Raw genomic sequence first — 144,179 nt, 5'->3', positions numbered from 1 at the left:
TTTTCCTTCACTCTTATTTCCTGGATGAGCTTTTCGTCCTTAAAAACGGGGCAATCTCGAGAGGAAGCAGCGTGGTCACCCATACAGTTGATGCAGCGAGGGGAAGGAGGGGGACAAGCACCCTCATGGGCATCCTTGCCACACGTAACTCATTTGGCCAGATTGTAACAAGACTGGCTGGTGTGATTGAACCGCTGACATCGACAGCAACGCGTAGCGTTTGGGACGTAAGGGTGAACGGAAATTCTCATAGCCTGCCTTGATCTTTGATGGGAGTTGAACTCTGTCAAATGTCAAGAAGACAGTGTGGGTTGGAATGATGTTCGTGTCAACCCTTTTCACAACCCTATGAACAGCCGTTACGCCCTGGTCAGACAGGTAGTGCTGAATTTCTTCGTCAGACAATCCATCGAGGGAGCGTGTATAAACGACTGCATGCGAGGAATTTAAGGCACGGTGCGGTTCCACCCGGACAGGGAAGGTGTGGAGCAGAGAAGTACGCAGCAATTTTTGAGCCTGGAGGGCACTGTGTGTTTCTAGCAACAGGGTGCCATTCTGTAATCTGGAACAAGACTTTACAGGACCTGCAATTGCGTCGACACCTTTCTGAATAAGGAAAGGGTTGACCGTGGAGAAGTCGTGACCTTCGTCAGACCGAGAAACAACAAGGAACTGTGGCAACGATGGAAGAACCGTCTGTGGCCGAGACTCAGTGAACTTACGTTTGTGAGCAGACATAGTGGAAGGTGAGGAAACCATTGCGGAAGAATCCCTCATGATTACCGGCGTCTCCGATGGCGCGCTCCTCCCTTGTGGGGGCCCTCACTGAGGGCACACCCGCCTTAGGTGATTGTTCACACCTCAGGTCACACCTCCCGACAAACGGACGGACGGAGGGACCAATCGGCACTTTCGGAAGGTATCAGCTCGGGTAATCACCCGTCCCTGGGCCTGGCCGTTACCAGGGGGTACGTACGTGTCCTACCTGTCTACCCGGGGCGGGGAATTACGCGTTACCTCGTCACCGGCTACGCATGGAAGTGCGTGGGTCGGCCTTCAGACACGCACAGGGAGGAAAAAAGAGAAAGGGAAAGGAAAGAAGAGGGGGTCTCAAACGCCGCAGCGGAGAAAAGGGCAAGGAGAAGAGGGAAGGAAAAGAGAAGGACAGAGGAAGGACGAGGACTTGCAAGTGTAGAGAGCAAGGAATTTGGAACAGTTTCGAGCGTCCGTCTCCGGACGTAGGCACAAACCATACTCCCAGAGGGGGAGAAAGGGAAGGCAAGAGCCAGAGGAGAGGGGGGGGGGCGAAGATGGGGGACGGGGAAGGATGCGGAAAGGGAAGGGAAGGTATGCAGCCCGGAAAGGAAGGAGGGCCACATTAGCTCGGGGTCCCGTGCTCGCTACGCACGTGTCCACAAAAGAGTTAAGGACCCCCTGGAGGGACGAACAGGAATTGTTAAGGGATATCAATACAATATCGAGGTGAAGCTTCACAAAACCTACTGTCGAGCCTCATACTCCATTCCTTAGTCCAAGAAGGAAATAGTAGCTATCTCTTAGCAGATCCCCAATCACGGAGAGTATGGGGACTGTGTCCGCGTAAGGATGTGAAAATATTCCTACAGTAATTGACTAATAGTCTTATGTGTTATGTGTAAGAAACGTACACCATTCTTTTGAAAATGAATGAACGTTAATGATGTGTGATCTGTGGAGATAATGTACTAGTGTAGAAGTATTTAGCTATAAGAACATGATTGACTTTCTCTTTTGTTTATGAATATTTGTGTTATGTCTTCTTTTAATTAGTGTTAGCTTAAACATGCTCTAAATGTCTGCACAGATAACCTGATTAATGCAATTATTTGTAGTGTTAAATTGTGACAGAGATCAGTCAGGAGGAACATTTTAGTAGTGATTAGTTTGTGTACTGCATAATATTCTATGTGTGTGTCAAACTTGAAATATTTCTTGGTACAATCTTTTCTATTATATATGTATATATGTATGTATGTGTAGCTGTCAGATTGAAAGATTCGAACCCAGAATAATATCAATAATATGAGACCCTGAGAACTTTATTCTCAAACCAGTGTTATCAAAGAGAATAATGCACCCAGTAGTGACCTGAGGGCACCATGGGAGGCAAACTTATTGCAAATTTAAGTAACGCAAAGTTACGCACAAAGAAGCTTCAATTGAAGCATATGCAGATTCAATCAGTAAAAAAGAGCTAGCCTGATACAGTCCAAGTCAATTTTAGCCTACAGAGACTACACTGTAGTTACGTAGGACCTTGCAAGTAAAGTGAGACATAATTTCAAAGGAGTTATTGAACAATATGCCTAAATCCTGCTGGAATGCACAAATAAAATCTACTCGAACATAAATATAGATGATTTTTGGGCAAACTAATACGAAGTTTTAATATTTGTTACCATGTACGCAAGTATCACACACCTTGGTAAAAAGCGAACAAAGAAGTAACGAATGTGCTGTTATAAAAATCGCACAACGGACATTGTAACTAAAAAAAAAAACTTAAACAAAAGTGCAGTATTGTGTGGCAGAGACAGACAGTGACTGTTCAAAACAATTTCGTGACGTATTGCTGCAGGTTTAACAAACAGTAAGAAACTGTATCATCGCCGTGTGTGCAAGTCGACAAGGAACTAGCACGACACGAACAGTGACCCGATAACGGACGGTGGACCAAGTTAGTGTCAAACTATAACTCTTTGTGTGTCAAGGGACGCTAGGAAAGCGCATTGACTACAGAAATACATTCTGTCCTAAGGTGAAAACTTGCGTGTGACTAATGACAAGTCATGACATGGTGAAAAAATATTGTATGCCCATAAAACGTGTTACTATGACAACGAAACATTGTGCAAACCAGACTAGTGAAGGCTTACTGAATAATAACTGCCAATAACTGTGTGCGTTTTTTCCCACAGCAGGAAAAATGCCCATAAGGATGGTACACTGTTTGTGAACTTGTTGCATGTTTGCTGGAGCACTACAAGAAGATGTCACACGGGCGAGCTGATATACAACGCGCATCCGGCTACTTCAGCCATGCAGCGGCCGCAGCAGCCCGTAGCAGACCATACAGCCACACGTCTCTCCGCGCCGTAGCTGTCAACACCGGGGGGCGGTGACCTACACGGAGCCAACGCGCCGCGCCGAGCGCCGTTCAACAATCACTCCGCACCGCTCACCAACCACAGCATTATTGACATATTCCAAAATATTTACACAAACTGCATAACATATCAATGACTCCATTTTTGATAAACATTGAACATTTATTATGTAAATCCGTAAACTGATAAGAGAAAATGAACAGTAACAAGTGTAGGAGATGGATTTGTAACACGTAGGTAGTGGGAACATTATAAAAAGTGACGTTGTGCTAAGTGATTTCAAAAAACTAAGTGATGTATCCTAGGACAAGTGACCTTGCAGTACATCGCAAAAATTGATAATAACGTGTTGTTAATCACACACAAAAACTTTCGTTGAACTGTATGTGACTGATAGCAGTTTGTCATCAATGGTTACATAATATATCAATTCAAAAGAATGACTGTTAAAGAGACAAGATTAATCATGAACCAACTGGGATGGCTGGGCTACGGCACAGTTTTGCCCAGGTTTCCTGTCTGCCTTCGCCCAAATGGGGGAGCCATGAATATATATAACCCTGGGACTAATTAAAAGAATCATTCCATGAAAAAATACAGAATTGTAAAGAACGTTACTGGCACCATTGCGTCAAAGTATAGAAACTCTTTGCCAAATGCTGCCAGGGGGCAATGGACCGTTCCCTGGCAAACTCACACTATTAATAAACTAAAATTTAATTGTACCATATACGCCGCTCTGAGCAATTTGTATATACTGTAATTATTTAGCAAAAAATATTAATGAATTTTGTGTAAAAGACATTTGTTATTATTGTAACATTTTTTGTAGTAGTATTCTCTCTGTATTTAGGATGGTAATATTTCTATATTCATAATGTAATTGCGAAATGTGTCAATATCTGCGATAACAGAGATGTGAAATTCAGCCAGAGGAAAATAATGTTGTGAGATTACAAAGAAATGTTAATAGTCAGCAGTAGTATAAAAGCACAATGTACTATGTATTCTTCGGTCATCCTCCTGTAGAGCTGAAAGCGATAGGAAGCTGTGACGAAGCGTTTTATGAATGGGTAGACTTCTTTTGTCTGTATCGAGATTTAGCCGCCATTAGAGCAGAAATTGAATTACTGTTGTGGTATAAATACATCATAATTTATCAAAAGTGTGTATTATTAATATAAATTAGCTTGCCCATGTCATCTATAATATTTCTTTAAATAATTTTCAGCATTTTTAGCGGTGTTGCTGGGCTGTGCCGCGACCGATCGATTTGCAGCGGCGGCACATTTAAAATATTGTTCTGCTAAGAAAAATTAACCAAACCCGTAAATCGGGAACAGATAAAAATTAGCAGTGAATTAAGAAAATGTTCTTCTTTTACAGTGATCCTGAGACTTACGGATTTTAAATTATCCGCCTATGAATGCACAAATGTGAACTAGTTAATGTTAAAATTTAACAGTTTTGGTTCTTTCAAATAACTTAAATGTATAGGGATGTGTGTTTTATCAGTGATAATTAAACGTCGGCTTGGCAATATTTAACCGTTTTCTGCTAATAGAGACAGTCTTGTGTTCCATAGCTAACGCCGGGAAAGAATTCAGTAAATATTAAAAAAAACCCACTACCATTTAGAAAATGTGTGCCAAGGCCGAATTATGTGAAGGATTTAATTCTCAACTAAATATTCTTAATCAGTTAATATGAGTTCACGTAATTTTAAATGTACTTAGTTCCGTGTAAATGAATTTTTTATTACCACACGTAAATGAGAGGTTCTACAACGAAGTTCGTTCGTACGTACAGAAAGAAAGAAAGGCAAAGCAATTAAAAGCAAAAAATTTAAAAAAGGTAACTGATTATTTACTTTTATTCTTTAATGAAATTCCATTTAAATTTGAAAAGGCAAATTTCATTAAACACAGTAAGTCAGTTGATTATACTCAAACTGATTGCGGCAATAAATTGATTTTTATGTTCACAAATATAAGTTTTGCAATCGGTTAGCAGTTGAAAATAAATACAAAAAGCTGCTCATTGAAAATGAAGGAATGACTTCTTTCACAATTTAAAGTTCATGGAAAACAACAAATGTAAACCTCTGTGTGAGACTATCTTCGGGAAAGTTTACAGCTCACGGTTCAGTGATTGGCGTTGCTGCCTCTGGATCACAGTTTCCCGGGCGGGTCAGGGATTTTCTCCGCTCGGGGACTGGGTGTTTCTGTTGCCGTTATCATTTCATCATCATTCTGGAAGTGCCGAGTCTGGAATTGAAAAGATCTGGAACTTGTACTGGCGCTGATGACCACTATTTTAAGCGCCCCACAAACCAACGTCATCATCGTCGTCTTCTGGAAAGTTCTCTGCAGACGAGACAGACTACCTTCTTAGACGTCAGTGGTAGGCATCTCACGAGTGGTTCCAGGAGTTCCAACCGGAGCTGCAGGTTATGATGCGCAGTCGTCGCTGGTGGCAAGGGCTGCGTCGAGTCCAGTTGGTGGCGTGGTGCTGGCGACCTCGTTACTCTGCTGGCGGTTATGGAACTGCGAGAACAGCTGTACCCATGTGGCGGGTAGCTACCAGATAGCTACTGGTCTAGCAATGTGGGCTCGAATTGGCGGAGGAAAGGCGTGGCGGGTGCAGCAAAAGGTCCGTAGATGGGGCAGTCTCTACTGTTCTTACACGCCACCTCTGAAGTAGCCTGCTTCTTGCAAGTCGGGCGGAATTCGGCTGGTGCACCTACGGAACTGGAGCGATGACCCGCATAGCGGTGGCATTTTGCGGGTTGGCGGTGTTGCAGGAGACCGTAGAAACACGCCACATATGTTTGAATTTCACTGGTTACTCTCCACGAGTGTCATTCACATAGTAGTTCCCACAGGTACTGGAAATCTACCATATTATTCGGTTGCCAAAATCTGTTTTTTACAACACTCACCCAATGAATGCCACAATATTCTCTGGAATGTAGTCCAGTAAGCTACTATTAACGTAGCAGTTCTTAGTCCTCAGACAGTAATCCTTTGGCAGCAGTCTGCATTTCATCAGTGTCATCCAAGTCGAGTCTAGTCATAACTGCAGCTGATGTACCTCTCATACCGCGTCGAAGATAAAGATCTGACAGAACTCCACTTCCAATATCCGTGTGTTACAGATGGATAAGCTCTGTGACAAAAGCAGATACGGAGCCATTCGAGTCACAAAACGCAACCCAGCTTCAAGGTTTCAGGAGAGGAAACAAACACCATGAACTACCATTTCTGGCACATGCCACACGTAGCCTCTCAGCTATGAACCGGTTTCAAATACTAAACCTACCATTCCCCAGTTTTCACATAATGTGACAGTACTCAAAACGAGTGCTAATAGCATACGAACATAGGGAACAAATACGACACAGAACTGTAAGTCCACAGTATTGGTGAGAAGTTGAGAAAATGGTCTCGAAACACATGTGCTACAAAACGCCACTGTTTCCTGCGCATGTACCCCGCACACAACGGGTTGTCCTACTCTGAATCAGGTGGTCGAGCAGCTGCTGGGGTACAGCCGCCCATTCTAGCACCAGTGCCTGTCGGAGCTCCTGAGTTTCAAGACGTGCAGCGATACCTCGACCGAGAGCATCCCAGACATGCTCGATGGGGTTTAGTTTTTTTTTTTTTTTTTTTTTTGTGGTTTTCGGGCGCACAACTTCAATGGTCATTAGCGCCCTGACTACTCTAAGAATGCACCGCGAGGCACAAGTTGACAACAACAACTAAAAGGGAAAACACAATAAAAGACAGACTGACAGGCATAGGATTAAAAAACATCATCAAATGTCCTTAGCGAGGTGTGTCAAATTGATAAAACAAAGAACACGAGCAGCTGCTCGTGGGTCATCCGCTAAAATGGCATCGAAAGTATTAGGCAGGTTAAGATCGAGGCGCAGTGTGTTAAGATCAGGACAGGACATTAAAATGTGTCTAACCGTCAGCAAGTGCCCACATGGGCAGAACGGCGCCGGCGCAGCCGTCAGCAGATGGCGATGGCTGAACCGGCAGTGTCCAATTCTTAACCTTGCTAAAACGACCTCCTCCCGCCGAGAAGGGCGTGAGGAGGACGTCCAAGCCACGGGAAGAGGTTTTAAGGCCCGAAGCTTGTTGTCGGTAAGTGCAGCCCAATCGGCATGCCACAGCGACACAACGCGCCGACAAATGACCCTGCTAAAATCGGACGAAGGGACACAACAAGAAGCTGTCCGAGGCTGGAGGACCGCAGCCTTGGCCGCGGCATCTGCAGCTTCGTTCCCAGGGATACCGACATGGCCAGGAACCCACATAAAGCTAACCGGCGTACCGACGTCCACCAGCTGCTGAAGAGAGCGTTGGATCCGGTGTACGAAAGGGTGAACCGGGTACGGATCACTGAGGCTCTGGATGGCGCTCAGGGAATCTGAGCAGATGACATAAGCAGAATGTCGGAGGCGGCAGATGTAAAGAACAGCCTGGTAGAGGGCAAAGAGCTCAGCTGTGAAGACCGAACAATGGCCATGGAGCCGGTATTGGAAACTTTGTGCCCCGACAATAAAGGAACACCCGACCCCGTCATTGGTCTTAGAGCCATCTGTATAAATGAAAGTCATGTTGTTGAACTTCGAACGAAGTTCCAAAAAACGGGAGTGGTAGACCGAACCGGGGGTGACCTCTTTTGGGAGCGAGCTGAGGTCGAGGTGAACGCGGACCTGAGCCTGGAGCCAAGGTGGCGTGCGGCTCTCGCCCACTCGAAAGGTTGCAGGGAGTGAAAAATGAAGGTGTTGAAGGAGGCGACGAAAGCGAACTCCAGGGGGTAGCAAGGCAGAGACATACAACCCGTATTGAAGGTCAAGAGAGTCGTCAAAAAAGGAACGATAAGACGGATGGTCGGGCATTGACAGTAGCCGACAGGCATACCGACAAAGCAGTATATCGCGCCGGTAGGTGAGTGGCAATTCGCCAGCGTCAGCATGAAGACTCTCTACGGGACTGGTATAAAATGCTCCGATCGCAAGTCGTAAACCCCGATGTTGTATGGAGTTGAGGCGGCGTAAGATGGATGGCCGTGCAGAGGAGTATACGAAGCTCCCATAATCCAGCTTGGAGCGGACGATCGACCGATATAGACGAAGTAGGACGGTTCGATCCGCTCCCCACGACATACCACTGAGAACACGGAGGACATTTAAAGAACGGGTACAACGGGCGGCCAAATATGACACATGTGGAGACCAGCTAAGTTTCCTGTCAAAGGTAAGGCCTAAAAATTTGATTGTCTCCACGAGTGGGAGAGCAACGGGACCGAGTCGTAAGGACGGTGGGAGAAACTCTTTGTAGCGCCAGAAGTTAATACAGACCGTCTTCTCGGCAGAAAAACGGAAGCCATTGGCGACACTCCAGGAGTAAAGACGGTCAAGAGAACGCTGAAGACAGCGCTCCAGGACACGTGCACACTGCGCGCTGCAATAGATGGTAAAATCGTCCACGAAAAGGGAGCCTGAGACATCAGCTGGGAGGCAATCCATTATTGGATTGATCGCGATGGCGAAGAGAGCGACGCTCAAAACTGAGCCCTGTGGCACCCCATTCTCCTGGCGAAAGGTGTCGGACAGGACAGAACCCACACGTACCCTGAACTGTCGATCCATTAAAAAGGAATGAATAAAAAGAGGGAGGCGACCGCGAAAGCCCCATGTATGCATGGTGCGGAGAATGCCCGCCCTCCAACAGGTGTCGTAAGCCTTCTCCAAATCAAAGAACACAGCCGCGGTCGGGCGCTTCCGCAAGAAGTTATTCATAATGAAGGTCGACAAGGTAACCAGATGGTCAACAGCAGAGCGGCGCCTTCGAAATCCACATTGTACATTGGTAAGTAGGCGTCGAGACTCGAGCAGCCAAACCAATCGAGAGTTAACCATTCGCTCCATCACTTTACAGACACAGCTGGTAAGCGAGATAGGTCGATAACTGGAAGGCAAGTGCTTGTCCTTCCCTGGCTTAGGAATCGGGACAACAATAGACTCGCGCCAGCATGCGGGAACATGTCCCTCAATCCAGATGCGATTGTATGTACGAAGAAGAAAACCTTTACCCGCAGGAGAAAGGTTCTTCAGCATCTGAATATGAATAGAATCAGGCCCTGGAGCGGAGGACCGTGATCGGCCAAGTGCGGTTTCGAGTTCCCGCATGGTGAATGGGGCATTATAACTTTCACAATTCGAGGAGCGGAAGTCAGGTGGCCTAGCCTCCTCTGCCTGTTTGCGGGGGAGGAAGGCAGGGTGGTAATGAGCGGAGCTCGAAACCCCGGCGAAAAAGCGGCCGAAGGCATTGGAGACAGCCTCAGGGGCCACAAGGACTTCAATCGCGACCTTCAAGCCAGAAACTGGGGAGTGGACCTTAGTGCCAGATAGCCGGCGCAGGCTACCCCAGACAACAGAAGAAGGGGTAGAACTGTTGAAGGTGCTTGTGAAAGCAGCCCAGCTGGCTTTCTTGCTTTCTTTAATAATACGACGACACTGAGCACGTAATCGTTTATAATTAATACAATTCGCCACTGTAGGGTGGCGCTTAAAGGTGCTTAAAGCACGTCGACGAGCACGTAAAGCATCTCTACATGCTGCGGTCCACCAGGGGACCGGTACGCGACGTGGAGAAGAAGTAGGGTGAGGGATGGAATATTCAGCAGCAGCGAGAATGACTTCCGTGAGGTGTGCGACCTGACGATCGCAGCTTGTGAAGGTTTGATCCTGAAAGGTAGCCCTGGAAGAGAAGAGCTCCCAGTCTGCCTTGGAGATGGTCCAACGAGAGGAGCACGGAGAGGGAGTATGCTGCAGGAGATGGATAACACACGGGAAATGGTCGCTCGAATATGTATCAGAAAGTGCATACCACTCAAACCGGCGTGCAAGTTGGGGAGTACATATAGAGAGGTCTAAATGGGAATATGTGTGAGATGTGTCCGAAAGAAAAGTAGGGGCGCCAGTATTGAGGCAGACAAGATCGAGCTGGTTGAAAAGGTCTGCTAACAAGGAGCCCCTCGGGCAGGATGCTGGAGAGCCCCAAAGGGGATGGTGGGCATTGAAGTCTCCAGTTAACAAAAATGGTGCAGGTAGCTGAGCAATAAGTTGCATCACGTCTGCCCTGGTAACGGCAGATGACGATGGAGTGTAAACGGTACAAAAGGAAAACGTAAAAGTGGGGAGAGTAATGCGGATGGCAACTGCCTGCAGGCCGGTGTGCAACGTGATGGGATCGTAGTAAATATCATCCCGGACCAGCAACATAACCCCTCCATGAGCTGGGATACCTACCACAGGGGGTAGGTCAAAACGCACAGAGGTGTAGTGTGCCAAGGCAATTTGATCGCATGGGCGTAGCTTCGTTTCCTGGAGGGCTACGACAAGCGGACGGTGCAAGCGGAGCAGCAACTTCAAGTCCTCTCGGTTGGAGCGAATGCTGCGAATATTCCAGTGAATAAGTGCCATCGTAAGAAAAGAAAGATGAGAGAAGTGGTCACCTCGAAGGCCGCTTAGGGCCTGGCTTCGAGCGAGCACTACCGCCGCTATCAGTAGGCGGACAGTCATCGTCCATTGGGTCTATAGGGTCATCGGCCATCTCGGGAGGATGGCCGGGAGGGGGAGTTTCCTCCGCCAGTGAACGGCCAGATGGACGGCGACCAGCGGTGCGGCCAGGCGAAACGGATGACGGCCTGGGGCGGCAGCCGCTGGGTGGCGCAAGAGAAGAAATGCGCCGTGGCGGGGAAGGAGAACTGTGCTTCCTATGCGCCTTTTTGGAAGGACGTGTAGTGGAAGTACCGGTCGAAGGCTGTGAGGTCGAGGTACGGAGGAAGTCTGCACGGGATGGTTCCTTCTTGAAGGCCCGTGCATCTGACTTCGGTGTCTTCGTTTTAGCAGAAGCTGAAGAAGGTGCTCGTGTCTGTGGGGTGATGGGAGGAAGAGGAGACGTCGACCGCGCGATCTTAGCACTGGCCGAACGGACGACCGTGGTGCTGAAGGTCAGATCGCAAGTCTGGGTTGCTACCTCCCGGGTAGTCCGAGGAGAGGCGAGGACAGTACTGTATTTCCCCGCTGGGAGCAGCGTGGGCTTCCTACTAGCCAATAGCTTTCGAGCAGCCGAGGTGGACACTTTCTCTTTGACCCGAATTTCCTGGATACAGCGTTCTTCCTTATAGACAGGACAGTCGCGGGAGGATGCTGCATGGTCACCCTGACAGTTCACACAACGAGGAGACGGAGGTGGACAGTCACCCTCATGGGCATCCCTGCCACAGGTGACACATTTAGCCGCATTGGAACAAGACTGTCGAGTGTGATTGAAACGCTGACACTGGTAGCAGCGCGTAGGTGTCGGGATATAGGGGCGAACAGAAATAACCTCGTAGCCCGCCTTGATGCGCGATGGCAGCTTAACACTATCGAAGGTCAAGAAAATTGTCCGGGTCGGTACAAGGTCATTGTTGACCTTTTTCATGACCCTATGGACAGCCGTCACGCCCTGCTCAGCGAGGAATGATTGAAGCTCCTCGTCAGTCAATCCGTCGAGGGAGTCAGTATAGACCACACCACGAGACGAATTCAAAGTTCGGTGGGCCTCCACCCGGACAGGGAACGTGTACAGGAGGGTGGCCCGAAGCAGTTTTTGTGCCTGAAAGGCATTCTCAGTTTCCAGTAATAAGGTGCCGTTACGCAACCTGGTACAGGATTTGACAGATCCGGCTATGGCATCTACGCCCTTCTGAATAACGAAAGGGTTGACAGAGGAAAAATCCTTTCCGTCCTCAGTTCGAGAAACAACGAGGAACTGTGGGGCAGGCGGTAGTACTTTTGTCACTGTTGGCTGGTCACGTTTCCGTTTTTGGGTCGAAGTCGAAAGAGATGGAGTAGAATCCATTGCGGAGGAATCCCCCATGATTGCCAGCGTCTCCGATGGCGCGCTCCTTCCTTGTGGGGACCCTCTCAGAGGGCACTCCCGCCTTAGGTGAATGTTTACACCTCAGGTCACACCTCCCGAGAAACAGACGGAGGGACCAATCGGCATGGTCAGAAGGTATCAGCTCAGGCAATCACCCCTCCCCGGGCCTGGCCTTTACCAGCGGGTACGCGCGTGCCTTACATGTCTACCCAGGGCGGGGACTTACGCGTTACCCCGTCACCGGCTACGCGTGCGAACGCGTGGGTCGGCCTTCAGACACGCACAGGGAGGAAGGAAGAAGAGGAAAAAGAAGAGAGAGAGGGAGAAAGAGGACAGACTGTCTCAAACGCCGAGGCGGAGACCAGAGAAGGCAAGGAGAAGAAGGCAATGAGAAAGCAAGGGGAAGAAGGCAATAAGAAGGCAAGGAGAAGAAGGCAATGAGAAGGCAAGGAGAAAAAGGCAATGAGAAGGCAAGGAGAAGGCAAGGGAAAGAGTAAGGAAGACAGTGAGGTGGAGAAGAGCAAAGAAAGGAACCAACAAAAGGAAGGAAGAAACGAGAAGTGAAAAAACCAAAAGGACCACGATGATAGGTCGTGGAACCGTCCGTCTCCGGACGCAGGCGCGAACTACCCCCGTGAGGGGGATGGACTCCTTTTAGTCGCCTCTTACGACAGGCAGGAATACCGCGGGCCTATTCTAATCCCCGGACCCGCAGGGGGGGATGGGGTTTAGGTCTGGATAACAGGCAGGCCACTCCATTCGCCTGATATATTCTGTTTCAACGTACTCCTCCACGATGGCAGCTCTGTGCGGCCGTGCGTTATCATTCATCAGGAGGAAGGTGGCACCAACTGCACCCCTGAAAAAGCAGAGATACTGGTGCAAAGCGATGTCCCAATACACCTGACCTGTTACAGTTCTTGCCTGGCCAGCAGGTCTTAATGAATCGGAGAACTTTTGAAAGGACTGTCTTCAGCCGTACGTTTGACGATGAGTTTTGCACCCAGTGGAAGCTGTGCCAGTGGGCCCCTCTAGTTGGCAGCAGATGGCCGACGTCCGCGTCAAATGCTGGATCGTCCTCTGCCGGGAACCGAGGCATGAAGTCCGCGTTCGCGTGTTGTGCTGCTGAGCGGTACTGTATGTCGTAGTTATACTCTGCCAGGAATAGCGCCCACCGCTGAATTCGGCGAGCCGTCCTGGGGGGTATGTCGGCCGACGTTCGGAACAGTGGTACTAGAGGCTTGTGGTCCGTCTGCAACACAAAATGTCGTCCATTTAGGTATTCGTGGAACTTTTTCACTCCGAATACTACAGCCAAACTTCTTTCTCTGTTTGGCTGTAATTGCGTTGCACTGTTCTGAGAGACTTTGATCAGTGGTCTGGAAAGACCCATAGCGTTTGTCTCACATGGGAAAGGACTCCTCCGACCCCATAATCGGAGGCGTCTGCTGCTCGTACCAGCTGGTCTGTCGGATCGTATGGACAAAGTCATAGTTTTCAATAGTGCCTTCTTCAAAGCCTGGAAAGCATTGTCACACTTGGATGACCAGTGCCATTTTACCCGTTTGCGGAGAAGGTGGTGTAGTGGTTTCGCTATTGCAGCGGTGTGGAGAATATACCGCCTGTAATAATTAATTTTCCCCAAAACTGATTTAAGCTGTGTGGTATCCGTGGGTGGCGCCAGTTTCTGGAGATCCTCTGTGTACGCCGGATTGGGTTGTATGCCTGAAGCACTAAATATGTGGCCTAAGTATTCCACTTGTGGAACCCCAAAAACGATCTTCTCCGCGTTATATTTGAGATTTGCCTCTTGAAATACCGCAAATACTTCCGAAAGGGTCCGTATGAGCTCCGTTATGATCCGGCCTGTGACAATGATGTCGTCCAAATAATTTGCCGTGCCCGGGATGTGGTGGATCAGTTGTTCGATGAACCGCTGGAAAATCGCCGGAGCACTAGAGATTCCGAATGGGAGGCGATTACTTCGAAACAACCCAAAGGGCGTGTTGATTACTAGTTTTTCTTGTGTCTCTTTGCCGATCGGCAGCTGCAGGTATGTGTCTTAATTATATTTTCGCCAAGATTTTTCCTCCAACGGGTCGAGTGACAATTTCTTCGCGCGTTGGAATAGGGTAGGATTCGGTGACTGCGGTGACTTCAAACGCACCATCTACGCACAAACAGATTCCGATCGCCCCATTCGGTTTCTCTATTGTGACGATTGGCGATGCCCATCTCCTGCTTGCTATGGGAGATATGCTTCCTTCATCCTGTAGTCTCTGTAGTCCCAGTTTTAGTTTTTCACGGAGTGCGTATGGTCTGGGCGGCTTTTGCAGAATTTCGGGACCGCCTGGGGTATAAGTGCAATGCTTGCTTGAAAATTTCGTACCCGGGCTGTTGGGAGTCGAAAAACAGAAGGAAACTTTTCCTGAAAGTGCGCCGTCAGTTCTTCGTGTGGGACGACATTAATTGCCGGCTCCGCGTCGTGAATTTGCATTCAGAGGGCGTGAAAGATGTCCAGACCAAGAATGTTCGTGGCAGTTGAGCTGGAAACCACCAGAATGTGGCCTGTGACTGTCTGACGGCCGTAGCTGATCTGCGTTGTGAAAGCGCCATTGACCAGAATGGTATCGTTAGTGAAGCTCTTGAGCGTAGTCGTAAATGGGCTGACAGCAGGCGAGCCTAATTTTTCGTACTTCGGTTCATTGATGATTGTTACTGCCGGCCCTGTGTCGGTTTGCAGCTTGATGTCCTAACCGTGGACTTTGACCGTTACGAACATCTTGTGAGGCGAGGGTGGCATCAGTACGTCGACTGTCGCGACGTCCTGTGGTTCCGAACCCATGCCAGAAGCAGTATCATGCGTGAGGTCCACATCCACCTTATCGGGTGAACGACAGACTTCTGCCTTGTGACCCGTACGTCCGATGCTGTACATCGAACTCTACGGAACCTGCAGTATTGTCTATTGTGCTTGATAAAGCAATACTTGCAGAACGGGAGAGGCTGTCTGCGCCGTTCTAATTGTGGTCTGCGCCTAACATTAGTCGTTGTGACCCTGTTACTTCGTTGCGGAGGAACCGATGTGCTGAAAAAAACTAATGCCGGTTCCTGTGTGGCCCCAACCGAGCGCTGCGATTGCTTAAAGGCGTGGATGATAGGCACCCAAGCTTAGAAACGTGCCTACCAAAGTTTAAGTAAATCATGCCTTAAATACTCATCTGGTGCGTGAACCAGAATCATGTCCTGTACGAGAGAGGCTGAGCAGGACTTTTGACAGATTGAATTGGTGCATGCAAACTTGCAGTCCCGTGATAATCCTTGCAAACGGGCTATCCATTCTCTGTAAGTTTCGAGCTGACGCTTATGGCAGTTAAACTTGTGACGAGCTGCTGCTACATGGATTTGCGCGTCGAAGTACTCTGATAAACTGTTTTTTATACGCCCGTATCTCAAATTGGGTGGATCCTCATCCGGGTGGAGTTGCGATATAAGTTGATAGACAGCAGGGCCTATGTGTAAGCCAATAGAAAAGCGCGTTTCACCTGATACTCCATATGCTGCAAAGTGTTGCTCCAACCGGGCTATATAGCATCTCCAAGGTTCTACCTGACGGTCGAAAGCTGGAAAAGGAGGCAGTATTGGGAAAGCCGATGAGGAAGTTGTTGTCCGTCCGCTGCCGTGTACCAACCCCGGCATTTCGTGTACCAGCCTCTCATTGGTGGCTCAGAGATTCTGCATCAGGGTCAGCACGGCCTGGGTCATGTCGACTGGCTCCGTATTCGTCATACTGAAAATGCACAAAGTGTTTACCTCGTCGCCAAAAATCTGTTATATCCACAGATTAACACCCATGTGCGAACAAAAAAGTTTTATTAGGTGGAGCAAGGCCACCGCCTAATTTTACAAAAGATAAACGTTCTTCGAAAACGAAAAACGTCTTCTCCAACCATAATTTTATAACAAGCCAAAGAATGAGCCACCTTATTGAATTGAAATATTAGCAACTGAACTGAATTTGCGCCCTTCTACTTCCGCGGCATCCGACGGAAAGCGTCGAGAGAAAACCCGACAAAGGTACGTAGGGTCCGGGGTCGATGGCCGGCGTAGCGAAGACGTGGCATCTGGACGTTCCGGCTGCGCGAAGTATCTTCCGGGCGGCAGTCCGCGGCTGGTCGAAAGACGCCTATTTCCCTTTCTTCCGGCTATTTAACACGGCGGCTCCAGTCTTTCTCCGCTGATGCCGGAGTGACGATTGGCGGCCATTGGCGATCCCTGACTGACGGATGGTGGTATCATAGTGTGACCATCCGCGCCGGAAAAAGGCTCGTGCGCGTACGTAGTTCACGGCTGATTGAATGTTTGGCGGGAACGCCCCTAGCGCCGGCTGGCGGAACGCGCTGGCACTAAGTTGCAGGCGCCGCGGTAGCCGACCATTGCGTTTGTGTGGCTGTGCGCGCCACGGCAATCTGTACCTGCAGTTCATGCCGGTCACCTTGGTTTGTTGTCTGAGTTTCTTCTTTAAATTTTCCTGTACTTTATTTTGTAATATTGGTTGTAATGCACTTTATCTGATTACTTTCTTGGTTGTACTATTGTTTTTAAAGGGGAGAAATCTTATTTTAATTATAGTGAGCTAATGGCATCAATCAAATTCCCCACATCTGATTGCTTTAACGTCCATGATTACCATGAAACGCCTTTTAGATGTGGCTATGTGATCCAGTTGATATTCTCCTAGTTTTGGGTTTGAAGATATCTAAGTTTTGGCTTTTCTTGGTAGTTTGCGAAAATGTGCAGGCGTCAGTTTTAAGTGCAACATTTTACGCACATTATCAGTCTTTCACCATTTCTGTTTAAGAATATCCAGCACACTTATGAACAAACATCTTTTCCCTCGCAGCTTGGACGCTGAAGTAGCCGAGAAGTATAACGTTGGTTTTAGGTATGTTGGTGATTTCAGAATCTAAAAGAACCCAAAACTGATTTACTGCCTGCAAATTTCTTCTATTGTCACCATTTATGGGTGCATGGAAATTTGTAAGACTATAACTTTTATTCTTGCGCTTTGCAGTTAGCATACATATTTTTCTAATATAGACGTAAATTCTGTTACACTACATAATTTTTTGCTTACATAAAATGCTGTTTCAGTTTCAAAACGCCGTAGAAAGAGAACCAATGCTCGGATTGACGCTAGATTTGAACAACATGTTATTGACACAGGGGGAAACATCATGGAGACGAATATTCCCACTACATGGCGCTGTCAGGGTCTTAACATAACTGGAATCGGCTATCGTCAACAGATGAATTGCAACTGTGGGAGGGCCGTGTGCTGTGTGTCTATTGTTGTGCAGATTCCGACGCTTACAGCGCCATCTGTTGGTCAAATTTTCGTTAAATGTTTATCTCATCACATTTCCCCACTACATCAATAGTATGTTACTCAAATTTGATGTTATTCTGAGCAGTGATTCTCTCCTCCAGTTTCCTGATTGTCAATTTATGATCATATAACGCTGTATAATCTGTATATGGAAAACGGGAGAAGCGACGTGTCTCCACAAGAAACTTGGAATTTAGAACCAGCAGATAATAATTTGAAAGCTTATGACACTATTTTAAACGAGTTACTCTACAAAGGAGATACTGATATAAATCCTCCTGATTTCGTAACACATTATCCTCCTTATGTGATCAACATGACACTTGGACAAAATACTTACAAGTCAAAAGACACCAATGTTTTGGCGGGTACGTTTAATGATAAGGTATCAAAAGACACACTTCTCTATATACTCATGTATAGAAATAAACTTAGATGGGAGTCTCAAAACAGAATACCTACTGAAAATATTTAAACAGAGGAACTGCATATCTATGATACCCAATTTATTCATTATTATTTTTCTGAATATCCATTTTCATGTAGATTACACTCGAATTCTGAATTTTTAAAACTGGTTAATATTTGGCTGAAAAATCAAAGAAAGTCGATCAGTTCAGCAGGCTGGCTGGAGTGAAATATAGCGCAGCTCCTGCCTCCTGAGTGACCTGTGTCCCACTCAAATTCTCATCGCCATCCGGAGCGGCGGGGAGGCCGCGCCGCGCCGTGCTGTCCAGCCACAGCTTCCAGGACAGCCTTAGCAGCTGGAGCTGGTCCAGGAAACCGCTAGCAGGTGTGTCACTTTTGTTCTTCAATCAGCTTTGTTCTCAAATACTAACTGTATATACAACTTGTAAACGTTATTTCCTTGCCCTGTTTTTTTTTTTTTTTTTTTTTTTTTTTTTGTGGTTTTCGGGCGCACAACTTCAATGGTCATTAGCGCCCTGACTACTCTAAGAATGCACCGCGAGGCACAAGTTGACAACAACAACTAAAAGGGAAAACACAATAAAAGACAGACTGACAGGCATAGGATTAAAAAACATCATCAAATGTCCTTAGCGAGGTGTGTCAAATTGATAAAACAAAGAACACGAGCAGCTGCTCGTGGGTCATCCGCTAAAATGGCATCGAAAGTATTAGGCAGGTTAAGATCGAGGCGCAGTGTGTTAAGATCAGGACAGGACATTAAAATGTGTCTAACCGTCAGCAAGTGCCCACATGGGCAGAACGGCGCCGGCGCAGCCGTCAGCAGATGGCGATGGCTGAACCGGCAGTGTCCAATTCTTAACCTTGCTAAAACGACCTCCTCCCGCCGAGAAGGGCGTGAGGAGGACGTCCAAGCCACGGGAAGAGGTTTTAAGGCCCGAAGCTTGTTGTCGGTAAGTGCAGCCCAATCGGCATGCCACAGCGACACAACGCGCCGACAAATGACCCTGCTAAAATCGGACGAAGGGACACAACAAGAAGCTGTCCGAGGCTGGAGGACCGCAGCCTTGGCCGCGGCATCTGCAGCTTCGTTCCCAGGGATACCGACATGGCCAGGAACCCACATAAAGCTAACCGGCGTACCGACGTCCACCAGCTGCTGAAGAGAGCGTTGGATCCGGTGTACGAAAGGGTGAACCGGGTACGGATCACTGAGGCTCTGGATGGCGCTCAGGGAATCTGAGCAGATGACATAAGCAGAATGTCTGTGGCGGCAGATGTAAAGAACAGCCTGGTAGAGGGCAAAGAGCTCAGCTGTGAAGACCGAACAATGGCCATGGAGCCGGTATTGGAAACTTTGTGCCCCGACAATAAAGGAACACCCGACCCCGTCATTGGTCTTAGAGCCATCTGTATAAATGAAAGTCATGTTGTTGAACTTCGAACGAAGTTCCAAAAAACGGGAGTGGTAGACCGAACCGGGGGTGACCTCTTTTGGGAGCGAGCTGAGGTCGAGGTGAACGCGGACCTGAGCCTGGAGCCAAGGTGGCGTGTGGCTCTCGCCCACTCGAAAGGTTGCAGGGAGTGAAAAATGAAGGTTCCTTGCCCTGTGAGGACAGTTCAATAGCTGTAGGTTTTGTTTGCCTATCCAATACTATTGTTATTTGCTTGAGCACATCTAGAAGAAAATGAGGACATCTCTTATCAGCAACTGTACCATCTGCAGATATTGTTGCCAAGAGGCTGCCAGAAGAAGAGGAAGAAGAAGAAGAAGAAGAAGAAGAAGAAGAAGCTGGGTGAGTTGCAGTCCAAAAGCGATATTGACTAAAAAAAAAACAGTGGGCTGAAATGAAATAAAGAGAAAACCACGAGAAAAAAAAACCTGATACGTTTCCTATCAAAAGCTTTTGCTGAAAATTTGTTGACTGAATATAAAAGAATATTCAATGATTTTGAACATCAAATTATTATTTTTTACTTCTAGTTCGCTCAGGATGGCCAACATATACAAATAACTTATTTTTGCATTTCTCTATGGATTTTAGTTAGTGTGCTCAAAATTGGCATTGATTTTTATATTTAGTAGAAAGTGGGTATGGAGCACATTAGGTGTGATTTTAATGCACAACCACTTCTTACAAATTAATTTAATTTGCATAATGTAATACAATTAATTTAATTCATTATATTATATTACATTTATAAATTTTAGTATAATCTACCCCCCCATGAACCATGGACCTTGCAGTTGGTGGGGAGGCTTGCGTGCCTCAGCGATAGAGATAGCCGTACCGTAGGTGCAACCACAACGGAGGGGTATCTGTTGAGAGGCCAGACAAACGTGTGGTTCCTGAAGAGGGGCAGCAGCCTTTTCAGTAGTTGCAAGGGCAACGGTCTGGATGATTGATTGATCTGGCCTTGTAACAATAACCAAAACGGCCTTGCTGTGCTGGTACTGCGAACGGCTGAAAGCAAGGCGAAACTACAGCCGTAATTTTTCCCGAGGGCATGCAGCTTTACTGTATGATTACATGATGATGGCGTCCTCTTGGGTAAAATATTCCGGAGGTAAAATAGTCCCCCGTTCGGATCTCACGGCGGGGACTACTCAAGAGGATGTCGTTATCAGGAGAAAGAAAACTGGCGTTCTACGGATCGGAGCGTGGAATGTCAGATCCCTTAATCAGGCAGGTAGGTTAGAAAATTTAAAAAGGGAAATGGATAGGCTGAAGTTAGATATAGTGGGAATTAATGAAGTTCGGTGGCAGGAGGAACAAGACTTCTGGTCAGGTGACTACAGGGTTATAAACACAAAATCAAATAGGGGTAATGCAGGAGTAGGTTTAATAATGAATAGGAAAATAGGAATGCGGGTAAGCTACTACAAACAGTATAGTGAACGCATTATTGTGGCCAAGGTAGATACGAAGCCCACGCCTACTACAGTAGTACAAGTTTATATGCCAACTAGCTCTGCAGATGACGAAGAAATTGAAGAAATGTATGATGAAATAGAAGAAATTATTCAGATTGTGAAGGGAGACGAAAATATAATAGTCATGGGTGACTGTAATTCGAGTGTAGGAAAAGGGAGGGAAGGAAACATAGTAGGTGAATATGGATTGGGGGACAGAAATGAAAGAGAAAGCCGCCTGGTCGAATTTTGCACAGAGCACAACATAATCATAACTAACACTTGGTTTAAGAATCATGAAAGAAGATTGTATACATGGAAGAACCCTGGAGATACTAAAAGGTATCAGATAGATTATATAATGGTAAGACAGAGATTTAGGAACCAGGTTTTAAATTGTAAGACATTTCCAGGGGCAGATGTGGACTGACCACAATCTATTGGTTATGACCTGTAGATTAAAACTGAAGAAACTGCAAAAAGGTGGGAATTTAAGGAGATGGGACCTGGATAAACTAGAAGAACCAGAGGTTGTACAGAGATTCAGGGAGAGCATAAGGGAGCAATTGACAGGAATGGGGGAAATGAATACAGTAGAAGAAGAATGGGTAGCTTTGAGGGATGAAGTAGTGAAGGCAGCAGAGGACCAAGTAGGTAAAAAGACGAGGGCTAGTAGAAATCCTTGGGTAACAGAAGAAATATTGAATTTAATTGATGAAAGGAGAAAATATAAAAATGCAGTAAGTGAAACAGGCAAAAAGGAATACAAACGTCTCAAAAATGAGATCGACAGGAAGTGCAAAATGGCTAAGCAGGGATGACTAGAGGACAAATGTAAGGATGTAGAGGCCTATCTCACTAGGGGTAAGATAGATACCGCCTACAGGAAAATTAAAAAGACCTTTGGAAATAAGAGAACGACTTGTATGAATATCAAGAGCTCAGATGGAAACTCAGTTCTAAGCAAAGAAGGGAAAACAGAAAGGTGGAGCCGGCCGAAGTGGCCGCGCGGTTCTGGCGCTGCAGTCTGGAACCGCGAGAACCCTACGGTCGCAGGTTCGAATCCTGCCTCGGGCATGGATGTGTGTGATGTCCTTAGGTTAGTTAGGTTTAACTAGTTCTAAGTTCTAGGGGACTAATGACCTCAGCAGTTGAGTCCCATAGTGCTCAGAGCCATTTGAACCATTTGAACAGAAAGGTGGAAGGAGTATATGGAGGGTCAATACAAGGGCGATGTACTTGAGGACAATATTTTGGAAATGTAAGAGGATGTAGATGAAGATGAAATGGGAGATATGATACTGCGTGAAGAGTTTGACAGAGCACTGAAAGACCTGAGTCGAAACAAGGCCCCCGGAGTAGACAATATTCCATTGGAGCTACTGACGGCCGTGGGAGAGCCAGTCTTGACAAAACTCTACCATCTGGTGAGCAAGATGTATGAAACAGGCGAAATACCCTCAGACTTCAAGAAGAATATAATAATTCCAATCCCAAAGAAAGCAGGTGTTGACAGATGTGAAAATTACCGAACTATCAGCTTAATAAGTCACAGCGGCAAAATACTAACACGAATTCTTTACAGACGAATGAAAAAACTGATCTTCCCCGAGGTTGGCTTCTACTAGTTTGGATTCCGTAGAAACACTGGAACACGTGAGGAAATACTGACCTTACGACTTATCTTAGAAGAAAGATTAAGGAAAGGCAAACCTACGTTTCTAGCATTTGTAGACTTAGAGAAAGCTTTTGACAATGTTGACTGGAATACTCTCTTTCAAATTCTAAAGGTGGCAGGGGTAAAATACAGGGAGCGAAAGGCTATTTACAATTTGTACAGAAACCAGATGGCAGTTATAAGAGTCGAGGGACATGAAAGGGAAGCAGTGGTTGGGAAGGGAGTGAGACAGGGTTGTAGTCCCTCCCCGATGTTATTCAATCTGTATATTGAGCAAGCAGTAAAGGAAACAAAAGAAAAATTCGGAGTAGGTATTAAAATTCATGGAGAAGAAATAGAATTACAATGTCATCGGCGAACCTCAAAGTTTTTGTCAGAGACAGCAAAGGACTTGGAAGAGCAGTTGAATGGAATGGACAGTGTCTAGAAAGGAGGATGTAAGATGAACATCAACAAAAGCAAAACAAGGATAATGGAATGTAGTCTAAGTCGGGTGATGCTGAGGGAATTAGATTAGGAAATGAGGCACTTAAAGTAGTAAAGGAGTTTTGCTATTTGGGGAGCAAACTAACTGATGATGGTCGAAGTAGAGAGGATATAAAATGTAGGCTGGCAATGGCAAGGAAAGCGTTTCTGAAGAAGAGCAATTTGTTAACATCCAGTATTGATTTAAGTGTCAGGAAGTCATTTCTGAAAGTATTCGTATGGAGTGTAGCCATGTATGGAAGTGAAACATGGACGATAAATAGTTTGGACAAGAAGAGAATAGAAGCTTTCGAAATGTGGTGCTACAGAAGAATGCTGAAGATTAGATGGGTAGATCACCTAACTAATGAGGAAGTATTGAATAGGATTGGGGAGAAGAGAAGTTTGTGGCACAACATGTCCTACCAACCGATCCCTTCTTCTGGTCATGTTATGAGGCATCAAGGGATCACAAATTTAGTATTGGAGGGCAGCGTGGAGGGTAAAAATCGTAGAGGGAGACCAAGAGATGAATACACTAAGCAGATTCAGAAGGATGTAGGTTGCAGTAGGTACTGGGTGATGAAAAAGCTTGCACAGGATAGAGTAGCATGGAGAGCTGCATCAAACCAGTCTCAGGACTGAAGACCACCACAACAACAACAACAACAACAACAACAATATAATCTAATATAATGAATTGGTTTAATTAACATAGTACAGTATAATTAATTTAATTAATTCATAAAAGAACTCTGGCTGGTGCACCGAATGCACCCACTTGCTACACCTGTTCTTTTATGAATTATGGAATCCCTATGGAAAATCCTTACAACAGCTTGGCCAGTGGCAGCTTTGACAGAATGTAATTTAAGGAACTTAGATCATAAGTCTACTGTAACTATAATTTAACATATACCATCTATTCCTCTCGGTAACAGCCAAAACGTGTTAGTTGAAGAAATGTCAGCTAACGTCCTAGGTATAAATGGAAAATGAGTACCAGCCTAGTGCCTAATGCATACTTGGTTTGTTGGCATAGCTTACATGTACTTAATTTCTTTCTGAACATTCGATTAATGCTTTTACAATAATGATATCTCCTTACGTGAGCTATACATTTCTTACTACCAAAATGACTAAGTTCAGTAAATATACCAAATGAGTTCACATCTTTAATCCAAAGAGATACACACTCTGCATCGTTCTAAACCGTATCTGCATGTATTAAACAAGATACCTCTGTGTAGAACCCACTGGTCTTTCCATCTATTTACATTATCACCGTTAGGCAGTTTCTTTCTTTACCATTTAACCACCTATCGTCCAGTTGTATACGCACCAGATTCCTCTGCAGATGAACTAATTCTCGTTCTCTTTCTTAATTCGTCTGCAGCTACGCTCCACAGAAGCCATTAATGATAGGAATAGAACAGCAGAGAGCAAAGTTTTTGTGTAAGGCCCTACACCCACGTCATGGGAGGAGAGACAATGACACTAACTCTGTTTTATTTTTGTCGTCATGAGGGAGTTTCCAGGAAGGACAGAGACGGCAATGACGAACTGAAATTTTCACTCATTGTGAAAGTCTCTGCTGCGGATAAGGAAAGATAAAAGGGACAATAACATGAGGCGCAGGTAGATAAATGAGGTTTCTGAAGCTGCTAGAATACACACATGGCATTAAAATCTACCGTAGACCAAAAAAAATGGTTCGAATGACTCTGAGCACTATGGGACTTAACATCTGAGGTCATCAGTCCCCTAGAACGTAGAACTACTTAAACCTAACTAACCTAAGGACATCACACACATCCATGCCCGAGGCAGGATTCGAACCTGCGCCCGTAGTGGTCGCGCGGTTCCAGATTGAAGCGCCTAGAACCGCTCGGCCACCATCGGCCGGCAATCAACCGCAGTCATTGATGCTGAACCGACTAGCTGGAAATAACACAAAGCTTAAATTCAGTCGATCAAGAAAGCTAGGACCGTTCTTTAAACTCCAAAGAGCGGATCAACGGTTGTTAGCATTCCACATAGACTATAAATCAACGGCACTTAGTTCCAATACGATAAGCGTAGATGCATCACGGGCCGAGACTGATCTGGCTGCAAATCGCGCTCTGGAGTAGCATGTGGCGACTAAGCGCGTAAGACCCATCGTGGTTTAATAACAACATTCAGAAAATGCTCAGGATTAGAAAAAGAAGGCGGAAATATCGACAGGCAACATTAGCAATTCGTGCATGTAGAAAAAGGTCGAGCCACGAAGCATACAACAAATGAAACGAGCACGTAACCACAAAGCGAGTCGACGCTTTCTTTCCAGACTGATTTTTTAAACGAAAATTATACAATTCTCCTGAATGAATGAAATTTTAGACATACCATCGTTTGAGCGTCGCACAGACTCCCGTGTGGGGGATAGTGAAACATACGTCCTGAAAGAGTTGAAAACAAGCCGCCCGGACCGGGTAGAAACAATTTATTTTTATAGCAAGGACTGTTCGGCATTTGACATTTGCTTAGCTTGAATTTATTGCGAAACCCTCCCTTATCTGGGATCAAAACTCGAATGGCTCATGTGTATAATGTGAGTAAATGAAATGAGCCGCAAAATTACTGGTCAATACACTTAATATCAGTTTCCTGTAGAATTCTTGAGGATATTCGCAGTTTGAATATAATAAATTTCTTTGAGTCCGAAAAGCTACTTCTCGCGAACCAGTACCGATTTAGGAAGCAACGATCGTGCAGAACACGGCTTACTGGTTTCTCACACGATTTCCTGCAAAGCATGGGTGAAGGCAAACACACACAATCCATATTCCTAGATTTTCGGAAGCCATTTAGTACTGTGTCCACTGCAGAATGATATAGTCCGAGCATACGGATTATAATCTCACATACGTGAGAGGCTGAAGGACATCTTTAGTAATAGAACACAGTGAGTTGTCCTCAACGGCAGGTTTTCATCAGAGGGAGTGTGTCGTCAGGAGTGTGTCCTGGAAGTCTGACAGGAGCGTTATCGTTCTTTATGTATGTAAATGATCTGGTGGACAGAGTGGGCAGAAATCTGCGGCTGTTTGCTTGTGATGCTGTGGTGTACATGAAGGTGCCATCGTTAGGCGACTATAGGAGGATACAAAGTGAATTGGACACAACGAAGCAGCATGTTCTAAAAGTTGAAAAATGTTTTTCCTTCTCATCCGCATTAACTAACAATCTTGTAACGTTCGAATACAGCATGAGTGGTGTGCACGTCGATAAACTATGTAGGGGTGACGTCTCCAATCTATTCGAAATGAAACGAGCACGTAAGGGCCGTGGTAGCGAAGGCGAATGGATGACTCCGATTTACTGGGAGAATTTTAGGAAAATGTAACTCATTTTTCAAGGAATACGTCAGTACTGTTCAACTGCGTGCGATCCCCAACAGGTTCTCTTAATGGAAGAAAAAAAGCAGCTCTGACGTGAGGCGCTTAGACTTGTTTTCGATAGCTGTGATGATCATGCGGGTGTTACGGAGTTGCTTTGGGAACTCAAAGAAAGTAGTCTTCCCTCAAAGGATTCCCATTTGTCACGAAGCACCACTGAGAAGTTTTAAAGAACGGCAATTTGAAGCTGACTGCAGAACGATTCTACTGCCGCCACATACATTACGATTACGGTCACAATGGCAACATAAGAGAAACTAGTGGCCCCACGGATGCATATAGACAGTCGTTTCTTCCTCGTTCCATTTAAGAGTGGAAAAAGGAAGGAAATTACGACTAGTAGTACAAGGTACCCTCCACCGTGCGCCATACAGTGACTTGTGGCTGTAGCTGGAGATGTAGACGTACTGTTACTTCTATTTTTATACTTTACTACTGAACATGCAATGAACACCTTGCAGAGCGTTGACTGAAATGTCGTGAGACGTTGACATTGAGCTGCCAGATACTGAAAATTTACAGTTCATGAGACGAAAAATACAAATATATACATTTCAATACAATTGTGCACCCACACACGTCAGCTTCACCCAGAGGGAAGTATTTTATAAGCAACAATTTATGTACAACACCATACGTTTTATTGTGAAAAGTAGTCCTAGTCTCTTCAAAATTATAAGTTATTACTACAACATTGCATTATTTACATATTTTCAAAAAACACTGCTGCTCATGAAACTGTCAGTGAAAGGCGTTTTAAACACATCTGAAATGCATAATCCTCAAATTAAATATACGGAATTCAGTTCAGAGATTTCACATAAAAAGTGTAGACTCATTACTTTTCGGCAAATCCTCGAAATTCAGAAATGAAAAGTGCAAATGTGACAGGCAACTTCCAAGTTTCGGTACATTGTTCTAGGGAACCACACAGTTTTCTCCTCAGCATTACATTGCTCCACTCACATTACCGAAACTGGTTCCGCATAAACAAGGAAAAAAACTGGGGAGGCAATGAATTTATCTTGCTTGTTAACTTTTGAGATTTCACCAGCACCTTTGTTACCGTGTGAATTATCTTAGTGGTCTCTTAAACTCATCGCACCTCTTGCATTTCTTTGCCAGCTTCTCAGTAAAGCCCAGCGCATAGTCTAGTATGTTAAGAGTTCATTAATTTTCAAACAACAGGCATTGGAACAATCTCCTGAAACGTAAGTGCTACGATAGTGATTTTTCATCACAGGTACAGGCAGCATTGAGGTAGAGTCATTACCTTTACCTCTCAAGCAAGATTTCCGTGAAGCTCTGGCTTACAGAATCTGTTCTCTATGTTAACGAAGTAGCAGGTATTAGAAACATGGTATAAAAGTCACCCTACACTAATTACTGATATACTTTCTCATAAAGAAAATGTCATTTTCAACTATCTAGTACTGTCAAATTGCAATAGTGAAGTAAACCATCCGCTTCAAATTCACACCCTTCCAAGAAGGATTCTTGTACCATTTCTTACCACTATTGGCAAGTGTACGTGTAATAAAACTTTCATAATTAGAGTAGGTTAATTTTATTTTTAAGAATATCTTTCCGATACTCCTTGCTCTCATTATGAAGCGCTATAGAGTATCATCAGTAAAACATTTTTTTCCTAGGATTTTAGTTACACTGAAATCAAATCAGTTATAGCACTCATCTGATTAAACATCCATGATTTAACTCATTAGAAACTGTAACGCTCTGTGGTGCATGGGTACTTCGCTCGCCTTCCCATCTAACCATCAATTTTCCGGTTCAATAACTGTATAGTCCCTGGAGATACTGACAGGCTTCAGATAGTTTATATAATGGTGCGACACAGTTTTGGGAACCAGGTTTTAAATTGTAGGACTTTTCCAGGGGCAGATGTGGACTCTGACCACAATCTATTGGTTATGAACTGTAGATTAAAACTGAAGAAACTACGAAAAGGTGGGAATTTAAGGAGATGGGACCTGGATAAACTGACTAAACCAGAGGTAGTACAGGGTTTCAGGGGGAGCATAAGGGAACAATTGACAGGAATGGGGGAAGGAAATACAGTAGAAGAAGAATGGGCAGCTTTGAGGGATGAAATAGTGAAGGCAGCACAGGATCAAATAGGTAAATAGACGAGGGCTAGCAGAAACCCTTGGGTAACAGAAGAAATATTGAATTTAATTGATTAAAGAAGAAAATACAAAAATGCAGTAAATGAAGCAGGCAAAAAGGAATACAAACGTCTCAAAAATGAGATCGACAGGAAGTGCAAAATGGCTAAGGAGGCTTGGCTACAGGACAAATGTAAGGATATAAAGGCTTATCTCACTAGGGGTTAGATAGATACTGTATAAAGGAAAATTAAAGAGTCCTTTGGAGAAAAGAGAACCCCTTGTATCAGTATCAAGAGCTCAGATGGAAACCCAGTTCTAAGCAAAGAAGGGAAAGCAGAAAGGTGGAAGGAGTATATAAAGGGACTATACAAGGGCGATGTACTTGAGGTCAATGTTATAGAAAGGGAAGAGAATGTAGATGAAGATGAAATGGGAGACACGATACTGCGTGAAGAGTTTGACAGAGCACTGAAAGACCTGAGTCGAAACAAGGCCCCAGGAGTAGACAACATTCCATTAGACCTGCTGACGGCCTTGGGAGAGCCAGTCCTAACAAAACTCTACCATCTGGTGTGCAAAATGTATGATCCAGGCTAAATACCCTCAGCCTTCAAGAAGAATACAATAATTCCAATTCCAAAGAAAGCACGCGTTGACAGATGTGAAAATTACCGAACTATCAGTTTACTATCACACGGCTGCAAAATACTAACGCGAATTCTTTACAGACGAATGGAAAAACTGGTAGAAGCCGACCTCCGGGAAGATCAGTTTGTATTGCCTCACGTGTTCCCATATTTCCACGGAATCCAGACCCTACGACTTATCATAGAAGCTAGACTAAGAAAAGGCAAACCTACGTTTCTAGCATTTGTCGACTTGGAGAAAGTTTTCGACAGTGTTGACTGGAATACTCTCTCTGAAATTCTGAAGGTGGCAGGGGTAAAATACAGAGAGCGAATGGCTATTTGCAATTCGTACAGAAACCAGATGGCAGTTATAAGAGTCGACGGGCCCGAAAGGGAAGCAGTGGTTGGGAAGGGAGTGAGACATGGTTGTAGCCTCTCCCCGATGTTATTCAATCTGTATATTGAGCAAGCAGTAAAGGAAACAAAAGAAAAGTTCGGAAAAGGAATTAAAATCCATGGAGAAGAACTAAAAACTTTGCTGTCTCTGACAATTACAATGTCATCGGCGAACCTCAAAGGACTTGGAAGAGCAGTTGAACGGAATGGACAGTGTCTTGAAGGGAGGATATAAGATGAACATCAACAAAAGCAAAACGAGGATAATGGAATGTAGTCAAATTAAGTCGGGTGACGCTGAGGGAATTAGATTAGGAAATGAGACACTTAAAGTAGTAAAGAGTTTTGCTATTTGGCGAGCAAAAATACTGAAGATGGTCGAAGTAGAGGGGACATAAAATGTAGACTGGCAATGGCAAGGAAAGCGTTTCTGAAGAAGAGAAATCTGTTAACATTGAGTATAGATTTGTGTGTCAGGAAGTCGTTTCTGAAAGTATTCGTATGGAGTGTAGCCACGTATGGAAGTGAAACATGGACGAGAACCAGTTTGGACAAGAAGAGAATAGAAGCTTTCGAAATGTGGTGCTACAGACGAATGCTGAAGATTAGATTGGTAGATCACGTAACTAATGAGGAGGTATTGAATAGAATTGGGGAGAAGAGGAGTTTGTGGCACAACTTGACAAGAAGAAGGGACCGGTTGGTAGGACGTGTTCTGAGGCATCAAGGGATCACAAATTTAGCATTGGAGGGCAGCGTGGAGGGTAAAAATCGTAGAGGGAGACGAAGAGATGAATACACTACGCATATTCAGAAGGATGTAGGTTGCATTAAAAACTGGGAGATGATGAAGCTTGCACAGGATAGAGTAGCATGGAGAGCTGCATCAAACCAGTCTCAGGACTGAAGACGACGACGACAACAACAACGGAGGGTACAGTAACAGAATTATCGATCTGTGTTTCTTGTTTTCTCAACCCCATAGTCTAGCTAGTTGTACATTACAAAATTCCCTTGTCAGTATAATTCACCGTTCCTGCACAATCACAGTTCTCACGCTAACGTGTACTTATCATTTAATATCTTACTTCCGACTCACGCAATCATTCAGATTAATAAACTAATTAGTTATTATGCTTATTACGACTGTCAATAATTATTATTAAAGTTTTGTTTCCAAAATATGTTTAAACTACTTGCTAATTTCGTAGTCCATAAGAAGCTGACTCCTTTCGGCGACATTCGTAACCACTTGCATCTAGCTACTGCATCAGAGTGTATCTGTCATACGGTAACCATGACTCATGGTCTGAAGCTTTCTTCTTGCTACCGTCACGTACTTAACAAGGGTGCGGTACAAAGCACTAAGTCTCATGGCCATTCTTGTTTACTTTTTATTTTAATTTTTTAGATATAACTGCTCTTATAGAGCATGGTGATTCAGTTAATTGCGTAACTGGCGAAAATAACAACAGAATACAGGTGGCGATACGTTCAATGTAAATAATGCCGTTCCTAGAGAATTCACATACGAAGTTTACGCTGAAGCAGTCAGGGTTAGTAAAAAATTGGCATCAGAATGAAAAAGTTACTGAGTGAATCCATTTTATCTTCATTATGCCAGTATTGCATAATCACGATACATCATCATCATCATCATCATCATCCTCATCCTCATCATCATCATCCAAGACTGATTATGCCTTTCAGCGTTCAGTCCGGAGCATAGTCCCCCTTATAAAATACCTCCATGATCCCCTATTCGGTGCTAACATTGATGCCTCTTCTGATGATAAGCCTATTACTTCAAAATCATTCTTAACCCAATCCAGCTATCTTCTACTTGGTCTACCCCGACTCCTCCTACCCTTTACTGCTGAACCCGTGAGTCTCTTGGGTAACCTTGCTTCTCCCATGCGTGTAACATGACCCCACCATCTAAGCCTGTTCGCCCTGACTGCTACATCTAATGAGTTCATTCCCAGTTTTTCTTTGATTTCCTCATTGTGGACACCCTCCTGCCATGTTCCCATCTACTAGTACCTGCAATCATCCTAGCTACTTTCATATCCGTAACCTCAACCTTATTAATAAGGTAACCTGAATCCACCCAGCTTTCGCTCCTATAGAATAAAGTTGGTCGAAAGATTGAACGGTGCACAGATAAATTAGTCTTGGTACTGACTTCCTTCTTGCAGAATAGAGTAGATCGTAGCTGAGCGCTCACTGCATTAGCTTTGCTACACCTCGCTTCCAGTTCTTTCAGTATGTTGCCATCCTGTGAGAATATGCATCCTAAGTACTTGAAACTGTCCACCTGTTCTAACTTTGTTCCTCCTATTTGGCACTCAATCCGTTTATATCTCTTTCCCACTGTCATTACTTTCGTTTTTGAGATGTTAATCTTCATACCATAGTCCTTACGTTTCTGATCTAGCTCTGAAATATTAGTTATGATGGCAGATTCGATTGAAAGTTTGCAAACTAAGTCATCCACATACGCGAGACTGCTTATTTTGTGTTCGCATATCTTTATCTCACCCAGCCAGTCTATTGTTTTCAACTTATGATCCATAAATAATACGAACAACAGTGGAGACAGTTTGCAGCCTTGTTTTACCCCTGAAACTACTCTGAACCCTGAACTCAATTTACCGTCAACTAATTGCTTGCAAAAGTTTGCCTACTATTCCAAAAAGGTCTTCACATAGATAGTCAGGCAGCAGTTAATCTCGTAGAACAGACAGTAACTTCCTTCTAGGAGCCCGGTCATATGCCTTTTCTAGATCTATAAAGCATAGATACAATTCCCTGTTCCACTCATAACACTTCTCCATTATTTGCCGTAAGCTAAAGATCTGGTCCTGACAACCTCTAAGAGGCCTAAACCCACACTGATTTTCATCCAATTTGTCCTCAACTAATACTCGCCCTTTCCTTTCAACAATACCTCAGAAGATTTTACCCACAAAGCTGTAACAACTACAGAGGTATCTCTTTAATCAATCTTTTCTGTTTCCATGTTTTAAGATTGATGTGATTACTGCTTTCGTCCAGTCTGATGGAACCTGTCCCGACTCCCAGGCCATTTCAGTTATCCTGTGTAGCCATTTACGACCTGACATTCCACTGTATTTGATGAGTTCCGACTTAATTTCATCCACCCCAGCCGCTTTGTTGTCCTGCAATCTATTGACCATTTTCTCCACTTCGTCAAATGTGATCCTATTTCCATCATCATTCCTAACTCATCGTACATCGAAATCTGAAACATTACTCATCATATTTTCACCTACATTGAGCAACTCTTCAAAATATTCCCTCCATCCGCCCAAGGCATCAACAGGATTCACCAGCAGTTTTCCTGATCTGTCCTTAATACTTGTCATTTCCTTCTTACCTCCCTTTCAAAGACTGCTTATTACACTCTAGAATGGTTTTCCAGCAGCTTGACCCAAAGTCTCCAACCTGTTTCCAAAGTCTTCCCAAGATTCTTCTTGGATGCTGCAATTATCTGTTTGGCTTTGTTTCTTTCTTCAATATAACTTTCTCTGTCTACCTGAGTTCTAGTATGTAGCCATTTTTGATACGCCTTCCTTTTCCTTTTACAGGCTGCCTTGACTGTGTCATTCCACCAAGCTGTTTGCTTCATCCTACCTTTACACACTACTGTTCCAAGACATTCTTTAGCCACTTCTAGTACTGTATCCCTGTACCTTGTCCATTCCTTTTCCAATGACTGTAATTGCCTACATTCACCTAACTGGTACCTTTCTGAGATCACTTATATACTTGTGCCCGATTTCCTTATCATGAAGTTTCTCCACTTTTATCCTCCTACATATGGACCTGACCTGCTGTACTTTCGGCCTCACAATACCAATTCCACTGCAGATTAAATAGTGATCAGTGTCATCAAAGAATCCCTTGAATACACGTGTCCCCCTCACAGCCTTCCTGAATTACTGATCTGTTATTGTATAGTCAATGACAGATCTGGTTCCCCTGCCTTCCCAAGTATACCGGTGAATGTTCTTATGATTAAAAAATGAGTTTGTGATTACTAAGCCCATACTGGCACAGAAATCCAAGAGTTGTTTCACGTTCCTGTTGGCCTCCATATCCTCTCCAAATTTACTCATAACCTTTTCATACCCTTCTGTTCGATTTCCAATCGTGGCATTAAATTCACCCATGAGCAGAACACTGTCCTTTTCCTTTACTGCCGGCCGCGGCGGTCTAGGCGCTGAGTCAGAAACCGCGCGACTGCTACGGTCGCAGGTTCGAATCCTGCCTCGGGCATGGATGTTTGTGATGTCCTTAGGTTTGTTAGGTTTAAGTAGTTCCAAGTTCTAGGGGACTGATGACCACAGATGTTAAGTCCCATAGTGCTCAGTTGTTAGAGTAAAGGACAGATGGATGGCTCTATGTCACTGTCAGGACCACTTACTTGGCCACTCATACGTTGCCCGTGGTTCATGAACTAGGACATGACAACAGGAACCCACACCATAAACCACAATCACGATACATCCACGATACAACCACGATACATGTAATCATAAATTACTCAAAGACATTAATTGGTAGAATGTAAGCGACATCTTGGTAGTTTATCAAAGCTATTAATCACGTGGACGAATACACAGGATGCACATTCAGTAACAAAAAGTGTCTGGCCAATAATACTATCACCGTTATAGTTAAATTCCAATTTAAGTGAATCATATCGACAAGAAGTGGCTCTGTACAATTACCAACACTTTTCTGTATTCTAATCTGCTACGAAACTTCTGGGAAGATTGCTACATAAATTTTCGAACATAATTTTTCATAACTCGGCACAACAGTGCTATTTAGAATCTTCTACTTGCCTGGGGTGACATGAAACAACAATCATTAAAGATTACGGTTTCTTTATATAGCATCCACTTGTTGTCCTGCAGGACGACAGCAGACATTTTTATGAAAATTTTGCACTTGATGTTTTGCCTATCAACTGCAGTAAAGCATTTTGCCTTTATGTAGTCAAAAGACAATACCGTCACTTGTACCGACTCTCTTATGCGTTTGTTAAAAGCATTCAGCTTAATATTTGCGAAATGCAATTTCTAATGGGAATAGCTGTAATTAAGGCTATCTTCACTTCTAGTCTTCGTTTGTGGAATGATTATAACAAATTTTGAAGTACGGTACGTTTTCACATGAAAGGAAAATTGGAGTTATTGTTGCTTTTAATCAGAAATTGCTATATATTTGAAATGTATGTATGACTGATTGCTTTCTGATCACAAAGTTATGAGCAAAAATATTAAGTTTGATGACTTTACCTCACACCATTCCTAAGCCGTGACGTCAGCTCCTATATGATGATGTAGGCGTATAGCATTCTCAAAGGAAGCACATCAGGTAAGTGAGATGAAACACGTGGTTACCACACAAAAATGAAGTTTCCGAATCAACAGCTTCTGATATCCAGTGCCTACTCGATTACATGTAAAGATCGAATAGAAAGACATTTACATTGCAGAAGCCACGGCACACGCAACAATGAAAGACAGTTGATGATCGCTAAGTTCGTATCCGCGGAAACGCATCCCTTGAGTCGCTTTAAGATGACGGAGCGTGTCGGAAGTGTTCATGTCGCTGTGCCCGAGGTAAAGAGGAGGCCGTAGTATGTGCCGTGGCTCGAGTACGGAAAGGTAAGTGATGTGTTGCACACGGTTTCAGTAAGAGACGTAGGAGTGGAAAGCGCACAGTTTAGAAGCTACAGAATTCGGATGCTGTCCACCGCTCCGCTTTCATAAAACGCCTTTAATATTGGCTCAGGGACTTTCGAACTTACATACAGCGATATTACTTATAATGAGAGACAAGCAAAGATGCTTTGCTGGATTCTTTGCTGGTAATGAGGGTCGATATTGTGTGGTTTTGTGTGCTACGCAGTTCGTAAATACACTACTGGCTATTAAAATTGCTACACCATGAAGATGACGTGCTATACAGACGCTAAATTTAACCCACAGGAAGAAGATGCTGTGATATGCAAATTATTAGCTTTTCACAGCATTCATACAACGTTGCCGCCGGAGACGACACCTACAACGTGCTGACAGGAGGAAAGTTTCCAACCGATTTCTCATACACAAACAGCAGCTGACAGGCGTTGCTGTTTACAGCACCATGATGGCCGCATCCGTGTTTGGCGACATCGCGGTGAACGCACATTGGAAGCGTGTATTCGTCAACGCCATACTGGCGTATCAGCCGGCGTGATGGTATGGGGTGCCATTGGATACACCTCTCGGTCACCTCTTGTTCGCATTGACGGCACTTTGGACAGTGGACGTTACATTTCAGATGTGTTACGACCCGTGGCTCTACCCTTCATTCGATCCCTGCGAAACCCTACATTTCAGCAGGATGATGCACGGCCGGATGTTGCAGGTCCTGTACGGGCCTTTCTAGATACAGAAAATGTTCGACTGCTGCCCTGGCCAGCACATACATCAGATCTCTCACCAATTGAAAACGTGTGGTCAATGGTGGCCGAGCTACTGGCTCGTCACAATACGCCAGTCACTACTCTTGGTGAATTGTGGTATCATGTTGAAGCTGCATGGGCAGCTGTACCTGTACACGCCATCCAAGCTCTGTTTCACTCAATGCCCAGGCGCATCAAGGCCGTTGTTACGGCCAGAGGTGGTTGTTCTGGGTACTGATTTCTCAGGATCTATGCACCCAAATTGCGTGAAAATGTGATCACATGTCAGTTCTAGTATAATATATTTGTCCAATGAATACCCGTTTATCATCTGCATTTCTTCTTCGTGTAGCAACTTTAATGGCCAGCAGTGTAGATGAAATGAAAAGAGGTGACTGAATACGCCTTGGTTACATTTACAGGCAATTTTAGAACACAGAACGATAGGTTATGTCGCGGTCGAATGGATGGATCTGACAAAATCGAAAGAAATGCGAAAACTGATTAGCGCATAGGTATAAACTAACTTAATATACACCGAAATGCGGTGAAAATGAGAACGTACTTTATCTTCTGGTCCGCAGGGAGGAGTTTGTACATGGGGTCAAGTATGCGGCAGCAAGAGGAATGTAGGGAAACGATGACATCGAAGCGAGCGGATTAAGGAAGGTAGTTAATTTTTTCACGTTGAGTTCGTATTATAGAGTATGTCTACTGAGGTAGCAGTGATACACGCGAGTTCAATACTGTATTTGATGCTTTTCAGGAGGACAGAGAATCATTCACGTCTAAACTTACATCTGTGTTGAAGGATAACAGAGTGTACGGGATGATCGATTGAGATAGAGGTGCAACTAGGTACGATTCAAACGTTGACTCATTTATTCTAGAGTAGGACTAGTTGCTGAAGGTCGATTTTTTCCAGTATTCTATTTGGATGCTTTAGTCACGTGATATAGCCTGCGTTCTAGTCGTATGCAGGTACGTGTTCCGTATGTGGTTTAAAGCACTGTCTACTTGCGGTCGTTGACGGTGAACCCGTCTGTCATTAGAGGACTTCCATCTCATGTGTGATCAAAGTTGACACATTCCTCTAAACGCAATTTGATTTACGCGTTCCCCACCCTGTCGCATGCTTGGTGTAAAATCGAGACTTCAGCGTCATTACTAAGATGTGGGTATTTGTGAGAGGCTGTATTCATTGTGTACACACTTACTCGAGGGATGGGTGTTTACAGAGTTGGTGACGGGATGACTTAATTTTCACATGTTGGACGCTGCTGTTAAGCGTATCTGTTTGCCTGTAGGATGTACCGGCTACTAATAATTCTACTATTACTCCATCAGGTCTACATCAAAATTATAATTTCTGACTCGTCATTCTATGTGATCATTGGGCACTAGACGTGTCCGCAGGGCCATATGGGGGCTCGTATTAGAGAGGAAAAGTTTTACGATTGGGGGGGAGAGATCCTTCTCCCCGCTTCCCTTACGCTGAGCATTATGTCTGACAGGACGGAAAAGTAAGCGATCTAAGGTTATCGCCCGTTTTTAAGTGCTAAACGTTCTCGTCTTAGGAGTGTGTGTGTGTTTATGTTCTCTCCCCCTCTCCCACCGGAACCTTCGATGCACCAATCATGGACTCTAGAACAATATTTTACACATGATAGATTGGACGACTTACGTAAAAGTGCGTCGAACTACGTTGTGTATAAATAGCACTCCGTTCTTGTTCTTAACTGTATGCTATTAAATTAAGGCACTTTGAGATCTGTTACTATAGATCGATGTGGTGTACTAAGCTCCAAGACTTTGTTACATTTCGAGAAATGTGGTGCACTTGGAGGGTTTAGGACTAGGAAAGCTCTATTCAGTCAAGAGAGGTGGAGTGTAGCTGTATTCGTCTGCTCGGCTGAGGAATAATTGGGTAGCGATGTTGCGGGGTAGGTCAATGCCGAGGTGAGAATGGTCTTTTAACGTAAGAGGGCGAGATAGCTCTGTGACCGCCATACGCAGAGAAATTGATCGAGTACTATGTGCGAGGTCTTAGTATACCAGACAACGCTATAGATATTTCTTTGATCGTTTTTTGTGTGTTCGAGAATTAAGTGTGAATGGACGTGCTGAGCAGTCATCTATGAATGTTCGCAATGATACTTGCAAAGCAGAGGATGTATGGTTTAGCTATGATACTGAAATTAGGAAAACTAGCTATAACATGATAGGCCAGTGTTGGACTTATCGCAAAAAATTTTACAGTATCAGCTGTGATGGATAATATTACAGAAGATCGGTGGTGTCTTATCCACCGCATCAGTGCATTGGGTACGACATAATGATTGTCCCCCAACTCAAACAAGCATTTTCAGTCAAATTTTGGTTGATGGACCGCAACTTCCGGGGTTGCTAGCACCGAAAACGGGTCATTTTTGCACACAAGTTCGGGATCACCATCACTAGAAATGGAACACAGAGTTATAAACTATTCGGTCACTGCGACATACGAGTTTAAATGTAGAAGTGGTCAATCATTTTCGAGGGAAGTCGCCACAACGCCACCAGGCTCTTTTAGTTTCCTTGTGTTGTGGCTGTCCTTTATTTGAAATCCTATTCATACAGTCGACAGAATAACATTGAATGATTTACAAGCTGCAAGGTATAGTTTCCTGTGAGAGGCCGTGCTTCAGTCCGTGTTAATGTCTGTTTAGAATCAGACACTGACTTCGAAGTCGCGGCAGAAGGACGAAATGCTCGGCAGTGTGCAAAAGCGTGTTAGAAAACATTGTTTGAACAAGGGTCAGAGGTAGCTTCTCATTCGCTTAGAGTATGGGTGGTCAAACTTTAAAGTGGTCTGTGCAGCGTCTGTATATTTAATATGATCTTGTTCATATAGGCAGCTGCAGTTTGACTTGGTGAGCTGTTTGAGGTGTCAGGAATTCTTGGATGGTCGCACTCTGAGTTATTCGGGGAGAGTATTGTGAATTCCGTTTGTCCCCGCTGGAGGTGGATCGCATTGGTGCCTTCGTGACTTTTTCACTGTTTGATGGTAGGGGATAAAGATGATAGGGCGTTTAGGATCTGTTGTATCTAGTTTGTGACGTACAACATTGCGCTCATTTCTGGCGAATGGTCAAAAGAAGGTCCTGTTGCAGTAACTGAGGTCGTCCTGTTTCTATACAGGCTGCAGAAGGTAATAGACATGTCTTTCTCCGACTAAAATTGCAGAGATCTAATGGGTGAAGATAAATGCATACTCATCTACGCTTAGAAAGGGAGAATGATTTTTTAATATTATTAAGTAAGTTTTGGCCGGAGTGAATATGGTTTTATATATGCGAGTGTTTAAGATTTGCGAGTGGAAATTGTCAGCGAAGGGTGAATGACGTCAGGTTCGCTGGCTGGGGGAGACACTTTTCACATGTCCTGTTGGCGATGCGAGTGGGGGGGGGGAGGAGGGAGGGAGGGAGGGATAGAGATCTGCGCTATTCAGGAATCCATTTGTGCACTGTATGTCGTTAGACAATAGCTGGAGAGCAGTTATAGAAAGAGAGAGCCCACTTCAGCATTCTGGTTGTTGTTGTTTTTTGGGGAAGGAGACCAGACAGCGTGGTCATCGGTCTCATCGGATTAGGGAAGGATGGGGAAGGACGTCGGCCGTGCCCTTTCAGAGGAACCATCCCGGCATCTGCCTGGAGTGATTTAGGGAAATCACGGAAAACCCAAATCAGGATGGCCGGACGCGGGATTGAACCGTCGTCCTCCCGAATGCGAGTCCAGTGTCGAACCACTGCGCCACCTCGCTCGGTCAGCATTCTGGTCCCAGGGCTGAGTGGACGGCTGTTTAGATTGACAGTTATGTTGCTTTGACATGCCGCCGCCACCGGCGCTCGGACGCTCGCTTTGTAAGGCGCTATGTGATTAGTTTGAGCATTTAGTACTTGTCTTGGTCGTTATTGGATTAAGAACTGTAATATTGAAGTTCATGTCCTCAGCGGGACCACTGTGTAATTGAGTGAGAGAGTGTGTTTTTGAAGATATGTTTCGCGATTGGTGATGTTAAGTTGATAGCTATTTTTTACAGTGGTAGCTAAATTTCGCCGTCTGCTGCTGAAAGAAGGAAAGAAAGGGGTGACCTTGCCCCCCAGACTTGATGGATGAGTTATTCAACAACTATCACTTGCTCTTGCCTAATGATGTTCGGATATAGGAGTCTCTAAACGGCGCGCGAGATTTTTTTATGTGGAAATTTATGCAACCTATAGATAGTGATATTCGACCGCTAGTAACAACAGTTAAGAGCGGAAAAATAGGTCGAAATCGAGTGCTGGCAGAATGTTGGGGCAATGGTAATAATACTTAATTCAAGGTGGAGGTGGTAAATGTGGATCAGGCTTTGAATATTGGTGTGAGTGTCGTATGTGCTTGATGCTCCGTATAAAAGTTTGACTCATTAATTGCGTTTGGTATTTCTGGGGGGGTGTAAACTTTAATTTACTGTTGAAAGTGCGAGAAAGACGAGTTGATTGGTGTTTAGATAGAGGCTACGTTTGTACGTAATTCGAAAAGAGGGGATGAGAATGGTAAATTGAGTGATGAACATGGTCAAGATAGTGTTGAGGACGTCTGCGTATGTTGATGGTGGGACGGGTGTGAGGTGAGGTGCTGTGGGAGGTGTAAATTAGATCTCATTAAAAAAATGTTGTAAAGTAAGAATAATATTGAGAAGGTTTTAGATGGCTGGTCACGCGACGAGGCGAGAGAAGGGATGTGTAGTTACGTTTAGTTAAAGGGTCGTGTAATGTCGTGTGAGGAGCAATGCGCAGTGTGCTACAGTGTCATAGGAGGTAAAGACATGCGCTGCTATGATGTGTCTAGCGTATGGAGACTGCGCTCTCGAATTATGCTACGTTGATATTAAGTTGTCTTTCACCCGAGTTCGGTGTTCGCGGCTCGGGATTGAGACGGATCGTGGTCCTGGACAGACGTATGTGTGTTCTTTGACTGCTGACGAGCGCGTTTACCGCGCCAAGTCACGCATGCGGAAGCCGAACAGGGGCTGTGTGAGGTCTGAAATCAGACGGATGGGTGACTTCACGATCCTGTGGGCAGGGTGCGGAGAGAGGGGGGGGGGGGGGTAGCTGAGCACGTTTGCTGAGTTATTTTGCGAGCGGATCCTGAGCGTATCTACACATCTGTGTGAAGAATTATTTAGCAGCAGTTTGCTATTGTATGTACTGAAATTATGATTGGGTGCGTGTCTGTGGGCTGTGCAACATGGCCCAGGGCACATCTGGGTGGGTCTTTAGTGATAGCGTGATAGATATACTGTATGGTTAAATAAGTTGTTCGAAAAAATTGAGTGTTCTCAATGATTACACACACCTGCAGCGCAAATCAGAGTGATTGGTTTTCCATCACGATCTCGGTTGCTTGCGAGTAGTAAATGTTTTCCCGGCCGCGTTAATCATGTGTGTCAACGAGCTATGGGCTGTTCTGACAATAGACCTGAAGGCAGGTCAAGACCTGAGACGCCGGCGGTAAACATGAGAAGAACAACGCAGCTTTCACATGTCAGAGGAGAGTGCCCTTTCGGGTCGGCTGTCACGAGCGAGCGCGGAAGCTGAACTTAGATTACGCTCCAAGCCAGGCCGCGCGCGCGTGCGGTCGGCGGGAGGAGGGATTCCAGAGCCTCCATCCAAGACGTATAGGTGATATGAATTTTCTCGGGTGTTAGGCGCGAATGCGACTGTGACGAAGTCATGTTTGGAGGCAGCCGAACGGAGACTTCTGGTCTGTTTGGTCCAACCAACCAACCCATCAGTCCCTTGTTTCAAATGTGGTCCATTCCGATAGTGTGATATCTCAAAAAAGTCAGAACGATGAAAGGGAAAAGGCTAAAAATGTAAAAGGGCAGTCATGTTGGCAATGGTAAAATCAAAATTAGGCAAGTCTGCAAGAGAGCGAACCCAACGCTACGCTGAAGCAGCAGAGGCAAGACCACCTGCGACTTAAAAGGTGCAACCGCTAGAATGTAGAAGTGTGTATGGGAAAAGGAGACTGTTTTTATCATTTTTTAGGATTGGCTATAGTAAAAGGGGAAGAAAACAGGATCTCAGCCAGAGAGGGGAGTCGGGAATCTCCAAACACGGCGTACAGTGGGAGATACCCCAACACTCACCGCCCTGCCCCAACACCAGAGAGATTAAAATCCTTGAAACTGAGAATACAAACCACTTTCCTTGAGGAAGCCGAGAACCAGGTCGACCATCTGGGAATCACCAGCCAACATTAAAGGTGAAGTGTGGGGGAGCCTGTACTTAGCACGCAGAACCAAAAGAATGGGGCATTCAACCATAATGTGGGCTACTGACTGGAAGAATCCACAACCACAAAGTGGGGGTGGCTCATCACACAAAAGAAAACCATGGGTCAGCTTGGTATGGCCAATGTGGAGATGACAGTGTGTTGTCGAGTGCATTCGGGAGAGGCCAAAGGAAGAACGCCACGGGCCTGGTGTCACCTTAATCGCACGAAGTTTATTAGACAGGGGAGTAGCCTCCCAAGAATTGGCCCACGACTGTGCGAAGTGGGATTTGATGTGAAGCCGTAAATCCGCTGCAGGAGGGCTTACAGATAACGGGGGTAAGTGACTACTCCCCCAGCCTGACGATCAGCGAGCTCATTACCCAGGATACCCACATGGCCAGGGACCCAAAGGAAGTCAACGGAACAAGCAGCACGGTGAATATCAGCGAGATGGTCATGGATGACAGAGATCAAGGGATGGCGTGAAAAACATCGGTCAATAGCCAGAAGGCCACTCATTGAGTCCATACATAACAAAACATGGTTGTGTTGGGACTGTCTAATAAAGGTAAGGGCCTGGGAAATTGCCACCCACATGTGGGTGGCAGCAGATGATTTTCCGTTCCAACAGAGGACTTGAAGGCATACCCAACATGATCAGCAGATTTAGAGCCATCAGTGTAAAAAACAACAGCATCCCGAAACTCCCATAAAATTCAGCGGAAAAAGGGGGAGGAGCACCATGGGGGGGGGGGGGGGGGGGATGGATGGAATCTTTCGGGCCTCGGCGGAGATCCATCCGAATTCGAGGCCTAGGAACTAACTGAGGGGGGGGGGGGGGGGGTGGAGGGTAGGAAGCAAGGAACACAGGACTAAGAAGGAAGCTGAAAATCACGGCAAAGAGACGCAAGGCGGAGCCCAACCGGTAAACCTGCCTGAGGGCGGGAATCAGGTGGGCGACGTCCATAGAATAGGAAGGATGAGTGGGAGAAGAACAGACAGCGAGTGCATAAGACACCAGAAGCTGGGACCGCCGAGTAGAAGGGGGGGGGGGTGATCCCAGCTTCAACCAGGAGACTATCAACAGTGCTAGCAATGCTAGTAGGGAAGGCACCAGTGGCCAAACGGATACTGTGGTGTCACCGCCAGACACCACACTTGCTAAGTAGTAGCCTTTAAATCGGCCGCGGTCCGTTAGTATACGTCGCCACTAACAGAGATCGCAGACCGAGCGCCGCCACACGGCAGGTCTAGAGAGACTTCCTAGCACTCGCCCCAGTTGTACAACCGACTTTGCTAACGATGGTTCACTGACACAATAGACTCGCATTTGCTGAGACGATAGTTAGCATAGCCTTCAGCTACGTCAATTGCTACGACCTAGCAAGGCGCCATGTTCAGTTACTATTGATATTGTAAATAATGTACAGTCCAAGAGCGACGTTCACCATATATGGATTAAAGTTACGTATTCCACCAGCTACGTCCGTTTTTTTGCTAAAGTGTAATTTCCTTGACCTGTTCCAGACCTACGCCAGCCTGCGTGAGCTAAAACGCGTGCCTTTCGGCTTCCTCTAATATCACTGTGTTGGCTCTCCTGCCAACCCACAACAGATACCACGATGGTGGACTGGATCCAGCACGTGCAGTGTGGAAGGAGCAGCCAAACTATAAACTTGACAACCATAGTCCAAGCGAGACAGAACTAGAGCATGATAAAGACGGAGGAGGGAGCGGCCCGCAACCCAAGAGGAGTGGGCAAGGAAGCGAAGGACATTGAGTTTAAGGAAACATCCTACCTTCAGAAGTCTGATATGGGGCAGCCAAGCGAGCTTGTTGTCGGAAAGAAGACCTAGGAAACGAAACTGTGGGACCACAGGCAATCGTTGTGCATCGAGATAGAGCTCTGGCTCAGAGTGGATCGTAGTACGGCGACAGAAGTGGACTACCCGCGATTTTAAAGGAGAGAATTGAAACCCGTGTGGGAGGGTCCATGCAGAGGCACGCTTTATAGCTCCCTGGACCTGCCGTTCTGCAGAGGCCATCGATGAGGAACCAACCCAAATGCAGAAATCACCCACATACAGGGCAGGGGCGACTGAAGGACCAACAGAGGCCCCAAGTCCATCGATAGCAATGAGGAAAAGAAGTACACCCAAGACAGAACCCTGTGGGATGCCCGTCTCCTGTGTCTGTGGAGAACTAAAAGCAGTACCAACTAACTCTGAATGACAGATGGATCAGGAACTGGCGGATAAAAATCGGGATGGGCCCCGAAAACCCCACTGATGAAGGGTAAGTAAGATGTGATGGCGCCAGGCCGTGTCATAGGCCTTGCGAAGGTCAAAAACAATGCAACCAAATGGCGGCGCTGGGAAAAAGCCTGCCGACTGCGGATTCCAAGCGAAGTAAATGATCGATTGGAGACCGTCCCTCTCGAAAGCCACACTAGTAAGAGGACAATAAATCCCGAGATTCGAGGACTCAATTGAGCCGACGGGCTACCATCCGTTCAAGTAACTTACAAACAACATTGGTCAAACTAATGGGCCGATAGCTGTCAACAGATAGGGGGTTCTTACCGGGCTTAAGGACAGGAACCGCAATGCTATCCCTCCACTGAGAAGGGAAGTCACCCTGGAGCCAGATACAGTTAAACACCTGAAGAAGATGTTGCCGTTGTGGAGCACTGAGATGTTGAAGCAGTTGGTTATGAATTGAATCTGGGCCAGGGGCCGTATCACGAGAAGAAGATAGAGCAGAAAGAAATTCCCATTCAGTAAAAGGTTCGTTGTAAGATTCTGACTCACAAGGGGTGAAACAGCGGGCTGAAGCTTCCACCTTATGTTTTTGATGAAGGAAAGCAGCTTGATAGGAGGCTGACGCTGATGCCACTGCAAAATGGGTCGCAAGATGTTCTGCAAGAACTAATGGGTCCATACAAATGCCATCTGGGAGATGAATGCCTGGGAGGGTGGACTGCCGATGGCAACCTTGGAGAGAACGAAGTGTAGCCCATACTCGTGACAGAGGGACAGTAGAACCAAGGGAAGAAGCAAATCGTTCCCAACATATCCGCTTGCTCTGTTTGATTAAATAACGGGCTTTAGCGCGAAGGCGTGTAAAGGTAGTAAAGCTGCCTACGGATGGGTGCCTCTTAAAGTGTTGCAAAGCTCGACGGCGATCACGGATGGCAATGGCAATGGCCGTACTCCACCATGGGACTTGCCGGCGACGAAATGGTCCAGATGAGCGCGAGACAGCAAGGCTAGCAGCGCGAACAATCGCGTCAGACACGTCACCGAGGACGTCATCAATACGACCCGAAAGAGAGGGAGAAAACACGACATGTGCAGTGTATAGAGGCCAATCAGCGCGTCGGAAAGACCAACGAGGTAACCTGTCCATCGGGGAGCGGGAAGGGAGCGTGATAATCAACGGGAAATGGTCACTATCACAAAGGTCGTCCTGTGGCGACCAGTGTAATGAAGGGAGGAGAGAGGGAGAAGAAAGAGAAAGATCAATGGCAGAAAAGGTACCATGACCGGCACTGAAATGAGTAGGGGAGCCATCATTAAGAACGCACAGGTCGTGGTCTGCAATAAATTGGTCAGTAAGACTACCTCGTCTAGAAGGAAAGGCACTGCCCCACAAGGGATGATGAGCATTAAAATCCCCAAGGAGGAGGAAGGGAGGAGGAAGTTGCTGAAGAAGGGCAGTTAAGGCAGCAGGTGTAAGAGTCCTGTCAGGAGGGAGATAAATATTGCAAACTGTGACCGCAGAGTCTAAGTGGACCCTAACTGCAACCGCTTCAAATGTAGTGTGAAGAGGAATCCACGTGCTAGCAATGTTCGTACGGACCAATGTACAAACGCCACCAGAAGCCCGCAGGGGTCCGACCTTATTTCGACAGAAAACACGGAACCCACGGAGGGTCGGTGTGTGAGCATCATTCCTGAAGAACCACACAAGCTGCAGAATAAGACGAAATAAGGGATTTCAATTCTGGAAGGTGACGGTAGCCCAATTCCATTGGAGAACCACAGAATGATGATTTAAATGGGGGCTGAACACGCTAAAGCCAGTCATACCGCCAGGTCATCACCCGTCACTGACAAGAAGGGTGCTACATCCATGAACAACAGGTCAGAATCTGGTTGTAAAGCTGGTGACACCAGAGACTCTTTGTCCCAGGACTTGTTTCTTCTTCTTCTTTTCAGGTTGAGATCGAGGAGGGCTGTGTGGCATAAAGTAGCCAGCTGCAGCGAGATCTGGAACAGAAAGAGACCGGGCGACCTGGAGGCCAACAGACTGCTGTTCTCGCAGTCGTCACGTGGCAGCAGACCTGTGTCCTGGAAGGTGCTGGGAAGGGGCAACCCCGGGAGGGGCGCCCTTGACCAGCAGAACCCGAAGGAGTGAGACACTTCTGTGGCTGGGGAGGGGGAGCAGCGCCCAGAGGAGAAGGTGTGGGAGCCGCAGGTGAGGGAGGGAGGGAGGAGAGGGGTCCAGGATTGAGGTACGGAAGGGGGAGGAAGGGGTAAAGATGTAACTAAAGCAAAACTAACCTACACAGAGGCTCGTAAGACGAATACACGTCTTCACCCTGTGTCCATGACGTCTAAACGATCAAGGGACTTATTCTCCACGTTCACCAGATTGCCCAGTATATAAGAAGGAAAAGAACATACAGGAGTATGATTGCCATGGCAATTTACACACATAGGAGGGGGAACACAGGGACTACCCTCATGGAGTGGACGTCCACAGTCACCACAGAGAGGGGCTTGCGAACAGCGGGAAGACGTGTCCAATATGCAAGCACTTACAACACCTCATAGGAGGTGGGATGCACGGCTTCACATCACATCGATAAACCATAATCTTTACTTTCTCATGGAGGGTATCCCCTTGAAAAGCCAGGATAAAGGCACCAGTATCAATGCAATTGTCCTTAGGACCCTTCTGAACACGCCGAACAAAGTTAACACCCCGCCGTCTGAGATTGTTCTGAAGTTCCTATCAGTCTGAAGGATGAGGTCCCTGTGAAACATCGCACCTTGAACTATATTTAGAGACTTGTGGGGGGGTAATGGACACAGGATTTGTGCCAAGATGGGTACAGGCATGAAGGGCCGCAGACTGGGCAGCTGATGCAGTTTTTATCAGCATCGAACTCGACCGCATCTTGCTCAGGGAGTCCACTTCACTAAACTTGTCTTCAATGTGTTCCACAAAGAATAAAGGTATGGTATTGGTAAAAGTATCCCCATCAGTCCTGGAGCAAACCAGATTGCGGGGGGTGGGGGGTGGGGGTGGGATGGTTTCACCACTAGCCGATGGGCCTGTCCCTCTTCCTAGGGGGTAGCCATGGAAGGGAAGGCCGAAGCGGGCAAGAGAAGCAGCAATAGAAGAATCAGTTCCACACAGAGAGACTGCCACAGGAGAATGGCCAGAGTTCTGGACCCCTATGCATTTCATTTGCATAGCATCCGCCCTGATACCACCCACTCCGATCAGGGGCTCTCCTCACAGGCGCCACCCAGGCACAGCAAGGGCCATCTGGCATGGCTACCATTGCCGGGAGTTCCAATGCTCCAGCATGACGAGCAACCACTCCAAGGCTTGCATGAGGTGGTCACAGCTGAGGTATCGGAAGTGCGATCCCTGTGTGTTCAGGGGGCTCAACCAAAAGTGTACATAGCGACCCCACCACACAGGCTTGCTACTGTGCTGGCTATGCACCCTAGCATCAGACAACAACGTGAAAGAAAAGGTGGAATTAACTAGGAGGGATTATGTCGGAGACACTAGGTAAGGTGCTCTTCCCCAAATGGCTCACAATACGGAAGAGAAATTTAGTAATGGGGGTCAAACCCCAGAGGGGGACCAGGGAGTGCCAAAAGGAGGTGATTATGCAACAAAGCTAAATTGCAAAATCAACGTAACCAGGAGGATAGCAGGGGTCAACATAAGCAAGGACACCAGGACAGGCGAGAGGGAAGCGGCAAGAAGAGGAAAGGCAGGGAAGGGGAAGGAAATGGGGCCCCGAGCTATTGCAGCCTTCCTTCTTTCCAGGGCTGCATGCTCGCCCCGCACGTATACACAAAAGAGTTGTGGACCCCTTGGGGGCAGGGTATTGGGTGAGGGTGTTTGGGCGCATCTGTTGGACTATTTTTTTTTTTGTGAGCATGGCTGTGCACTGTGCTGTGCTTTATTTAGAGAGTTTAAGAGTAAAGCACACTCCTTGCTTCTTCCATCAGCCTAATGCGGGGTGAGTCGTTTTACCAACAGCCCCCTACGAATTGGTGGTGGTGGTACGTTTAGTTTTCAATAATTTTCTTACGTTGGTAGCGACGCCGCAAGTGAGCTTTGTTTACTGGCAGATTTCACACTTGGCGCCTGATCCTAGGAGGAAGTGGCGGTCGGGTGGATGAGGTTATTACATGTGCCCTTTCTTTACGCACAATCTTCTTAGGTTGATAGTGACGGTGCAAATGAGGTTTTTTTACTGATTGAATTCAAACTCGGCGAGGGTTCCTAGGAAGAGATGGCGGTCTGGTCCTCAAAAAGTAGTAGTGGTAGGTGGCGAACAGTCGGCATCGACAGGTTTGAACGTGCCCAGGAAAACAACTTTCGCGCCAGAAGTGTGGCAGGGTGTTCTTTGTGAAATGGCTGACGGTTGTGTGATTCAGCTCCAATGCAAACAATTTTGGCGGGAAACGTGCGGAGGCGACGAATACGCGTGGTGAACGGACAATGGACCGCTGTGACGTCAAACTTGGCAAGCTCCAGCGTGTCCAGCGAAATCATGTTTACGATGTGGGAGCGATAGCCAGTCCAGCAGCTAGCGCGGGCCGCTGAAGCACGCCGGCAGTCCACCGCGAGCGGCCGCCTCACGTGACAGGCGTCGGCAGTGGGTCCGCGCGCTGACTGGCGGGGCCAGGGGGTGGCGACGATTTGATCTAATTCAGTTGGAGCGCGGATGTCGTGGCGACTGCACTGCGATATCAAAGAGGTGTACTGGTATGCCGCTGTCATTCATTCGTGTCTGGTCAGCATTTCCAGCAGATAGCAACTGCGATGACCTTGTTTCCCTCGATCAGATCCTGTGTTGTGCAGGATTATTCAAATTGAGGACAAATTAGCAGGTAGGCCGGCTCTTGCGTTGTTCGGAACTCGCAGTGTACATCTCCATCAGCTGGAAGAGCGCCCCATTTTCGCATGTTGGTCTCGCAAAGAGGAACGCCCACCCTAAGACGATTGAGCGATCTCCAAATAGGGTAGCGCAAGTTATCAATCACTAGAGGGAACACCAGAATCTCTTTCTGAATTTCAGTTGATGAACTTCAGTTGATGGACTACAGCCTGCTGACCATGCAGTGGGTGTCAGGGATCATAAGTTTGCTTAGCCCACTCTACATAAGTAGCAACAGCCCTTCTAATAGTGAGGGGAGCTGTTTCAACAATCGGGTAGATTTTATCGACTGGAGTTGGCTTCATACCTGGAATCCTGGAAAGATTCTCATTGATTGCAATACCAACATGTTTGGTGTGAGTGATGCACTCCACACAGATGAAGCATACTCTGCTGTGGACACACAGAAAACAAGAGGCTAAATTCTCAGGATGGGACAACTTGCTCCCCAGGTGGTGGATGTGAGCTTCCTGAAGATGTTATTCTGTGAACTAACTTTCAGCCTGGTGTTAATGGCAATGGGATGTAAGTCATATATCCCTCCCACAAGGCGGTGCTTAAAGTGCTGGGTGTTTGGCCATATGTCTTCCCAGACTGTGTACGCCCATCACATCCCAATACCCCATATGTCCTGCCTCCCATCTCTGTCAACTGCAGGGAACATCATTCACCTTGCTCGCCAGACTGCAGGATTCTCCAGAAAGAGAGGAAAATCATAGACTAAAAGACCCTGGACCAACTGACCTACACTGAGGCTAAGAGGAAATTTGAGCGCCTACATCCTGTGGCTATGACCACCTTATACGCTGCCACTTCGGGAACAGTTGTCGTCTCATCAGGTCTTCTGTGGCCTCTCAGAACTGGGAGACTACAACTGCTCCCTTGATGGTGGAGTGCACTTCCCTTCCTGTTGATACCGCACCACCTACTTTGGTAGCAACTCCCTCCCAGCCATAGGGGATTTCTGTCCGCAATTCTGAGATGGAGAGGCCTAAGTCTTCCTTGGCTCCTCTCGCTAGGAAGGGGTCCCTAGGGTCATTCCCTTCCCAGGTTTCTTCAAGTGGGAAAGATGACACCCGCCAGAGGCTGAAGAACCAAAAGCAGCTGGTTGTTGGGCATCACGGTCATCCTTAGTCCCGGAGACTTAGCCAGTGAAGTCCTCCAAGCCACGGAAACCCAAGTAACAGCGCGAGAAATCGAAAAAGAAGACCCCTAAGACCAAGGAGATTGCGGTGCCACCCACACAACCGCAACCTACAAGCTCTGAGGGTCAGCGAGATCCAGGTCCTCAGTGGACCCCAGAATGTCCACCCCATCCTCAGCCACAGACACTATGGATATAGATTGCTCAGGCAAAAAGTCTGTGGCAGCATGTGACCCTGAGGTGTAAACTGCCTCACTGAATGTTCCATGTCTTCCCAGTGGAACTGAAGTGTATTTTTTCCACCGCCTGGCTGAGCTACAGCAGCTGTTGAGCTTTACACCTGCTTTCTGCATTGCCCTCCAAAACACCTGTTTCCTGGCAATGTTGAACCCTGCACTCTGTGGCTATAAGGAATATTACAGGTACCGTAGCGACTATAATCGAGTGTCAGGTGTTGAAAGGACACAGTTTCATTACAGACTGTGTTAATGTCCTAAACTCAAACACCTCCCGAAGCTGTGGCTACAAGAATACGGATGGAGGAAATAACTGTGTGCAATGAACATCTTTCTCCAGATGGTGCAATACTCCTGAATGTATTAGTTGCACTGATTGATCAACTCCCTAAACGTTTCCTACTCTTGAGAGATTTTAATACCCATAATCCATTGTGGGATGGCACCATGCTTACTGGCTGAAGCAGAAATGTCGAAACTTTACTGTCTCAGTTCGACCTCTGCCTCTTAAATACTTAGGCCACCCCACATTCCACTGTGGCACAAGGTACATATTCGGCCATTGATCTCTCTGTGTGCAGTCATGGCCTTCTCCCACCTATCCACTGAAGAGCACATGACGACCTGTGTGGTTGTGACCACTTCCCCGTCTTGTTGTCACTGGCCGGTCCTCAGGCACATGGGCGCCTGCCCCGATGGGCTTTAAACAGTGACAGCAGAGGTGAAAGCTTCCCACTCCAACTCATTCAATCTCCCCCATATGTGATGTGATGTTACAAAATAGAAGTGATGTTGCTATTCAATGGAAAGTTGGAAATTGATAAAACAGTTAGTTAAATCTCAATCACAATTGGCGTAAGAATCATGGATTGACCATTCTCATAAAATATTGCATTACGAGATGTGAATAGTTTTTACTTGCGGTTTCGCGTGGCTTGAGGCAGTCACAACTAGCGTGCTATTGATTAAGAAGTTGCGTTATCGTCTTTCTAATTACTTCATGATCGTAGATACGGTCATACCCGGTTGTGAAGTTATTGTTATGACAAAAATATTTCCTAAGGGACCAGAAAGTTCTTAAGGGCGCAAAAACAACTGTAACATCACACAAAAGAGAAATTCAATATTAAAGCTGATGCAAGAAGACGATAAAACAGTTTTCTTTTTACCAATGTAACACGCACATTGGACTGCTGATCTTGGAGTCTGTAATATTAGCAAAATGCATAATTAAAATGAAAATAATACTGAGGAGTTAATAGGAATGAGCACTGCTAAATGATTCAGTATTCCCAGAACAAATATTTATTATAAACTAAAACATTTCGTACCTTAAGCTCAGTACTACAATGACGGTAGATTTTTATGTTCGTATCATGTCCACTGAGCGCTCTTTTATATAGCCATTGTCTTCTTTGAGTCGCTCGTGCGTCGTCACGGTAGGTTATAACAGTTCCTTACACTTCACTCAAACTTAAACATAACACGTTTTTATACATTTAGTAAAAAATTAGATCAGACTGCCACAGATCTGCGTCCGTCTTACTTCAGAAAAACAGTAAATGTCTTCTTAGCGCTCCAGGCTTCATTTGTTCTCCCGCGAACAAAATAGTGAAGGATCGTATATCTATCCGTATTTTTCTGTTTTTATTGCCGCCCAAAGACGACAAATTGCATCACTAGAAAATTCCACCGTCGCTATGCGACGCCTCATTATACATTAATCATTATTTACAAACAAGTATTTGCCTTCTGGCTGAAAGTATTAACTACTCGTATTTGCTGTTTTAATGAAGTCAAAAATAGCGAATATCTCATTGCCTCCCATGAGGAGAGAGGGAATGCCGAAGGATTACCTCGATCCTCATGTCCTCATGATATATTCGTGATTTTTGGTGTGACATTTACATAATGTTACTGGCGTACCATGTACTTAAATTGAAATTACATTTATAAACATATATCAGATATTTATCATTTTTCAAAATAAAGTATTTCATTCTTTGTTCATCAGTCACTTCATTCCATAATACCAAGACTAACATTTATGTGCATTTTTAAGTTTGGTCCATATTTGCTTATAACAATAAGTGAACGTTCATTTCGCTCTTCAGGGGATAGAATTCAGAAATTACTTTCTCTTGAGCTTAACAACTAATACATGAGTACAGTGAGTGCTTATTTTCACTAAACTAGAGTGGACAATGTTCGAGCATCTGTTGACTCATTGTGGTTCAATTACAGTTTAATAACGTAGCACTGCACTTCGTGATGCTTTCACTTTCTGTGTTAGCTGTCTACGGCGTTCATCATGCAGTACATCTGTCCTTTCCACTGTGGTGCCAGGAATTCAAGTGGTTTCCCGGGTTTTTATTTACAATATGAAACAGAAGAAGTGGAAAATTATTAGTATGACTTACAAGCTACTGGATACATTTGTTAAGGATCGGGACTGGTCTGGAGTTTAGGGTCTTCCTATAGTGCACATTCATTTTCTTTGTCCATCAAGAGACAGGATTATAATTCATTTTAGCAGTGTTCAGGAGTGCCGGTATTAATGGCTTTAAGGCCTGAGTAATCTATCAATCTACTTCTCACTCATCTTAACTTCAACTCAAGAAAATTGCTTAATTTACGTATGAAAATGTAGTCACACAAGTGTACAAATGTCTTTCCTCCAGTATGTACGATTGAAGTCATGGCGGTTAGCAGTTTAAAGTTTGGATTGTTTCGTCACCCACACGTCAGCCACTCACAGCGGCTGCACAGTGTTGCGTGAGCTCCAATACTCAGTATCCGTTCGCGCTAAGGCTGTAACAGAGCTGCTGGTCGTAGATTGCTCCTTTTTTTTTGTGAACTTCGTATCACACGAGTGCATCGATACAAACACCTCGCGCGCGTTTCCCATCGGAGGAGCCGGACACTGAAGTTGCCTCCATACTTCTGTCAACTGCCTCCCATGAGGCTCACAGGTAAGTGACGACGAATGTTTTAGCTGTCGCTGCACTTAGAACAACACTGAACTTTGCGTTGCACCTGTTGTCGTAGCCTTGACTTCTTTTTTTACACTTGCAGTACAACACTACCACTAGTATACAGTGAACAGTTATTTTTATTATGCACGTCGCACTTTAGTGTGCATCTTCACACAGCATTCGTGCTTAGTTCCTTCGCCGATGGAGTTCATTTACAAAACAATTAATTTTGCAGGTTTCCTCCATTGGTACAGAAAGACTTCTATTCTAATATTTACAAAATATCACTTACGAGCTAATATTTACAATTAATGGTCACTCCTTTTGTTAAGTCCAGTGAACAACTGCTTTATGAATGGACTCTTTATATGTCAAGGTTTACTTTCACTAGTGAACCTAAAAATATTCTTTCAAACTTTGTTTTAAGGGCTCATCTCCTCATTATGAAAACTACAGGTTTCGCAACACTCGTTGCATTTATTCTTTAGTGCACCCAAGATCATTTTCTACTGCCACGCAGCATATCTACTACATAACGAGTACGCATTTAACGCTGAATCTTTTTTTTTTTTTTTTATAAATTTGAGGGCAGACTGGATAACAATAGGTCTCCCTCTTCGCTTCATGTACTCAGCAATCGTTCTCTGTTAAAAAAAAATAGGGTAACGCATGTCTACTATTTTTTTTGCATGAATGGAATTACCGACAGTTCACTGGGTTTACGCAACCGGTCCATAACAAACATTACCAAAGCTAGCGAAGTTCATCACGCTACGTGTCTCATTTCTCATAAGCACTGCTTTGCTTCGAAGCACACGTGCCTTTTACAAGTCGACCCTTGGTCTGGGTTAATGAACCAGGATCAAAAGGAACGGGCACAAGGAAAATGGATTTCATAAGAGGAGTGGCTTAGGAGACATTTTTGCAATAAAATCTGCATGTAAATTAAATTATCATAATAAACATAGGCACATATATAAATTTCAACCTCTTTCATTACAGCATACTTTGCTACTTCTACGTCTTACTCAGGTTATAGTCAATATTAAGTTTAAATATCACTGCATTGCTTGTTCTTTAGATTAGCCTTCAATTAGGGTATTGAATGGTCGCTAGATTACACTACAAATCTTCTGAAGATCTTTACGTGGACTTATTTATGATACAGGGGGCTTGCTGTGTGGTTATTTAGTACCTCGATTCTACTGAAATCAATTCGTCAGCTAACATTCCTCATATACTCTTTACATTGGGCTCAGATCACAGGGAAATAGTTTACTTTCATAGCAATTAATGGCCTCGTGGAGTACTTACGCTACATTATTGATGCTTCATGGTTTGCATCTATTTGCACTGTATTTCACCTAACTTAGTTTACTACCACTTATTGTCTCCTTGCGTGAACACATGTGGGTTACCACTTGTTTTTCCATTTAACAGCACGCTTTAACTGAACTTTAAGCTATTTCTTCTACTCCTGTCCACTGTCTGGAGTGTTTGAACATGTACCCCCCCTTTTTTTTTTCAGCAGGTAATTTGGGCTTTTACTACAGAACTTCAAGTACTTACATTACTAAAAATAAATCTATAAATATTCTTGTACCTTGAGAGAAGTGCTTATTTACGCATCCTCCTCCATTTCTCACCTTTACATATTTTATTTAGCTCTTGGCAATCACCTCGCAAGCACTTTTTTTCTTATTACTAACTTAAAATTAAATTGAAATTCTTGGTGCAACCTCAATTTCCTGCTTCAGCTTGTTGAAGAAATATCAGTTCAATGTCCATCACTATAAACAATTTTTCCATACATAGCATTTAATACTTAAAGTTTACATGTAGTAGCCGTTACCATGTAGTCAGTGCGCTGTTCAACACAATACTTATCATTAACAGTTCACACAAGGAAATTTCCAGTACGCAAGAGGTAAGAAACAAAAACAGATGCTATCTGCAGTTGAGGCTGTGTCTGTAAACTAACTCTGTTTCAATGGACCAATCGCTCCCGATATGGAGCAGCCCTGAATCGGCAATGATAAAACTTTTGAAACAGAAGACACCTGTCTGAAGAGACATGATGACATCACATTGATGTTTGCTCCTGTATCAACAATGGCTGGGACAGGAATGTTGGCAATAGAAATCTTAATCGAAGCCTGGACCTGTTCATCATAAATGTCATTAATGTCTTGAGCTTCTAGGTCAGGTGCAAGGTCATCTCGTAAGTCGGTCTCATGGTCGTACCGTATCGCATTAACATACTCAGAATCAGAGTATTCGTTAGTACCCCCACTGGAACCGGCAGCGACCTCTAGGAGGCTGAAAGGTGCTGCCTCTAATTTTCCGCAGGATGTTTAACCTGTTTGTCATTCATGGCCTTAAGTGTTTGTTCCGTTTCATATTGGTGCTGGTTATGTGGTACAAATGCCGGTGTAGAGGGGTAAAATCCACTGGGTGCATTCACTTGTGAATAAAATACTTGAGACGTCTGCTGTCGCCCGATCTTTTGGTTGCCGGCAGAATCATTTCCTTGTGAAGGAAAGTTCGCATTTGGTACCGTTTGAAAATTGTTCCGCGGTCCTCTATTCTGTGAAAAGTTGTTCTGATGTGCTGGGTGGCCTCCGCCTTGCCCATGCCACTTGCTATATTTCGACCTATAACTTTGATTGTACACTGGCCCATTTGAAAAATTACCACTAGTTTGTGGAGAATTTCCATACTGCTCAGGCGCAGAATTAAAGGGTGGGTTTCCGTACTGATGTTGTACCTGGTGGTTGTAAATTGGGTGGTATCTCTGCTGATTACTGTAATTGGTTTTCTGCTTCCATTTAAAGTTATTGCCATTTGCGTTTTCATAACGGCTGGCAGGTTGGCAACAGCGGTCGCAGTAGCTCGCTCTCTCCTTCGGCGCATTGTTGTCCGCGTGCGATGCATTCTGCTGGCTGCCAGGGAAGAATTTGCCGCTGCCAACCTTGGAGCGCACATCCTCGCTAATTAAATCTAAGGAATCCAGCACAGAAAGGAATACATCCGTGTCTTCGGACACATTTACTAATTTCTCTCTAATAGACACAGGGAGTTTGCTTTTGAGAATCATAATTACGTCCTTGGAAGAAATCGGAGAATCCCAGAATTTAATTTTTGGTAGATACTTCTCAAAGTATCGCCGGAGACTTCCATGCTTCTCATTGAAAATTTCCGCACCATACACCTCCTTCCTTAATCTTTGCTGTACCCCATTACTCCAAAATTTTGCCAAGAACATTTTCTCAAACTCTTCATAATTCCTACACGTGTCTACCATTTCCGTTCCCCATAATGCTGCATCACCAGAAATAAAGCCAGTGACGAACTGAATACGCTGTCTGTCTGTCCAGCTCCTGGGAAATATGCCGGAAAAATTCTTTAGGAACACGATGGGGTGTATTTCTCGCTTCTGCGGATGAAAAACAGGAAAAGTGCGATGCTCAATCACACTTTCCTCTTGCATTAAACTCACGATTGTGGGCGGATCATTTATTTTCCCTACTCGGGACTCTACAGGACTGTTGTTTTGCATGTAATCAGGCGGTGAACAATAAGGAGTTGACTGACATTCGTCACCGTCTAAAGAGTTGTTCCCTATAGTTTGCGTATGCGTGTGCGGATTTTCTACCCAGTTTCTCAGCATTCTGACTTCGTCCACTACTTGCTGCTTCCACTCGGGAAGATCCCGTGTAAGTGTCCTCCGAATCTGTCCCAATTCAGAAACCACTGTGTCTCCAGACTTACCAGGAGCAGCTAAGATTTCATAAGTTACATCCTTGACAGTCTCCCTAAGCTCCTCCCTGACCTTCTTTTCGATAAAAATATCTTTACCCTTTATCCATTCACCGTAGTGTTCCGACAATGCCTCCGTGTGTGCTTTCACGGTGCTCTTAACCTGTTCTTCAATATTGATTGAGTCTATCTGCCTCGACAGATCCTCCACTACACCTTCAATGTCAGATACTGCATTTCTAACTGAGTTTATTTCTTTGGTAGCTGCCTGAATTTTTGTGTTTAATGTTCCAGATACTTCAGCTATTTCACTTTTCACCTGTTTCTGCATTTTCTGAATTTGATCACTGATCTTAGTTTGCACCTCACCCAAATGGGTATTTAATTCAGCCGTAATTTCTTTATGCAGATCTGTTTTGATTGTGCCTAGCTCTGTTTTTAATGATTCGCTTACAGCATCTAGTCGGGCGTTAACAGTCTCATTTTGTGTTTTTATAGTCTCATTTTGTGTTTTTACTGATTCGCTTACAGCATCTAATCGGGCGTTAACAGTCTCATTTTGTGTTTTTATAGTCTCATTTACTGCGTCAAACTGTTGTTTCAGCATTTCCATTAACGCACCGAGGTCATTTGTAGCTGCAGCGGGAAGAATTTGGACTTTAGGGTCACTTTCCCCTGTTACAGACATGGTTAGTTCAGTTTCCACACGGTAACCTACCGTTCGCGATCGTAAAGGGTATGGAATACTATTAACGTCTTCACTCCCGTCTCCTGTTGTCACCTGTCTCTGTTTACTATCTGCCATTTTCGTCAGTAAATCAGGTGCTACGCAAGGCTTTCGTCGTTTGTCAGTGACGTGGTGAGTCCGCTAAGAGCACCGCTCTCGCGTGAGCAACAAATGAAATTCTATCTGCCGAGAAGACAAGATGGAACCTAAGCGTTTCAGACAAATGAATGAAATTGCTCTTCACTGCAAATTGCACACAATATCCACCATGTTGAAAATGTAATACAGCTATACTAACAATGGGGAGAAATAATTTCTATTATCAGACTACGAATAATTTTACTTTGAAAGATAAAATAAAGCAGATTTTCTATAGCGGGAAGGAGATAGAAAGGATGTGGATCGACTTGGAAAAGCAACGTTGCTACTGAAGCACTACACTGCGTATGCAAAATTCTGACTTACTTTTTGATGGCTTGGTTACCGCTATGTTGTCTCAGCAAATTCGCGTCTCTTTTCTTTTCCTTTCTCTCGATAATTAAACTGCGTTATCGACCAGCGTATTTTCTGTCTTACTCACAGAGAGATGATGTGTACATGAAACGAGAGAACATTTATTAACACAAGCACATAGAAAATTTTCCAAGAATCTGAACTAATTTTTGGTCAAGTCCCTGTTCGGGCGCCAAGTGTGATGTTACAAAATAAAAGTGATGTTATTCAATGGAAAGTTGGAAATTGAGATTTAACTAACTGTTTTATCAATCACAATTGGCGTAAGAATCATGGATTGACCATAAAATATTGCATTATGAGATGTGAATAGTTTTTACTTGCGGTTTCGCGTGGCTTGAGGCAGTCACAACTAGCGTGCTATTGATTAAGAAGTTGCGTTATCGTCTTTCTAATTACTTCATGATCGTAGATACGGTCATACCCGGTTGTGAAGTTATTGTTATGACAAAAATATTTCCTAAGGGACCAGAAAGTTCTTAAGGGCGCAAAAACAACTGTAACATCACACAAAAGAGAAATTCAATATTAAAGCTGATGCAAGAAGACGATAAAACAGTTTTCTTTTTATCAATGTAACACGCACATTGGACTGCTGATCTTGGAGTCTGTAATATTAGCAAAATGCATAATTAAAATGAAAATAATACTGAGAAGTTAATAGGAATGAGCACTGCTAAATGATTCAGTATTCCCAGAACAAATATTTATTATAAACTAAAACATTTCGTACCTTAAGCTTAGTACTACAATGACGGTAGATTGTTATGTCCGTATCATGTCCACTGAGCGCTCTTTTATATAGCCATTGTCTTCTTTGAGTCGCTCGTGCGTCGTCACGGTAGGTTATAACAGTTCCTTACACTTCACTCAAACTTAAACATAACACGTTTTTATACATTTAGTAAAAAATTAGATCAGACTGCCACAGATCTGCGTCCGTCTTACTTCAGAAAAACAGTAAAAGTCTTCTTAGCGCTCCAGGCTTCATTTGTTCTCCCGCGAACAAAATAGTAAAGGATCGTATATCTATCCGTATTTTTCTGTTTTTATTGCCGCCCAAAGACGACAAATTACATCACTAGAAAATTCCACCGTCGCTATGCGACGCCGCATTATACATTAATCATTATTTACAAACAAGTATTTGCCTTCTGGCTGAAAGTATTAACTACTCGTATTTGCTGTTTTAATGAAGTCAAAAATAGCGAATATCTCACCGTCTTGTTGTCACTGGCCGGTCCTCAGGCACATGGGCGCCTGCCCCGATGGGCTTTAAACAGTGACAGCAGAGGTGAAAGCTTCCCACTCCAACTCATTCAATCTCCCCCATATGTGATCATCGATGAGATGGTTGAGCAGGTGACTACCACAATTGTTTCTGCGGCATAAAACGCGATTCCTTGCTCTTTACGGTGTCCACAGCGAAAGGCAGTCCCTTGGTAGTCGCTAAAGCAATTAAGGAGCGCCGGCGAGCTCTGCAGCGGCACCCTTCCCCAGAGCGCCTCATAGCCTTTAAATGGCTCCGTGCCCGCGTTCGCCAGCTAATCAAACGACGGAAGCAGGAGTGTTGGTCGAGACACATCTCGACCATTGGTTGCCATACAACACCTTCTCAAATCTGGGGGGAAGACAAAACTTGTTTTTGGGAACCAGACGCCAACAAGATGTTCCTGGTGTTAACATAAATGGCGTGTTATCTGCCGACGCAATCGCGATTGCCGAGTAATTTGCTGATCACTATGCTCGAGTCTGCGAAAGTCTGGGGGTAATTCTCCTACACACTCTCAAATGGCGGCTGGAAGTGAAAGTCGTCTAGTTCACTATACGCCACAGTGAATCCTGTAACGCCCCATTTACAGATTGGGAGCTCCGCAGTGCCTTTGCACATTGCCTCAACACAGCTCCTGGGCCTGATCGGATCCGCAGCCAGGTGATTAAACATCTCTCATCTGACTACAAGCGACATCTCATCTGAAACCAGATCTGGTGCGATGGCATCTTTCCATCACAATGACGGGAGAGTACCATCATTCCAGAGCTCAAACCCGGTAAAAACCACTTTATGTGCATAGCTATCGGCCCATCAGCCTTACCAACGATGTTTGTAAGCTGCAGGAACGTATGGTGTGTCAGCAGTTGTGTTAGAGCCAGTGGACCACGTGATTGCAGGACCCCTGTTAGGGCGGCTTCCACCATGGTCGCTCTACCACTGATAATCTTGTGTCCCTCGAGTTTGCCATCCGAACTGCCTTTCGCAGACGCCCGCACCTGGTTGGTGTCTTTTTCGATTTACGAAAAGCTTATGACACGACCTGGCGAAATCGTATCCTTGCCACATCATACGAGTGAGCTTTCAGAGGCCCACTCCCGATTTTTATCCAAAATTTCCTGTCACTTTGAACCTTCCATGTCCAAATTGGTGCCTCTCATAGTCCTCCTCCCCCTCCCCCTCCCCCCACCCCAATATCCATGAGAATGGGGTCCCACAGGGCTCTGTATTGAGTTTATACTTTCAGTAGTCAATGGTCTAGCAGCAGCTGTACGGCCGTCTGTCTCATCTTCTCTGTATGCAGACGACCTCTGCGTTTCATACTGCTCCTCTGCTCTTTGTGGATGGCTCCCTGTAGGCGCCGCTCTACCCCACCATTACCAGTCATGGTTTCCAGTTTTCGGCCGCAATGACGTGTGTCATGCACTTCTGTTGGCGTTGTACTGTTCTCCGGAACCAGAACTTTACCTTAATGACGACCCACTCACTGTAGTGGAGAAATACCGAATATTAGGACTGGTTTTCGACGCCTGATTCGCTTACGCTCACGACGGTGAGGAATCCAAGTCAGAGTGCTGGCAGCACCTGAATGCCCTATGCTGCCAAAGCAACACCAACTGGGGTGTAGATTTCTCTACACTTCTGCATCTCTGCAGAACCCTTGTTCAATCCCGCTATGACTATGGAAGTGTGGCTTATGGCTGGGCGGCGCCCTTAGTGTTGCGTTTACTGGACCCAGTGCACGACTGTGGCGTTTGCCTAGCGACAGGAGCTTATAGAATGAGTCCGGTGACCAGCGTCCTGATGGAGGCTGGAGTCCCTCCATTGCAGGTTAGGCGTGCCAAACTGCTGGCCAGTTAAGTTGCACACGTTCGTAGTTCTCCTGTGCATCCGAATTACCGCCTTCTTTTGGCACCGACAGTAGTTCATCTCCCACATAGGCGGCCTAGGTAAGGGCTTCCAATTACAGTTCGTCCGGTCCCTTGTTTATGAACTGGAATCCTTTCCTTGACCACCTATACTTGAGGTCCACTCTTGTACACCTCCATGGTGTACACCTAGGCCGCAGCTCTGCCTGGATCTTTACTTGGCCCTAAGGATGCAGTTAATCCCCGTCTCTCCAATGCCACTTCATGGTATTGGTATATGTCAAGAATAGAGATGAAGTGGTTTACACTGACAGCTTGATGGCTGGCGATCCTGTCGACTTTACGTATGTCCATGGAGGACACATTGAACAGCATACCTTGCCTGATGGCTGCAGTGTTTTCCCTGTCGAGCTGGTGGCTATACCTCGTGCTCTTGAGCACATCCGTTCATGCCCTGGGGAGTCGTTTCTTCTGTGTATTGACTCCTTGAGCAGCCTACAAGCTATCGAGCAGTGTTAGTCTCGTCATTCGCTGGTAGCGACCATCCAGGAGTGCATATATGCCTTGGAACGGTCCAGTCGTTCAGTGGTGTTTGTCTGTACCGCAGGTCACGTCAAAATCCCAGGCAACGAACTTGCCGACAGGCTGGCCGAACAGTGTACACGGAAACCGCTTATGGAGATCGGCTTCTCTGCAACTAACCTGCGTTCACTACTACGCCGCAAGGTTTTGCGGCTTTGGGAGACGGAATGGCATAACCTCAGTACGCACAATAAACTGCGTACCATTAAGGAGACTACGAATGTTTGGAAGACCTCCACGCGGGCCTCATGCAGTGACTGTGCTTTTCTGTTGTCTCCGCATTGGCCACTCTTGAGTGACACACGGCTACCTCCTGCATCGTGATGACCCATTTCAGTGTCTGTGTGGCGGCCGGCTGACAGTGGCCCATATCATGGTGGGCTGTCTTTCTGTGGCTTCCATGCAATGGACTCTTCAATTACCGGATTCGTTGCCATTAATTTTAGCTGACAACGCCTCATCGGCTAATTTAGTCGTAAGTTTTATACGTGATGGTGGGTTTTATCGTTCTGTGTAAGTTTTCACGCATGTCTTTTTTCTCTTTGTGTTCTCCACTAATGCTTTTACGTTGGACGTTTTAATATGTCGCAGAGTGGCTGGCTTTTCCTTTTTATTCTCGTGGTCGGCCAGCCACGGTTATCTGCTCTCTTGTCTTTTCATCCCTTCGACCTGTTTCTCACTTCTCTCTGTGGTTTTCTTTTCCTGTCTTCTTCATAGTAGCAGAAAGGAAAAACCAGAACGACAGGAGGACAACCAACACTGTTATTGTGCTGTGCGTCTTCTTTCTTTCTTCTTTCCCTTATGTAATTATTTTACTGCGAACAAGGGACCGATGACCTCGCAGTTTGGTCCCTTCCCCCCTCCTTTAAACCAACCAGCCAACATCCTTTACTACGACAGGACTGAAGAGTACTGGCTTCAAAATATATTCATATGTCATCTGTGTACTATAATATAGTGTCACTGGCAAAGAGGACATGAAGGCCTGCAGTATAGATACTGGATAAAAAGGGAGCCAGGACTGATCCGTGCAGGGAGTCTTCTGCTATTTCTTGGGTCCCAGCGTAATTGCGTGTTGGAAAGTAATTGCCTTTTTTTTTCAGGAAACATACAACGTTACGCATGAGTAGTTCTGGAATGTGGAGTTATTCAGTTTTTTTTTTCCCAAAGGTTGACAAGACATATGTTATAATGAAATCTACGAACGAAACTATCATATTATTAGACAGAGAGAAATTAAGCTATTACCAGAAAAACAACTTTGATTTTGAAAAAGAAAAACTGAAACCCTTTTACTGTTAAATATTGATACACAACTAATTTTCACACCGCCATTCTAAGCGCCGTACTAATCCTGTCCATTACCTTCGTCGAACACAGTAGTGTGATGGAAGGCCGACGTGACTCGCCCTTATCAGATCATTTTCCCGACGTGTGGATGGGGACACACTGCGTGTTTTCAGCTAGTGGATCTTTATCTAATGCGTCCATAAACTATTGCAAAACTCGAGCAGCAGCGATTTTCCCTTGTGTGGGATGCGTCGTAGCCTGGGTAGTCAATATAATCCGGATGAGGAGCAGTCAGGGGTTCTTACAGCGAAAAGGTTTGTGCAACGACAATTCTCCACTCTTCATTCCACCTCGTCTCCTGTCCATTAAGTCACATACAGCTATCAGACACAACAGCGATTCTTGAAGTCGGATGTCTGTTGTGTGACCGGTTTTAATGTTCTGTGTTACATTCCAGATCCAGGTCAATGCAGTTTCTTCGCCGACTGGAGTGCAGAAATTGTCACGATTTTCGGTTTTTGTGCGTGATTATGTTCTTTGCTGCAGGGAAGAGCGCGTTTAACATTTGAGATATTTTAGTTTTTTATTAATGCCTTCTTGCGTTCCTTGAGGAGTGCGTCACATTCTGAATCCCACAATCAGGATGATGGGCTAGTGGTTGTCCCTTTTCAGGTGTTGAGACTACCGCTGCTTCATCGATAAGCGAATATCACCTATACTGGGAATCATGAAAGAGACTTGGTGTCGAAGTACTACTGGACGAAAAACTGGAAACTGCGCGGTTGAGAAAGTGAACTGTAACTTAATCACACGGAAATTTAACACATTCTCCCTAGATTATGCGTTTATCATAATTTGATTAGACAATGGATCTGAACCTAAAGTATCCGCTATCACTTCCCATGTTGTTCTGGTACACAGTGCAGTTAATTCTATGCTGAAGTCCACTGCTGTCCGAGCTTCATTTGGTCGGATTTTCCATGTGGGTCAGCCGTCATTTAGTACTGCAATGTTTTCCCAATCTAGTACATCAGGTAGCATTTTCCCCACTCTGCAGCCCCACAGTGCCCGGTGGCCGTTGCAGTCACCTATATAGGAACAGAAGGGGTTTTCCGAGCGAGACATGATTGTTGTTAACTGCTGTCTGGAAAGTCTTATTCGGTACGTTGTATACCGAGATCAAATTCAGAGGTAGGTCGTTTACCGGCAGACGGATACCCACCGTTTGCAATGGGTTATGCTGAGTGCCGTAATGACAACGAAAAAGTGGCTGTCTTGTTTTATTAACCACGCTGCACCGTCGTAGCCATCATTTCTATCTTCTCTAATGACAGAGTAGCTCTGGCGTGCTAACAGTTCTTTCGGTTTTAACCGTGTTTCGGTGATGGTACAAATGTCTACTTGAATTTCGAGCAGAAAATGTCGAAGGCTATGTTTGTTTGCTTGAAGGACCTTGCGAGACGAAATTTACATACCGTCTCTTGTACACTGGCCCACTCGTGTACTTCAAAAACTGCAACAACCATCCTGTCAATCAATACCAAAAAAATGACTATTAAAATTATTCATGTAGCTGCAATTTTTTGTTATGTGATAGCACGCTGTAAAAGATTATCGCTTACACCCAGTGTATTGTTGTATACGATGGTGGTTCGATCAGTTTGGCAAAGAACACAAATAAAAATGTTTTTTCGTAAACAATTCACCTTGCATCTCGACATAGTCTCCTTTGAGGGATGTGCACTTGGTCCGACGATCCTCCAGTCAATTTATCTCAACGGAAAAATAGATTGTCAAAATGTGCAAAATACTCGTTGACTGCAACTGTCACTTCATTTGATGAAAGTTTCTTCCTAGCAAGCCAGAGTTTGAAGTTTCGGAACAGGAGGAAGTTACTTTGGGCTAAGTCTGGAGAAGAGGGTTGGTGACGAAAACCAGTTGGAAGCCCAATTCATGCACTTCCACTATTGTTAGCACCGATACTTGGTAATGGTGCACTAGCCGGGTGAAACAACAGTTTTTGCCTGCCAGCCTTGATCTATATTCAGCCAACAGAAATTTGAAACGATCCAGCAATGAACCGTAATAGGGTCCAGCCTTGATTGTGTTTTTTACGAAGTAATCTATGAAGATTATTCCTTGGGATTCACAAAAAACCGTGGCCAACACCTTAGTCACTTTCCATTGTTTCGACGGCTGTTTCGACTCTGGAGTATAATTATTGATCAAACCAGAAACGATCAGATCGTCACAAGTCGGCGTAAAAAGTCTAGCGGATTCCGATGAAACATCGCCAGACAATGTTGAAATGTTGTGCCGGGTGTGCTTTTGGTGAACAATGAGAAATCGAGCCACCCATCTCGTACAGTTTCTTCGCAGTCAACTCTCAGTGCAGAATACTATCCTTTCGTTCAGTTCAGATAAGACTCAATCAGTAAATTTTATTCGACAGCCTTGCATTACTGTATCGTGGATATTTGTTAGTGGTTTACTCTGTGGTGACATCAGTTTGATGATAGACCGCACTTTGTCTTCGGTGCTTGTCCGACCGCGTTTAAATTCATTAATCCAAAAGTAGATAGTTTCAAATGATGGTGCAGAATCCGTCTGAACTTCATACAGTTCTTTTTCGATTTGTGCCTCAGTCCTACCATTCAAATAAAAATGTTTGGTAACAACACGACATCTTGTTTTCCCCGTTTTCAGTTACAGTCGACACACTGTAATTCAGGTGGCTCTCAGTAATAAACCGTACATTATTTAAATTCTTTGTACGGTTCTTGGAATAATAAAGCCTATCAACAGTGAAGGTGCAACAAAAATTTTCCATTCTTTATGCTGTTTGCTAGATCACAGTTTTCGTTGTCCATTTGCTCGAAGGATTTATATTTTTATCACAGTCAGATTACGTAATCTGAATAATCGTATCAGGGGACCGCCCCTACTGATCACAGCTTCCGTCCATATTTATGGTATACACAGTGCTTAACCAATGAAACACAGGAAGAGGAGCTCCCTATGGTCAAGCGCTTGGAAAAAATTGAGTTTTTAGGGTAGGTCGGCCGATGCATGGGCCGTCTGTCAGCGTAGGTTCCATGCAACGATTGGCACGGCGGAAGGGATACACAACGGTAAATAGAGGGTCGCAGGGTCGAGTCTGTGTGAGAACTATTACTTTATTTTCAATGTTTACGTTACTGGCACTGCAAAACAACCGGGATAATGGTCAGTGTATCATGTTTATTAATATATTCATGAAAAGCAGACCAAGGAGAAGTTGACACAGTTATCTCTTGAAAGTAATTTGCAGTAATTAATTTGTACAGGACTAAGACTGCATTAGTTTCATTTTGACATTTAACAGCGCTCAGCAACTGCACGTGAGCACGATGTTCCCAGTGAGCTAAAATCGGATAATCCAGAATGAAAAAGAAATCGTAGACCGAGAAGACTACATCGAAACACATTTCATTCAACGTCAACGGCGCTTATGACGTCAGTTGTTTCTGCGCCCTCAAACAAATCCAAATACAAAATTCCACATCACCAACTATCCTCATCAAAATTTGGCGAATTACTGGGTAACACTTTGTTAGCAAACTGTGCGATGAATAGCAAAGTTCGAGTGTCAATGGAAAATTTTGGCAACCACGTAGCCCAAGTTGTAAAAATGTGGCGTGTAGGACAAGTGCAAGATACCGAGATAATTACGGCTTTCCTCTTTTCACGTTGAATATCACCACAGCAGGTGTAAATTAGCTATAAAATAATTGAAGTATGTGAATTGCATATACCTTCCTGGATATTTATTTCCAGTTCTTGCCCTTCCTTTTATACCGTTACCAAAATATTAATACTCGTAAATCTAATGCATTGAGATTTTTTCGGTCTGTCTGCAAAATAAAAAATAATGAAGCTGCACAGGGATTCGAGACGACAACCTTCGAACCGCCGTTCTGTATTACATCTGCTGCCTCGTAAGTGAGCTAACATTAATGGTTAATTGCCCCCGACCAGCGCCAGAATTTCTTTTTTCTAACCACAAGACCATATTTATTCTGAAGCAACGAATGTTCAGAGAGTTATAGTAATGTATCTTACACATCAGAATCATGTGAAATTAGATGATAAAAAATTGAAAAAAGGTGTCTTCGAAGGTATATTTGTATTTTCAGCTGTTCTCAATGTTTAGTTTGATAAGAACCGAAATGGTTACATGTGTTTTAGGGTGCTGGGAGAGTTTTTACTTTTGAAGATGTATGAAAGAATTTCAATAAAATTTTACTTCAGAAGAGGAATGAAGTGCAACACCGAATTCGAAATATTGATTGCGAATCCCCTATGAAACACTTATACCACTCTCTTGTCTTACTCAAAGAGGGTCGAGAAGACATTGAAGACGAAGACCGTCCTGGACTACCTAGCACCTAAATTAGACATGCGGAAGAAGCAAAAAAAAAAAAAATTCTGGAAAACCGTTGAATTACCATCGGAGAGGATTCTGACGAGATCGGCAAAGCCTTCCACTCATATCAAGGAACTTTTTCATATATCTTGGGCATGAAACGTCTAGCAGCAAAGTTTTTCCAAAATAGTTGAACGTCGGCCAAAAGCAACGCCGCTTAGGCATAGCTCCGGAATTGGTGAATGAAGTCAACGATACAGAACTTCTAAAAAAAGGTTCAGCAGGTGACGAAAGATGGGTATAGGAGCCAAACCATGCCAATGCAGACTGTAGGAAGAGCAAACACCGAAAAAACTTCGACAATCACGGTCAATAAGGAATACGTGAATTTTTGGCAGAAATTTTTTTTGTTGCCTCAGCCAACGTTTTCGCCTGGCAGTGCCCTGTCCCCCTAGACTTCTTTCTATTCCCAAGGCTCAATAGAATCATAAAATGACATTTTCCTACCACTGATGAGATAAAGAAGAGGCTGAACGGTATAACGAAAAGTGAGTTGCAGAACTGCTACCAAGACTGGAAAAAGGTCTGGCGGGTGTGTGTTCTGAAGGGGAGTACACTGAAGGGCACAAGGTTGTGTTGATGAATGACTATTTAAGGAAACCAAAAATTACTGTTACCCTGGACAACACGTCGTATAAGCGAATAGTACGATGTTTCGCATCTGCGAGATGATGCTAATTTCTGGTTATGTCGATCTTCCCTTGTTTGGAATTACAACGTAATATTTTCACTTCGGTTGGTGGCCCCATGGTATAACGTTAGTACCGACTGCACCACAGTTCACGATGTCTACAAATAGGGGGAGGGGGGGGGGCGAGAGGGATATGCTCACAGCACTTGGGAAAACACAACAGGAAAAGTCATAGTTTTTAAAATGCACGTCAGTGTACTTATGTCTGGGTACAGCCATGTTGCTCGCTCCCTCTGCTCCGTCTGCCTCCCACCCCCCTCCTCCTCCTCCTCCTCCTCCTCCAGATAACGACAGCAGGCTCGTTGGTGGCCTGTGTATGATAGCACCTGCCCGATGTCTTTGGATGGTCCCCAAGGATCTCGTGAGACCGTTCTGATGGAATAAAGAGTTGATCTCACTACCTTCCATTACTATTACTACTCTAGAAGCAGTGCATAGCGGACTACGCTACGCCTGATACTAGTATTGATAGCTTTTGCACCATCAAATGCCAGCAAAAGGTCCGTTTTTGGATAGCAGTGTCCAGTGCATTGTTAGTGGATGCAGACACCTTTTACAGTGCGCAGAGTATCTCTGTCTGAATTCTTCGTAGTCTTTGAACCGTCACATTAACTGTATTTCAGTGCAGATGCACACTTTGTCGTCACTTCTGCCGCACAGACATAGAAAAACGGTGCTGGAAGTGGCACACGATATTGGGGCGCCTCTGTGTAGCTGTGCTCAGGTGCCCATCAGGGGCTCAGCATTTGTTTGCTGAGTATGGGCTTAGCGACCTCCAGGATTCCTGAGCAGGGGACTGGTAAGCGCCGCCAGTCCCGTCACCATGAGCTCTGGGTGTGCTTCAGCGACCACTGTTTAGCGCAGCAGTGGAATGGTACGTGTCACAGGCAGTAGGGGTCTTGACTTGACCGTCCAGATCACGAGGATGGTAAAAACCTTTATAAAACGTCCCTCAATCTCAGGATGTGCTGCACAATGATGAGATTCATGGCTCTTATCGTGGAACAGTCATCAGTGAGAAACCTCTGGGGAACGTATGGCTTACCTAGACAAAGAGGTCTAGGTGGACTTTTATTTCCCTGGCTGCTCATCGGACCAGCATTGGATCCTTCAAAATGTTCTCTTCCTCCTTCCAGCAGGAAGGGTGGGCCGCTGGTAGGTACCAATGCCCAAACAAGAGGGCTCATGTAGCCAGTCTTCCAGACTTGGGATTTACACACACTCTATCAGTGTTGAGTAACAGAACGAATGCTGATCAGTATGTGTTTATGAACGAAAAGAAAGGACCTTAGAAAAATGTATGTAAAAAGGTGAAAAAGGGCTAGAGGAGATTGCTGAAAGCTTAGCCCCACGTGCTGTTTGACATGCCATGTCTTTGGTTAGACCGCCTCAGGTTGTAAGGTAGCAGCCACTTGGGGCAAATATGATGGTGTGTAAACTGCTTTGATGATCGCCCTGTCTGGAACAGGGACTGCAGTGTCTTTCTTGAAGAAAGAAAGATACAGGAAGGAATTGTTGGATAGTGGAGTGCTCAGTGTGGAACTGTAATGAGTTCAGGACACATGTGAAAGAATTGACACTTCTAGGACAGGAACCCCGTCTGTGCCTCTATTATAAACAGATTTTAAAGCCACTGACACCTATGTGCTATGTGACTATACTCTTCACTGAAAGGGTGACCTGACTGGGGAGAGCCAAGGGAGATGTTTTTGTGTTTGTCAGTAACATGCAGCACTCCTCTGCTCTCACCCTGGCTACCAACCTACAAGCAATTGCTGCCGAAACGTCATGGGTGGCGAAGGATCACGCTGAACTGTTCAGCCAGCTAGTTGTGTCTGAACATTGTGACAGCATCCAGGAATGGGGGGCCATATCACCCAAGTGATCCATCGTGCCACTGACTTACCCATTCTAAAGTCCTCATGTCATCTTATGTGGTGACACCTACCTTTGTGGATGGACGAGAGCCGTGCAGCCATCTGAAATAGCCGATTTAAAAGCTATCCTATGGTAGACAACCTCATAGCCTCTCCAGCACAAGAGCCAAAAACCTGATGCATGATTACTGAGATTATGAAAAATTCATGGCGAGCGTTCCTGGACTCCATCAACCATTTCACTTGTTCTATAAGAGTTTGTGTTTGCTGGAAATCCTCTCAATGGCTTCCCAGTCATTCACCAATGGCAGCAGTGCTGAAATGCTGATATCTCCAAACTTTGCATGCAGACATCACTCAGATACTCGCGGAGAATTTTGCGCACACTACTGCAAATGCCAGCCACGATCTGGCGTTTCGTTACCGTGTGACTGCAGCGAGACAAACTGGACTTTAGATCCAACGATTCCGAGACTTAAAACAACCCTTTCTCCATGTAGGAACTGGAATAAGACCTGTCAAACTCGTGATACAGCACCTGGCCATGACCAGATCCGTAACTGACGCTGCTGGTAAATGTTTAAGCAAGCAAAGAAAATCCTCTTCATATGTTTTACTCTTATACAGCAGAAAGGTAACTTCCCCATCTCGTGGAGAGAGGCGCTTTCGACACCTCTCCTCAAACCAGGAAAGGAACGTACCTGTCCCAGTAGTTATCGGAATATCGTCTTAATGAGCTGTGTAGGAAAGACTCTGGAGTGAATGGTTAGCTGTCGTCTGATCTGGTTGTTAGAGACCAGGCAACTCCTTAGCTGCTCTGTGTGGATTCCGAATATTTTGATCCATTGTCAACAGCCTGCCCCTGTGAGAGGGTGGCTATTCAGCAGTCTTTCCTATACAACCATCACTGTATCGGTATATTCTTTGAAATCAGTAAGACGTACGATACTACTTGGAGACACTATTTTAGGGGAACTGCATCAATAGGTCTTTCGGGGCCATCTCAGTATCTTCATACAGTCTTTCCTTTCCTAGCGGTTTTTTAGGATCAGGGATGGTGACTCGCTGTCAGATGGTTTTGAGCAAGAGATCTGAGTCCCTCAGGGCAGTGTTTAAAGAGTTAAGCTATTTGCTGTAGTCATAAGCAGTATCACATCTGGGGTAAGGATTCCTGTACAGTGTTCCTTATTTGCGGACAATTTTGCTGTTTTCTGTTTCTCCTCCAGTGTTTCAACAGCGAGCCACCAGTAACAACTGACAGTGTGGAGGTGAGTTTTCTGCAGATAAGTTCACGAGTGTGATGTTTTTAAATTTCCTGCCTTGCGTATTACAGACACCATGCTAAATTTTAAAGACTCAGTGAGGTTTCTGGGAATCTGTTTTTGACTTCAAACTGTAGTAATTGTCACACCCGAGAGACCTGAAAGCTAGATCCCTGAAGGTACTGAAAATCTTAAAGTGCCTTAGCCAGAGGTCTTGGGGAGTGGACAGAGTGTGTGTCCTCCAGATTCAAGCATTTGTGCCTGGACTATTGCTGCACCGTTTATGGATTGGTGATGCCTTCTTATTTGTAGATCCTTGATGGTGTCGACTATAAAAGGCTACAGCTGGCCACAGATGCTTATAGGACCAGTGCAATACCCAGACTTTGGGGTGAGGCGGGGGAACTGCCACTTACCATCTGGTGGCAGCTTCTCGTGGTGCATCAGGCATGTAATTTCGTTGCAACTGACTTCACCCACACGCCATACTGTTGCCAGTCTGCCTCTGGAACGTCCTTTTTCCAACAGTCCACGAGCCACAATGCCATTTGGGATCCACTTGCTCCACGCCAAGTGACTGGAGCACACATTGCAAGTACAACCCAAAATCCAGGGTTTTAGCCGTCTGCCAACCTGGTTACTGGACAGGCCCAGAGTGATTTTAGATTTCTGATGACAAGAGAGCTTGGTCTCCTGCTTTCGTTTCTGATGTGTTCTGACATTTTATCTGAGCATCACGACTATGAAGCTGTTATTTATGGATTGGTTGAAACGGGATTCTCTTGGTTGTTCTGTTTTCCTGGATTGTGTTCTCATGGTAAGGCTGTCTCAAGCCTGTTTAAATTGTTTGTGTGTTCCGATTCTCTTAGTCCCTTTCATTCGCTGAAACGTTTGTACCCAGCAGATAAAGTAGTCTAGTCTATCCAAAGTGCACTCCTACATCTACAACGACTGGGGAAGGTGGTGTTATTCTGCTGGGTACCAGCACATGACAATTGTGGGGAATGAAACGGCGGATCTAGTAGCCAATGAGGCGTGGCTTGATCAGGTATTTCAGTGTGCCATCCCTCTATACGGTATCTCCTCGCTGTTAAGCTAGAGAGTCTTGGTCACTTCCAACCACTCATACTCCAAATGATGCAACAATAACCTCTGTGTAGTAAATCCCACAACACAGCTGTGGCGTACCTCCTTCCAGCCACATTGAGGTAGTGAGGTCCTCGTCACCAGTCTTTGAATGGACCACAGCCCTATGAAATATGGCATCTTGCTCCAGCGAGATAACCCTCCAACGCGTGGCGCTTGTGGCGTACACATCACTGTGCGCCACATTTTATTGGACTACGTTTGATTTTCAGACCAGGTCGCAGCTGATTTGCTGATGCATTTGCAGTCTATTTTACGTAATAATCAAATGAATGTGGGTAGTTTTAAAGTTTGTGATTCGTCCAACGTTTTTACCGCGATTTTAGGGAGGTGGTTTTAATATGTTCACAGGGTGACTGGCTCGCCCATATTTTAAGTAAGTGGGCAATCAGTGACATATTTTCCTCTGCTTTCCGTTTAGCTCTCATCTCGTTTTACGCGTGTTTTAGTCTCCTGTATAGCACCTATTATCTCCGGTTGTCCTAGTGTGTACGATCGCGTCTTAATTTTTCCACGTTCGTTTGCTTTAATGTATGTAAGGGTACTGTGCTGATAACCTCTTGCGCATGCATAAAACCATGGATGTGAATACTGGTCTGCCATAAGTTGATATAAGCAAAGGAATGTAGTTTTTGGTTATACATAAGAGTTGCTTCGATGAAACGAGTTACTCCAGTCAGACTTGCTAGCAGCATCATCAATAGTGCCAATAGAATCAGCAGATATTAAAGCATATAATGGAAATACTCGTTTGTAAGGCGCTAGCAAGTGGTATATTTGAGTCCACGTACTTTTGTTCCTCTTCCACCTCCTCCCCCAACCCCCATAGTTCTGTGTGTTATTTGCCCTCTGATGCTTAATTACTTAGTTTTCTTCACCAATTGCACGTGACTATCATCTGCAGACTTGGAGAAGCAACTGCAACAATAACAACTTTGACCTCAAATGCATTCATTGCTGCAGTGCTGTTCATCTACAATGTAGGTTGGTTGGTTGGTTGTTTGGGGGAAGAGACCAAACAGCGAGGTTATCGGTCTCATAGGGTTAGGGAAGGAAATCGGCCGTGCCCTTTCAAAGGAACCATCCCGGCATTTGCCTGGAGCGATTTAGGGAAATCACGGAAAACCTAAATCAGGATGGTTGGACGCGGGATTGAACCGTCGTCCTTCCGAATGCGAGTCCAGTGTGCATCTACAATGTATTCAATGTGCACTTCACCCCCCTCCTCCCCCAAGGGGCCTCAATGCTCCTTGGCCGGTTTGTGCTTGGCTACTACGGTGCCCCCAGCCATTGCAGCATCTTTCCCCTTCTGTGCTACATGTCTATCCTTTTGCTACTCTTTCTCATACTCCCTTGTGGGATGTTTTTGGGAGTGTGCTCTGATGTCCACTACTGAAAATGCAGAACAGTCTCTCCACTGCTTTTTGTTCCTTTTTGCTTTCTTCATTCCCCATCTCATACCATTCCTCCGCTTCGACATTTGAGATTCGCCTTTTTTCTTCCTCCCAGTGCACTGTTTAAGGCCATCCCATGCGTCTGACGCGTAACAGGTGACTTGATAAAGTGTAATTTCCATGCCTTGGCGCCCCTGCGAGTCTGGGGATTAGAATAGCCCGAGGTATTCCTGCCTGTCGTAAGAGAAGACCTTTCGGCCTTTAAGTGATGGTCCCCGGTGGGGTTTCACCTCCATTTTTTTTAAATTTTCCCGAAGAGCAAACCGCTTGGGGAAAGACGCCTTACATGGCGATTGAGTCAATCATGCATTGACATCTTTAGTCCACATTCTCGTCGTCGCATTGCAGTCCCGACCATTCTCCATCTATTGGGCAAGGAAACCTTCCTGGGTGCGTTTTCCACCATGCACTATGCAGAGTCACTTTCTGTGCTGATGCTGACAATGGACATCTTTGCACCTCATATCCACCATAGTAGCTAGTCCATTGTGGTGGGGCCGCCATGTACCCTGTTGGTTGTAGCCCCTGACAACACAGGGATCGCTCTGCTGATGCCTGTGCCGTTAATTCCCCATGTATGCCAAGGAGTAGATGTCTGTCACCCTGGGTCATCGTGCTATCCTGCCAGGTGGCCTCTGCTGTGGCTGGGTGGCGCCCATGGGAAGGGCCTCTGGTTGGAGTGGGGGGGGGGCATCAGGGCAGATTGCATGAAGCTTAGTACAACATCTCTTGCTGGTGCAGACGAAGTAACGTTAATACTAAGAAATATGACCCCAAGGCGTTCCTCTTCCTGGCCACACTATGGGAGGCTAAGGATGGCAGTGAAGCTTATTCATCCTGGTACCTCATATGTACGAGAGTTGATGGGGAATCTTTAGTGTGCATGAAGCCTCAGTTTTATGTGGAGCATTTGGAGAACAAGTATGGGGAGGGGAAGGGCTTGTCCAGAATGCGCTTTGGGTCAGTTTTGATAAAAACAGCATCCTCTGGCCAGTCACAGGCATTACTTGCTTGTGGCAAGATGGGGACTGTTTGTTACCATGATGCCTCATGAGAGCTTAAATGTGGTTCTGATTCCATAGGATCTTTTTGTGCAGTCTGATGATGAGCTGCACCCCAATTTACAGCGTGATGTGTTCATTTCGTCCAGCACGTCCATCGGGGTCCGAGGGATAACCAGGTTGCCACCAGTGCCTTCATCTTGGCCTTCCCATCTGTCAACTGTGGAGAGCATCATTCACCTTGCTCGCCAGACTGCAGGATTTTACAGAAAGACAGGAAAATCATGAAGTAAAAGACCCTGGAACAACTGACCTACACTGAGGCTAAGAGGAAATTTGAGCACCTACATCCTGTGGCTATGACCACCTCATATGCCGCCACTTCGATAACAGTTATCGCCCCATCAGGTCCTCTAATTCCTGTCGCCTCTCAGAACTGAGATAGTACACCTGCCCCTTGATGGTGGGGGGCACTTCCCTCCCTGTTGCTCCTGCACCACCTACATCAGGAGCAACAACCCCCAATCATTGGGGATTTCAGTCCCCACTTCTCAGGCAGAGAAGCCTAAGGATTTTTTGGCTCTTGTCATTAGGAAGGATGTCCCTTGGGTGACTCACATCCCAGGTTTCTGCTAGTGGGGAAGATGACACCTCCCAGAGACTGAAGATCCCAAAAGCCGCTGGACGTAGGGATTCATGCTCATCATCAGTCCCGGAGACTGATTCAGTGAAGTTCTCCCAGCCAGGGAAACCCAAAGAACAGTGCGAGAAATCGGAAAAGAAGTCCCCAAGAGCAAGAAACTTGTCGGTAGCAGTGGTGTGGGTGTCACCTCAAGCTCTGTGGCTAAGGGTGGGGTGGAGATTCTGGCGTCCGCTGCGGACCTGGATCTCGCCGGACATTAGACACAATGGATATAGACTGCTCAGGCAAACATTTGGTGGCAGCAGGTCACCCTGAGGGATAAACTGCCTCATTGAATGTTTCATGCCTTCCCAGTCTCACGATGACGACATCCTTCAGTGGAATTGCGGTGGTTTCTTCCACTGCCTGGCTGAGCTACGGAAAGTGTTAAGCTTTACACCTGCTTCCTGCATTGCTCCCGGGAACATCGTTCCCTGCAATGCAGACTCCTTCCCTCTGCATCTGTAAGGGATATTACAGGAACTATAGCTACTAAAATAGGTCAGCTGGAGTTTGCGTTTATGTCCTAAACTCAGTCTGCAGTGAACCTGTGCCTCTTCAAACCCCTCTTGAAGCCGCGGCTGTCAGAATATGGATGATGCTGGAAATAACTGTGTGCAATGTATGTCTTCCTCCAGATGGTGTAGTACCCCTGAATGTATTTGCTGCTCAGATTGATCAACTCCCTAAACCTTTCCTACTCATGGGAGATTTTAACGCCAATAACTCCTTGTGGGGTGGCGCCATCCTTACTGGCCGAGGCAGATGTGTCTAAACTTTAATGTCTCAGTTCGACCTCTGCCTTGTGAGTACTAGGCCACCACACAGTGTAGCTCTACATAATTACTCGACCATTGATTTATCAGTTTGCAGCCCAGGACTTCTCCCATCTATCCACTGGAGAGCACATGACAACCTGTGTGGTAGTGACCACTTCCCCATCTTGTCGCTGCCCCACCGTCAGGTCCACCGATGCCTTCCCAGATGGGCAGACAAGGAGAACTGGGATACTTTCACCTCTGCTCTCACCATTGACTCTCCCACACATGGTAACATAGATGTTACTACCACAATCCTTTCTGGTGTAGAAAACGCAATCTCTCGCTCTTTACAGTGCTCCCAGCGAAAGACAGTCCTTGCAGATCGCCAGATGTCACTGAGGCAACTACAGAGCGTTGGAAAGCTCTATAGCGGCGTCAGCTGTTCCCTAGAGCATCTGATAGCCTTTAAGTGGCTCCATGTCCGTGTACACCAGCTTATGAAAAGACGGAAACAGAGGTGTTGGGAGAGGTACGTGTTTACCATTGCGTGCCATAGTCACCTTCCCAAGTCTGGACGGAGATGTCAGAGACCTAACCCCCAGCCTTTCGCACTCTCAAGCAGCGGCTGGAAGGGAAAGTCCTCTATTCACTACACACCACAGTGAATCCTATAACGCCCCATTTACAGAGTAGGAGCTCCCAAATGCCCTTACACATTGCCCCGACACTGCTCTTGGGCCCGATCGGATCCACAGCCAGATGATTAAAGATCTCTCATCTGGCTACGAGCACCATCTTCGTGTCATCTTCAACCCGTTCTGTTGCGATGGCGTCCTTCCATCGCAGTGGCGGGAAAGTACTAACGATCTGGTGCTCAAACCTAGTAAAAACCCGCTGGATATTGATCGCTATCGGCCCATCAGCCTTACCAACGATGTTTGTAAGCTGCTGGAATGTATGGTGTGTCGACGATTGGTTTGGGTCCTGGAATCACGTGGCCAATTGGCTCCATGTCAGGGCGGCTTCTGCCAGGGGTGCTCTACCACTGATAATCTTGTCTCTCTGGAGTATGCCATGTGAACAGCCTCTTCCAGACGCCTACGCCTTGTTGCCATCTTTTTTGACCAATGCAAAGCGTATGCAACCACCTGGCGGCATCATATGCTTGCCACATCATACGGGTGGGGTCTCCGAGGCCCTCCTGTCGCTCAGTACTTTCGTGTCCAAGTTGTTGCCTCCCATAGTCCCCCCATAACCAGGAGAGCAGGGTACCACAGGGCTCTGTATTGGGTGTATCAGTACTTTTAGTGGCCATTAATGGTCTAGCAGCAGCTGTAGGGGCCGCCTGTCTCACCCTCTCTGTATGCAGACTTCTTTATTTAGTACTGCTACATCAGTTACGGTGGTGTTGAGCGACACCTACAGGTAGCCATCTGCAAGGCGCAGTTATGGGCTCTTGACCATATCTTTTAGTTTTCGGCAACTAAGTCCTGTGTCATGCACTTCTGTCAACGTTGTACTGTTTATCAGGAACCACAACCTTACCTTCATGACGATCCATTCACGGAAGTGGAGACATATCGATTCTTAGGACTGGTTTTCGACACCCAATTTACTTGGCTACTTCACCTTCGTCAGCTTAAGCGGAAGTGCTGGTAGCATCTCAATGCCTTGCGCTGCCTGAGCAACAACTGGGGTGCAGATGCCTCGACTCAGCTGCAGCTCTACAAAGCCCTTGTTCAATCCCACCTTGATTACTCAAGTGTGGTTTATAGTTCAGAGGCGCCCTCAGCATTGAGTGTACTCGACCCACTGCGCTACTGTGGCATTCGCCTAGCGATGGAGCTTTTAGTCCGGTGACCAGTGTCCTGGTGGAGACCAGAGTCCCTCAGTTCCAGATCCGACGTGCACACCTGCTCGCCACTTTCGTTGCACACATTCTTAGTTCTCCTGAGCATTCGAATTATCGCCTTTTTCCATCGGCGGCAGTTCATCCCCGCATCGGTGGCCCAGGTCAGGGCTAACGACTGCATTTCGTGTGGGCTCCCTTCTGAACTAGAGTCCTTCCCTTTACCACCTCACATCCAGGTCCATCCGCATACACCACCTCCATGGTGTACACACAGACCGCTGATTTGTCTGGATCTTATGCATGACCCTAAGGACTCAGTTATTCCTGCCGCTCTCTGATGTCACTTCCTCTCGATTCTTGTGTTCTGGGGCTTTTAAGTGGTTTACACCGAAGCCTCGATGACTGATGGTCATGTTGGCTTCTACGTCCACAGAGCCCATATTGAATAGCATTCCTTGCCTGATGGCTGCAGTGTATTTGCTGCAGACCTGGTGACCATCTCCTGTGCACTTCAGTATATCCGTTGAAGCCACAGGTATTGTTTATTTCGTGTACTGACTCCTTGAGCAGCCTACAAGCTATCGACCAGTGCTACCCTCGCCATCCTTTGGTAGCGTCATTCCTGGAATCCATCTATGCCGTGGAACAGTGACGTCGTTTAGTGGTGTTTGTGTGGACCCAAGGACATGTCGGCATCCCAGGCAACGAATTTACCGACAGGCTGGCCAAACAGGTTATGTGGAAACCACTTCTGGAGATGGCATCTCTGAACCTGACCCAAATTCTGACTTACCCCATTCCGTCTCCCGAAGCCGGAAAACCCTACAGCATAACAGTACACACAATAAATTGTGTGGCATTAAGGAGATTCTGAAAGTGTGGAAGTCTTCCATGTGTGTCTCTCACAGGGAATCGGTTGTCTGCCGGCTCCGTATTTTACACGCTAGTGCGACCCAGGGTTACCTTCTGTGCCGTGAATACCCGCCTTAGTGTCGGTGCTTCACCATGTTGACAGTGGCCCGTATTCTGGTGCACTGTCCCACTTTGACTGTCCAGCGATGAAATCTTGGGTTACCGGACTCTCTGCCGCTAATTTTATCTCATAACGCCTCATCAGCTGGTGTAGTTTTACGTTTTGTGAGGGTGAGTTTTGTTGTCTGATCTAAGTTGCGCACATGTCCTTTGTCCCTCTGTGTCCACCCTAGCGCTTCTAGGGTTGAGGTTTTAAGGTTCTGCAGAGTGGCTGGCTTTTTTTATTCTTATGGTCAAGTAGCCATGGTAAGCTGCTATGTTTTAATCTCTTCATCCCGTTTTTTGCGTGTGGTTTTCTTGCCCTCTTTTGTCCATTTACATGTTTGTTGCCATTCATCGTTCTTTTGCTTCTTCCTTTCATTCTGTATTGAGTTATCTGACTCTTTTGTTTTGTTATCACACATGTGGCTTTGTTTTATTCAGAACAATCGTCTGATGACCTCGAGCTCGGTCCCTTTCCACCTCTTTCAATCCAACCAATCACGCCTTGGCAGACAGGTACAGTTCGAATGTACCTACTGGTACAAGCCAGGCCCAGGGAGGTTTTTTTTTTGTGGTTTTAGGGCGCAAAACTTCTATGGTCATTAGCGCCCAGCCCGTGACGTAGAAAACAGGAAAAAAACGAAATTTAAAATCAGCAGCAATGGGAACAAAGTCATAAAATTTGAGAAACTAAAGGCAGAAGGAATGCTTAAAAATCCACTATAGAAAGGGGTTGGTTGTCCCCAAAAAAAAAAAGGCGTCAAATGACTGACGTCATTTCACTGTCACTAATAAACTGTAGAACGCGGTCAGCTGAGCGCGTGTCATCTGCTAAAATCGACGATAGATCAGGCGACAGCTGCAGACGGGAGCGTAACGGATTAAAATAGGGGCATTCAATTAAAAGGTGTCTGACCGTCCACGGCTGAGAGCATCGGGGACAGAGTGGGGGAGGATCACCGCTTAAAAGATGTCGATGACTAAAAAGACAGTGCCCTATCCGGAGTCTAGCTAAAATTACCTCCTCCCGACGACGCGATCGGGAGGAAGAGGTCCAGGCGCAAGGAAGGGCTTTCACTTCCCGCAATTTATTATGGGGAAGTGTTGACCAATGCACATGCCATAAATGAGCAACTTGGCGACATAAACCGCTCCGTAGATCGGTAAACGGAAGAGACTGAATAGCTGGCCGAGGAAGAGAGACTGCAGCCTTGGCCGCTAATCTCGGCCGCCTCATTTCCACAGATACCAGCGTGTCCTGGGAGCCAGAGGAACGCCACTGAGACGCCCCCCAGGTGGAGCAAGCGCAGACAGTCCTGAATCCGGTGGACCAGAGGGTGCACAGGGTAAAGAGCTTGGAGACTTAGGAGAGAGCTGAGAGAATCTGAGCAGATTACGTACTGTATCCGCTGATGGCGGCGGATGTAGTGGACAGCCTGGAGAATAGCGTAAAGCTCCGCAGTATAAACCGAACACTGGTCGGGAAGCCGAAAGTGATTTGGGGTGTCGCCAACAATATAGGCACTCCCTACACCGAACGATGTTTTCGAGCCATCGGTGTAAATAAATGTGGCTTCCGTCATTTGTGCACATAGAGCAGCAAATGCCCGACGGTAAACAAGTGTAGGGGTACCATCCTTGGGAAATTGACATAGGTCTCTGAGCAAGTCGATCCGGGGACGAAGCCAAGGCGGTGCTGTACCCCAAGTTGTCAAGAAGGTTTTAGGAAAGCGGAAGGAAAGAGAATGGAGCAGTTGACGGAAGCGGACTCCCGGGGGTAGTAGGGAGGAGGAGCGGCCTGCATACCCGACATCAGGCGTCGAAAAAAAGGTCATGGGCTGGATTAGCAGGCATGGAAGACAAATGGCTAGCATAACGACTCAGAAGGACTGCCCGCCGATTGGATAGCGGAGGTTCAGCAGTCTCAGCATAAAGGCTTTCCACAGGGCTGGTGTAAAAGGCTCCAGACACTAAACGTAATCCACGGTGGTGGATAGAGTCGAGACGCCGAAGAATAGCCGGCCGAGCAGAGGAGTAGACTATGCTTCCATAATCCAATTTCGAGCGCACTAAGGCGCGATAGAGGCGGAGAAGGACCACTCGGTCCGCTCCCCAAGAGGTACCATTCAGGACACGGAGGGTGTTAAGGGAATGCAGACAGCGAGCCGAAAGATAGGAAACGTGGGAGGACCAGCACAGTTTTCTGTCAAACATAAGACCCAAGAATTTAGCGACGTCGGAGAACGGAAGGTTGACAGGACCTAGATGTAAGGAGGGCGGAAGAAACTCCTTACGTCGCCAAAAATTAACACAAACGGTCTTACTGGGTCAGAAACGGAAGCCGGTTTCGATGCTCCACGAGTGGAGGCGATCGAGAGAGCCTTGAAGACGTCTTTCAAGAAGGCTGGTCCGTTGAGAGCTGTAGTAGATCGCAAAATCGTCCACAAAGAGGGAGCCCGAGACATCAGGAAGGAGACAATCCATAATTGGATTAATGGCAATGGCAAACAGTACAACACTCAGCACGGAGCCCTGGGGTACCCCGTTTTCTTGGGAGAAAATACGGGATAGAGTAGTGTTCACCCGCACCCTAAATGTGCGCTCTGCCATAAATTCGCGAAGAAAAAGGGGCAGCCGGCCTCGAAAGCCCCAAGAGAACAGTGTGCGGAGGATGCCTGTCCTCCAACAGGTATCGTATGCTCTCTCCAGATCAAAAAATATTGCTACCGTTTGGCGTTTCCGGAGAAAATTGTTCATGATATAAGTGGAGAGAGCAACAAGATGGTCAACGGCAGAACGATGTTGTCGGAATCCGCATTGGGCTGGTGTTAAAAGACTGCAGGATTCCAGCCACCAAGCTAAACGGTAATTCACCATACGCTCCAAAACCTTACAGACACTACTCGTGAGAGAAATGGGGCGATAGCTAGAGGGGAGATGTTTGTCCTTTCCAGGTTTCGGAACGGGAACGACAATAGCTTCCCGCCATCGCCTGGGAAAGGTACTGTCGGTCCAAATTCGATTATAAAGGCGAAGGAGGTAGCGCAGGCTATGGGTTGATAAATGCAGCAACATTTGGACATGGATACCATCCGGTCCTGGGGCAGAGGAGCGAGAAGAAGAGAGTGCATGTTGGAGTTCGCGCATGGAGAAAACAGTATTGTAGCTTTCGCGATTTTGAGAGGAGAAAGCAAGATGTCGCACTTCCGCTGCACGTTTCTTCGGGAGAAACGCTGGCGGGTAATTTGAAGAGCTCGAAATCTCAGCAAAGTGCTGACCCAATGAGTTAGAAATTGCGACGGGGTCCACTAAGGTATCATGCGCGACAGTGAGCCCAGAGACCGGGGAGAAACTAGGCGCGCCTGAGAACCGTCGAAGCCGACTCCAAACTTCCGAGGAGGGAGTGAAGGTGTTAAATGAGCTAATAAAGAATTGCCAGCTTGCCTTCTTGCTATCGCGGATGACGCGACGGCATCGCGCACGGAGCTGCTTATATCGGAAGCACGTCGCCGCTCACGTATTGCGTCACGGCATGCCTCGTTCCACCAAGGAACTGGGGGGCGCCGGGGCAATTCGGAGGTGCGTGGTATTGAACGTTCCGCAGCTGTGAGAATAACGTCGGTAAAATGTGTGACCTCATCGTCGACGCTGGGAAAGCGACGGTCATCGAATGTCGCTAGAGACGAAAAAAGTGTCCAATGGGCTTGGGCAAACTTCCAGCGTCGCGAGCGCAGATATGGCAGTTGACGCTGCAGTCGAAGGACACATGGAAAATGGTCACTCGAGTGTGTATCATCAAGGGCGAACCATTCGAAGCGCCGGGCTAGCGGAACAGTACCGACCGCAAGGTCCAAATGAGATAAATTTGCCGTGGAGGCAGACAAAAACGTGGGGACCCCAGTGTTGAGGCAGACTAGATCCGCTTGGTGGAAGACGTCTAGCAATAGTGAGCCACGTGGACAAGGATGTGCAGATCCCCAAAGCGGGTGGTGGGCATTGAAGTCCCCAACCAGCAAATAGGGGGGTGGAAGCTGATCAAGAAGATGAAGGAGATCAGCTCGTGCCAGTGGTGTAGACGATGGAATGTATACCGTACATAGAGAGAACGTGTATCCAGAAAGGGAAAGACGGATGGCGACAGCTTGGAAGGAACTGTTTAAGGGGATTGGGTGATAATGGAGAGTATCATGGAGCAGAATCATGAGTCCTCCATGGGCTGGAGCGCCTTCAACAGAGGGGAGGTCATATCGGACGGACTGAAAATGAGGGAGAACAAAGCGGTCATGGGGACGCAGCTTTGTTTCCTGAAGACAGAAGATGACCGGCGAGTAGGATCGTAAGAGGATCGACAATTCATCCCGATTGGCGCGAATACCGCGGATATTCCAGTGGATAATGGACATAGGGTGAACAGAAAATGGAGAAACGTGACCAAGGGTGCTGTCAACTCAACGACTGCTCAGAGCTTGCGACCGACAGCATGGAATGGCATTCAGTCGAAGGCAGAAGATCCTGATCCATAGGTTGGTCAGGAGCAGCTCCTGCCACCAACGATCGGCCAGTTGACCGGCCACCAGCAGTGCGCCTCGGCGACACGGAAGATGGCCGAGGGCGATTTCCGCCAGGTGGTGCTGTAGTTGGGACACGCCTTGGCGGAGAAGGAGAGGAACTGGGTTTCTTTGTAGCCTTCTTGGAGGTATGATGTTTAGATGAAGGAGGAACCGATGGTTGTGAAGTTGCAGTACGTAAAAACTCTTCACGAGAATGCTCTTTTTTCGAAGACTTGGCGTCTGACTTTTGGGCTCGAGATTTAGCAGAACACGACGAAGGGTGAGCCATACAGTGGGCAGGCGAAAGTGGTGAGGTTGAACGGGCGATCTTTGCGCTGGCCGATCTGACGACCGTGGTACTAAATGTGAGGTCGCAAGTCTTCGTGGCCACCTCCTTTGTTGGCCGAGGAGAAGCAAGGACATTGCTGTATTTTCCTTTCTGAGGCACGGTGGGCTGTCGACTGGCGAGTAACTTTCGAGCAGCAAAGGTCGACACCTTTTCCTTCACTCTTATTTCCTGGATGAGCTTTTCATCCTTAAAAACGGGGCAATCTCGAGAGGAAGCAGCGTGGTCACCCATACAGTTGATGCAGTGTGGGGATGGAGGTGGACAAGCACCCTCATGGGCATCCTTGCCACACGTAACACATTTGGCCGGATTGGAACAGGACTGGCTGGTGTGATTGAACCGCTGACATCGATAGCAACGCGTAGGGTTTGGGACATAAGGGCGAACGGAAATTATCTCATAGCCTGCTTTGATTTTTGATGGGAGTTTAACTTTGTCAAATGTCAAGAAGACAGTGCGGGTTGGAATGATGTTCGAGTCAACCCTTTTCGTAACCCGATGAACAGCGGTGACGCCCTGGTCAGACAGGTAGTGCTGAATTTCTTCGTCAGACAATCCATCGAGGGAGCGTGTATAAACGACTCCACGCGAGGAATTTAAGGTACGGTGCGGTTCCACCCGGACAGGGAAGGTGTGGAGCAGAGAAGTACGCAGCAATTTTTGAGCCTGGAGGGCACTGTGTGTTTCTAACAACAGGGTACCATTCCGTAATCTGGAACAAGACTTCACAGGACCTGCAATTGCGTCGACACCTTTCTGAATAATGAAAGGGTTGACCGTGGAGAAGTCGTGACCTTCGTCAGACCGAGATACAACAAGGAACTGTGGCAACGATGGAAGAACTGACTGTGGCTGAGACTCAGTGAACTTACGTTTGTGAGCAGGCAAAGTGGAAGGTGAGGAAACCATTGCGGAAGAATCCCCCATGATTACCGGCGTCTCCGATGGCGCGCTCCTCCCTTGTGGGGGCCCTCACTGAGGGCACACCCGCCTTAGGTGATTGTTCACACCTCAGGTCACACCTCCCGACAGACGGACGGAGGGACCAATCGGCACTTTCGGAAGGTATCAGCTCGGGTAATCACCCCTCCCTGGGCCTGGCCGTTACCAGGGGGTACGTACGTGTCCTACCTGTCTACCCGGGGCGGGGAATTACGCGTTACCCCGTCACCGGCTACGCATGGAATTGCGTGGGTCGGCCTTCAGACACGCACAGGGAGGAACAAAGAGAAAGGGAAAGGAAAGAAGAGGGGGTCTCAAACGCCGCAGCGGAGAAAAGGGCAAGGAGAAGAGGGAAGGAAAAGAGAAGGACAGAGGAAGGACGAGGACTTGCAAGTGTAGAAAGCAAGGAATTTGGAACAGTTTCGAGCGTCCGTCTCCGGACGTAGGCACAAACCATACTCCCAGAGGGGGAGAAAGGTAAGGAAAGAGCCAGAGGTGAGGGGGGGGCGAAGATGGGGGACGGGGAGGGATGCGGAAAGGGAAGGGAAGGTATGCAGCCCGGAAAGGAAGGAGGGCCACATTAGCTCGGGGTCCCGTGCTCGCTACGCACGTGTCCACAAAAGAGTTGTGGACCCCCTGGGGGAGTAATGTGCTGTGTCAAATAATGCACCTTTTATACGAATCAGTCCACACAGCAACCATCGTAGACAATTTTTTATTAATAACTTAGTAACAGAAGGTCTTCTACGGTTTCGGACTGCAAGAATCCTCTTCTTTGACATGCATACTTGCAGTAGAAATATTTGAGATAACATCTGAAATGCGGACTTCTCGATAATTTCCACCTAGATGAATTAATTCTTAGCCTATTTCTTTGGAAATGTCGTCAGAAACGCCTCTCACCTCTAAAAGGTGTCACCCTTTAGCACACATTGCAGCAAACTTCGCTGTGTTTATTACAACCTACATTCCTGAAGGAGATGTCAGTGTGGGATTCCATACAACTGTGTTTCTTTAAATGAGTGAGTTCGCGACAGGAAACAAACGATCAGTTTAAGCGTGACACGGTGTAGAATTTCTATTTTAATTTACAACAAATATTTATCCCTTACTTCGCTTTTTGGACTCTCCCGTTTCCTCTACGTTTATGCATTTGTTTCAGTTTTACTTGTTACTGCAAATACTTCCTCACTCTGCACGATTACAGATACACCACGAATGAGAAGCCTGTGCTGGATGTAGTTGCGCCGGGATGAAGGTACGTATAACGTTTTTGGAGTCAAACATTACCTACGGCTCGGCCATGGCCTCTACGCTCGGCCACTGTTGACTGGTGCGGGCAGGCTGTCTACATAGGCTGTGCTCAGCACACGTCGCATTTTGTGTTCGACTACTGTCATGCAGGACTAGCCCGCCCCAAACATCAACAGTTCTAATATGTACCTATCTGTCAAACGCATGGTCAACTTTTCTTTTAAACACGAGCCACAGTACTTCACGTTTTTCTACGAGATACCGCTTACTATTCCACAGGAAAAGAACTGGGATTTGGCTTGGGTGTTCGAACTAACAAGGCCAGAAAAAGCCGGGATAAAGCTGTGGGTAAAGAAATGGCTAATGCAATGGACCAAAGGCACCTACGCTTTGTTACTTACGGAGCTGAGACCCGAGGATTTTCGGAATTATTTAAGAATGGATGAAAAATGCTTTTCAGAGCTCCTGAACGTCGTCATACGATAGCTGAATACGATTTCTAGCCACTTGCGGATTTTACGAGGACCTCAGATTCAGCGCAATTAATCCTCAAAATTATCTAAAAGGATTCATGAAATCTGCAAGGTGATTAATAGTTGCTTGATGAAATACTCGTGATAAAGCAGAAGCGAATCGAAAATTAAAATATATTTATGTAAACTTTATGAATTTATGTTCGAATGTAATAATATCCCCTGTAAGTTCAAGAAATTCATTTCAAATTAGAAGGACGACTGCAAATGGCGGCGGCGCGTATTATGTAATAAATTCAGCAACATATTCATAAGAAATGCAGCACTTAACAGTTGTTAGAACTTGAGGAAAGCTCTTCACTTTGCTCTTCATAACAGGAGGGGCGACGATAGTTTGAATTTTTGTAACACTTCTAATAATGAACTAAGTGAGTCTATAATTCGGTTTTTAGTTTTTATTTTCGCTACGTATCGGAAATTAAATAAAAATCCAATCTGTCTGTATTTAAGATTATCAGACTTCCTTTCCGATGAGTATTGGAAATAAAATCGAGAAACGGACAGATGACAGTTATTCACAAAAATGTGCATTTTAATTTCTCTGTTTGCCACATGAAACTACTACAGATTCGTTAAAAAATGAAAGCACTTCACTTGTTACCCTCTATTGCTATACTGCTCGCACGGCATGTCCCACAGACGTCTGAAGACTCGAAAACTTTCCAGAAACTCTGTCATAAAAATTTCGTCTGCCTCGCACACTACCGTGTTAGCCACATTCGGAGTGCGCTGAACCCCTCGCGTGGTGACTGAAAAGGAACTGTTGTGGGGCGGCTTGCACGACAGACTACACGATTTGCACGGCGAATGGGGTCGCGGGCAGGCGGGTGCGGCTGTCTGCCAGTCTTAGCCAACCAACCTACCGCAAAGAAAAATCTCTCTTCAGACCAACAAGCCTACAGGCGTACTGTTAGTCGGTCGGTCAACAAGCTACACGCGCACAATTTATCGGTCGGTCGGTAAACCGGCGCATGTGTAGGGTAGGGTCCTTTACTGACAGTGAGACACTGATAGTAACTGAATGAGAGAAAGAGCTCGAAAATCTAGATTTCGCAATAGCAGATTCCGATGCCTCGTAACAGGCTTCTGACTTCAGCGTTGAAGGATTTCAATACTATATGTAGTATACCGAAGCAACATTACGACATATCACTGGCGACACACGCTTGGAAGTTACTGGCAATGCTTGAGGAAAGTTCGGTTGAGTGGCTGACCACGATTTCTCGCGGAGGTTTGCTTGTAACCTCAGAATCGCTCCTTCAAACTACTATGAAATTATCGAGTGAGGTAACGCAGTGGTTAGCACACTGGACTAGCATTCGGCAGGTTTACAGTGCAAACCTGCGTCCGGTCATTTAGGTATGGGATTTCCGTGATTTCCCTAAATTGCTTACTGCAAATGTCGGGATGGTTCCTGTGAAAGGGCACGGCCGACTTCCTAGTCCACCCTTCAACAGTCTGAGCTTGTGCTCCGTCTCTAATAGCTTCGCTGTCGACAGCACGTTAAACTCTAACCTCAGCCTCCCAGCAATGAAATTTTTTTGTCCAGATATATGGAACCACAATTTGTCCACGGAAATTGGTGTCACTAAGAACCTGTGCTCCATACTTTGGGAACAACTGTCCATTTTTCATCCGGAAGTAATTAAAATTTGCGCCAGAGCGAAAACATCTATCCAGCTGCGCTGGTTATCATCGAAGACCAGGCAAAGGGAACAGGCAGCTCAGCGTCGAGAAGCAGAAAATACGGATTTGTCATCGGTTTAGGGTCTCAATGAACAGTATTTGCGTATACAAGTCTCCTACACACACAAATTTATCGGATGACAGAATGACCAAATTGGTCGCAGCCTACACACGTCCGTACCGACTATACTCGGCGATTATAGTGCCGCCCTGTTTGTTTTATCTTCAGTTAATTGCGTTTTTGTTCTACGAGATCTCGCCTGGTTTTTCAGAAAAATAACAACGCGGTTTGCTTTGGCTGTTTTAAAGGTGAGAAGGGAAAAAAAACAGAGTAAGCTGTGGGCAAAGAAGTGGCCAATGCAAGGGAAGAAATTCACCCATGTTCAGGCTGGGAGCTTATAATTTTCTTGATTATTTAAGAAGGGGTGAATCATGCATTTCGGGGCTGCTGGACATCATTCTTAAAGGAGAAATAATGCAGTCCTGAGAGAAGTGCTAAACTCCGAGGAGAGACTGTTAGCTGTATTACGATTTCTCGCCACTGGCGGCAGACCTAAGATTCAGTACTGTCATACCGCTGCAATTATTACCTAAAATTATTCCTGAAACTTGCAACGTGATCTATAGTTGACAGAGGTAATAAATCATGATAAAATAAATGAAACAAAACGTTATTAATTTATTTACGGATGCTATACAAAGGATGATCTGCAAATTTCAGAAACTCTCATCATATTTGAACAAGAAAGACTACACATGACAGTGGCGCGCATCATCTAGTAAATACAATGGATACGTAAGAAATGAAACATTTAGCGACTGTTACAATTGTTCGGTTGGGTTGTTTGGGGGAAGAGACCAAACAGCGAGGTCATCGATCTCATCGGGTTAAGGAAGGACGGGGAAGAAAGTCGGCCGTGCCCTTTCAAACGAACCATCCCGGAATATGCCTGGAGGATTTAGGGAAATCACGGAAAACCTAAATCAGGATGGCCGGACGCGGGATCGAACCGTCGTCCTTCTGAATGCGAGTCCAGTGTGCTAACCACCGCAACAACTCTCTCAGCGTTAGAATTGCAATAAATAAATAAAAACTAAAGATGCCACATTTGGTCTACAGGGAAATTAAAATCTAAAAACATAAATATAGAAGATCAACAGACAACCTCGTGTTGCACATAGAGAAACCATCAGGGATTCGTTAAAAAATGAAATAAGTGCTTCATTTTTTGCATCTCTGTTGTTATACTCCTCACACGATGTGTCGCGAAAACATATGCAGTCTTTGAATTTCACTAAAAAGTTTGTCCTTAAAGTTTCGTCCGCCTCGGACGTCAAAATGTGTATTACAACAGTATTTAATTCCGAGAGCTTTGTCAGAACAGGAGTTTTACTCATGCGATTGGCTCGATCGTGCTACACACGACAATTTCTTTGTTCGGTTGTCGACTGGTCGGACGCGCCCGACATCCCGACAATAAAAGATCGTCGGTCGGTCAGTCAAAACACCGACACACTGCCAATTTGTCAGACGGTCAGTTGGTGGGGCGCCACAAGAGGCACTGTTATCGAGTCACGTGATCTGCCTGACGGCTGCAACGGATGACACGAAAAGCTGAAGGTTATTCGTCTTACTTGATTAGAGAAGTACAGATCGAAATATTACGGCGTTGTTTTGTTGGTGAGAGGAGTTTTGTTGCTGCTGGTGCTTGCGCGCGGGAGGGGACGACTCTCTGGTGCTTGCGCGCGGGAGGGGACGACTCTCTGGTGCTTGCGCGCGGGAGGGGACGACTCTCTGGTGCTTGCGCGCGGGAGGGGACGACTCTCTGGTGCTTGCGCGCGGGAGGGGACGACTCTCTGGTGCTTGCGCGCGGGAGGGGACGACTCTCTGGTGCTTGCGCGCGGGAGGGGACGACTCTCTGGTGCTTGCGCGCGGGAGGGGACGACTCTCTGGTGCTTGCGCGCGGGAGGGGACGACTCTCTGGTGCTTGCGCGCGGGAGGGGACGACTCTCTGGTGCTTGCGCGCGGGAGGGGACGACTCTCTGGTGCTTGCGCGCGGGAGGGGACGACTCTCTGGTGCTTGCGCGCGGGAGGGGACGACTCTCTGGTGCTTGCGCGCGGGAGGGGACGACTCTCTGGTGCTTGCGCGCGGGAGGGGACGACTCTCTGGTGCTTGCGCGCGGGAGGGGACGACTCTCTGGTGCTTGCGCGCGGGAGGGGACGACTCTCTGGTGCTTGCGCGCGGGAGGGGACGACTCTCTGGTGCTTGCGCGCGGGAGGGGACGACTCTCTGGTGCTTGCGCGCGGGAGGGGACGACTCTCTGGTGCTTGCGCGCGGGAGGGGACGACTCTCTGGTGCTTGCGCGCGGGAGGGGACGACTCTCTGGTGCTTGCGCGCGGGAGGGGACGACTCTCTGGTGCTTGTGCGCGGGAGGGGACGACTCTCTGGTGCTTGTGCGCGGGAGGGGACGACTCTCTGGTGCTTGCGAGAGGGGACGACTTTTGCATCAAGTTAACAGCCATGGTAAGTGAACTCTGATATTTCTTGTAAATTATATTTTGCAGGGACGTTAAGTTTTAAGAAAGTGACAGTGTTCCTGTTTTAGTTGATGTTCTTGTAAACATGTTATGCAGGTAAAAATAAAAAATGACCGATATTAAGATATCTTTCAATCATTGAACCGACCCTCTGATACAACTTGTCAAATAGCTTGCTTATTGTGAGTATTTTTTTTACAGTAAACATCAGACGTATTACATTATTATTTTGCCTGTTTCGACTCGATAGATGGTTGATTTTTGTCAGCAGTAGCTGCGCTGTTTCTTTTTGCATTAGAGGTTTTCCTTCCATCATATGACTTCAGATTTCATATCCATCCAACTCTAAAAGCCCTGGGTGAAGGGTGTTCGACCAATAACGATCGAATCTTTCCATTAATTTAGGAAGTTTGCTTGTTGGTATTTGGCAGTTGTTAGTGGTTGGTAGGTGTCGACATCAGTTTACCATTATCGGTTGGTCATATTTTTTGTACTATGTCTGGAGAGTGTTCGTTTGTTTTACTGTGGACTTCGTGTTAGATATGGTATGTGAAGGTTTTCGTAATGGGTTTTTACGATTTCAATGTGTTTGTTTTCGTCACTATGGGCTTTCTTTTTTCTGCTATAATGACCAAGTGAAATGTGCGGTATCAGTTTTCAGAGATGTGTGTGAGTATCTGGTATCGAGGGTTTCGTTCAAGCAATACAGGTCAAGCGAAGTTACAATGCCACGGATTTTTGGTTTTGCGTATTTGGATTGTGCTTACTGTGCAGAACTTCGTGTGCTAAATTTTTTGGTTAATATTGGTCTGGAAAGGTGTTATTATTCTCAGTATTTTGTCCCCACCGAGAATTTCTAACAGTGCTATGCGATTCGTCATCTTCTGAACTCACTCTGTGTTGTAACTCAGAGTTGCATCTATTCTGATTCCGTTGTAATGAGCAGTCAAACTATACTGGTACATGAGAATATGTTTACATCCTGTTACTTTAAGCACAAGGTTTGCAATTGTAGTTCAGGGATTATACGCTCTCGATTTCTATAACTTGCAAGTAATAGGTTGGAGTGAATGTAACGGTTGCTGCTCTACTAGATCAAAGATACGTTCTAGACGTTCAAGAAAACGGAGGATGGAAGCGACTGCCGATCTATTTCGATACACAGCTCTCAAGGGACTTGTTCGAAGAGTTCATAATGAGTAGAAAGATAGTGAAAATCAGAAATTTTTTCCTTTCATTGGAACTTTGAAGGAAGGATCTGTCTTAGGAAAAACGTGAACCTAAAAGGGGAAACTAAACATCTCACGGTACACCAAATGTAATTCTTAGAACCTTAGGAATGTGCTAGAATACCTCACATGAAGTGAAAGAAGCCCAGTACTTTGTTCTAATGTTGGATGAGTCAAAAGGGTTTCCGAAAACTGAGAAAATATAGTCATTCGGTACTATTTAGGTGGTAACTTATACGAAACGTTCCTAGTCTTCGAACCTGTAAAAACTTGGTCGCTTATTCTTCGTCGGCCTTCATTAAGAAAAAACTACCAACCGTAATTTAAATCACATGACGGAGCAGCACCTATGATTTTTATGGACGTATTCAAGCTGTTTTAAGCAAACAAATCCACAAGCCACCTACACACAATATCATCGTCCTTTAATGGATGAGGCTGTTGCCTGTTACGACCTTTGAAACAAACTCATACCCATCTTTATCCAGGCCTTCCAATATCTCCCATTTCTGCTTGTAGTTCACAATCGTATGAGGAATTCTGTGACCTGGAATTATCATGAGGTGTTTGCCCCCAATCTTCACGATATTTCTTTTAACTTGTTCATTCATGCTGGAAATATTTATCTTCTAATTCTTCGTTTTTAATCATATCTTCTTGTCCAGCCCTTGTCTTTCTTAGGAACCCCATCTCTGCTGTTGGAATTTTATTTTCTTCTTTTTTTGTCGTAAACTTTAGATTGTGTAGGATAACACCGGAACCACCGATACTTTATAGAATATCACGACTGTTTCTTTTTGTGCCTTGTAAGCCAGTGTTCTGCTAGCGGTGCCACAGAGTGCTGGAAATTTCTGTATTTGATTTTCAATATCAGGGTCCAAATCAAAACTTACAACGCCTCCTAAATATGAACTGAGACATTTGTTCTAAAACTGAATCATCCGAAACAGTTTTTGACATGACTGGAGATTTTCCTCAGAATGCCATTAATTTTGTTTTGTTACTAGAAATTCTAGAGATGTATTTCCGTTCAGCTGGTATATTGATCTTTGTTAGCTGGTACACTGATCTTTGTAGATCAATCTGAAATACATTCAGATATTGCTCATTCGTTATGTTAATTCCTTTGTTTACTTTACATTTGCATTTGCGATAATGTCATTGTAGTATTAAGAAGGGTTGGTGATAGTCCACATCTAACGCCTTGGTTAATAATTACTTCTTGTAATAGATTCCTACCTGTGTTTATTGCAATGCATGTGCTATGGTAAAGACTTTTCACTGCCTCTGTTAGTTGGTAAGTATATCAATGTTCGGACATAATCCTCCATAGGCTATCACGGCTCACACGTTCAAAGGCCTTCTGAAGATCGATGAGGCCATATAGGTTTCTACATTAAATTCTGTGTTTTTTCTATGATGCCTTTAATTACGACCACAGTGACTGTGCATAAACGACCTAAAACCATTATGTTCTTCAGAAATAATAGTTTCTATAATATTCTGCATGTCGTTATTGATCTGTCTATATAGTTGGTAGCCAGTGGTTCGAAGACTAATGCCGCGATAGCTGCTACAATCATTGTTTCCGTTTTCTGGAAAGAGATTACTTTTACTATACACAAACGGTCTGGTGATATTACATTTCGATCAACATTCATTTATTAATTGTAAAGTCTTATTTAGTGGTAACGTATGTTTAATTAGCTGTGAGTGTATGCCGTCTATTTTTTTCCTATATGTCATGGCTTTCAAAGCGTGTTTTAGTTCGTCCGTAGTAATTGCATCTACTGATTCATTGTACATACTTTCTCGAGTGTCATTTTCAGCCTTCAGTGTACATAACAGATCTGTATAATTTATCCATTGCTTATAATGTTTGGTGAGGCAGCGTCTTTTTCTACCCTGTTGAGGGCTTTCATGACCTCTTATGCACATTGCCGTCTGCCATGAACATGGTGTTCTAAGACGCTTATGAATGGGTCCCGTGACTGTTGGTGTGCTTTTCACAGTAATTGTTGGGCAGCATTCCGCTTTATTTCGTAATCTGCAAACTTTCTGACGTTTTAATCTGTTGAAACTTCAGACAAGCTATGTGTTCTTCAATCGCTTCTTCAATATCTGTGTTCCAAATTGAGTAGTTTTCCCCATCTGTTTTCTTCTTTCTACCAACTGCTTCTAGGGCTTCTTCAATGATGCCGGTTTTGATATTCCATTCTATATCGATGTAATAAAACAAGCTTTCCTTGGAGTCAGTACTGATGAAGTTTCCTAATACTGTATTCCGACAGAAGATTTATTTTGAACAACTCTTGGTGTGGTTTCTTTAGGAGTTTGTCTCCTTCCATTTTGGCAGTAGCCTATCTTACTGCGTAGAGGGAAGTGGTCACTAACTATGTATGGTCCTCTATAAACATGTGTATCTTACATAAGATTCTACATTTCATCATTAATCAGTGTGTAGTCAGTGTGTAGTCAGTCACAGATATTAATCTTCGTGCACTCCATGTGAACTTGTTACTGTCTGTAAAATATGGTAGTAATTTCAGAATTGTTGGAGACGACTGTGCGTAGTTCATTTCCATTATTATCAAGGGTCTTTCCTCCAAATAAGCCTAATATTACTGGTATAGGTAGATTTCCAACTCTTGCATTAAAATCACCAGCGATGAAAACATGGTCTGTCTTGTTGATTTTTATTCACTTTGAGGATCATCCTTTCCTCCTCTGGGCTGTAGACAGCTTTTACTGTTAGATGATCTCTTGGAATTTGAAATCTGTCATTATTTATGAGGCTCAATTCTCGAATCTGCCCTCTCCCTTTATCATTGACTGAAATTCCCGCTCCAGCACTAGCTCGTTTTCTTTGTGTGACGCCACTAAGCTAACGTGCAGTGCGTCAGATCTTTTGTTTCTCTTAGTTTTTTCTTAGTTTCGGTTGTTATTGCAGTGTATACTTCCTGTCCTTGGGTACTTGGTTTAACTCGTTTTCTGTGTTGGTCAGTCTTCTAACATTCCACATTGCCAAATACACACAATCTGCGCACGTTAAGTCACGTGATGGTGCTTCCACCTCTTGCTTGATTTTCTGTCGGGGTTGTCTGGCTTGGGAAGCTGGGTGCACAGCGCCTCTAGAGCCCTCCCTGCCCTATGTATGAACCGTAACTTAGTCTCGGTATGGTGACATGTAGACGGATCTAGTCGGCTATAGATATTTGACACTGCAGTACTGTTTTTACGACTGATTCGGCAGCGCATTTAATTTTGATTAAACAATGAGAATAAAGACTTCTGAAAGAGTCATTAAAAAGGGACACTAAATAGGTCTGTCAGTATGGTTCACGAATGGCTTTGAAGTTGACAGTTTAACTCTGCTGAATATTCAGGCAGAAAATTCGGAACGAGCTGCAGAAGCATCAACATTTAGTGCAGAATTTTTCATTTATGTCTGTTCACAAGTTTTCTAGAAATGTGTAAGTTAATACTAAATTCCATTCAGGGGCTCGACTGTTACATTGTTGCTATGGGATTATTTTTAACCAAATGTGTGGGTCAGACTCAGGTTTCATTTATGAATTGAAAGGAAATTGTGGGTAGGTGTGGCAACAAAGTAGGTGTTGATATTCCCACAGCTTCGTGTTCTTTTCAAGGGTTCCGAAGTTGCCAAAACGTCTTAGGTAATATGTAGGTGAAATGGCGAATAAAAATGCCATTTCAAGATTTCGCTGTCAGTAGGGTGTGTGCGTGGATACTAGAAGGCACGGCAGGGATCACGAGGTGTGTCCACAGTAGCGAGCCCGGACAGCGCCTAGCAGCCCGGGACTGCCATTATGTTCTGTGTTGTAATTGCGTTTCCGAGCGAAAACAAGGTTGCTTGCGTCAATGTGAATTTTTATTACTGACTGGTGATTGAATACAGAGTTACAGCGTAATTATCGGCATGTTGAGGGATTTTAAGAGAAAGTTCTTAAGTGAAAAATGATTTGCTACGAGCCCTAGAAGCGGTGAGACAAAAAGAAAATAGACAAGTGTTTGAGACTTGCAGATTCGCTTCCAGTTGAAAATGCTCTTGTGGGTTGCGATTACGGAAGAGATTTGGAAAGAACTGTTGACTACTCGCTCTAAATGCAGGTAGAGTGATGCTGTTCCAATTCTAAATCCATCCACTGCTGATTCAGGCCGTAGTAATGAGCCTAATAATGAGAGAAATATTCGGGCATGAAAATGGAGCTATCGCAAGGAATTAGAAAATATTTTCCAGGAAAATAGATGTAAATTAACGACTAAAGAAGAAATTGCTACTAGACAAAACGTTAACGACGAAAACCCACTGCTGTGTGACTGTCAATGCGTGCCTGCGCAAGTAAATAGATATTATGAAAATAGAAACAAAGGATCTTCAGACAAAAGAATACAGGATATAGCACTGAGTTACGGAAATTAAAACATGTTCAAAAAGTGATTCAGGGCTCTTTATCAACAACTGTTTATGGAGGGACAGCATACTAACTGGTCACTTTAAGATATTCCATAGTATGCGAAATTACGTTGCCTATCATATAAGGCGTTACCTTTTCTCTGATCTTTCCTGGAATGTTTCACAAGGGCACGCATTTTCTTCAGAATTAGAGCTATCAACAAGGGAAAAAATGTAATGATAAGTGAACTGAGAGGAGACAGAAACTGAAAACTGAAAGGTTATGTTATAACCTTCCAGAATAGCAAAGAAAACTTAATACAGTTATGGTTTAAAATGACAATATAGGGGGTTTCTCCGTACCACAGATTTGGGGTCTAAGGCTGTGTGAGCCTTTTTTAAAATCTTTATTCATCAAAACAATTATTATACATAATAACCCACCACCTAAAACAGTGAACAGTGGGTCCTAAGTACATACAATGTACTGATTACCAAGCAGCATTTACTATTCTTTTATCTACTAAATATTAACTACAGGATGGAAAGCTAGCTACTGTATGGGAAAGCCTACTATTCAACCTACTACTCTACCAAGCAACGTCCTGCAGCGTTAAAAGTGTGCCAGCAAAATACAAACCTCTTGGCCGTGTCCACTGAGCTAATCCCAGTGGGCGTGCCCTTTGCACTGGGCTGGCCTTAACTGGAAATTGCTGCAGGTCTTTCAAAATTATCCATAAAAACTATTTTCTACCAATGAATCTTAACTACTAGGCTCAAACAGTGTGCGGTGTCTAATTTGGCTAAATTCACACCCACCCCCTAATTCAGGACGTGGCGGATTCCAAAGGTCACGGGGATCGTCCAGTCCGCGCCCCGGCGAAGTGGGATGGCTGTGGGATGTCGATTCATTGCTCGCCACTCACTCTCTCCCTTCGGTATTCATGCAGGACCTTGGTGGATACCTCGATGCGAATGGGCACGACGTTGCGGACGTGTGTGTCTTGTTACGTTGTCTCAGGATAATTCCTGTGCAGCGTTTGGTATTCAAAGGACGTTTGCATGGCGCATATTTCACGACAGTGTGTGCACAATTGTTGCAAGAGATTCGTACATAGAGTCATAATTTATCGTTGACCGGAAGTGTGTCAAACGTCTGTATGAATCGTTTGTAGCCAAGCCCCGATGCATGATCAGTAACCCAGTTGTGAACTGGTACTGTCATGTCTTAGTACTGGTACCGCCAGTCCTTGTACCAGCTGCTTCTTTGATGTATTCAAGTGTCTTAATTTGAAAGTCCTTTTCTGTTCCTGAAGTACAATATTCGTGTTCCACAGTCGTTTCGTCTTTAATCTGAATGATATCCTCAGCGACTTTTCAGAAAAATACAGTCTTCATTTAAAGGAATGTTTATCAGCCATTACTGGGTGCGTTTGACAACTGGATAGAGATTGATAGGTGAGACTTAGCTGGTCGCTCTTGGGTTTCCAGACACACTAATCAGGCTACTCTCGCATTGTGTGCCACCCTTATACCTGCATTACACCATAAATTTGCCCAAGATCTTTTGTAAAGGTGATGTACGAAGCTGACAAATGAAATCCTTTGAAGTCCAATAAAATTCGTAAACGTTGGATTTGGCATTTGGCGGGAGCTATCCATCGTTCAGGAATGACCAGCAGACTAGTGGAAGTTTTAGGGCTGTGAAAGTGCATTGCAGAATGATAGCACATTGCCTGATCCTTGCATGTCCCTGCGGCAAGTGTACGCATACAGCAGAAACTATAAGAGGCGCAACTTTATTTTTTTTTTTTTAATTTCTTGGCTTTCGGAACGTGCACATACAGCCAACCAAACACAGGAAATATTACAGTTGGTTTCGACAGTTCATGGAAGACATTTGAATTCGTGTCCTGGTACGATGTAACACAGGATTGACAAGTATCGGATTCGACATAAAACAAGATTTACGATCAGTACACGAAAACGAGTGAACAGGACGAAAATCGAACACAAGACACACAGTGCTAGTATGCTATAAAAATTCTTCTGCTAACAGAATAAATAACTCGCCATTGGTACATATTTGGGATATTGCCAGTCAGCCCACAATAATGAGTAACAATGAAATGTTTTTTGTATGTTCTGACAATTGTTTCAAAAGCTTCGGAAAGACAAATGTTTGTACAAGTCTGTAAGTTCCGTCTACACAGAACAGAACAGCAGAACAATTAACAAGAACTGAAGTGTTATTACAGCCACACGCATTGATACACCAGTACACAGGCAAGTACACACAGAAGGTACAGTGACATGATTTGAGACTGAGCATTCCATATCCTGCAGAGTAGCAGATACAGTCAATTGAGCTTTGGTCTTCTGGCATTCTCAGTACATTAAGCATTAATTAGCAACTGGGAGCTATATTATGGTGCTGGCACTGTTGTCTAATTCGTACGGCAGGTTGTATGTTGCTACAGCGTTCGATGTTAACGGACTTCGGAGGCTGACTGGGAACACATGATAAAGAGCCCGAAGATTACGTCTAAGGAGGTTGATGTGATACGTGCCCAGATAACATCGTAGAAGTCAGTGGTTGGATGACACTTCTCGAGTCGATGCAAGTGTTTGTTGAACTTCCAATGTTTAATTTTCAGCCATACTGTAGTTGTGATACCCTGGAACACACTGAACTGTTGGATGAACTAACGTGTAGTGATCGCTTTTTATTTTCGGTGTCTGTGACCATTACTCTTACCAGTCCAAAGACAATCGATTCGTGAGCATGGGTATCATATCTTTAAGAGGGAGCTAATCATATATATACTAGCTCCATTAGCTGCATGCCTCGGTACTTGCTTTGCACGGCCGTCTACTTATTTAATTCCAGGTATCCAAGAGTGGCCTTTCATCGACACCCTCACGATGTTGCGACAGTTTTCTGCTCCCGAAACAACGTTTGCAACTGCTGCGACTGTGGGGTTGGTACGACAGTTATGATGCAGGCTGCCTGCTGTCTACGTCTGTGTGGAAAGAAGGGCTTCCAAAATGTTGGTAAGGAAGCTCCGGTGGGTTCTTTTTTACGTTTTTCACCTAGGTTAGAAAATGAAGGCACTACCTACAGCTACCCAGTAACTATCTACAGATGTTGGTAAGGAAGCTTTCTGCAGTTTCTTCCATACGTTTTTCGACTAGCGTAGAAAATAAAGGTGGTATGTACAGCAACGTATGAATTACTGGGGCTGTAGTAAATGACTTTGATGACCTTTTGCTAAGCTCTTCCATCCTATATGTACCTTGGTGCAGGGATTGGATGTGCTAACCTTGGATGAGTTGCCACTTTGGTTGTTTGTGCAGTCTACAACCTACTGGAGTCCGGCAGTAATATCTCATCGTTGCACTACATAATGAATATTCTTCCTCATGAGACATTACTTTTATTTATAGACATAACCGATACCATGTATAATCTCAAATTTCTCATAGGCTAAAACTGTATCAGCTGTCTCATTACAAGAATTCATTTTATTTTGTATATGTTGTATGTCAGGGTAACATGTATAAAAAAGATTGTGTCACGATTGGTAGTAACAGTTAAAATGGCTCTTTTTGGAAATTCTTTGAAATTACAAAATTTGTTGCCTACTTAAAATTCGTATTTATTGCACAATCTAACACTAATTATTGATGTCTGGATTAATTTATGAAATGATATTTTAGTGGTGATTCTTCTTTTGTTTTGCCAACTCTTACTTTATGATGTCTTTGGGATATTGTGGGTACCGCAGAGTATGTAAGGAGTGGTCGGCATGTCTGATGGAAACATGTATTTTGTTGACCTTGTAAGCGACAATGTATTTATTGGTTTAACATGGGAGTGAGTGTGATTTAGAAGAATGGTATCAAATAAAAGGAAGTTCATAACAAAAGGAAACTTCAGTTATTTTCTTTTAACGAACCTAAGAAATAGAAATTTTCAGCTGTAAGAAAGTAGTTTTAGACAGGACAGCTATCTACAACAACGAGATAATCAAGGTAAGTAAAAAATTGCTCTTCTGTAATCTCACTGTTTTCCAAAATTGTACAAAGAATGGAAGCTAATGATGTGTGGGAGGGTGAGATTACAACTACCGGTCGTATCGTAATCTTTCACGCACGTGTTCTGCTTGGTTCTCACTTTACAAGGACATCGTGCTGTCAACCGACAGGTGATATCCCTGATGGGTTTCTGTAAAGTGATTTGCCTGCACAAGATTTTTCGTTGCTAGTTAAACTGTTAGTAACTAGATATCTTTCAGGCAGTTTGTTATTGGCTGCGTTTGGATCCAGCGAGCGGGCTTAGTTATAGATGAAGCTGATAAAGCATTTTTCTTTAGGTTTTGTACTAACTCAGATCATGTTCATGTCAAGTTGTGACTGGATTTAAGAATGTAGATGTGGGGAGGTTCGGCGTGAGCCATTTATCCAGAGGGGAGTCTGAGGGCCTGTTTGAAGTTCTCACTCAGTTCCCCGACTTCTTGGTCAATAAATCGTCCGTCACCAATAGCATCCTTTACAAGAAACGGCTGACCAATTATGTTCCAGTTAGACAATCCCCGTATCTGCTTTCACTGTGCAAGGCAGGCCTTACGACACATAGTGGACGAAGTGTTTGAGGAATGAGTAATTAGGCCATCTGCATCTCTTCCTGCCTCGTCCTCGTCAATGTTTCTAGTCCTGAAAGAGTTGTCTGGGTACCGCCTGCTCGTTTATATGAAATTGAATGTGAAGGTTATTTTGCAACGTGTTCCGTTACCGACTTACGCCATTGTATCACCAGGTTTACGAAGACAAAGATTTTTACGGTCTTCAGTCTGAACCAGGCATTTTATCAGATTCTTCCCACTGTAAAGGTTTAACAGAGTTCTATTGGGACTGCACAAAGGTGGAGCCGTCGTTTCCCGATTATTGGATAATATCTCGCGAGATCTGAAATTAAGTCTCTTTACGATTATCTGGACGATGGTGTCTACAGCACTCTCTTCGAACACCAATATCTGGAGTAGGTCTTACTTCGTTTACGTGCTGGTGGCCTCATAATTAAGCTGTCTAAAGTAAGTCTACCACATAAGGCAGCTGAAAGGTTCAAATTCGATCAAGGACAGTCTAGATATTTGTGTGTGTTTTCTCCATCTCAGAACAAGAAGATAATTGCTCGGTTTTATAGGCATGCTCAATTTTTCTTAAGGAAGTTCGTGCCCCATTTTGCTCAATTAGCCATTCCCTTGAATGACCTACGTGAGACAGGTGCGGAGTATCGCAACTGTCTGCCTATGATGCTGTGAAGACCGCTTTGGCTAACCCCATTTCTTACAGTGTGCTTTCCAGAAATCTTTCATTGTGCAGACCAACGCATCTTATTCAGGTGTGACTGCTGTACTTTTACGGGAGGAGTTTGGATTGAGCGTAAATCTAAGAAAGACGAAGGTAATCACAAGTAATAGAAATGAGAACAGGGAGAAAATATGAGGATCGATGGTCACGAAGTAGCTGAAGTTAAGGAATTGTGCTACGTAGGCAGCACAGTAACGACTGACGGACTGAGCAAGGACATCAAAAGCAGACTAGCACTGGCAAAAAGGGCATTCATGGCCAAGATAAATCTACTAATATCAAATATCGGCGTTAATTTGAAGAAGAAATTTCTGAGAATGTACGTCTCGAGTACAGCATTGCATGGTAGTGAAACATGGACTGGAGGAAACCGGAACAGAAGAGAATCGAAGCATTTGAGATGAACTACAGACGAATGTTGAAAATTAGGTTGACTGACAAGGTAAGGAATGAGGTTCTGTGCAGAGTCTGAGAGGAAAGGAATATGTGGAAAACATTGTAAGGAGAAGGGACAGGATGACAGGACATCTGGTAAGAGGGAATGACTTCCATGGTACTAGTGGTATTATAGGAAGCTGTAGAGGTCGAAAACTGTAGAGGAAGACAGAATGGAATACATCCAGCAAATAATAGAGGACGTGGGTTGCAAGTGCTACTATAGATGAAATCGTGGCGGGCTGCGGCAACCCAGTCAGGACACTGATCAAACACCACAGCGAAAAAACAAAAAAGCGACATCGGCTTGCCGTTTTCGCGGAGTAGCGAGGTGTGTCTCCGAGCTGTGGGCAGATAGGAACGGAGAGCGGTTAGCAGCAGATGTGTCTTTCCTACTATACTACGAAGTCTGGACCGTCTTCGGTCCAAGTTGGCACTGTGTAACGAGGGCCGGAGTGGTGTTCCTGCAGGGCCGTGTATCGCCGCAGCTGAGCTCTGGACGTGCAGTGCGACCTGGCCGCGCCTTCCCTGGACAGCGGCTACTGCGTTCTGCCGGACGGCGTTTTGTGACCTCGACAGTTGCTGAAGGCCTGTTCTTTCGCGAAGCGGTCGTTGGCGTGTGCGACATGTTTCTGATACATTGTCCCACGTTTTAATCTCTGAGTTTCGCTTCTCTAGTGTGAACTCGTCCCACACCTGGCTCGGTCTGAATTTGAACATCATCCTACTTAATTTCTTTTTGCGTTTATTTTACTTTGAGAAAATTTTCCTGTTCTCATCCAGCAAGTGTCAAAAGCATACAAACTGACTACTGTAAAACATGAGATCATTTATCTACTGAGAGTAACTGACATTCCATATTTAAAATAATTGTGCCTAGTCAGACACCTACAGTCACGCAAAATAATGATAAATCTTTTATACCACATAACAATTAGGCCTAATTGCCCCTAGGACGAATAGAAATTGGAAGAAATTTGGCTTACATATTTTCGAAATGTGTCCATAAGCTATAGGACAAAAGTGACCTGACGAATGACTGGGTTTGAAAATCTTTAACCCTAAAATGCGCAGGGTAATCGCTTTCCAGCTACATCACTGTACTTTCAAAGACCCCGTAACAGACCACGAATATCAAAGTTACACATCACAATGCTCAACAACTTTGTGCAGTAACCACATCCCTCCGAGCTCGATACAGCAGCTAGAATGGGACACCAGCACAGAAGCTCGATATTCAGTTAATCAGAAGCTGCGAGATGTGCAGGCAGAACTGAACGACCAACCCTGAACTGGACTTCAAACCGATTACCAGTAATTTTGATGGAATGCTCACTACATTGCAACAGCCTCATCGGCTGCTAAGAATGATACACCTTTATTATTTACTGAAAATGGTAACAGTTTCTTGCACTAAGGATATGTCAGTTTGATCAATATTACAAACTTTGCACAAAAGCTCATTTATCATTTACCTCGGGTAGCCTTCCACATATTTTAGGGATGATACACATCAGGGAAAGCAGAATTTGAAGGTTTGTACAGAATTATTTGAAAGCTAAATATGGACAATCACTGAAAGTAATGAAATACTGGAAATCGCAAAACATCTGAGATGGGGTGCTCAGATGACGAACCCACAGCAGGAAGTGTAAGACCATTATTTGACGTGTGTTGATTACACACGATGGCACTGTTGTCCCGGTGTCAGATACACCCCATTGTAGGAAGTGGCTTTACAACCACCTCTAGCTACGAGAGGTTGCTGCTTAGCTACGTCAACAACATTTGCGCTCAACTACACAGCTGGAGTTTTTTTACTAGTGGTAAATGGGAGGATTATTTTAATCTAACTAGTGACAGACTTTCCATTCAATATAAATATTACTACAGTCCGATGACCTGGTCGATTTTGCATTAAGAATCTAGCTGCTTCCAGGAGAAACAAATTTGAGTTGCATTACTTCACGTAATTGACTTAATATATACAATGCTATCATGATCTGCACATTACGATGCATAATATCATGTTAGAAGTTTAACAACAAAACTAAGTTTTACGGTTACAAACTGTGTGACATTAGGCAGAGTAACTGACAGCACGGAAGTATCTTGACAACTAATCGAGTATGTGAGGATGGGAACACCCAGTGATTTTCTCGCTTATGAACATGAAGTTCGTTTGGAAAGTTTATGAAAGGTTTGAAACTAAATTTGACATAGAATTATTATAACAGTAACTAATTTATAAAGTAAATCAGACGACTGAAGCTGTTTTGTACATGAGAGTTCGAGTCTTTAAGGCTCAGAGGTTTACTGGTACATTTAGAACCCTTCCATGTTCAGGCACAGCATTTTCTCAAATAAATTAGAGATATATGGAAACATCACGTCGATATTTTGAATAGTCATGTTACTGCATTGGTAACAACGCATGCATAATATTAATTTACAATGAACTTATCTGTTGTGAACAGACAATTTTATGGAAATCACGTAACATAAGTGACTCAACTTTCAGTACAGACAGGAAAAAATCCTTATTTTCTACTATCCGCCCAATGTGTTTCGGAGCTACAGCTCCATCTCAACGACTATGGATACAACGGGCGTTTCATCTGCTTGGGTTTTTTAGACTACCGACATTTCTAGGTAAACACCCTCAAACAGGATACTTCCACTACACCACTTCTCTCCTCTTTCGACCATTCTAACTTATTACCTACGTCTGACGACACAACTTTCGTCTTCTACAATGGTGAGATACATTTGCACTTATGAATTGAATCTATTTGACGTGTTAATGACAGAACTATATTAGTCACATTTTCACATTTAGCCATATTACAGTCATGTGATGTAATGACTTGACTGATTTTCATTTACATAATTAACAAACTTAAGGAAATAATGTATTACTAGGAGATCCGACACGTAATTTCAGTTTACATATATATTCAACATGAAAATTTAATTGCTATTTTATGTAACTGATTTAGGTACAGAAGCAGTAAACAACAGTATGAAGTACGTAAGATAGGGGAGGGGAGTGATTTGGGGGGGGGGGGGGGGGACGTCCCTAACTTCGGAGCCACTGGCCTTTAAACTATCACTGTCCCTCCAGAGCCAACTCTGGAATGTCTCGCTGAAAGGCTCGTAAGTAGTCGGGAACGGATTTCCACTTGTGAGGTGCTGGCCAGCAACTTGCATCTTCCTCTGTATATCTTATGAGCTGGGTGCTTTCAGGTCAGGCAGTAGCGATAGTGAAGTGGCTGGAAGGACTGCATTCAGCGGACGCCACCATCATCTTCGTCAAGTGAACGACAGCATGGGGAAGTTCTGGCTTTACCTCTTCTCTTATTCTTGCCGACTGATCTGCGGAACGATCTTCTTTAATGACAAATGATCACAACTCTTCCAGTTATAGCCACCAACATACAAATGATGAGAATCAGTGCAGACGTCCGTGAGGTCAGACACGGAACTTGGAATATGGTGCCATCTGGCGGGCTGTGTGCTGCAGACACTGTTTTGGGAGGAAGTACACCAGTATCTGATACAGCAATGCTCTACCACAGCGTTCTATCCCCGTCTTCACATTGTCTTCTCTTCGCAACTGGCAACCACAAAATTACTTTGCTTGTCAGCGGTCTACAGCATGGTACATAATATCACTGGAGTTTTGAAATATCAGTCTTCTCTGTCTCACTTTCATTTGTTCACTAGCCATCAAGGTCACTTCAGCGCTGTGGACCTATCCAGGATTGTCCCTGTAGTAACTCCAGGAACTTTTGATTGTGTGATTCCAATATGCTCCAATATTTCTACTGGTGATCACACCTCCAAGATCAGCAACAGTTAACATTTGACATGGTTTACATCCTGAGAAGCAACCTTCTTTATGTTTAAGGCTTCCTTTTCGATCCCATTTACTTCACTACTGATGCAGAGTAACTTCTCCATCTGCGATTCACATTTTACTCACGAACTAGGGATATTGTGAGTGATCATGCTGACACTACTGTTCTGTTTACACATCTAGTATGGCTTGTTCTGTCTCTTGCTTAGTCTTCACATCCAAAAATTATTTTCAGGCGTTGGACTATGAAGACTTACATGGATCGTTTACCAACTTTATCGCTTAACACCCAGCTTGGAGGGCCAGGCTTTCTCTGATGGGATCGCTCCCAGGAACGTTGGCTTCCTCTCTAACCATGTCCTGAGGCCGCCGCCGCCGCCTCCCCCCCCCCCCCCCCCTTTCCCCAATTGAAGGCAATAGTGAAAATTAAAGACACCCTCTGGCCTCGCAACCTAATACCATTGGGGTCGAAAAGAACAAGAGTTGACCAAGAGAGGCCGACAGAAAAGGAAACAGAAGATCGTGAAGTAAGTGGAAGTAAAGTCAGACTTCGTGAACAGTGACTAGCAAGACCATTTGCATGAAAGGAACGTTGATGTCCTAAGGTTGTCAATTATTTTAAAGTAATATTTCTAGTCTGACTGCGCTTCTGTAATACTGCTTACAAAGTAATGGTGATTAACAGAAGGTAACTTAAGAGATGCATCTGCACACTGTATATTGTAGAAGTTACTTATTTAGTAATGCTGCTGATCTATTTGACATTGAAAGTTTGTGATCGTTACACAACGAGAGCTAAATTGAGTTTACACCTTACCTAAAAATAATTTCTTGAGTTACAATTTTCTTAATCTCAGTTATAGTTGAAATGGCTATGCAAGTTGTTTGATCTGGTCATACAAAGTAAATTATTCGTAACAGTTCAACTGTAAACCAGCTTCTGTATCTACCATTTACCATTTCTAGTAAGTGGAGAATTTTTGTAACAGGCTTTATTACAGTGCTTGTGAGAAATAACATTAATTTAAAAATCTCAGCAACTTTTCACGTAATATTACAGTTTACTTTCAGAGACAGGAATTTCAATTGACTACTTCTAATACAAATTTCAGTTATGATGAACTCTTTGATTGCAAATATTTCAGAGAGTTCTCTGCACTGATAATATGAACACACACAAAAATTCATAAAAAGACAATGATAACATAACAGGTATCATTAACTACAATTAAGAAAACCATGGATTCTGTAACTAGCAGTTCGTTCCTGAAGTAGAAGAGGTAGGCTGGGAAAGGTTAAAAAGTAAGAGGAAGTGAGATACTGCAATGAGTAGGACCCTCATGTGGTATTGGTGAGGTTACATAAAGATCGAAGGTTAGACAAAATTACTTTTATAGCTATCTCTAAGCAGTAACGTGTTTTATCTTCAAACACCGACATTTGCATATACTGGCGATCAGTACAAAATCAAGTATTGGCTTCGAAAAGTCCGTTACAATGCTGTCTTCTAATCACTTATTACTAGTTTTATTCACTGATCACACTCACAGTAGTATACAAACACCATAAGAGAAAGAAACCCAATATAACAGTAGAAGGAATTGAAGATCCAATGGGATTACGTTGTCATCTTCACATACTTATCAAAAAATATTTATCACATCAGATATCCTACATTTCTACATATACGAAGAAAAACTGTTACAATAAAAATGTATATAAAAGTGAACATAAGTTTGCAGTTCTGAAGTTATATATTGTCAGGACAAATGGAGAGTATAAATGTGCATAGCAATATGGAACTATTTCTGCCAAGTATTATGACTTGAGATCGTATTAATGTATAAAATTAAATTGATTACGTTCAATAAAGGGATTATGAAATTAATCTTCACTCCACTCCCAAAGTGAACTGTATGTTCGAAGTGCACATTCTTCATGAACATAGGAGCCATGCACAAACCCAGAAGTAAGTGCAGGGCACAAAAATAAAATGTAATGCGCTTGATCATTAAATTGAACATACTAAGACACAGTAAAATGAAGTCATGTTAAAGAATATAGTAATATTTTATGTATCCAATATTTCTGATGTATCAACTATTGCCAAGACATTTCAGTAAATGAGTATCAAAAAACTTAAGAATCTTAAGCATATGTATGCCAACTAATTGCAAGACAACATGAGAGCTTCCAGATGTAGTCTCATACCTATGAGACTAGTACTGCACTTTAGACAATAGAGGGGGCAGGGGAGGTCAATAGCAGTAGTCAACCAGCACGCATAGTAATGCTGAGATTGCTTGTGATTATTCCTTATGCACAATGACTAAACGAACCTCTCCGCAACTGAACCTAAACAGAACGAAATACACTGAAGGCCAAAGAAACTGGTACACTTTCCAACTATCGAATAGGGCCCCTGCGAGCACGACAGTGCCGCAACAGGACGTGGCGTGGACTCCACTAATGCCTGAAGTCGTGCTGGAGGAAAGTGACACCATGAATCCTGCAGGGCTGTCCATAAATCCGTGGTAGTACGAAAGGGCGGGGATCTCTTCTGAGAAGCACGTTGCAAGGCATCCCAGATACGCTCAATAAGGTTGATGTCTGGGAAGTCTTTTAGTCAGCGGCAGTATGAACTCTGAAGATCGTCCCTGGAGCCACTGTTGCCATTCTGGACGTGTTGGTTGTTGTATTTTCCTGGTAGAATTGCTGAAGTCCGTCGGAATGCAGGAAGGACATGAATGGATGCAGGCGATTTATCAGGAAGGCTACAAATGTGCCACTTTTCAATCGTATGTAGACGTATCTGAGGTCCCATGTCACTATAGCTGCACATGCCCCATACCATCACAGAACCTCCACCAGCTGTGACAGTCCCCTGCTGTCGTGCAGGGTCCATGGATTCATGAGGTTGTCTCCACACGTCCATTCGCTCGATGCAATTTGAAACGAGACTCATCCAACCAGACAACGCGTTTCTCGTCAACCGTCCAGTGTCCCTTGTTGCGTTGAATTGTTCACACGCTGACACTATGGCCCAGCATTGGTACCTGCAGCAGTTTGCTGAAGGGTTGCATTTCTGTCACGTTGAACCATTTTCTTGCCATTGGCACCGTTCTTGTAAGATCTGTTTCCGGCCGCATGATGTCAAAGATTTGATGTTTTACCGGACTGCTGATATTCTAGGTACACTCTTGAAATGGTCATACGTGAAAATCCGGACTTCATCGCTACCTCAGATGCTGTGTCCCATCGCTCGTGCGGCGACTGTAACACCAAGTTCAAACTCAAATCTTGATAACCTGCCATTGTAGCAGCACTGACCGATCCAACAGCCGCGCCAGAAACTTTTTGTTATACAAGCGTTGCCGACCGGAGCGCCGTATTCTGCCTGTTTACATCTCTGTATTTGAATAGGTACCACTTTCTTTAGCGCTTCAGCGTATACAAAGCCAATAAATTTCTGATTAAAATTCTGGAACAGAGTGAGAAATAGGGGAGTTCAAATGCACATGACTAGTAACATGCTAATTTATCTACATATACAGTTCAGATTACACCTAGAACACAATTACCATTATTAATAGCAAACTGCTCATACTCTAATGCACTTAACTAAAAACAATTACCTACTTTGACAGTCCTGAGATGAGAGGATTGCTCAAAAACGCAAGATTTATACAGTACATAATAAAATCGACAGATAATGAAAGGGCATAAAAAAGCATGGTTATAGTAAATTTGTTGAGTTTGCCCCTATAAATTTTTCTATCCGTATGGTATCACTGGAAGGTCAGCTATATGGTAGCAAGGAGTGCTGCAAATATCAATTTAATTGAGTCTGCACATTGCTGTATTGCTCACTGAAAATGTCACTGACTGAATGCAATGAGGCGTTCGTCATCAGACTTGTTTTAATTAAATCAATTACTCACGACATAAACATGAGTTACAGAACCAATATCGGCATACTATGAAAGCATTGCAAAGCTGAAGAGGACATGTGCCAGGAAACTGCATGCAACTAGTAGACATAGTTACAAGCACAACTGGACGTAATATTTACATGTTTTAATGGTAACGGACATAAAATTGCTGATCATTAGGTGAAGATACAAATGTTGCGCATGCAGAACCGTAGTATGAAATCACGTACGACTTACAAAAAGCATTAAACCAAGGGAAATACAACGCAATGTGCAAGAACAGTAATGTTTTTACAAATAAAATGTTAAAAATCAGCAAAACATAGCATTATTATTAATATTGCTGACTGTACAATGTTTGACGCCAGATGACGTTGCACATGCAAGTATGACGCTACATAGCGACAGTTTTAATTGGTGGTTTGTACTAATGTAGCATGTAGAAAGCTGACAGTCACAATTAAAATAAGCTTGGTTCTGAACTTTAAGCGCAGAACTTAATTCGAGCAGTACATTTCCTTGCTGTTCGAAATTACACACTTTGTGCCGACGTAAGTACAATGAAACAGCCTACCAGTTCTAGACTACGAACTGCGTATTTAGCGTTGTAATAGCTACATGCATTGTACAGTATAAGTGGTTACAATGAATTAAATATTTAGTTCTGACTTATTAGCATTAAAGGAAACGGTATAGTACATTGCCTGTTTAAAATGGAAAGTGGTAAATAACTTACTATTTGCGCCAAGCAGTGCATGAAGCTATTGCAGCACTGAACGAATGAATATGAACAGACGACGTATTGGTACAACTCACCAAACAGCACAGTTCTCTGCCTGTTAGAAGTGAAGCAGGGTACATAAGCGCTAAAGCAGCTAGATACACTGAATGGCGTAAGTAGTTACAAAAAGTACATATTTAGTAGCGCTGTCACATTAGCACAAAGAAACTAAATACAAACCTGTTTACGACTATCACTATAATCGTAATGAGCAAGTTTAGTTGCTCTATCCGGGATAACGATGTGCACAATTACCGTATAGTGTTTTGTTTCACTTAAATTAATGTAGTTCTCATGGGAGAAGAAGTCTTACATCGAGCATATGTTGATAATATTATATGAGACCAAATATAGAACATGAAAAACCTCAGTCATCAGAAGCATTGATAGCAATTAGAAATCTAATAGTAAACCTCTGATTCCTTATGCAATCAAACTCCCATGTTTTGAACTCACTTGTAAAGCAATCTGAAGTTTAAGCTGTTCCAGTGCGTTAAATATCTGACATTAGGAGTGTAAGCAAAAAAATTGTAAAGCGTTTTTGTAATCAAGTTAAGCCCAACTAACATTGAATATCCTCACTACGTAACATTGAGTAAGTCTGACTAATTTGCGCGTCGTGAGCTATGCTTCCTGGAGAACGTACATAGGTCGCAGGTTTCATACAGTGAAACAAGTATTGTAGACCAAATACTAAGATCCTCTTAATGAGCAGATTATGAGTCATTTGGTTTCCAAAATTATTATGTTTTTAAAATTGAGTCTTTACAATTTTGTTGCTCCTAGAAGACATACAGGCAACATGCACCTGGCGCTGGGTGTCATGAACCGAGTTAGTCTAGTAATATCTATGTACTTTCTGTGCTATATCCTTCAACATCTTTGATTTATGCCTATCTACCAGCAGTAGTGAATGGGGGCAGAGTGCAAATTTGCCTTTTCTGACAGATGTTCTGTTTTAATACTGGTGTCACCCGTCTACAGTAAGTAATAGCATTTTATAGAAAGTTATTAATTGGTATGCTGGTACCTCCCTTCCTGCGCGCCTAAGCAACTAATTTAACGCAATTTAGATCACGTCACAGAGCCAAAGAAATTCTCAGTGACAAAAACGAGCACAATATTCCTTGGCTTTCACAGACTGAAAACTACACAGGGAACGTCCCAGTCTGAAAACAGATTTGGTTCAGCACCTCTCGTATTAGATACGAAACAGTCACAAAGGCTGACTTTTTGGCTTCTGGGTACTCACCGTCACACGGAATTACCCTCTGAGGGAGTTTCTCTCTTGCTCATTGCTTATTAGAATGATCGGGGTCATATGTAGATGCAGTCGAAGAATGTCCCGTTTCAAATTGAGAAAGCTGAGAATATTTACCGGCGGTTCTGTTAACCTTTTTTCTCTCATCTGTCGTCACGGTCACCATACCCTTTGGACGCGACTACTTCCGTGTGAGAAAAATATGACTTTTTTAACGTAATCGGTCCCTGCTGTAGAGAGACGTTAAGTATGCTGCTGTAGAATTTTACTAACTTCTTCCCATTAGCGTGTAAAATGCATGAATATTAAATCTGTTCAAATCAAATGCCCACCAGTTTCTCTTAAATGACTCATTCCATTCTTTTGAGCAACATTCGAGTAGACAGCTTACCGAAGGTAACCGTCAATTGTTAAACTGTTGAGCTATATCTTTCTTTAAGTATTTCAGGGATCGATGTACCTTCACACCCGTAGGTGACAACCTATACTTGCCCTACAGATGCTTGGGTGCTGCTAAGAAAGCAACGGAACTGACTGCTAGAGAATCTTTTCAGATACATGAGAAGTAACCAACTTTGATTCCATAAGGAATCACTGTGCACAGCGACTGTAGATTAAGAGTAAGGACTCAGCACATCAGAAGCTCTTTTCCAGGGTCAACCATCTGCAAAAGCGGGATCATATTAAAATATGTCAACTGAACATTGAGAGCATTACCAGAACCAAATGCCAAAGCTTACAGGAGGTGCTGTTTAAGCCCACCTTCTACATTCTAGTCCTAAATACTGGGATACGATATTGTCAGAGCAACGTTTCACAATGTCTACGGAGCAGTCACGTGTTCTGAGTAACACCGTGAATGCTCACTTGCTATCCGATTCCATGAACTATATTCGTCAAATCTGATTAGGAATTGGAGAAGTGACCACACGTAATATCTGCAAACCGCCACGATCTCCCTTGCTAATCCCTGTTCTTGGAACATACTGACGTCCTGCACAAGATGCAATCGACACACACACTGACGTAAAAGAAACCTAACACCAAAAACTACAGTAATGATATTTCAGGAATACATTTGTCTAGGTGACGAATTTAAGTGACTAACATTGCGAATCACAGGTTAACGTTAGCGCGAAATAAGCCATTGCAAACGATAATGCTGTTACATTGAAAACCCGTGTAACTGCCAGGATGTTGAATCTAAGCATGCAAACGTGCATGCAGTGTGTTTCACACGTGACTAAAGCCAGTGTGTACGACAGAGTTCTACGCCTGTTGCACTTAGTTAATACAGGTAATGTTAACGCTGGTTGTGGATGACTCTCTGCCTTCGGATTTTTGTTTTGGTTTTAGGGCGCGAAACTGCTATTGTAATTAGCGCCCGGTCCGTGACTTAGGAAACAATAGAAACCGAAAATGGAAAACAGCAGAAATGGGAACGAAACTCAAAAAACTGGAGAAACTAAAAGCAGAAAAAAGGCTTAAAAATCCACTACAGAAAGGGGTTGGTGGTCCCCAAAAAAGCTTCAAATGACTGACGTCATTTCACTGTCACTAATAAACTAGAGAACGCGATCGGCCGAGCGCGTGTCATCTGCTAAAATTGACGATATATCAGGCGACAGCTGGAGACGGGTGCGTAACGGAGTAAAATAGGGGCACTCAAAAGGTGTCTTACCGTCCACAGCTGAGAGCAGTGGGGACAGAGTGGGGGAGGATCGCCGCTTAAAAGATGACGATGGCTAAAAAGACAGTGCCCTATCCGGAGTCTAGTTAAAATTACCTCCTCCCGACGACGCGTTCGGGAGGAAGAGGTCCAAGCACAAGGAAGAGCTTTCACTTACCACAATTTATTATGGGGAAGTGTCGACCAATAAAAGAACAACTCGACGACATAAAACACTCCGTAGATCGGTGAAGGGACTCGACTGAATAGCTGGCCGAAGAAGAGAGACTGCAGCCTTGGCCGCTATATCATTCCCACTATATCATTCCCACAGATACCAGCGTGTCCCGGGAGCCAGAGGAACGCCACCGAAACGCCCCCCAGGTGGAGCAAGCGCAGACAGTCCTGAATCCGGTGGACCAGAGGGTGCACAGGGTAAAAAGCTTGGAGACTGAGGAGAGAGCTGAGAGAATCAGCAGATAACGTACTGTATCCGCTGATGGCGGCGGATGTAGTGGACAGCCTGGAGAACAGCGTAAAGCTCCGCAGTATACACCGAACACTGGTCGGGAAGCCGAAAGTGATTTGGAGTGTGGCCAACAATATAGGCACTCCCTACACCTAACGATGTTTTCGAGCCGTCGGTGTAAATAAATGTGGCGTCCGTCATTTGTGCACATAGAGCAGCAAATGCCCGACGATAAACAAGTGAAGGGGTACCATCCTTGGGAAATCGACAAAGGTCACGGAGCAGGCAAATCCGGGGACGGAGCCAAAGCAGTGCTGTACCCCAAGTTGTCAAGGAGGTTTTAGGAAAGCGGAAGGAAAGAGAATGGAGCAGTTGACGGAAGCGGACTCCCGGTGGTAATAGGGAAGAGGGGCGGCCTACATACCCTACATCAAAGGAGGCGTCGAAAAAAGGTCATGGGCTGGATTAGCAGGCATGGAAGACAGATGGCTAGCATAACGACTCAGGACAGGTCGCCGATTGGACAGCGGAGGCTCAGCAGTCTCACCATAAAGGCTTTCCACAGGGCTGGTGTAAAAAGCTCCGGACACTAAACGTGATCCACGGTGGTGGATAGAGTCGCGACGCCGAAGAATAGACGGCCGAGCGGAGGAGTAGACTATGCTTCCATAGTCCAATTTCGAGCGCACTAAGGCGCGATAGAGGCGGAGAAGGACCACTCGGTCCGCTTCCCAGGAGGTACCATTCAGGACACGGAGGGTGTTAAGGGATCGCAGACAGCGTGCCGAAAGATAGGAAACGTGGGAGGACCAGCACAGCTTTCTGTCAAACGTAAGACCCAAGAATTTAGCTACGTTTGAAAACGGAAGGTTGACAGGACCTAGATGTAAGGAGGGCGGAAGAAACTCCTTACGTCGCCAAAAATTAACACAAAGGGTCTTACTGGGAGAAAAACGGAAGCCGGTTTCGATGCTCCAAGAGTGGAGGCGATCGAGAGAGCCTTGAAGACGTCGTTCAAGAAGGCTGGTCCGTTGAGAGCAGTAGTAGATCGCAAAATCGTCCACAAAGAGGGAGCCCGAGACATCAGGAAGGAGACAATCCATAATTGGATTGATGGCAATGGCAAACAGTACAATACTCACCACGGAGCCCTGGGGTACCCCGTTTTCTTGGGAGAAAGTACGGGAGCGAGTAGTGTTCACCCGCACCGTAAATGTGCGCTCTGCCATAAATTCGCGAAGAAAAAGGGGCAGACGGCCTCGAAAGCCCCAAGAGAACAGTGTGCGGAGGATGCCTGTCCTCCAACAGGTGTCGTATGCTCTCTACAGATCAAAAAATAATGCTTTCGGAAGCCGCGTTGGGCAGGTGTTAAAAGACTGCGGGATTCCAGCCACCACGCTAAACGGTAATTCACCATACGCTCCAAAACCTTACAAACACTACTCGTGAGAGAAATGGGGCGATAGCTAGAGGGGAGATGTTTGTCCTTTCCAGGTTTCGTAACAGGAACGACGATAGCTTCCCGCCATTGTCTGGGAAAAGTACTGTCTGTCCAAATTAGATTATAAAGGCGAAGGAGGTAACGCAGACTATGGGTTGATAAATGCAGCAACATTTGGACGTGGATACCAACCGGTCCTGGGGCGGAGGAGCGAGAAGAAGAGAGGGCATGTTGGAGTTCCCGCATGGAGAAAACAGAATTGTAGCTTTCGTGATTTTGAGAGGAGAAAGCAATAGGTCGCACTTCCGCTGCACGTTTCTTCGGGAGAAACGCTGGCGGGTAATTTGAAGCGCTCGATATCTCAGCAAAGTGCTGACCCAACGAGTTAGAAATTGCGACAGGGTCAATTATGTGTCATGCGTGACAGTGAGCCCAGAGACCAGGGAGAAACTAGGCGCGCCTGAGAACCGTCGAAGCCGACTCTGAACTTCCGAGGAGGGAGTGAAGGTGTTAAATCAGCTAATAGAGAATTTCCAGCTTGCCTTCTTGCTATCGCGGATGACACGATGGCATCGCGCTCGGAACTGCTTATAGCGGATACAGTTGGCCAAAGTAGGATGGTGGCGGAAAACGCGGAGTGCACGTCGCCACTCACGTATTGCATCACGGCATGCCTCGTTCCACCAAGGAACTGGGGGGGGCGCCGCGGCAATTCGAGGTGCGTGGTATTGAACGTTCCGCAACTCTAAGAATAACGTCGGTAATGTGTGTGACCTCATCGTCGACGCTGGGAAAGTGACGGTCATCGAATGTTGCTAGAGACGAAAAAAGTGTCCAATCAGTTTGGGCAAACTTCCAGTGTCGCGGGCGCATATATGGCAGTTGAGGCTGCTGTTTAAGGACACATGGAAAGTTGTCACTCGAGTGTGTATCATCAAGGGCGAACCATTCGAAGCGCCGAGCTAGCGGAACAGTACCGACCGCAAGGTCCAAATGAGATAAATTTGTCGCGGAGGCAGACAAAAATGTAGGGACCGCAGTGTTGAGGCAAACTAGATCCGCTTGGTGGAAGACGTCTAGCAATAGTGAGCCACGTGGACAGGGATGTGGAGATCCCCAAAGCGGGTGGTGGGCATTTAAGTCCCCAACCAGCAAATAGGGGGGTGGAAGCTGATCGAGTAGATGAAGGAGATCAGCTCGTGCCATTGGTGTGGACGATGGAATGTATACAGTACAAAGAGAAGAGGTATATCCAGAAAGGGGAAAGATGGACAGCAACAGCTTGGAAGGAAGTGTTTAAGGGGATTGACTGATAATGGAATCATGGAGATGAATCGCGAGTCCTACGTGGGCTGGAGTGCCTTCAACAGAGGGGAGACCACATCGGACAGACTGAAAATGAGGGAGAACAAAGCGGTCATGGGGACGCAGCTTTGTTTCCTGAAGACAGATGATGACCGGCGAGTAGGATCTCAAGAGGATCGACAATTCATCCCGATTGGCTCGAATACCGCGGATATTCCAGTGGATAATGGACATAGTGTGAACAGAAATTGGAGGAATATGACCAAGGTCGGTGTCAACTCAAAGACTGCTCAGAGCTTGCGATCGACAACATGGAATGGCATTCAGCCGAAGGCAGAAGATCCTGATCCATAGGTTGGTCAGGAGCAGCTCCTGCCACCAGCGATCGGCCGGTTGATCGGCCGCCAGCAGTGCGCCTCTGCGACACAGAAGGCGGCCGAGGGCGACTTCCGCTAGGTAGTGCTGTAGATGGGACACGCCTTGGCGGAGAAGGAGAGGAACTGGGTTTCTTTGTAGCCTTCTTGGAAGTATGATGTTTAGATGAAGGAGGAACCGATGGTTGTGAAGTTGCGGTACGTAAAAACTCTTCACGAGTATGCTCTGTTTTCGAAGACTTCGTGTCTGACTTGTGGGCTCGAGATTTAGCAGAACCCGACGAAGGGTGAGGCATACAGTGGCAGGCGAAAGCGGGGAGGTTGAACGGGCGATCTTTGCACTGGCTGATCTGACGACCGTGGCACTAAAAGTGAGGTCGCAAGTCTGCATGGCCGCCTCCTTTGTTGGCCGAGGAGAAGCAAGGACATTGCTGTATTTTCCTTTCTGAGGCACGGTGGGCTGTCGACTGGCGAATAATTTTCGAGCAGCAAAGGTCGACACCTTTTCCTTTACTCTGATCTCCTGGATGAGCTTTTCGTCCTTGAAAACGGGACAATCTCGAGAGGAAGCAGCGTGGTCACCCATACAGTTGATGCAGCGAGGGGATGGAGGTGGACAAGCACCCTCATGGGCATCCCTGCCACACGTAACACATTTGGCCGGATTGGAACAGGACTGGCTGGTGTGATTGAACCGCTGACACCGATAGCAACGCGTAGGGTTTGGGACGTAAGGGTGAACGGAAATTCTCATAGCCTGCCTTGATCTTTGATGGGAGTTGAACTCTGTCAAATGTCAAGAAGACAGTGCGGGTTGGAATGATGTTTGTTTCAACCCTCTTCATAACCCTACGAACAGCCGTTACGCCCTGGTCAGACAGGTAGTGCTGAATTTCTTCGTCAGACAAGCCATCGAGAGAGCGTGTATAAACGACTCCACGCGAGGAATTTAAAGTACGGTGCGGTTCCACCCGGACAGGGAAGGTGTGTAGTAGTGAGGTACGCAGCAATTTTTGTGCCTGGAGGGCACTGTGTGTTTCTAACAACAGGGTGCCATTCCGTAATCTGGAACAAGACTTCACAGGACCTGCAATTGCGTCGACACCTTTCTGAATAATGAAAGGGTTGACCGTGGAGAAGTCGTGACCTTCGTCAGACCGAGAAACAACAAGGAACTGTGGCAACGATGGAAGAACTGACTGTGGCTGAGACTCAGTGAACTTACGTTTGTGAGCAGGCAAAGTGGAAGGTGAGGAAACCATTGCGGAAGAATCCCCCATGATTACCGGCGTCTCCGATGGCGCGCTCCTCCCTTGTGGGGGCCTTCTCTGAGGGCACTCCCGCCTTAGGTGATTGTTCACACCTCAGGTCACACCTCCCGACAAACGGACGGAGGGACCAATCGGCACTTTCGGAAGGTATCAGCTCGGGTAATCACCCCTCCCTGGGCCTGACCGTTACCAGGGGATACGTACGTGTCCTACCTGTCTACCCGGGGCGGGGAATTACGCGTTACCCCGTCACAGGCTATGCATGGAAGTGCGTGGGTCGGCCTTCAGACACGCACAGTGAGGAAGAAAGAGAAAGGGAAAGGAAAGAAGAGGGGGTCTCAAACGCCGCAGCGGAGAAAAGGGTAAAGAGAAGAGGTAAGGAAAAGAGAAGGACAAATGAAGGAAGAAGATATACAAGCAAGGAAGGCGAAGAATGCGGTACATTTACAAGCGTCCGTCTCCGGACGTAGGCGCAAACCATACTCCCAGAGGGGGAGAAAGTGAAGGAAAGAGCCAGAGGTGAGGGGGGGGCGAAGACAGTGGATGGGGAAGGATGCGGAAAGGGAAGGTATGCAGCCCGGAAAGGAAGGAAGGCCACATTAGCTCGGGGCCCCATGCTCGCTACGCACGTATCCACAAAAGAGTTGTGGATCCCCTGGGGGGGCAAACTCAGTTCGTCTTCATCGCCTGAAAGGCATTCTCTACTAACGTCAGTGTATCACATCCAATCTCGAAAGTAAAGTTAAAGACCGTTACAGCGTCTATTTCAAGCAAACCTGATTTGTATCCTTACAGTGGAGGCACTAGTGGCTGTTACGCGAATGGAGCGATATCTGAAGAGATATCTTTCAGATGTTGTAATGCAATGGGCGAGTTGTGGCGCCCTGAAAATATTCACAGTTCAAAGTTGGCATGGTCGCACGGGCCACTCGGCAAGCAGGGGCTCGTGAGCAGCTGCGTGGTGCCCAACACTAGCCACAGGAACAGGGGTAGCCACACTGCGTGGTCCAGGCCGACCGCGTGGGAATTCCATGTTGACGCAGTGTCAAGGAATGGACTTTGGCACTCCCAGCATACAAATCTCCTTAGACACAAAGATGGTGCACTTTGTGAAACCATAATGACAGCCATTTCACAGTTCATGTAGAAATTAATAGCCAGATGGATCAGGATACCTTAAAAAGAAGCATGTACATTACCATTATTAGCACGACGATTCTGATGGTGTAATCAGATTTTCAATATCTTTATTACTTTAAGGTTTAGTATCTGACTGCAAATTATACAACAGCCAGCAACGAATTTCTAAAATCTAAACCGTTCGTCCGATTTTTTTCGATCGATGTGTGTTCAGAAAGCTATTGGTGTAAACCTAAATTGGTATGAATTACAGGCATGTAACATGAATTATTGATGTCAAAATGGCCAATCACTATTAATCGCGTTACACGATGATTGGTTTGTGCGGCGCGCAACTGCACAGTTATCAGCGCACATACAAATTCCCAACCTTTGCGCAGTCCCATCTCGCCACTTTCATGAATGATGAAATAATGAGGACAACAAAAACACTCAGTCATCCCGAGGCAGGTGAAAATCCCTGACCCTGCCGGGAATCGAAACTAGGACCCTGTGCTCGAGAAATGAGGACGAGACCGCAAGGCCATGAGCTGCGGACACGGTTACACGAAAAAATGTATTTATCCATCTAGGCCTTTGTTTATATCCGATATATACCATTCACGAAGAAACTGATCAAATATTTACAGAGTTTTAGAAAGCAGAGACATTAGGCTACTGGCCTACTTTTGTTTCCATTCGTTTCATGTATGTTTGATTTGTTCATGTATTTAATAATGTGTGTTACAGTATGTTTATGGTCGAGCCACACGAATATTTATTTATTTTTAAGTCATTTAAATGTAAATCCAGTATTTTGTAAGTGTTTCAATGTGTGTGTGTGTTCGTTGGCTTGGAGACATTGCGGAAGCGCTCTAGTCAATCACAGCGCTCGTTTCTACGGTAGGCGACTACCGAGGTGAGTGGAGAGACTGTATGGAGGTGGGGCAGCAGCATCGCGTCGCACACGACACGGAGTGCTGGACAGGGACGTGCCGGAAATACTTAGAGTGTTTAGCATTTTGCGAATGGTCGCGGAAGATAATATTTCGTAGTGCCAACTTGTGAGATTTCCGTGGCTTCTGCAGTGAAGACGTAGTATGCGTTTAATAGTAAATATCTTGCGAGATATGTTCATAACTGATTACGTGAAGCAGGAATCAGTTGTTTCCCTGTTATTCAACTAAAATTTTAATTAATTGCTGGACCATCGACACAAAAAGTCGTTTTGCATGTATAAATTGCATTCTTCAAGGCACTTCTGCTATCGTACTCATCATTTAAAGTCTTGAAAACAGTACCTGCAGATTTTAATTGCCACCTTTCACTTTCTATGTTACATTCCAAATTCGCAACTGCCGAGTAATAGGAACCTTCGGCCATTCGATTCATGTGTATTCATATTGTATACGGTAGACTCAGCAGTAATTGGCCTGTAATGCGGCAACTAGGTATTACAGCTCTTACACAACGAAACGAGCCAAAACTTAGCTACGTACCGTCAGACTCAGAGTTGCAATATTAAGGTCGAATTTTGTTTATTTTGAAAGACCACAATGTGGATACACGACTGTAAGCTTTTGTTTATCTCTAACATCCCTTTCTTGTTGCTGTTGCATTTTTCCTTTAGTGTACAATAACTCTTCAATGGGAGGAAATAGAAACATCCATTTTACTTTCAATTCTGAATATTCCGATTCCTTCAGTTCAGCAGCTTGGAAAAGTGGTTTCTAGTCAGACTTACGTTATATCACTGCTGATGGAAAGCATAGCTTTGTCGCTGCAACTGAAAACATTGTCAGATTTCCCTGTTAATACTATCTTGCTTTAGAACAAATCAGCACAAGTATTTCATTTATTAGGTTGCTGTTTAAGTCTGTAGCATTTTTGTGTAACTTTAATAAACATAATTCGTAATATATTATCCTTTGCCAACGCAGGGTGTAACTTTTCGTTTCCGCAGCTGTACGAATAACATGGTGTTAAGGAGACAGTCTCATGAAAGGAAATTTCTTGGAGGCAGTTTGATAGAGTGGAAAATCTCAACGATCTAAGAATGGAAGATAAAGTGAGTGTTCAATGACTTCGTAGCCCAATTCCTGTATAGAGTTTTTTGTCTGTCTAACCATGTGGGCGGGCGTTATGGAGTATAATCACTTCAGGCAGTCTGTTGTCGTCGTTGGCTTGCGTCTGCAACACGTCTCAGTTTTTGCGAAATATCAGTGATGGCGAGACCTCGGGGAAGCAATTCGTAGCACACCACATCGTCCCTGTTCTACCAGATGAATAAATTATCTTTTATGGAAGCGCGCATGCCCTTGTAAGCGGAGTGCTTCCTTGTTTGAACTCAACCATTCATCTTTTTCTTATGTTAGCATGAAGAGACCATTTCCCGTGACCACTGACGATACAGAGTAGGAATCTTCGGCGTCGTTCACGAGCAAAATTTATCATGAGCATACAGCTGCACATATGACAACCGCCTGATTTTGGCTTAGAGCATGCAGTACCTATACAACCCACATTTAATCCTTCTCATTGCATGCTAATGTCTCACGATGGCGGAATCATCACAGTTCACCACGTTTACGATCCCTCCAGTACACTGACGTGAATCATGTGTGGATTAATGCGTGAAAGATTTTTAATCCCCCAAAGGTCTTCCTGTACCTGGAGACAGTCACTAATGACGGAACGGTTCTCCTTTTAACTAGGAAACCGTTTGTCGTGTTTTGTCCAGTGGCATCATCTCCACACACAGCGCTCAAGTTTCTGGCTGCCTCCGCTGCTGTCACTCCACTACTCAACTCGAACAGGAGGACATGACGAAATTGCAAGTTGTCCATATGGCACTTCATTTTCTAGCTCCACAGCTCCAATCCCTCCAATGACAAAATACCATTATGGAAACCCAAGTGAACTACAAATAAAAGTAATCCATCAATCCTTAGCAACCGAAATACCAACATGATAAACAGAAACGCCATTAGCTTGTGCACCAACCTAATAAACAGTAATTCCTCAGTCCAGACTGAACCAAAAATGCTGATTGGAACGTCTTCCTCGATAAGTACCTCGACTGGAATCTACCGTCTGCTGGTATCTGCAAGACTTTAGTACGAGCAGTTACCACATCGACGAATGAGCCCATGTCCTGAGAATATCGGGAAAGATATTCTAGGCTGGCACAAGAAATGTGAGGATCACCACAATGGTTTTCGAAGTGGCGGTTACGATTATCTGATTAACTGAAGCACAGCGTGGATACTGCAAGAAGGGATAAATTTATAATCTGAGTAGTCTCCAACCACTTCTAAGTATCCAGAAGTTTTAAGTATCCTGATTCAATAATTAGGAGCTGGAGCCAGCCATATGACTTGGCAACATTTTGTAACACTTCACAAAATTGCTTTGCACGTTGCCAAACCCCTGAAGAAGCGTATCACCGAGAGACTGTAACACTTATTAAACAGGAGCTCCAAGACAAAAGCAGCAGCCATATACGACACTGAATATTTTTGTGACATCACCTATGAAGAGAGTGCAGCGTCAATAATGGAGACAAACTTAGTCATGCTTCTGGCTGTTGAGCTACTCCCAGAGTCATCTAGTCCGGGAAATGTATTCAGACATGGTTAGCAAATTTCGTGACCTCGTTACTGGAGACTAGAAACGTGCCCCGAAGAACTTAAACGAGCGAAGGTGGCTGCTCACCCAAATCCAACTGAAGCTTCACATCATGCACAAACCTTTCGTCACATTTCGCTGCTTATTGTGATGCAGCGACCTCTGGAACGGATACTGTTTAGCAGGACTGGTCGAACAAGCCAGCATTCGCCCCGAACGAAGCTGTGTTGTTTAAACCCTGGCCCTCGCAGTACGGATTGGAGTGGGCTTTCAGAATATGGAAACATCTTTGGCTTGCTCTGATTTACTTCCAGCCCACGATGTCTGGTGACAGGGCCTTCTCTATAGACTGATGAATGTAATCTGAGCCCAAAAGTTATAGCTTCAAAACGTGACTAAATATAGGGTACCATGTCATTACGGGACAATAACAGCAGCCAGAAATTTCTCCAGAATTGCTTCCGTCTAAGATCGATATTAGTCCCATTGCCCATTATCCTTACACTGGATGCCCCAACAACAGTTTTTAAGAAATTTGGATTACCTTGGACCATACGATAAACTCGCTTTTCGAAACTATGTAGGAGGTCCTACTACGTGATTTGTCTTAGGTTTTAGGGCGCAAAAACTAAGGTATAATGCTTCCTTGTCATAATCGTGGAACACTAACACGAAAAACAGCAAAAGTGACTATACGTTCAGGTGTGTTTCTGAGTACGTTTTGTTGTATAAATCATTTTTGATCACATGTTCAAGGAAAGTGTACGTATTTATCTTGAAACAATGGACATGTACCTCGAACTCCAGGAATGGTTGGACAGCAGGGAAGAACATAACAGTGGTACGACGGATCCATGTAGAACGACTGCGTGTTGGTGAGAACCTGTGTTGTTAACTAATAGTGCATTCGTCTAGCTCTGAGCTTTAACGCAGAGTGCGCGCCATTTCCGATCTTGGTGGCAGATTAAAAGATGTTGAAGTTTCTTAAATTCGTACCAGCCGAGGTGTCGGATGCAGCAAGTAGATACTTAGATGTTATTCTGAAAAGGGCTAAGGCAGGCATGGCTACTGATTTTATTAAACAGTGTAGAGTGCTCAACCTCTCAAAGTTTTGTTGATGGTTTCATAGGTAAATCCTGCCTTAAAATGCCAGTCTTTAGAAAGAAGCTGCGTTACCAAATATTTAATGCTAAAATCTCGGATTTATATGCCAAGAAGGATTTTGAATGAAAGAGCATATATGTCGTATTTAGAAATTTCGAAGTTTGATTCTGTTCGCTTTAACTTTAAAATAAATGCTTTTTGGTTTAGGGCAAATGAGTGGTTCGCTCTACAAATAAAAGTTTGCCAACAGACCTGACAAAAAAGTTGCTAACTTAGTCACGAACGTGCTAACAAAATTACACTAATTTTACAGCTGAACCTAGAAAATTCTTGGACAGAAATTCAATTTAGTGTCTAAGAGGAGTCTCTCCTCTCCAAAGCATTAAAATTTAATTTCGAGCCTAGCACAGCAAATCCGAAAGTTCGAGAAGACAATAGTTGACTTGAAAATCTGTCTAGATTATGCCAAAATGCTTAACGAGAAACAAACACTATTGGCTTATGAGGCCTACAAAGTTATGAGTAAGGCCGCACACAGTGCACATAAAGAGGATAACACAAATAAGGTTTTAAGGAGTATTAACCGCAAACTAATACAAAAGGATACTGTTGTCACCGAAGCCGATAAGGGAAACTTCGTAGTTACATCCACAAAGCAAGAATATGTAGACAAGAGCGAAGGTTTTTTGAATGACAACGGGATAGTTATGCTTAACAAAGATCCACTATTACTCTCCAAAATGAAATTAGAACTGGGATCCAAAATACTAAAAATTTGACAGAGTTCCGAAAAAAGTGGTTGATAAACATGAATCACAAGCCCCTAAATTGAGAAGCCAGTTTGAAGTTCATAAGTTAAATCAACCACTTCGCCATATCGTTCACAGTACGGGAGTGCCTATCATAAGCTGGCGAAATACTTGCATAGTAGGATTAAAGAAAATTTCTTTAGTAAAAACTATTCCGTTAAAAATTCCATTCATTTAGCTACCAGCTTACGCGGGGTATCTTGTTCTGAAGATTCTAAACTAATACCACATGACGTAATAAGTTTATATACTAATGTACCGGTCGACCAAACACTACAAATACTAGAGTGCAATTTACGTCACCATAAACTTTTGGATAAAGAGGTCAATGAGTTGATGCTGCTACGGATCGTTTTAAAACAACTACTTTACATTTAATGGGAGACTTTACTTACAACCAGCAGATTTGTCTATGGGAAGCACCCTAGCTGGGATTTTATCAGAAATTTTTATGAACTACTTAGAGTTATTTTTTGCCAGTGATAGATTCTTAGGAGAATAAAACTTTACAAAAGATACGTTGACGACATTCTGTTAGTCACTGACGGTTCTCAAAATAATGTAGACCATACTATTTCGATTTTCAATGAGTTTCACCATAATATCAGTTTTACAATTGAGTGAGAATCCGATACTAGGCCCTTAAATTTTTTGGACCTCTAACTGTAGTTGACAACCGCACTGAATTTAATATTTTTCGGAAAAACGCGTTTTCCGATAATATTATACGTGCAGACTCGGCCCATCCGTATGCCCATAAGATCGCCTTTTTCATTCTAATATCCATCGAGTTACAGTTATCCCTCTTACACCAGATGCGGTAGAAACAGAACTGGCCACACTTGAGAACACTGCTATAAATAATGGCTATAGGCCTCAGTTGATAAGAGATGTATAACAAAAAAACAACAACAACAACAACAACAACAAGTCTTCCAACCTAGGGGATGCGATAGATGACAAACAGGTGGCAACGATATCTATCCCTTACATAGGCAATATAAGTTACAAATTGAGGCGTTTACTGAGAGCCCATAATTTCAGAGTCGCCTATTCTACTAATAATAGTTTACATAGGAATTTAATTCACTCCTTGCATAGTAAGAGCGATAAACTTTCCCAATCAGGAGTATATAAAATAACGTGCGTGGATTATCCAGAATGTTACATCGGGTAAACGGGGCGAGCTCTTGGTCTCAGGTATAAAGAGCATACTCCTACTGGAAGTGGTGACGGTACTAAGGGCTCTACTTATGCCGAACACCTTGTGAAAACGATTCATGCGCCCAACGGCCCTGTTAATATCGAGTTACTTCATGCTGAAGTTAAGGGATTAAAACTGGATGTTTTGGAAGACATACAGATCTTTAAGCATCTGCAACATGTTAAGGACAATATCCTCAATTACCAACTCCTACTAAGAAATAGAAAATTTTTGAAGGTTTCGCGGCTTTACTTTGTTCCTCATAGATGTAAATCTGATGATCTGGGGATTATAACACGCGCGCGCCGATTGGCGAGCGCGGTTGGTCAAGCTGTTCATCTTTCCTTTTATCCTCATTTTTCTTTTACGATGGTGATTTTGGCCCGTTGAACACCTCACGCCCCCCCCCCCCCCCCCCCCCACGCTAACTACTGGCTTTAGGTAGAGTTTTTAAGAGTTCCTCCTGTTGTCATAGGTAGCTTCATATCTAAGTTTCTTTACTAGCATAAGAAGCCGTGTGCTGTTATTTTTAGGTTTCATCTCCTATTTAGCTCGTCTCTTTTTCTATGCATTTCATTTTTTGATATACGCTGATCCGCGGTTGGGAATATATGGGCTATTTAGCCCCGACCCATGTATAAACTTTCTCGCATTCGTATGCGCATGCGCAGTTAAGAAACTTCCCTTGTCTTACGCATGTGCATACATAGCATGTCAGGCTTGTGAGCAACCGTTTGTAGCTGCAGTTTATGGCGGGTCATGGCCCATCAAACAAAGGCCGGTGTGAGGTGGAGCGCACACCATTAAGTAGTTGGTTGGTTTTGGGGTTTGATGGAGGCTAAACATCGAGGTCATCAGTCCCCTGTTTGAAACAGACATACTTGTAAAAGGCCTATATAGTAAAAGCGTAACCTCTGCACCCAGAGGGGGAGAACACCAAGGGGTACAGAGCTAAAATGAACACCGCAATAACAAAAAATAGAGGACACTGAAAAGGAGAAGAGCAAATAGTTGACTACAGTAAAACAGACTAAGTGGTTGATGCATCAGGTAAAAGGTCAACCACTCAACTACAAACGAAGAACCTCCAGCTGGAAAGCGTTGATAGAAGTACTAACACAACTTGTTAACATAAAAGGCACTATTTTGGTATCCATGTAACAATAAGAAGTCGCTGGAGTGGGTGTAGCCTGAGAAACCAAGCTAGAGCGCCCACACTAGAGCGAGTGATAAAACCCAGCTGCACAGATAAAACGTAAAACTGAGTCAGCTATAGTGGCATCGTCACCTAGAATTAAAGTGCAGCTGGTAAATTAAAGGACTGCAGCAAGGGGGCTAAATGGGGCAATCCATCAGAAGATGGAGCACTGTCAGCCCTGCATCACAGCGACACTTTGGCGGGTTCACACGGCGAAGGGGAGACCTGTGGGTCAACCGCCTATGTCCAATTCAGAGACGACAGAACTGAGTCCCTACGCGTGCCCCTCAAGGATGAGTTCCATACGGCCGTGGACGACTTGACCGTGGGGAGCTTATTTGGCGTGTTCAAGACAGACCATCCAGAGCTCCAGACATCGCGGACCTTGCGATGTAGGGCTGACCGGAGGTCTCTTTCCACCAGACCAAGCTCCAGGGGTGGCGAAGTGGTGGCCTGCTTGGTCAACCGATCGACACATTCGTTTCCTGGAACGCCGATGTGGCCCGGGGACCACACAAACTCGGCGAGAGCAAAAACACCATCTTGAATACCGCGCAGGAAAGGGTCCCGAGAAAAACGCTAGTTGAGTGCTTGCAAAGCACTCCGAGTCACTGCATATGACAAATAACTCCCCACGGCAGGAGGAAAGGTGAGCAATTGCACGATAAAGAGCAACTAGCTCCACAGTGAAAACACTGCTCCCACAAGGCAGGAAATGCTGCTCAACGTACACGCCATGCATGAAAGCAAACCCAGTGCGTCCATCGACCACAGAACCATCGGTGAAGACTACACTTACATCGCGAAACGAGGCAAGAAGAGCCAGGAATTGTTGAAGACTGGCAGGTGGAATGGAGGACTGAGTGGCACGACAAATCCAAGCAAAGCTGCAAGCGAGGTAGGGACCAAGGAGGGGTAGAATAAGATGGCCGGTAGGATGGAAGAAGGGGAAAGGATTAGAGTGACGAGAGAAGGGAACGAACGCGGACCGCGATCGGGAGATCCGACCTAGGCCGCCGTCGTGGGGAGGGGAGCGCAAAAGAAGGAAAAAGGAGCCTGCAGTTTGGGTGGTTGGGTGAGGCATGGATCCGGGCGACGTATGACGCAAGCAACTGTTGTCAGCGGAATCTTAGTGGAGGGATTCCAGCTTCTAGAAGAAGGCTAGTGACCGGACTAATGCGGAAGGCACCTGTCGCCAGTGACGCCACAATGGAGAATTGGGTGGAGGACCTGCATAGTTGAAGGTGCTGCTTACACTACAGTTCCGTAGTCGAGACGGGACTGGACTGCAGCAAGGCCATATAGAGCTGTAGGAGGGTTGCTCGTGGGGCCCCCAAACTACTTGGCTTAGTCAGCGAATGATGTTGAGGTGCCGCCAGCATCGTTGTTTAAGCTCGCGAAGATAAGGTGTCCAAGTGAGCTGAGCATCAAACAGCATGCCAAAGAAGTGATGCCTCTCCTCAATACGAAGGAGTTCATTGGCAAGGTCGAGCTCTGGATTGAGGTGGACCATTCGACGACAGAAATGCATCACTCGGGTCTTAGAGGCTGAGAACTGAAAACCATGGTTGGATGCCCAAAAATGTTCCTTACAGATAGCTCCCTGCAGCCGCCGTTCAGCGACACTGATGCTTGGGGAACTGTAATAAAGACAGAAGTCATTGGCATATAGAGAGGAACAGACCGACGAGCCCACTGCAGCCGCAACACCATTAATTGCCCCCCAAAAAAGAGAAGAACACTGAGAATTGATCCCTGCGGGACACCATTCTCCTGAATATGTGCAGAGCTAAAATAAGTACCAACTAACTCGAAAGGAGCGATTGGAGAGAAAATTCCGTAGAAAAGTCTGTAGTCGACTAAGCCAAATTTGTGCAGCGTGCCAAGGATATGAAGGCGCCAGGTGGTATCGTACGCCTTCCGAAGATCAAAGAAAACAGCAACTAGATGTTCTCGCCGAGTAAAAGCTGTACGAATAGCCGACTCTAGCGAGACTAAATTGTCGATCGCTGAGCAGCCCTGACGGAAGCCCCCTTGCTGGGTTAGGAGGCCCTAATCTTCGAGTATCCAGATGACATGCCGACTCACCATCCGTTCCAGGAGTTCGCTCATAACGTTGGTAAGGCTGCTAGGGCGATAGCTATCAACCACCAGCGGGTCTGCAGCAGGATTCAGCACTGGGATGGTAACGCTATCCTGCCTAAGTTGGGAAAACGTCCTCCATCCAGAAGCGGATAAACAGGGCTAGTAATTCACCCTGACAGTGCGCCGAGAGATGGAGAAGAAACTGGTTGTTAATTTGGTCTGGACCTCGAGAGGTATTGGGGAAGCTGTAAGGACCCTTTGGAACTCCCGTTCATTAAAGTGGGCGTTGTATCGTTTCCAACGGTGCGTGCGAAGTGACAACTGCGTACGCTCAGCCTGCTCTATAATGGCTCGGAATTCTGTGCTGTAGCCTGCTGTCGTGGAACTTCGAGCGAAGTACTCTGCCAGATGTTCGGCGATGGCGATTGGGTCAGTACAAAGTGCACCCCGATGAGAAAGGCAAGGGACAGACGCATGAGGGCGAAAGCCAACAATCTGCTATACCCGCGACCACACCTAAGATGGGTAGGTGTGAGAACCTATGGTGGCAACAGATCGTTCCCAGTAGGCCTGCTTGTTCCGCCAGATTAACCGCCGAGCCCGGGCCAGCAGCCGTTTAAAGGCAACCAGATTCTTTAGGGAAGGATGACGCCGGTGTTGCTGCAGGGCTCGCCGGCGGTCCCGGATAGCTCCTGCAATCTCTGGTGTCCACCAAGGGACTGACTTACGCCGTATGGTACTTTAAGAGCAGGCGACAGTGGCCTCAGCAGCAGAAACAATGGCCATAGTGACCTTGTCCACTGCCAACTCAATGTCACCAGCAATCAGAGTAATGACAATAGTAGCTGAGTTGCAGGCTGCCCAATCACCTCCATGAAGGGACCATCGTAGCAGCTCATCAGAGGGTTGGGATTGAAGAAGAGAAACGAGGATAGGAAAGTATTCGCTACCACAGAGGTCATCGTGGACCCTCCAACTGTGGTATGGAAGAAGACCTGGGCTACTAAGACAGGTCAATGGCCGAGCATGTGCCATGAGTCAAGCTAAAATGTGGGAGCACCAGTGTTAAGGAGGCAAATATCTGCTGTGCCAAGATAGCCTCAACGTTCCTACCCTGGCCCGAGATATGGGTCCCATCCCATAAAGGGTGGTGGGCATTAAAGTCCCCCAAGAGGAGGAGTGGCAGGGGGAGCGTGGCGAACAAGTCAGCTAGGGAGCCTTTATCCTCCTTGGTGACGTGCAATGAACATAATTTCCCCAGTTGTGCTGACCAGGTAGAATACCTTACAAACGTTATCCTTACTGCCACAGAACATTCAATTCCATTCCTCACACGTCACCTTTACTGTGCCATGTCCTGGTCCCTTCATGGACTGAGATAGTACAATGCAATTCGTATCCAGAAATGTGCTCTCCACATTTTTAACTGTCATCCTACTATGGCGAACTATTTGCTGTAAATAGTTGTGACTGCAGTGCCATCACATTTTTAGAGATAGCAAAGAAGCTAGCTGGGTTTTATTTATCATGTCCTATAACAGTTCCACTCCCTCTTCCATCGTGTGGGCAAACCTCAGATGGCTCTCTGGGACCTAGGTCCACTCCTATTTCCAGCCAGACCATAGTAGATCATTGTGGACTCTCGCTGTCTCCAGTACCTGGGGCCGCTATTTTGCGGAGATCCCAAGCTACTCCCACTATCACCCTCCCTTCTTCTGTCAGAAAAAAGTGGAGTAGGCTCTGGTGAATCCCTTCTCTCAGAATCGTGACTGCTATAATGCTGCTTTTATGTAGGGAAAGGTAGATTATGCTCTCATCTCATCCTCGTTTTTCACATTGGGCTGGATTAAGTTCACATTCAGATGTTGCAGAACCTTTCTTTTGTGGTCAAGACTTTCTCCATCATATGTACAATCACATCTGGACAGATGGGACATTTACCAGACACTGGCGTGAAGCCACTGTCATACCCATATATAAGCCTGATAAGCTATCTCCGTTTCTCTCTCACTAGCTGTGTTCACAAGGTGATGGAAAGTTTGTACAGTGGTTAGTAGATTGTGAGACTAAAGCCACCACAGCAGAAAGGCATAAATCTAAGTGGATTTAAAGCATGCTGGTCTGCAAATGACCATCTTGTGACTTCAATGCATTATGTAAACGATTTTTGTGGAAATGAAAGACTATGGTGAGATTGGAGAAAACCAATGACACTTTCTGGGGGCTGGTATCCTCTGTACTCACTACACGTCGAGCCGCCGAGGCCGATTGCCCCGTTTCCTTCAAGAATTTCTTAAATACAGAGTTTTGAAGTATGTGTGGGTTCTTCCCTGTCAGCTTAATCCAGGAAAACAGTGTGCCTCTGAGTTCCGTCCTGAGCGTCATCATCTTTGTTATCGCCATTAACCCTACTATGGTTTGTCTCATGCTTTCCATCTCCAGCTCTTTTTGTACATGATTCTGCAACCTATTTCAGTTCTCCACAGGCTTTTCTCCTTGATCAGCATCTTCAGCATTGTCTCAACTGTCTTCACTCATGGAGCATTGACATTGGCTTTTGCTTTTCCACTGATAAAACTATGAATATCTGGCAGCTCATTGGGTCTCCTCCACAAACAGTCTTCACCTCTTTGGCCTGCTGCTCTTCAGTTTGCTGAAACTACGAAATTACTGGGGCTCATGTTTGACAATACTTTCTTAATCTTCCCATGTGTCTTACCTGGCCACATGCAGTACTAGGTCACAATGTCCTGTGTGTGCTCTGCGATACTTTGTAAGGAGTGGATCACACCCACAGTGTAGTTTCAAACAGAGAAGGGATTGATACAAACAGATGAGAGTGGTGTTTCATTTATTCCTCTGCATGTCTCCATTTTATGCCACCTAAATACACTCCACCATCGTAGTACCTATTTCAACACTTGTGCATTTTACACTAGTCCAGTCTGTGTACAGAAGCGGTCAAACTACCCCCGTCATACTGATGTGATGCTCTCCTCAGCAGATGGACATGCCATTTGCCTGCAATGCCTGGACCCCATCCTGTGCCGCCTCCTTTGATGACTCCCTCGATTGCCAGTATGGGATGTGTCATTCATCTGTTACTTCCTGGAGTTCACTTTTCAGTTTCAGTGTGTCACTACCTGCCACATTCCAAATGGGTGTGAACCCTTAACCACCTTGGCTTCGTGCAAGCAGCCCATGTTCACCTTTGACTTAATTCACTTCCTAAGGATACTACTTCAGATTCTATCTATCGCTGTAAATTTCTCGATCTTCACACTGAACTTAGCGACAGTAACTTTCTGTACACCGGTGTCTCTCAGACTGGTGCCAATGACGAAAGCATACCCAACACCATCATCAATGATTTTTGGTATTTTACACTGCGTAGTATTTACAGCACTGCTCTGACCTGTATCAGGCCTTGCAGTACATCTAGTGCGACAGGCTTTTTAATTGACTCATCGAATCGGTGCCTTTCCAAGCCTCCCTGTGCTACACACCATCCATCCTTTAGTGAAATGTGTCAGAAATCTCCTCTTCCTCACTCTCGATTGAGCCACTATGACTCATCACATTGGTCTGGTCTGAAACAATACTGTTGCCATAGTTGCAGTCCTACCACAGCCCACTGTCTCCCACTGCTTCCAATCTCTGTGTTGCCATCTGTCAGCAGATTGCATCCCTTTGGCAACACCACTGATCTTCCTTTCATGGGAATTAAACCTCTCAGCTGTTTGGCCAACCTCCTCTCGACCCTTTCACCCTAGGTCGCATATTGGCCACTGTAATTTTAGCCATATCATTTGTTAAGTGGTAATCCCTTACCATTTTGTGTTCATTGTCATTATTTCCTGACCAAACGCCCATTTGTAACCACCTAGTCCAATTTATGTTCGCTAAAATGGCCAGTAACTCACAGCAAACGACGTGCAGATCGTCAACTGCGTTTCTCTTATCCATCGTAGCAATATGGTGGAATCTTCAGTTCAGGACCTCCGTCCTCTCTGTGGAGTATTTTATGGACGTTTCTAAGTGGGGAAGTCAGTTTTAGCCGTCTGTTTCTGTCAATTTGGCTTAATGTGTGGTCATTTTTAACTCCTCCTTCGTCTTTCTGTTCTTAGGTTCTTACATGGGCATATATGACGTTATTAGATTTTGTGCCACAGAACAAAACAATTAGTACTAAGAATATCTTTTGGGGATTTGTCAAAAACAATTCAAATTGAGTTTGAAGAACCTTACAGATGTACAGCTCTTCACGACTTTTACTGGACTGCCTTTATGGGTACTGACAAGAAATGGACTATTGGCAGGGATTCGCCATATATAAGGAACTATTGAGCTGTAAGTGTGTGACGTAACATGAAAAATATTAAAATTGTGTGTGTAATCCAATATAGCAGAATCCTTTAATCATCTAAATTAAATTTTTTCCATTTAAAATCAAATGATGTAATTTAGTCACCAACTTTTGGTATGTATTTTTAGGACCTTGTCCGTTTGTGGCCATAATTTGTTGCTAAAAATCCTCTATTTATTGTAACCCATTTTTAGTGGCGAATAAAGGAAAAATACATGACAAAATGTCTTATATGACATTTTATTTTAGAAAGCAATTGACAATTCCTATGAAGTATTGGTTGCATTGCATCGTGGAGTTAAAATTTGGTAAACTAGAATACATTTTGCAATAAATATTCATCATACCTTCCCCTTTTGACAACAGACTATATTGCTGAACCGACTATTTTCACAGCAATTCCTCTTGACACATGCACTAACAAAAATGTCATTATCCCCATGCGGGTCTGGGGGTTAGGTCTGAGGTATTCGTGCCTGTCGTACAAGGCGACTAAAAGGAGTTTCACACATTTTGGCCTTTATGTCATGGTCCCCTGTAGGGTTTGACCTCCATTCTTCAAAATTTTATCGAAGAGCAAGCCAAATGGGGAAGGGCACTTTACAAGGTGCATCGTGTCCATCGTGCATTGATATCTTTAGCCCACTCACTCGTCGTTGCACTGCAGTCCTGCTCTTGGGCAAGGACACCTTCCTAGGCGCATTTTCCACCAGGAACTATTCAGTGTATTTTTGCGCTGACTATGACTGAACTACTTTGCACCTGATACACAGCGTGGTAGCCAACCCGTTCTGGTGGGGCCATGTACCCTGATGGTAGTAGCCCCCTGACCACACAGGAATTGCTCTGCTGATTCCTGCACCGTTTACTACCCATGTATTCCCGCTGGAGCATCGGTACTCCCAGCAATGGCTATCCTGCCAGGTGGCCTTTGCTGCAGCTGGGTGGCGCCTGAAGGGAGGGCCCCTGGTCAGGGTGGGCGGCAACAGGGCCTATGACATGTTATGAAGCGTAGTCATAACGATGAATCCTCTTTTTTTAGCATTTAGAGGACAAGTTCAGGGAAGTGGAGGGCTTGTCCAAAATGAGATCTGCGTCAATCTTAATCAAAACAGCATCCTCTGCCCAGTCATGGGAGTTACTCGTTTCTGACAACCTGGAGCATCTTTCTGTAACACGCCCCATAAGAGCTTGAATATGGTCCAGGGTATCATTTCAGAGCTCTTCTTTTCCAGTCCGACGTGAGCTGCACGCCAATTTAGAGCGGCGAGTATATTTCATCCAAAGTGTCCACTGAGGACTGAGGGATAATCTGGTTGCCACTGGTGCCTTCATCTTTGCTTTTGAGCGTGATACATTGCCCTAGAATGACAATTTGATGGTTTGCCGGTGTAATGAAAAGCCCTATATCCCTCCCCTGATAGTGCTTTAAGTGGCTGAAATCAGCCGTATGTTTTCCTGCTGTACTTCCAGCGTCACATATCGAAATTGTGGACGGCCATCATCACATCCCAATACTCCACGTGCCCCGCCTCCCATCTGTGTCAACTACAAGAGCACCATTCGCCTTGCTTGCTTGACTGTAGGATTCTCCAGAAAGAAAGGAAAATTATGGACTGAAAAACTCTGGGCAGACTGACCTACACTGAGACTAAGAAAATTTGAACGCCTGCACCCTGCACGTATGACATAGCCTTACGCCGCCTCTACAGTTCTGGCACCATCAGCTCCGCCAACCCATGTCACCTTTCCGAGCCAGAAGACACATGCCCCTTTGATGGTGGGGGCTTCTAAGCCAGAAAAGCGTAGGTCATCCTCAGCTTCTCTCGCTAGGAAGGGGCCCCTTGGTCACTCCCTTCCCAGGTTTCTTCTAGTGGGAAAGATGGAACTCGCCAGTGGCTGAAGAGCCCAAAAGCAGCTGGTCGTAGGGCTTCACTCTCATCCTTGGAGACTGGGCCAAGGAAGCTTCCCAGCCAGGGAAACCCAATGGGAAGCGAGAAAGCCAGAAAGAAAACCCTAAGACCAAGGAAATTGCGGTGGCACCCACAACACCGCTACCTTGAAGCTCTGTGGCTGAGGATGGGGTGGAGATTCTAGTTTACCTGATCTCGCCAGATCCTCAGACACAATGGATATAGACTGCTCAGGCAATGAATCAGTGGCAGCAGGTGACAGAGGCGTGAACTGCCTCATAGATGTTCCATGCCTTCCCAATCTCATGTCATCCTCCAGTGGAAGTGCAGTGGTTTCTTCCACAACCTGGTAGAGCTAAGACAAATGTTATGCTTTACACCTGCTATCTGCTTTGCCCTCCAGGAAACCTGGTTCCCAGCAACGCCGACCCCTGCCCTCCACAGCTGCAAGTGATATTACAGGATCCATATATACACTATAATCTAGTGTCAGGTGGAGTTTGCGTTTATGTCCTGAACTAGTCCTTAATGGACATGTGCTCCTTCAAACCCCTCTTTAAGCTGTGACTGTCAGTAAGTACAACGCAAGAAGTATCTGTCCGCAATGTAAATCTTCCTCTAGATGGTGCAGTACCCCTGAATGTATTTGCTGCTCCGATTGATCAACTCCCTAAACCTTTCCTACTTCTGGGAGATTTTAATGCCCATAACCCCCTTGTGGGGTAGTACCAAACTTACTGACCAAGGCATAGATGTTGAAACTTCACTGTCGCAATTCAACCTCTGAAATGTGTGGCGGTCCTAGTACTCAAGAGGCAGTGTGGCTCATGGTAGTTACTCAGCCATTGATTTATCAATTTGCAGTCCTGGACTTCCACCTATCCACTGGAGAGCACATGACCTGTGTGGTAGTGACCACTTCCCCATCTTCCTGTCACTGCCCCAGCGTCAAGCACACGGACATCTGCTCAGATTGGTTTTGAATAAGGGAGACTGGGCAACGTTCACCTCTGCTGCCACCGCTGAATTTCCCCCACACGGTAACATCGATGTGATGGTTGAGCAGGTGACTAGCACAATTGTTTCTGTGGTAGAAAATGCGATCCCTCGCTCTTTAGGGTGACCGAGGCGTAAGGTAGTCCCTTGGTGGTTGCCTGAAGTCGCTGAAGCAATCAAGGAGCGTCGACGAGCTCTACAGCGACATAAGTGGCACCCTTCCTTGTAGCACCTCATAGCGTTTGAACAGCTCCGTGCCCGCATTTGCCAACTTACCGAACGATGGAAGCAGGAGTTACGGGAGAGATATGTTGAGACCATTTGGTGCCCTATGTCGCCTTCGCAAGTCTGGGCAAAGATGAAACGTCTTTTCGGGTACTAGGTCCCAACAGCTATCCACAGTGTTACTATAAATGGCAAGCTATGTACCGACGCGACCACTTTGCCCGAGCCTCTGCGTCGGTGAATCTCCCCCCCCCCCCCCCCCCCCCACCCCTCCCAGGCTTTTGCACACTCACAGTGGCTGGAAGGGAACGTCCTCTCATTCACTACACGTTGCAGTGAATCCTACAACGCCCCATTTACAGAGTGGTAGTGCTCTAGCATGTTGCCCTGACACAGCTCCTCTGTCTGATCACATCCACAGCCAGATGATTAAACATCTTTCATCTGACAAGCGACATCTTCCCGTCATCTTCAACCAGATCTGGTGCGATGGCGTCTTTCCATTGCAATGGCGGTAGCACACCATTATTCTGGTGTTCAAACTCGGTAAAAACCCGCTTGATGTGGATAGCTATCGGCCCATCAGCCTCACCAACATTCTTTGTAAGCTGCTGGAACGTATGGTATGTTGGCGGTTGGGTTGGGTTCAGGAGTCTCGTGGCTTGCTGGCTCCATGTCAGGGCGGCTTCCGCCAGGGTCTCTACGATGGATAATCGTGTGTGCATCGAGTCTTCCATCCGAAAAGCTTTTTCCAGATGGCATCACTTGATTGCCATCTTTTTGACTTGTGTATAGCATACGACACGACTAGGCAACATCATATCCTTGCCACATTGTATGAGTGTGGTCTCCGGGGACCACTACCGATTTTTATCCGAAACTTCCTGTCGCTCCGTACTTTCTGTGTCCAAGTTGTCTCCCATAGTTCCACCCATATCCAGGAGAATGTAGTCCTGCAGGGCTCTGTATCGAGTCTGTTTTTAACTGTCAAACGGTCTAGCAGCAGGTATCAGGCCCTCTGTCTCACCTCTGCATGCAGACCACTTCTGCATTTCGTACTGCTGCTCCAGTACTGTTGCTGAGCGGCGCCTCCAGGGAGCTACAGCTTCCAGTTTTCAGCCGCAAAGTCTTTTGTCATGCACTTCTGTCGGCGTCATACCATTCATCCGGAATCCACACTACCTTAAGTCTCCACAACAGTGAGTGGATCATCATTAACTCTTAGAACTGATTTCGACGCTCGATTGACTTTGCTTCCTGCTCTTAGTCAGCTTCAGCAAAAGTGCTGGCAGCACCTCAAAGCCCTCCATTGCCTGAGCAACACCAATTGGGGTGCAGATAGCCCAACGCTGCTGCAGCTCTACAGAGCCCTTGTCCAATTCCGAACTGACTATGGGAGTGTGGTTTATGGTTCAGCAGCGCCTTCAGCATAGCATTTACTCGTCTCTTTGCTCCACTGTGGGGTTTCATTAGTGATGTGGCCATTTCGGACGAGTCCAGTTACCAGCGTACTGGTGGAGGCTGGTGTCTACTGCAGATCGGACGTGCACAACTGCTCGCCAGTTACACAGCACACATTCATAGATCCCCTGAACATCCGAATTACCGTCTCCTTTTCCAGCCTGCGGCAGTCCATCTCCCACATCAGTGGCGCAGATCGGGGCTAACGATTGCGGTTCGTGTTTGGTCCCTTCTCTCCAAACTGTCGTCCTTCCCACCTCTACTTTTGGTTTGTTCACATACCCCTCCATGGTGTACGCCCTGGCCGCAGCTTTGTCTGGACCTTTTGCATGGCTCAAAGAACTCCGTTAACTCCGCCGCTCTCCACTGTCACTTCCTCTCGATTCTTGACGTGTTCCAGGGCTCTCAAGTGGTTTACACCGACGGCTCAATGGCTGATGGTCATGTAGGCTTCGCATATGTTCATGGAGGACATATTGAGCAGCACTCCTTGCCAGTTGGCAGCACTGTTTTCACTGCTGAGCTGGTAGCCATATCTCGTGCTCTTGAGTACATCCGCTCATGCCGTGGCAAGTCACTTATCCTGTGTACTGACTCATTAGGTAGCCTACAAGCTATCGACCAGTGTAACCTCACCACCCACTGGTTGCGTCCATTCCGGAGTCCATTTCTCCCCTGGAACAGTCCCGCCATCCCGTGTTTGTGTGGACTCGAGGACACGAACTTGCCGACAGGCTGGCCAAAGAGGCGAAGTGGAAACTGCTTCAGGAGATAGGTGTCTCCGAAGGTGAGCTGTGTTCTTACACCATATTGTTTTCCTGCTTTGGGAGACGGAATGGCATAACAGTATGCACAACGAACTGCAATGAGACAATGTGTGAAGACTTCTATGTAGGCCTCCCGCAGGTAATCAGTTGTCCTCTGCTGACTCCACATTGGCTATACATGGCTAACACATGGTTACCTACTCCGTTGTGAGGACCCACCTCAGTGTCACTGTGGGTCCCAAATGATGGTCTTCCACCTCTTGCTGGACTTCCCACTTTTAGTCGCTCTACGGCAGCCTTTTAACTTTCCTAGCACCCTGCCTTCGGTGTTGGGCGACAATGCCTCAACAGCAGATTTACTTTTACGTTTTATCTGTGGGTGTGGTCTTTTACTTCTATCTAGGTTTTAGCGCATGTCCGTTGTCTTTCTCTTTCCTCCAGCATAGTGCTTTTAAGGTGGAGATTTTAATGAATTACAAATTGGTTGGCTTTCCCCTTTTTAATCTTGTGGTTGGCCAGCCACTTTAATCTGCTTTCATGGTTTATTCTCTTCTGTTTCTAGCGTCCGTTTTCTTGTCGCCTTTTGTTCCTTTTAGTGTTCGTTGCCTTCCCTTCATTCTTGTGGATTTTGCTTTCTTTGCGTTTTGTGTTTTATGTTTCATCCAATTAATTCTGACACTTGTGGCATTGTTTTATTAGGGCCAAGGGACCAATGACGTCTTAGTTTGATCCCTTCTCCTGCCTCCAAAACAGCCAACCAACGAAAGGTCATTTTATCAACATAGTACTGTGATTGTTGAATGGCATTGGATTGTTTGCCGTCTGCCTCCTAGCCACACCTACAAATTTATAGCGAAACCAGGCAGATTCATGCTTACAGTCCCTCACCACTTTTATCAATGCAATCTGTTTTCATGTAATACTGTATTTTTAGTGAACCATGTAAGATTATTTTATTTGGTGCCACGGACCATTAATCCTTGCTGCAGAAGTGCTTTCAGTATGTGTAGTTTGTTAAGCTTGGAAATATTCATTCAGTGGCGTAATTTTTGGGAAACTAGGTCTCAAAAAATTGAAATTATTTTCCAAAAATTATTGAGTGTGTCATATATGGAGATTTGCATTGGATATATTGGTGTGAAGTTCTACACCAATCCAATGTTCTGACAGAAGAGGAGAACATTTGTAATTTGAGTTGCTGTACACTGAAAGAGCAAGTGCCATCATATAAAATCAGTATGATTGACAGGGTTTAGGTATTGTTTCATGTCAGATTGCTCATTCTGTAGTTTCTTCCTTTACTACTTCAATTGGCCTTATGCCTGTTTCCTGCCTTCTTGTTCAGATAGCTTTGTAGTGCCTGTCTTAGTTCATCACAGGCATTGACTGTATTTTTAAAGATGGCGCTAGTATTTTATTTAAATACAGTGATTCAGCCTAGTTGGAGAGTGCAGTGCTGTGCTGTTCCATTACTGACCTCTGAAGTGGGACGGAGTGCTTCTTTGAAGAGACTGTTCTCACTATGGTTAGTGTGTGAGGATGAACACTATGAACTGAAACACATCTTCCAGCAGCAGGTAAAACTTGCTCTTTCCTGCAAGTCATATTGGTGTTTAAGCTAACAGACTATGTGATAAATTGTCATGTGAAATGTGTATAGTTGAATTTTGTCATGCTTAAGAATGAAGTCACCTGGTGCTCCAGTGTAACCTTTGAGGATGACTGTTTCAAGCTCTGCATTTATGAAGACATAACACGGCAGGATGTAAGAGCTCCCGTGAAAGAACTGGGTAAGTAGTTCAATATGGCTTTCGATATTTGAATACCGTGTTGCAGATACACCTAAAATTATGTAGCACGCCCACAAGTTGTGCTCACGAAGTGTGCATACTGGTTACGTTCTACTGCATTTTAATTACTTCCTTGAAACGCCATACTTACATTTTAATGCGGAATATTGGAAGAACATAGGACAACACAGACATTTGTTTTGGGAAATAAGACTACATATATAATGAATCAGTGAGCATGTATTATTCATACATTATGTTTAGCTTTTTGCCAAATAGTACCACGTCTAAAACTCTTGAATCTTCTGGTACTAATTACTTGCTGTGTGCTATGTTTCTTCAATGACAACTTCTGTAGTTCAAGTCATGCCTGTCAAACACAAATTAGACTCAAATTCTGAGTTTTACAGCTAAATGATCTTGACAGGTGCTGACTAGTGTTTAAAATCACATTCATTCAGGTTTAGACTTTAGAGTGGAGGTACTTCCTATGTTAGTATACATTAACTGATTGCCTTCCTGTTTCCAATGAACATTCATTGTCGATTTGGTGAAAGACATATTGATGCCATTCGTCAGAGTTGCTATTTGTTCCACTTGTGTGTCCTCTCACAGCACCAAATAGAATCTAACTCTCAAACACACAGTTAACTGCTTTAGTATAAACATTTGTATCAGTTGCTCCCTGTTTTCCTAAGTTATTTCTGTTTGTGATCCCCTATAATTTCTGACAGACTGTGCAGTTGCACATGTTCCAATTAATTCATATTCAAAAATTAAATATTTGTTTTACAGCTTAATACAATAGAAACTTAATAAAATCAAAGTTTGGTTCAGAATACTAAAGCGTGTGCTAAAATAAAGATTGAGGAGCTACAGTGAGTGTTTAAAGTAATGGTTGTCAGCCACAAATAGTGTGGGAGAGGTCATTGTATCATTTTGTAGTGCTTCTGACTAGTGGTAATAGTAGTTGTAACCCAGTCTAAGTGAATATTAATGAGCATTTCATTACAGATATTTATTTGCTCGTATTTGCAGTTACAACAGTTATCACGCTTGGGTGCATTGTGCTTCGTGTGTGGGAAAACAGCTGCATCAAATACATCACCACAGTCATCAGGAAGAGAAACAAGAAAAATGAAACTTTATAAGCGTCTCCTACTTCTTACAGACGACATATTAGAGATAAATCACGATGGAGTAGTCTGCAATGACTGCTGCTGTATACTGAACATCATTGATAACCATGAAAGCGAAATGAAGTACACGAAAAAAAGTACTGCAGAAACTGCTCCATCGTGATGCAGTCTTTCGTCCCCATGTGGATGATGGCACACACTCTGCAGGTGAGTAACATTATCTGATTTTGAGTGTATAGGATCATTTTTTTATGTTACTTGCCAACATGAAGTCTTGAAAGTAATTTTCTGAGAGCTCAGGGCAACACGGGGAATGGGGGGAGGATATGGTGTGATCATTCTAGTGGAAAGCTGTTTATGAGTATTGTAATGAACTTTCCATGTTATAGTTGGAGAGGGAAACTTCTAATGCTCTCTTTCCTGTGCCTTATTTTATTTTGTTACGACAGGGGTTCCAAAACTGCTTCTCTGTTACAGCACTGATAATTTCGCTACTTTGATGGAACACTTTGCTTAGTTTAAAGGTTAATAAATGTAAAGGAATGAGAACCTTATTTTATTCAGTGATTAGTTTTAAATTGGAAGTAGTA

The sequence above is a fragment of the Schistocerca americana genome, chromosome 1, assembly GCF_021461395.2.
Source record: "Schistocerca americana isolate TAMUIC-IGC-003095 chromosome 1, iqSchAmer2.1, whole genome shotgun sequence".
In the NCBI taxonomy this organism is placed as follows: Eukaryota; Metazoa; Arthropoda; class Insecta; order Orthoptera; family Acrididae; genus Schistocerca; species Schistocerca americana.
This window is presented reverse-complemented; position numbering follows the sequence as displayed.